The sequence below is a fragment of the Nansenia antarctica genome (assembly GCF_963989245.1).
Source record: "Nansenia antarctica genome assembly, chromosome: 3".
Taxonomy (NCBI): domain Eukaryota; kingdom Metazoa; phylum Chordata; class Actinopteri; order Argentiniformes; family Microstomatidae; genus Nansenia; species Nansenia antarctica.
In genome coordinates, this window is record NC_137688.1 from 1,056,171 (window position 1) to 1,189,141 (window position 132,971).

Consider the following 132,971-nt stretch of genomic DNA (forward strand, 5'->3'; position numbering starts at 1 on the left):
GCCAGGGAGGTAAACAGTCTCGAAACGCCATGGGAGGGTACGCTGTTTGAGCCTGAACAAGCGTGAGTTTGTGATCTCGTCGAGTGTGCGGTCCCCGAAGATCTTCACCAGGGGCTTGTGGTCGGTGACCACGACGAGATCGTCGCATCCCTGCGTGAAGTATCGTGCCTGCTCCAGACCCCAGGCCACGGCCAGGGCCTCCCCTTCGATAGCCGCATAACGCTGCTCCGCGGAGGACAGGAAGCGAGACCCAGCGAGTGTGATTCTCCAACCTCCCGGGCAGCAGTCCGGCACGCCCGAGGCACAGCTGCAATGCTGTTGGAGAAGGAAGTAGCCAATGCCTCGCCTGGACCAGTCGGGGCGGAGGCAGGTGCGCTTCTGCATGTCAAAGATCTCTACACCTTCGCGAATGGCCCCAATTATGGCATGCTTAGACACCTGGAAGGCCTCCTCCAGCTCGGTTGACCATGCGAACTTGCAGCGTGGGCTGAGGAAGGGCTTGAAAGGAGCCATAGTATCGCGCAACTGGGCGTAGTTAGTCACTTGATTGACAAGGCCGAACCAGCTTCTGATATCTGTCGTGGAGACCGGGCTGGGGAAGTCCCGGATGGCGTCCAGGTATTTGGGAAGTGGCTCGATGGTAGCGTCCGACACCCTGAAGCCAGCGAAGTCCACGCTCCTCTGCGCAAACTGAAACTTGCCCGGGTTCAACACGACGCCTGACCGCCCGACACGTGTCAGGAAATCGATGGTCCTCCACCAGTGCTGCTCCAAGTCGGTGTCGTAGTGGACCGTGTCATCCACACACCGTTCCTTGCGTTCAAAGTCTGAGAGGATGGCGTCAAAACGGCGGTTGTAGCCATCACCCGACGAGAGGAAACCCTGTGGTGCCCTGGTGTAACGCCACCGGCCAAAGGGAGTGATGAAAGTTGTCAGATGACGGTCAGACTCGCGCAGTGGCACACTGTGATAACCATTCCAAGCGTCCATGACGGTCTTCCAGGTGCCCTTCGGGACACGACGTGCGAGGTGGAATGGGGACTCAGTGGCGAACGTCTCACGCTGGCAGAACTTATTGAGAGGGGAAAGGTCCACGGTCCTGCGGGGGGACCCGTCGTGCTTCCGGGTAACCACCATCCGGTGGCACCATGTAACCGGTTCGCCGTACGGCACACGCTCGATGACACCAAGGGCCTCGTCCCGGAGAAGGTCGTCGTGGACCTTCTGCTGCCAGTGGAGAGGCACACCGGCTGCGGTGTGGCACGCTTTCGGCGCGGCAGCAGGGTCCACATGCATCTCGACGGGCGGCCCCTCCATGCAAGGCAATGCCCGATGGGGGCACGTGTTAAATGTAGATGAGGCATACCTCTCAATCAACCACCCCTTCATCCGGCTATTGTTCTCAGGCTCGCAAGAGAATGGCAGTGCCGCGGGGCGTGACGGAGGGACTGCACGCTGTGGACACGAGCACCTGGCGTCATGGGGGTCGCTCGGGCCGTTGCAGCCGCCGTTGGCGGACTTCAATGCATTAACAGACAAGGGCCGATCCGGCGAGGAAGGGGGGGCAGGATCGTGCGTGTCCCTGGGTCGCCCCGCACCACCTGTTGGGAAGTCCTTAGGCAGGAGGCTGAGGTTGAGCAGCGACTCATAGGAGAGGTACATTCCCCGGACCGAGCTGCTCACATACACCATTGAGCGGAAGGACTACACCTCGCCGCCGTTGGAGACCGCCGAGAGTGTAGCAAAGAATGCGCCATCAATGGCTATGGGGGAGCGATTTGCAGCCGAGAGGCTGAGGCTAACAGGGCGCAGGTCGTCACGCGAGAATCCGCAGGACAGGTACTCCTCTAACGACCAAATGTCCGACTGCGCACCTGTGTCTGCGATGGCGGACACCTCCACCATGTTCCCCGAGGGCCGACAGCTGGCGCCGCCCCCCTGACCCACCGGATTGTCAATCGAGACGGAGATCAGTGCCCGGGGGTGTTCCCTCAGCCTGGCCCGCCTCCATTCGCCCTTGGAGAAGATATGGTGCTCGAGTCTGAGTGGTGCCGTTGTGCGGCGCCGACGATGGTTCCCGTAGTGTCGATCTGGGCGCGCCTCAGACTGAATGACCGAGAGCTGGGAGATTGGCTCCGACTCCAGGGCGGCCTGCTGACCGTTAGACGGCGTCCGCAACCACACCTCGGATCCCATGGTAGCCTGCTGACCGTCAAATGGTGGCAGCCGCCGCTTGCGTCGACGGGCCTTGAAGCAGTCGACACAGAGCTGGTGAGGCCTGATGTTCCATCCGCGAGACCCCTCTGTAAAGACATGGAACGTATTCTGACACCCTGGGCACACGGCTCGTTTTGCCACATCAGCTGGACTCGGGGCCAAGGAGGGGCTCCGCTGTGGGCTTGGCTGTGGGTCCTTCCTCAAGCGCTGGAATGAGGAGACAGCCGACAGGGCGGATGATGGAAGGGCGTTACGAGCCATCTCCTTGCCCTCGACGAGCGCGACCACATCATTAACGGGCTTCAGAAGAATGTCAGGCGTCCCTAACGCCTCGCGGCGTATGTCCGGGTCGTAGATCCCATTAACAAGGACATCGCGGATGATGTGATCAGTGTAGCTCACACTCTTGCCACACTCGCAGATAGCCACGTAAGAGCACGTCTCCGCCTTCCCACGCACTCTGGCAGTAAAGGCGCGGAATGTCTCATCGCGTTCCTGGCGCAGCTGAAGCAGCTCTGTGCGCAGGACGCATGTGGCGACCGGGACAACGGCCAGCAAGCGCATAGCAGCAAGTAGTTCCTCTAGAGTCCCAGAGGCGACGTCCGGGTCCGCTTTCAACAGGCTGTCTCCAAGTTCGATCCCCGCGCACTGAAACAGCTGGAATGGGGCCTGGGCCGCTCCAATGCCCGACCCCGCCCGGAAGACCCCCCACCGCCGGACGAACACGTTCCACTCCTCCGTTGAGATGCCGGTGTCAACCCTAGGCCGCTCCATCCTCGGGCCTCGGGGAGCTGGGGTCTGAACCGCCGCACCTCGATGGAAATGTCCATGGTTTGTCAGCAAGACGATGGCGAGTGCTTCGGACACGTCTCTGGTCTCGAAGTCGCAGCCGGGGAAGGGGCATTCTACCTTCATGGTGTTGACATGAAGAAGACTCCTCAATGTCTGTTTATAATATTTATTTGGACAAAGATGTCAACACCCTGTGGGTGAGAATACAGTGTATGAGTAAATACAATTACTATAACAAGACATACATAACAAGATATAAACAAACAAGAACGATTACTGTTCACCAAAATCGGATAACAAGATACATATAACTAATAACAGACTTACGTATAACAGGCAAACACGTCCTAACGAGAGAGGAGAAACAGCGTGTATCCTCGGACCACCTGGCATCCACAATGGCAGCCAACTTCTTCTCCTAACTCTAACCTCTTAACAGAGAGTACTAAACACATAACCCGATACTATCGCTCCCTAGCGGTCGGGAGTACACTCCACCCTGCAGTTGGGGTCTAACAGACTGTGGTTGGGGTCTAACAGACTGTGGTTGGGGTCTAACAGACTGTGGTTGAGGTCTAACAGGCTGTGGTTGGGGTCTAACAGACTGTGGTTGAGGTCTAACAGGCTGTGGTTGGGGTCTAACAGACTGTGGTTGGGGTCTAACAGGCTGTGGTTGGGGTGGTTGGGGTCTAACAGGCTGTGGTTGGGGTCTAACAGACTGTGGTTGGGGTCCAACAGACTGTGGTTGGGGTCTAACAGACTGTGGTTGGGGTCTAACAGGCTGTGGTTGAGGTCTAACAGACTGTGGTTGAGGTCTAACAGGCTGTGGTTGAGGTCTAACAGACTGTGGTTGGGGTCTAACAGACTGTGGTTGGGGTCTAACAGACTGTGGTTGGGGTCTAACAGACTGTGGTTGGGGTGGTTGGGGTCTAACAGGCTGTGGTTGAGGTCTAACAGACTGTGGTTGGGGTCTAACAGACTGTGGTTGGGGTCTAACAGGCTGTGGTTGAGGTCTAACAGACTGTGGTTGGGGTCTAACAGACTGTGGTTGGGGTCTAACAGGCTGTGGTTGAGGTCTAACAGACTGTGGTTCGGGTGGTTGGGGTCTAACAGACTGTGGTTGGGGTGGTTGGGGTCTAACAGACTGTGGTTGGGGTGGTTGAGGTCTAACAGGCTGTGGTTGAGGTCTAACAGACTGTGGTTGGGGTCTAACAGACTGTGGTTGGGGTCTAACAGGCTGTGGTTGGGGTGGTTGGGGTCTAACAGGCTGTGGTTGGGGTGGTTGAGGTCTAACAGGCTGTGGTTGGGGTCTAACAGACTGTGGTTGAGGTCTAACAGACTGTGGTTGGGGTCTAACAGGCTGTGGTTGGGGTCTAACAGGCTGTGGTTGGGGTCTAACAGGCTGTGGTTGGGGTCTAACAGACTGTGGTTGGGGTGGTTGAGGTCTAACAGGCTGTGGTTGGGGTCTAACAGACTGTGGTTGGAGTGGTTGAGGTCTAACAGGCTGTGGTTGGGGTCTAACAGGCTGTGGTTGGGGTCTAACAGGCTGTGGTTGGGGTCTAACAGGCTGTGGTTGGGGTCTAACAGGCTGTGGTTGAGGTCTAACAGGCTGTGGTTGGGGTCTAACAGACTGTGGTTGGGGTCTAACAGGCTGTGGTTGGGGTGGTTGGGGTCTAACAGGCTGTGGTTGGGGTCTAACAGGCTGTGGTTGGGGTCTAACAGACTGTGGTTGGGGTCTAACAGAGTGTGGTTGGGGTGGTTGAGGTCTAACAGACTGTGGTTGGGGTCTAACAGGCTGTGGTTGGGGTCTAACAGGCTGTGGTTGGGGTCTAACAGGGGCTGTGGTTGGGGTCTAACAGGCTGTGGTTGGGGTCTAACAGACTGTGGTTGAGGTCTAACAGACTGTGGTTGGGGTCTAACAGACTGTGGTTGGGTCTAACAGACTGTGGTTGGGGTCTAACAGACTGTGGTTGAGGTCTAACAGGCTGTGATTGGGGTCTAACAGACTGTGTTTGAGGTCTAACAGACTGTGGTTGGGGTCTAACAGACTGTGTTTGAGGTCTAACAGACTGTGGTTGAGGTCTAACAGACTGTGGTTGGGGTCTAACAGACTGTGGTTGGGGTCTAACAGGCTGTGGTTGGGGTCTAACAGACTGTGGTTGGGATGGTTGGGGTCTAACAGGCTGTGGTTGGGGTGGTTGGGGTCTAACAGACTGTGGTTGGGGACTAACAGGCTGTGGTTGGGGTCTAACAGGCTGTGGTTGGGGTCTAACAGACTGTGGTTGGGGTGGTTGGGGTCTAACAGGCTGTGGTTGGGGTCTAACAGACTGTGGTTGAGGTCTAACAGACTGTGGTTGGGGTCTAACAGGCTGTGGTTGGGGTGGTTGGGGTCTAACAGACTGTGGTTGGGGTCTAACAGACTGTGGTTGGGGTCTAACAGGCTGTGGTTGGGGTCTAACAGACTGTGGTTGGGGTGGTTGGGGTCTAACAGGCTGTGGTTGGGGTCTAACAGACTGTGGTTGGGGTCTAACAGGCTGTGGTTGGGGTCTAACAGACTGTGGTTGGGGTCTAACAGGCTGTGGTTGGGGTCTAACAGACTGTGGTTGGGGTCTAACAGACTGTGGTTGAGGTCTAACAGACTGTGGTTGGGGTCTAACAGACTGTGGTTGGGGTCTAACAGACTGTGGTTGGGGTCTAACAGACTGTGGTTGAGGTCTAACAGACTGTGGTTGGGGTCTAACAGACTGTGGTTGGGGTCTAACAGGCTGTGGTTGGGGTCTAACAGACTGTGGTTGGGGTCTAACAGACTGTGGTTGAGGTCTAACAGACTGTGGTTGGGGTCTAACAGACTGTGGTTGAGGTCTAACAGGCTGTGGTTGGGGTCTAACAGACTGTGGTTGGGGTCTAACAGGCTGTGGTTGAGGTCTAACAGACTGTGGTTGGGGTGGTTGGGGTCTAACAGACTGTGGTTGGGGTGGTTGGGGTCTAACAGACTGTGGTTGGGGTGGTTGAGGTCTAACAGGCTGTGGTTGAGGTCTAACAGACTGTGGTTGGGGTCTAACAGACTGTGGTTGGGGTCTAACAGGCTGTGGTTGGGGTGGTTGAGGTCTAACAGGCTGTGGTTGAGGTCTAACAGACTGTGGTTGGGGTCTAACAGACTGTGGTTGGGGTCTAACAGACTGTGGTTGGGGTGGTTGGGGTCTAACAGGCTGTGGTTGGGGTGGTTGAGGTCTAACAGGCTGTGGTTGAGGTCTAACAGACTGTGGTTGGGGTCTAACAGACTGTGGTTGAGGTCTAACAGACTGTGGTTGGGGTCTAACAGGCTGTGGTTGGGGTCTAACAGGCTGTGGTTGGGGTGGTTGAGGTCTAACAGGCTGTGGTTGGGGTCTAACAGACTGTGGTTGGGGTGGTTGAGGTCTAACAGGCTGTGGTTGGGGTCTAACAGACTGTGGTTGGGGTGGTTGAGGTCTAACAGGCTGTGGTTGGGGTCTAACAGGCTGTGGTTGGGGTCTAACATACTGTGGTTTGGGTCTAACAGAGTGTGGTTGGGGTGGTTGGGGTCTAACAGGCTGTGGTTGAGGTCTAACAGACTGTGGTTGGGGTCTAACAGACTGTGGTTGGGGTCTAACAGACTGTGGTTGGGGTCTAACAGACTGTGGTTGAGGTCTAACAGGCTGTGGTTGGGGTCTAACAGACTGTGTTTGAGGTCTAACAGACTGTGGTTGGGGTCTAACAGACTGTGTTTGAGGTCTAACAGACTGTGGTTGAGGTCTAACAGACTGTGGTTGGGGTCTAACAGACTGTGGTTGGGGTGGTTGGGGTCTAACAGGCTGTGGTTGGGGTGGTTGGGGTCTAACAGACTGTGGTTGGGGTCTAACAGGCTGTGGTTGGGGTCTAACAGGCTGTGGTTGGGGTCTAACAGACTGTGGTTGGGGTCTAACAGGCTGTGGTTGGGGTGGTTGGGGTCTAACAGACTGTGGTTGGGGTCTAACAGACTGTGGTTGGGGTCTAACAGGCTGTGGTTGGGGTGGTTGGGGTCTAACAGACTGTGGTTGGGGTCTAACAGACTGTGGTTGGGGTCTAACAGGCTGTGGTTGGGGTCTAACAGACTGTGGTTGGGGTCTAACAGGCTGTGGTTGGGGTCTAACAGACTGTGGTTGGGGTCTAACAGGCTGTGGTTGGGGTCTAACAGACTGTGGTTGGGGTCTAACAGGCTGTGGTTGGGGTCTAACAGACTGTGGTTGGGGTCTAACAGGCTGTGGTTGGGGTCTAACAGACTGTGGTTGGGGTCTAACAGGCTGTGGTTGGGGTCTAACAGACTGTGGTTGGGGTCTAACAGGCTGTGGTTGGGGTCTAACAGACTGTGGTTGGGGTCTAACAGACTGTGGTTGAGGTCTAACAGACTGTGGTTGGGGTCTAACAGACTGTGGTTGAGGTCTAACAGGCTGTGGTTGGGGTCTAACAGACTGTGGTTGAGGTCTAACAGACTGTGGTTGAGGTCTAACAGGCTGTGGTTGAGGTCTAACAGACTGTGGTTGAGGTCTAACAGACTGTGGTTGGGGTCTAACAGACTGTGGTTGGGGTCTAACAGGCTGTGGTTGGGGTCTAACAGACTGTGGTTGGGGTGGTTGAGGTCTAACAGACTGTGGTTGGGGTCTAACAGGCTGTGGTTGGGGTCTAACAGACTGTGGTTGGGGTCTAACAGACTGTGTTTGAGGTCTAACAGGCTGTGGTTGGGGTCTAACAGACTGTGGTTGGGGTCTAACAGACTGTGGTTGGGGTGGTTGGGGTCTAACAGGCTGTGGTTGGGGTCTAACAGACTGTGGTTGGGGTGGTTGGGGTCTAACAGGCTGTGGTTGGGGTCTAACAGGCTGTGGTTGAGGTCTAACAGACTGTGGTTGGGGTCTAACAGACTGTGGTTGGGGTCTAACAGACTGTGGTTGGGGTCTAACAGACTGTGGTTGGGGTCTAACAGACTGTGTTTGAGGTCTAACAGACTGTGGTTGGGGTCTAACAGGCTGTGGTTGAGGTCTAACAGACTGTGGTTGGGGTCTAACAGGCTGTGGTTGGGGTCTAACAGACTGTGGTTGGGGTCTAACAGACTGTGTTTGGGGTGGTTGAGGTCTAACAGACTGTGGTTGAGGTCTAACAGGCTGTGGTTGGGGTCTAACAGGCTGTGGTTGGGGTCTAACAGACTGTGGTTGGGGTCTAACAGGCTGTGGTTGGGGTCTAACAGACTGTGGTTGGGGTCTAACAGACTGTGGTTGGGGTCTAACAGACTGTGGTTGGGGTCTAACAGACTGTGGTTGGGGTCTAACAGGCTGTGGTTGGGGTCTAACAGGCTGTGGTTGGGGTGGTTGGGGTCTAACGGGCTGTGGTTGAGGTCTAACAGACTGTGGTTGGGGTCTAACAGACTGTGGTTGGGGTCTAACAGACTGTGGTTGGGGTCTAACAGGCTGTGGTTGGGGTCTAACAGACTGTGGTTGAGGTCTAACAGGCTGTGGTTGGGGTCTAACAGACTGTGGTTGAGGTCTAACAGACTGTGGTTGGGGTCTAACAGACTGTGGTTGAGGTCTAACAGGCTGTGGTTGGGGTCTAACAGACTGTGGTTGGGGTCTAACAGACTGTGGTTGGGGTCTAACAGACTGTGGTTGAGGTCTAACAGGCTGTGGTTGGGGTCTAACAGACTGTGGTTGAGGTCTAACAGACTGTGGTTGGGGTCTAACAGACTGTGGTTGAGGTCTAACAGACTGTGGTTGGGGTCTAACAGACTGTGGTTGGGGTCTAACAGACTGTGGTTGAGGTCTAACAGGCTGTGGTTGGGGTCTAACAGACTGTGGTTGGGGTCTAACAGGCTGTGGTTGGGGTCTAACAGGCTGTGGTTGGGGTCTAACAGGCTGTGGTTGAGGTCTAACAGACTGTGGTTGGGGTCTAACAGACTGTGGTTGGGGTCTAACAGGCTGTGGTTGGGGTCTAACAGGCTGTGGTTGGGGTCTAACAGACTGTGGTTGGGGTCTAACAGACTGTGGTTGGGGTGGTTGGGGTCTAACAGGCTGTGGTTGGGGTGGTTGGGGTCTAACAGACTGTGGTTGGGGTCTAACAGACTGTGGTTGGGGTCTAACAGGCTGTGGTTGGGGTCTAACAGGCTGTGGTTGGGGTCTAACAGACTGTGGTTGGGGTGGTTGGGGTCTAACAGGCTGTGGTTGGGGTGGTTGGGGTCTAACAGGCTGTGGTTGGGGTCTAACAGGCTGTGGTTGGGGTGGTTGGGGTCTAACAGGCTGTGGTTGGGGTCTAACAGACTGTGGTTGGGGTCTAACAGGCTGTGGTTGGGGTCTAACAGACTGTGGTTGGGGTCTAACAGGCTGTGGTTGGGGTCTAACAGACTGTGGTTGGGGTGGTTGGGGTCTAACAGGCTGTGGTTGGGGTCTAACAGACTGTGGTTGGGGTCTAACAGACTGTGGTTGAGGTCTAACAGACTGTGGTTGAGGTCTAACAGACTGTGGTTGGGGTCTAACAGACTGTGGTTGGGGTCTAACAGGCTGTGGTTGGGGTCTAACAGACTGTGGTTGGGGTGGTTGGGGTCTAACAGGCTGTGGTTGGGGTCTAACAGACTGTGGTTGGGGTCTAACAGACTGTGGTTGAGGTCTAACAGACTGTGGTTGGGGTCTAACAGACTGTGGTTGGGGTCTAACAGGCTGTGGTTGGGGTCTAACAGACTGTGGTTGGGGTGGTTGGGGTCTAACAGGCTGTGGTTGGGGTCTAACAGACTGTGGTTGGGGTCTAACAGGCTGTGGTTGGGGTCTAACAGACTGTGGTTGGGGTCTAACAGGCTGTGGTTGGGGTCTAACAGACTGTGGTTGGGGTCTAACAGGCTGTGGTTGGGGTCTAACAGACTGTGGTTGGGGTCTAACAGGCTGTGGTTGGGGTCTAACAGGCTGTGGTTGGGGTCTAACAGACTGTGGTTGGGGTCTGTAACGTAGGAATGGTTTTGAGCCTATAGGAGACCAAGAGCTCAAAGCAGCTGACATGTTTTAGATAGCAGCCATCCCTGTGGGTTAGGGTTAGAGAACCAGTTGCAGATGCCGTAGGTGAGGATGCTCTCCACTGCGCCACGGTAGAAGGTCACCAGTATCTCCTGCTTGCTGTGTTCCTTCCTGAGGACTCTCAGGGTGTATAGCCGCTGTTGTGCCCTCTTGATGGTGCCTTTTGTGTTGTCCTTCCAGGTCAGGTCATCCCGCATGTGCATCCCCAGGAATCGGAGGGTCGAGACTCTCTCCACACTCTCTCCGTCGATGAGCAGGGGCTGGATCTCAGACTTTTTCCTCCTGAAGTCTACGATGATTTCCTGGGTCTTTGACTTGTTCAGCAGCAGGTTGTTAACCTTGCACAGCTTGCTCAGTTGCTCTACCTCATCCCTGTACGCCGCCTCATCCCCCCCCGAGATGCATCCCACCACGGTGGTGTCGTCTGCAAACTTGACGATGGAGTTGCTGGGGTGGACGGGGGTGAAGTCGTAGGTGTAGAGGTTGTAGAGGATGGGGCTTAGCACGCAGCCCTGGGGGGACCCAGTGCTGAGTCTGAGGGCTGTGGAGGTGTGGGGGCCCACCCGCACCCTCTGGGGGCGGTCGGTCAGGAAGTCCTTGATCCACGCACATATAGAGTGTGGTAGACCCAGGTCTAGTAGTTTGGTCACTAGCCTGTCTGGAAGGATGGTGTTGAAGGCGGAGCTGAAGTCCACGAAGAGCAGTCTCGCGTAGCTGTTTCCCCTCTCCAGGTGGGATAGAGTGGTGTGGAGAGTCGTCGCGATGGCGTCCTCTGTGGACCTGTGGGCTCTGTAGGCGAACTGGTATGGATCCAGGTTGGGCGGGAGGCGTGTGAGTATGTGGGCCCGGACTAGTTTCTCGAAGCACTTCATGATGATTGGTGTGAGTGCCACCGGGCGGTAGTCGTTTAGGCAGCTCACCGTGCTTTTCTTCGTTGACTGGGATGATAGTTGAGGTTTTCAGGCAGGGTGGGATGGTGGCCTGGGACAGGGACTGGTTGAAGATGTTGGTGAAGACCCCGGCCAGCTGGTCGGCGCAGTCCCTCAGCACCCGTCCCAGGACGCCATCCGGCCCCGAGGCTTTCCTGGGGTCCACCGCCTTCAGTACGCGTCTCACTTCATGCTCTGTGAGGGTGAGGCTGCTGAGAGCTGGAGAGAGTGGTGTTTGTGTTGTGGTTACCTCCGTTCGCCCCTCGTCGAACCGGGCGTAGAAGGTGTTCAGCTTTCCCGCCAGCAGGGGGTCGTCCTCTGCGGCTGTGAGCCTGTTGGCTCTGAAGTTTGTCATCTGCTGAACCCCCTGCCACATCCGCCTGGAGTCGTTGCTCAGGAGGCATTCCTCAATCTTCTCTCTGTGGTCTGCCTTGGCCGCTTTGATTCCGCGCTTTAGGTTAGCCCTGGTGGTGCTGTACAGCGGTGTGCTCTTCCCTGCGAAGAAGGCGTTGTCCCTCTCGTTGATCAGTTTTTGGACCTTCCCAGTCATCCATGGCTTCGTGTTGGGGTAGACCCGGACCCGTTTGTCCACGGTGACTGAGTTGGTGCAGTTCACTATGTGGTTCAGAACCGATGACGTGTACTGTTCCAGGTCCTCATGCTCATATGCCATGGGGTGTAATTTAGGCAGATCTGCAGTGGAGCGGACCCTTCTGCCCAGGTTCTGATCATGACATCTTTGTCATCTAGCTGGATTAAACCCAAGCACATAGTTTGACAGGATAAAGGACATACATTGGATGACATCATCAAGTTCCACTCTTACTAGTATTGCAACAACAACATGCTCTTTCTCAATCTGTTGCATTTCGTCAGCAAGGGGCTGTGATCTGTCTTTCAAGTCACGGCCTCCTCTTTCTCCACGGCCTCACTCCTCTCCACCTCTGCATTTCCCCCACCAGCCTGTTTTAAGGGGATTTGCGGTCATATTTGATGTTTATAGGGGTTTTACGGTAATATTTGCTGTTTTTATGGGATTTACGGTAATATTAGCTGTATTATGGGGATTTACGGTAATATTTGCTGTTTTTATGGGATTTACGGTAATATTTGCTGTTTTATGGGATTTACGGTAATATAAGCTGTATTTAGGGGATTTACGGTAATATTAGCTGTATTTAGGGGATTTACGGTAATATTTGCCATCCTGTTTCTAGGGGGTTTACGGTAATATTTTCTGCCACCGGAAATGACCATTGAAGAGAGAAAAAGCTAGCTAGGCTACTGTCTCTAGTAATGCCGTGTCAATTGTGTAAAAAAAAACTCTTAGTTTAGCTCCATCGTTGAATCAATCTGAAGCGAAGAGGTCCCAATATATATTTATAGATATCTAACATTGATGTCCTTCGCATGAGAAGCAGCGGAGGAGGAGTTTTTTTTTTTTACTGGATCAGTTGCTCGAAAAAACAACAACAGTAATAGTAGCTGTATTTAGGGGATTTACGGTAATATTTACCCTCCTGTTTTTAAGGGGATTTACGGTAATATTTTCCTGCCACCGGAAATGACCATTGAAGAGAGAAAGCTAGCTAGCTAACTGTCTCTAGTAATGCCGTGTAGTGAATTGTGAAATTTCAAGCGAAGAAGAGGTCGCTCTTGGAGATATCTAACCCTAACATTGATGTACTAACTTCGCATGAGAAGCAGCGGAGGAGGAGGGTGTTTTTGACTGGATCAGTAACAGTCAGTGAGTCTCTAAACCTCCACCCCCACCATGTCGTCTCGCCTGGCCTTCCAGCCTTCCTCTCGCCTGGCCTTCCAGACGCAGCTGGCCTCCATCATGGAGGTCCTGGCCAACGCCGCCGTGGCAGAGATCTGTAAGCTGGTGGACGACGCGGACATCCAGTGCACCGTGCAGGTGCAGCGGGAGAACAAGGCCCTGAGGAGGAAGGTGACCGCGCTGGAGATGAAGATGATGCGAGGCTCTGCGGAGAGAAGGCTGCACCACGGCGCCATGAGGGGGGGGGGCCGGGGGGGAGCCGCGGGGCGGAGCGGGGCTGGAGCAGGTAGGAGAACCATCATCATCATCATCATCATCATCAGAATAAGAATGATAATAATAATGCATTTTATTTTAATAATTTTTCATATTTAAATTTATTTTTAAAATATTTTATATTTTAATAATTGCACTTTTACTTCAAAAGGATCTCAATAGTTCTACAGAGTAAAAAAGAAAAACATCCTGAAAACATAATAAGTTAAAAACATAGTAAGTTAAAAACATAATAAGTTAAAAACATAATAAGTTATAAATATAGCATAAAAATAAAACATAATAGAAAATACTCAAGAGGGGTCACTGTCACCATCAGCTGGTAGGAGACTACTTTCTGAAATAATAATAATAATAATCATAATAATAATGATAATAATAATAATGCATTTGATTTGTATTGCACTTTTCCTTCAAAAGAATCTGAGTTCTACAGAGTTGGGAAAAAAACTGTAGAAAAACATAGGCCTAATAATAGTTAAAAACATAGTAAAATTAAGAAATATATAGAATATAAAATACATTCACAAGAATGAACACAGGTTCAGCAGTCAACGGCCCTTTTGAATAAAAAGCACTGTTTTTAGGCCTGTCTTAAGAGTCCAGGCTCTGTACTGCCCTGAGCTGGCTAGGAAGGCTGTTCCCTTAGCTGACTAGGAAGGCTGTTCCCTTAGCTGACTAGGAAGGCTGTTCCCTTAGCTGACTAGGAAGGCTGTTCCCTTAGCTGGCTAGGAAGGCTGTTCCCTTAGCTGGCTAGGAAGGCTGTTCCCTTAGCTGGCTAGGAAGGCTGTTCCCTTAGCTGGCTAGGAAGGCTGTTCCACAGGCTCTGTACTGCCCTTAGCTGGCTAGGAAGGCTGTTCCCTTAGCTGGCTAGGAAGGCTGTTCCCTTAGCTGGCTAGGAAGGCTGTTCCCTTAGCTGACTAGGAAGGCTGTTCCCTTAGCTGGCTAGGAAGGCTGTTCCCTTAGCTGACTAGGAAGGCTGTTCCCTTAGCTGACTAGGAAGGCTGTTCCCTTAGCTGGCTAGGAAGGCTGTTCCCTTAGCTGACTAGGAAGGCTGTTCCCTTAGCTGGCTAGGAAGGCTGTACCCTTAGCTGACTAGGAAGGCTGTTCCCTTAGCTGGCTAGGAAGGCTGTTCCCTTAGCTGACTAGGAAGGCTGTTCCCTTAGCTGGCTAGGAAGGCTGTTCCCTTAGCTGACTAGGAAGGCTGTTCCCTTAGCTGACTAGGAAGGCTGTTCCCTTAGCTGACTAGGAAGGCTGTTCCCTTAGCTGGCTAGGAAGGCTGTTCCCTTAGCTGACTAGGAAGGCTGTTCCCTTAGCTGGCTAGGAAGGCTGTACCCTTAGCTGACTAGGAAGGCTGTTCCCTTAGCTGGCTAGGAAGGCTGTTCCCTTAGCTGACTAGGAAGGCTGTTCCCTTAGCTGGCTAGGAAGGCTGTTCCCTTAGCTGGCTAGGAAGGCTGTTCCACAGGCTCTGTAATGCCCTTAGCTGGCTAGGAAGTAGGGATGTCCCGATCCCATTTTTTCACTACCGATACCCTGGGCTTCAGGTATCTGCGATACCGATATCAATCCGATATTTGTATTTATTGTTTTACTCCTGAATAATAACAAATACTTCCCCAGTATATAGTCCACAACAACAGTTGGCTATTAAAGACTGCCAGCCTTTATTCAAGCAACAAAACAGTACTCTGCAGTACTCAGTGACCAACTGGTTTACAGTTAAAACAATTTAAACAGCAGCATTCAGCATTGTAGTGCCTTCAGGTTTTTATTCTATTTATCTTCTCTTGCAAATGGCAAATCAATTATAGGACCCTTTTAAAAGTGTAGCCTAGTGATGCCCGCTGGTGAGACCAGAAACCAGTCGCAGAATCGAAGGTGTGTCAACAATATCTGCTTTTCGTTTTTTTCATAAGAGGCAACTTGACGTTTTAAAGTACCACTCGATATAGTATACAACAGTTTAACGATCACTAAATACTTATAATCAGTGGGTTGGATTCACTGTTGCCGGAGGCTACCGGTAAGTGATACCTGGCTTGTAAACAACTTTCGTTTTAGAACTAAACGTTAGCCGCGTTTTTAGCAGTCACCATTCTTGAGCTGTTCATTCAAATACTCGTGTCGTGTCGTCTTGATTTTTTTTTCCGATTTCAATGTATGACGCATCATTTGAAAGCTTACCATCTGTAGTTTCAGACTATGTAAACAACCGAAAAATTACGTAAGCAAATGGTTTATGATTTCACCAGCTAGCATCATGACATTGTCAGACTCATTACACACAGGTAGCTACTAGCCAACTCTCATGCGCGTGACCACTGACTACTACTGTTGTCATCACGTGAGTGACACGCCGGATCGCGAGCCCCAGATCGCTGCCTATTTGTTTTCTAGTGCGATCAGCGATCCAGCATTCAGGACCAATATCGCAGCGATATCAATATCAGATCGGGACATCCCTACTAGGAAGGCTGTTCCACAGGAACTCTGTGTGTCTCCAAATGTCCCCGGGGGTCCAGGTCCACCTCCTGTGATGTAGCGTAACGGATCTCAACGGGTCTACCTGAACGACAAATGAAGAACTAATCTTTAAACGCCAACTAAAGACTCATCTTTTTAGACAGGCCGGCAGTCAATTTTAGCCTTCTTATTGTTCCTGTTTATGTTTTGTTTATGTTGTCCCCTTTGTGTTTTTTAATCACTGATGTTCAAAAATGTGCACTTTCCGTATTTTATTTATTCTTGTATGTAAAGCACCCTGTGCATCCCTGCTGGGAAGGGTGCTATATACATACAGTTTTACTTACTTACTTACTTACTACTGTAGCGTGGATATGGATTGGACTCGCACACAATGTAATTACGCGAGCTTTTATTGACCATAAACTGCCATTAGAACACTGACACAGTCACACATTCGAAGGCACGGTAAAAGCTTGGGTTATCTTGGGTTAACTTGAACTACCCCATACGTCCCCCTGTACGACACAGCTTCGGTGTGACCCACAGAACTCGCATAGAATGGGCCCATAATCCTTTGGGGCCGCTAATATGCAAATCAGTTGTGGCCAAGCGGCCAATCAATGAACAACAACAACGAGCGAACAACGAACAACAGTCGTGAACCTAACAGTAGCCGTGACTAGCTAGCTAGCTGTCACGCGTAACCAGGCGATAACATTCGCCACACTATGAACACGTCCCCGGACCTGCGCTCGCTTCTCTCTGTTGGGTGTTGAGTGCTTCTGTCTGTTGGGTGTTGAGTGCTTCTGTCTGTTGGGTGTTGAGTGCTTCTCCTCTGTGTTTCAGGGGGCGTGTTCGACAGACAGATGGACATGGGCTTGTGGCCCGGGGGGGCTGGTGGGTCCGGTAACCAGAACAGCGGGCAGACCCATCCTGCCTGCATTAGAGAAGAGGTGGGTCCAACCCACTTACACATGAATGTTCCTCCATTAATGTCGGCCTGTTTCTAAGCCAGTCGTCGTACGTTTGGGGTATTGTTTGGTTATTTAAATAATAATACTCAACATTTCACAGACACTGAAACACCCTAAATCTGTTTTTATAGAGCCCACATTAATGTGAAGTGCCTGTACAGTTTTGGGCGATTCGATTGTTTGTCACCAGGGTTACGATGGCCGAAACGCAAAACCTCCTATCTACAAAATCCACTTTTTGGGGGGAAAACGAAGAAAACTGTCTAGTTTTTTCTTGCAGAATGCTATTTGTTAGGGATACCCACCACATAATACACTGTTTGGGGACTATAATTATTATTACTATAGTATGTGTTAATAACATTTATTTTTTTTGCAGATAGGAGTATTTGCGTTGTGTGTTTTTTGTGTTTTGAAAAATGTTTCAGAAAGGAGGTTTTGCGTTTCGGCCATCGATTAGCTTTATGTGACCGTAGATGTCAGGTGTGTGCTTACATGGTTGACGTCAGGTCTGTGGTTACATGGTTGACGTCAGGTGTGTGGTTACATGGTTGTAACCATGGTTACATGGTTGAGGTCAGGTGTGTGGTTACATGGTTGTAACCATGGTAACATGGTTGACTCCTCCCCCAGGCTGCGGGGGTGCAGATGGGGGACCAGGCGCTGCTGGTGAAGGAGGAGAGGATGGACGGCTCCCTGGCAGACGTACGGGACATCAGGGACATCCCGCTGATAGGAGAGGACGGTACGTTCCTGTTCCTGTTCCTGTGTGTCTCTGTGTGTCTCTGTGTGTCTCTGTGTCTGTGTGTGTTTCTGTGTGTCTCTGTGTGTCTCTGTGTGTCCCTGTGTGTCTCTGTGTCCCTGTGTGTCTCTGTGTGTCTCTGTGTGTGTCTGTGTGTGTCTGTGTGTCTCTGTGTGTCTCTGTGTGTCTCTGTGTGTGTCTGTGTGTCTCTGTGTCCCTGTGTGTCTCTGTGTGTCTCTGTGTGTGTCTGTGTGTCTCTGTGTGTGTCTCTGTGTGTCTCTGTGTGTCTCTGTGTGTCTCTGTCTCTGTGTGTCTCTGTGTGTGTCTGTGTGTCTCTGTGTGTGTCTGTGTGTCTCTGTGTGTGTCTGTGTGTCTCTGTGTGTCTCTGTGTGTCTCTGTGTGTCCCTGTGTGTCCCTGTGTGTGTCTGTGTGTCTCTGTGTGTCTGTGTGTCTCTGTGTGTCTCTGTGTGTCGTGTTGTTTCTAGTTGTCCTGGACGCCCGTACCCGAATCGCAACGGCGTTTAGACGAAACCACGCCCATTTCCCACATATGACGTACACGATGCGTGAGGGAGGCGAGAGGGAGATGTTGATGCTGGATCACAGTTAGGGTTAGGGTTAGGGACATGTATTCTAGCTAGGGTTAGGGTTACGGCCGAGAGCTGCGGTGTCCATAGCAACGCAGCGGGCGACGCGCACGTCATGCGGAAGTGGGCGTGGTTTTGTCTAAACTCCGTTGCGATTCGGGTAGTCGCGTCCTGGACTAAACGGTGTGTGCAGACTGATATGTTCACTAAAGCACCTGGTACATCACCTGGTCACCAAACCCTTCATGAGTCCAATCACCTGGTCACCAAACCCTTTGAGTCCAATCACCTGGTCACCAAACCCTTTATGAGTCCAATCAGCAAGCTGGTGGTGAGCTGGAAACGGTTAGATTAGATTCAACTTTATTGTCATTGCAGAGTACCAGAGTACCAGACAACAAAATGCAGTTTAGCTTCTAACCAGAAGTGCAAATAGTGATATAAAACATGATAGTGACAAGTGATAGGTACAGTATGGGAAGAATGGTAGTTAGAGGTACATTCAGAAGAGGATGGTAGTAAGCTATGTACAGTTCTTCATTCAGAAGAGGATGGTAGTAAGCTATGTACAGAAGAGGATGGTAGTAAGCTATGTACATTCAGAGGAGGATGGTAGTAAGCTATGTACAGTTCTTCTGTCAAAAAACCTGGACTAGGCTTGCAGAACAGCCTAACGTTGTAGGATACGCTTTCATGCCCATTTCCGTTACTGTAGTTTCTGTTATTTAGTTATTATTTGATACAGGCACATTTTTGTTGTTGTGTGAAAATATTAATGACAGTCACGACACTCTGAACCGCGGTTAAACCATAAATCGCAGTATTATTTGGAGACGGTTTAACGGTATAAAAAATTGGAAACCGCCCAAGCCTAGTATGTGCAACAGCAGTAATGCAACAGCATTAGTGTAACGGGTAATTAAGTGTTCACATGGGCCAGTGGTGTGTGCAAAGATCAGTAGTGTAAAGATCAGTAGTGCAAAGATCAGTAATGCAAAGATCAGTAGTGTAAAGATCAGTAATGCAAAGATCAGTAATGCAAAGATCAGTAGTGTAAAGATCAGTAGTGTAAAGATCAGTAATGCAAAGATCAGTAATGCAAAGATCAGTAATGCAAAGATCAGTAGTGCAAAGGGTACATTGGTTGTCCACATTGGGGGAGAGGGGGATTGTTCGTCAGAGTGTGTGTGTCGTGTGTGTCTGTGTCTGTGTGTGTGTGTCTGTGTCTGTGTCTGTGTGTGTGTGTGTGTGTATCTGTGTCTGTGTGTCTGTGTGTCTGTGTGTGTGTGTGTGTATCTGTGTGTGTGTGTGTGTGTCTGTGTGTGTGTGTGTGTGTATCTGTGTTAGGGCTGCACGATTTGGGGAAAAAATCGAATTGCGATTATTTGGACAGATATCGCGATTGCGATTAATTTGCGATTAATTTATTTTTAAATAGCAAAAAAAAAAAAAAAAAAAAAAAGGGACTTTTTGTAAAGTGTGGCCATATCTCCGGCTAGGAAGGTCGTATCAACGTGCAGTTTGTTTGTACGTCTTCAGGGGACTTAGAGGCTCCCTCCTCTAGCACCCCCACAGCCCGAGCTACATTGGGTTGCTTTAAAGTTGGGTTGCTTTAAAATCAAGCTTCAGATTAAAACATGTGATGGAGCATTACTAACCTGACTCAGGTGGTTTGTTTCACACAACCATCTAGGAAAGCTTAATTGGAAGCTGTTTGGAAAAGGGCAGGTACTTTCAAAAAATACTTGGCAGGTGATTGGATGAATCTATCTATCACCTATTTTCAGAGAGCATTACCACATGATACCATCAAACTATTAACTGCTCTAATTCTAATGCAAGGATGAGAACTTAAAAGATATGAATTGGGACAACATATTTATTTATGTTTTTTTTAAACAGCAACACCATTTTGTTTCTCTCAACAAGTGTCTTTTTTTTACGTTCATTGACGTTGACGTTCATTGACGTTGAATCCGACGCGCTGTATGACGTATCCCATACGGGTAGTGGTGTTTCTCAACCCTCTCCTCGGGGCGCCCCAGCCGCTCCACATATTTGATCTGTTCCACCACCAGCACACCTGATTCAACTAATCAAGTCCAAAGCAATTATGATTTGGACTTGATTAGTTGAATCAGGTGTGCTGGTGGTGGAACAGATCAAATATGTGGAGCGGCTGGGGCGCCCCGAGGAGAGGGTTGAGAAACACATAGTGAGTTGGACTTGTGATCGGAAGGTTGTGAGTTCAAATCCCGCCTGAAACCACACCACTACTAGTGTGCCCTTGAGTAAGGCACTTAGCCCTCAGTTACTCCAGGGGGAATGTCCCTGTAATTCGTATTTGTAAATCGCTTTGGATTAAAAAAGAGTCTGCTAAATGGCAAAAAAAAAAAAAAAAAAAAAAAAAAAAAAAAAAAATCGCAGGCAAATCGCAGGCTTTGCGATTAGCTAATCGCGACATTTCAAATCGCGATTTCGATTTAAAATCGATTAATCGTGCAGCCCTAATCTGTGTCTGTGTCTGTGTGTCTGTGTCTGTGTGTGTGTGTGTGTGTGTGTCTGTGTCTGTGTCTGTGTCTGTGTGTCTGTGTCTGTGTCCCCTGCGCTCCCCCAGAAACCTCCCCTCCTAACTGACCCCTCCCTTGTTCTCCCCCTGCAGGCGTGGTGGAGTGTGGTCCGCGCGGCGTAGCGGGTAGAACCGGCGTTCGAGACGCCCTGTCAACCTCGACCCAAAGCACAGAGCATCTCCTTCACCAGCACCAGCACCAGAACCAGAACCAGCACCAGGGCCCCAGGAGCCGACCGCCCGGCACCGGACTGGAGGTCAGTGGATCCGAACATCCAAACATCCCTAAGTCTGAGCCCGAGCGCGTTGAGGGGACCCCCCAGCACCCCCTGGGAGGCCCTAACCCCGGACTACTGGCCCCCGCGCCCCCCCACCACCCAGACTCAGAGTTCGATATGTTCGAGAGGGCGAGCGAGCTCGGCGCTTTCTTTGACGACGCGGAGAGCGAGGCGGAGCAGGAGGAGGAGAGGGAGGAGGAGGAGGAGGAGGGCGGCAGTCGGCCATCTTGTTCGTACTCCGGGGGGGGCGGAGCCAGAGCCGGAGACTCCTCTTCCTCCGGCGGCGGCGTGGGGGGGGGCGGGGCGGCGGCGGCAGCAGTCGCGGCGGCGTTTCACTCCGAACTGCAACGGCAGCGACAACAACAACAACAACAACAACTACAACTTCCCCTTTCGCCCGGCGACGACCACCACCACCACCGCCGTCTCCTCGCCAGGAAACAGGTGGTCATAGACGTCGACTCGGAAGAGGGGGAGGGGCCTCTGGGATGGGAGGACGAGGGGAGGCCGTCGTCTGGACAACACGGTAGTAGACTGCAGGGTAACCTCGGCAACATGGCCCAGCCTCGCAACCTGACGTCCGTCGACATCGCGTTGCCGTCGACGTCGAACGTGAACGGATGGGGACACGGTGGCGGTGGCGGGGGAGGGGGGGGAGGAGGAGCGGGAAGGGGTGGCGGCGGGAAGGCCCCCCCCCACAGGACGAGCGCGCGGGAGAAACTGTTCATCTGCAATTTCTGCGGCAAGGCTTTCAACAGGCCGAAGAAGGTGGAGATCCACCAGAGGACCCACACGGGGGAGAAGCCCTTCAGGTGCGGAACCTGCGGGAAGATGTTCTCCGAGGCGGGCAACCTGAAGAAGCACCAGCGCGTCCACACGGGGGAGAAGCCCTACAACTGCCAGCTCTGCGGGAAGGGCTTCGCCTGGATACGCAACCTGAAGACCCACCAGGAGAAGAGCCACCCGGACGTGTTCCCCGAGGGGGGGGACGTGCCCTGCTTCACCAGCCTGGACCCCTGAGGCTCGGCTCGCTAGTTATCTGTTGTTAACGGAGCTTTGTCATTCATGTTAATGAAGTGCTTTGTCATTGTCATGCAGGGTTGCAAACTGGCGATGGCCCAAAAAGGTGACAACACTTTTTTTTGGGGGGGCCTGAAAACAAAGAACATTTATGAAACTTTGTTGGACCGATTTTGAGGTTAAAAAAACGGCTAAAAGGGGACACGTTTGCACCCCTGACCATGGATATGAGTGAAGTGCATTATCGTGAATATTAATGAAGTGCATTATCGTGAATATTAATGAAGTGCATTATCGTGAATATTAATGAAGTGCATTATCGTGAATATTAATGAAGTGCATTCTCATGAATATTAATGAAGTGCATTATCGTGAATATTAATGAAGTGCATTATCGTGAATATTAATGAAGTGCATTATCGTGAATATTAATGAAGTGCATTATCGTGAATATTAATGAAGTGCATTCTCATGAATATTAATGAAGTGCATTATCGTGAATATTAATGAAGTGCATTATCGTGAATATTAATGAAGTGCATTATCGTGAATATTAATGAAGTGCATTATCGTGAATATTAATGAAGTGCATTCTCATGAATATTAATGAAGTGCATTATTGTGAATATTAATGACGTGCATTCTTATGAATATTAATGAAGTGCATTATCATGAATATTAATGAAGTGCATTATCGTGAATATTAATAAAGTGCATTATCATGAATACAAATTAACTCGGGGGGCAGAATGGGTAGTTTTGTTAGCGTTTTACTGATTACTCAAGATATTTCTATTTTCTTTCGACTTCAAAGGAACGGTGCTGGTCTGGTGGTATATAAGCTGCAGATCTGTTTAGGCCGAGGTTAACCAATCAGATCTGTTTAGGCCGAGGTTAACCTATCAGATCTGTTTAGGCCGAGGTTAACCTATCAGATCTGTTTAGGCCGAGGTTAACCTATCAGATCTGTTTAGGCAGAGGTTAACCAATCAGATCTGTTTAGGCCGAGGTTAACCAATCAGATCTGTTTAGGCAGAGGTTAACCAATCAGATCTGTTTAGGCCGAGGTTAACCAATCAGATCTGTTTAGGCAGAGGTTAACCAATCAGATCTGTTTAGGCCGAGGTTAACCTATCAGATCTGTTTAGGCCGAGGTTAACCTATCAGATCTGTTTAGGCCGAGGTTAACCTATCAGATCTGTTTAGGCCGAGGTTAACCTATCAGATCTGTTTAGGCCGAGGTTAACCTATCAGATCTGTTTAGACCGAGGTTAACCTATCAGATCTGTTTAGGCCAAGGTTAACCTATCAGGATGGAGCAAGCATGGTTCAAAATGTACTGTATTACATTTATATACTGAATATAAATAATTAGTTTGACATTGGTCAAATTAACTTTGTTAAATCTACAAAGTCAATTTTTAAAAGAATGAGTGGTTATGTTGCTACAGTTTGGTAAATAAAAAGCTGTTTCTTCTTAAATATCTACATTTCTCTTTGAATTGCGGATGTAATGTCAATGTTTGAATCTTTATATTTAAGGTTTGTTTTTTTGTTTTTGTGTTTTTTTATACATGGAATTATTATAAATAAAAGACATTCCTTGCACCTTTGAGAGGTCTATTAATTATTTCATTGCCTGGGTATTCCATCCACGTCGCTAAAGGAAAATCCAGGCTTATTTCTGATGAATCTCACAAGATGTATAAAAATAAGATTTTCCTTTAGCAATGTTGATGGAATACCCCCCAGAACTGTTGTGTATAGTGGACAAAAATGTATATATATTATATATATATATCACCCATTTAAGCGTTGGTTACACAGACTAACCATCGACATGCCTTTTCAGATTGGTTGACAGAGCAGGGCACAATGGTACATCTATACACACAATGGTACATCTATATACACAATGGTACATCTATACACACAGTAGTACATCTATATACACAAATGTGTACAGTGCCTTCGGAAAGTATTCAGACCCCTTCACTTTTTCCACATTCTGTTGTGTTATAGACTCCATTTAAAATGGATTAAATAAAAAGAATAATTTGCCATCAATCCACACACAATACCCCAGAATGACAAAGTGAAAATATATTTTTTTAAATGTCAGTTAATATAAATACAGAAATACCTCATGTACATAAGCATTCAGACCCTATGCTAAAATGCCTTTTTTTCTAATCAATTAATTGGAGTCTATAACACAAAAAAACATGGGAAAAGTGAAGGGGTCTGAATACTTCCTGAAGGCCCTGTATCTCCCCGAAATCATTCAATGGAACTGTAGAAGGACAAACCAAACAACAATCATGACTGCATCTCCATGGTAGCTGGTTAACCTGCCCAGGCACCTTTACATGGTAGCTGGTTAACCTGCCCAGTAACCTTTAGGGTTGGGTTAGAGTTAGGGTTAGCCTCTCCCTGGTCAGAGTTAAGGGTTAGGGTTAGCCTCTCCCTGGTCAGAGTTAAGGGTTAGGGTTAGGGTTAGCCTCTCCCTGGTCAGAGTTAAGGGTTAGGGTTAGCCTCTCCCTGGTCAGAGTTAAGGGTTAGGGTTAGCCTCTCCCTGGTCAGAGTTAAGGGTTAGGGTTAGGGTTAGCCTCTCCCTGGTCAGAGTTAAGGGTTAGGGTTAGGGTTAGCCTCTCCCTGGTCAGAGTTAAGGGTTAGGGTTCGCCTCTTCCTGGTCAGAGTTAAGGGTTAGGGTTAGGGTTAGCCTCTCCCTGGTCAGAGTTAAGGGTTAGGGTTCGCCTCTTCCTGGTCAGAGTTAAGGGTTAGGGTTAGGGTTAGCCTCTCCCTGGTCAGAGTTAAGCAGCTCTGTCATGTTGCTGAACGTAACGTTCACATACGCAGCGGGACGTCTTAATAACGCGCGGTTCAATTCGTTCATAATTGTTCTTTGGTCAACTGGTCATCAAACTGTTGAAGTGTAGTGTGTGTGTGTGTGTGTGTGTGTGTGTGTGTGTGTGTGTGTGTGTGTGTGTGTGCGCCTGTGTAAGGTAGTGTAGTGTAGTGTGTCTGCCTGTATAGTGTGTGTGTGTGTGTGTGTGTGTGTGTCTGCCTGTGTAAGGTAGTGTAGTGTGTGTGTGTGTGTGTGTGTGTGTGTGTGCGCACCTGTGTAAGGTAGTGTAGTGTAGTGTGTGTGAGTGTGTGTGTCTGCCCGTGTAAGTAAGGTCAATTACTGTAGTGAGTGTGTGTGTGTGTGTGTCTGCCTGTGTAAGGTAGTGTAGTGTGTGTTTAGTGTGTGTGTGTGTGTGTGTGTGTGTGTGTGTGTGTCTGCCTGTGTAAGGTAGTGTAGTGTGTGTTTAGTGTGTGTGTAGTGTGTGTACCTGCTTGTGTAAGGTAGTGTAGTGTGTGTTTAGTGTGTGTGTAGTGTGTGTTTAGTGTGTGTGTAACGCCCCATGCCTCCTGTCCCAGCCAGTGTAGTGTGTGTGTGTGTGTGTGTGTTTGTGTGTAGTGTGTGTAGTGTGTGTGTCTGCCTGTGTTAGCCTGTGTAGTGTGTGTGAGTGTAGTGTGTGTGTGTGTGTCTGCCTGTGTAAGGTAGTGTAGTGTAGTGTGTGTGTGTGTGTGTGTGTGTGTGTGTGTGTGTGTAACTCCGTGCCTCCTCTCTCCTCTGTCCAGCCTGCAGGAGAGGAGGAACCGTACGCGCTGCAGCACATCAAGACGGAGGAGGTGGAGGAGGAGGAGGGCAGCAGGGCCCTGAGGGGAGGTGTCTGTCTGCAGGAGGGTGAGTGGGGGGGGAGGTGAGGAGGAGGTGGGGGAGGAGGAGGTGAGGAGGAGGGGGGGGTGGCTGTTCTGTCCCCTTACGATGTAAGTCAGCCAGTAGTGAGAGGGTTAGTTTGAAGTTGAACGTAAACAAACAGTGACCCAACAGTGACCCATCACTAACACTCTTCAAAGTCACTCATCAATCGTCAATAATTCTATAATAACTATTCTTCTTCTTCTTCTTCTTCTTTTTCTTCTAATTATTATTATTATTATTATTATTATTATTATTATTATTATTATTATTATTATTATCATTCTTATTATCATTCTGTGGTTGTGACACCTCCTCCCTCTACCGACCTCAACTAGAATCTTCTTGGTGATGTGAACCTTGTGTCTCTGCAGGCCTGGTGGAGTCCAGCACAGACGACCTGCGAGGAGGAGGAGGAGGAGGAGGAGGAGGGGTGTTGCCCAGGGAGGACGTCCACGCCTCTCCCACGCCGCCCGGCGGGGAGCACCCGGGCTCTGGACGCAGCATCTCCGAGGTCAGCTATGGCTGTGCGTCCTACGAGCCGCCGCCCCCTCAGCTGTGGATAAACGGGGATGGTAGTAGCGGTGGGAGTGGTGGGGGTGGCGGGGGCGGGGATGGGGGTGGTGGGGGGGTCCCCGGGCCCTCCCAGCTGTCCTACCCCCCAGGCATGTTGATGAGGGCGGGGCCCGGGGCCGGCGGCACCACCTCAGACACACAGAGAGGTTTCAGTCTAGACGGTTCCGGAAGCTTCTCGGGGGTGGGGGACATGTCTGTCGTCATGGAGGTGGGGGGGGGGGGAGGAGGGGGGGAGGCCAGCGGGTTCTTTGACGCGATGGGGGGGGTTGGTGGGGGGGGGTTGGGGGGGTCGGGGCACCCCGGGGGGGAAGGGGGTCAGGAGGAGAGGTACAACAGCGGTAGGAAGAAAGTGGCCAGGAAGAAAGCGTACCTCTGTAAGTTCTGCGGCAAGGGGTTCTCCGCCCCGGCGAACCTGGAGCCGCACCTCAGGACGCACACGGGCGAGCGGCCGTACGGCTGCACCGTGTGCGGCAAACACTTCTCCCAGTTCTGGAACCTTAAGATCCACATGAACGTCCACACGGGGGAGCGGCCCTACCAGTGCCCCAACTGCCCCGAACGCTTCGCCGACCCCAGTAACCTAAAGAAACACCAGAAACGACATCATCCACTGCCCACCAGTGGAGACGGCGGAGTCTAGACGGCTAGAGGGCCGGGGGGGGGGGGGGGGTGTGTGCGGGGCAGTGGATGATGTCGCTTCTGGTGTTTCCAGCTAGGGTGCGGGGGGGGGCGGGGGGGGGGCATGCGGCGCACAGTGGACAAGCAGAATACATATTTTTTTTATTGGTATTAGTTAAAGGGCTTCGGAAAGGGGGACTGGTCTATTTAATCTCTTTTTTTTTTTTTTTTTTACGTGTACTTTATCTGACCGCGGTGGTCCGTTCAGTGGTGAGAATGACTTCTTCTTCTTCTTCTTCTTCTTCTTCAGGGACGTATTATGGTTAGCGTATGTAATCTTTTTTTTTTTTTTTTTTTTTTTAATCTATATGAAAGTTTTAGTTTATGAAACAGTATAGTCAATAGTGGCACGGTTCGAGTCTGGTACTAGCATGTTTGATTTACCGTGTTTGTTTCCATGATTTGAGAATCGCAAATTATTACCTACTTATACCATGGTATTATGTGACGTTAGAATTATAAGGTTCTATCTCCATTTTTGGTCAAAATTGAGTTTTTTACATAATCTGATCCACTAGGTGTTTATTAATGCCTGTGTGGTGTTATTTTTAAAATGTTGACATTTTTTAGTTAGTAATTAATAAAATACAAAGGTTCCATCTCACAAAACATAATGGAAGGTAAAAACGTTGACGCTCAATATCTCTGAACTACCCTAGACGGAGATAGAACCTTATCATTCTAAACTCACGAAGTTAAACATATGCCACAAACATCAACTGAAGGATACTGTAACATCTGTTAGTGTATTTGAAAGTTGTCTTGATAAATGTCTCAATGTTTTGTTGAGGGACAATTCCATTGTGTCACAATTCTGTGAAATTTTTACCCTTGTCCTGACCTTGTTGTAAAATAAGATTAAAATGTCACTTTTCAAAAAACAACAACTATGATTGAATGTGGTTATTGACCTTACATCACTGTTACTGGGCATTCAAGTTCCTCAACTGTGACACAATGTTATTAGCTAAGTGAACCTAGCTCACAATATATTATTATATGTTATTAGCTAAGGGAACCACAATATATTACGGTTTACATTCTGACTGTACAGATAGAAGTAGTTCATCAATAAATGACCTGGGCATACACCACTGCAGAAGTAACACATTTTAGCGCAAATTTGCTTCAACAAATAATGTAAGTAATGTTAAAGTTATCACCACATTACAGCCTGGGACACATGTGGCTGCAGTCATCCAGACATGTGACTGCAGTCATCCAGACATGTGACTGCAGTCATCCAGACATGTGACTGCAGTCATCCAGACATGCTTACCTACGCCTGGTATACATGTGACTGCAGTCACCCAGACATCACCGTCAGGTAGATCACGCTTACCTGGCGAGGAAGATCACAATCAGTTGACAACACATCTTTTGATTGGCTGCGGTACACCCCAAAGTGAACGTGGGCAATCTAAACGTGGCCACGATCGACACAGAGTGCTTGTTGAAACCAGGTGTGCGCAGAGCCGCCCCCCCATATCAACATAACACTATATAGTAATCACAGATTAACCACTCTGAAAGAAAATGGCGCCTATGAGCAGACATAACAGTCACAACAGTCTCATCTCTGTTGTCTCTGGTCTCACACAGTCTCATCTCTGTTGTCTCTGGTCTCACACAGTCTCATCTCTGTTGTCTCTGATGTCTCTCACAGTCTCATCTGTTGTCTCTGTTGTCTCTGATGTCTCTCACAGTCTCATCTCTGTTGTCTCTGATGTCTCTCACAGTCTCATCTGTTGTCTCTGTTGTCTCTGTTGTCTCTCACAGTCTCATCTCTGTTGTCTCTGGTCTCACACAGTCTCATCTCTGTTGTCTCTGATGTCTCTCACAGTCTCATCTGTTGTCTCTCACAGTCTCATCTCTGTTGTCTCTGATGTCTCTCACAGTCTCATCTCTGTTGTCTCTCACAGTCTCATCTCTGTTGTCTCTGTTGTCTCTCACAGTCTCATCTCTGTTGTCTCTGATGTCTCTCACAGTCTCATCTCTGTTGTCTCTGATGTCTCACACAGTCTCATCTCTGTTGTCTCTGATGTCTCACACAGTCTCATCTGTTGTCTCACACAGTCTCATCTCTGTTGTCTCTGATGTCTCACACAGTCTCATCTCTGTTGTCTCTGATGTCTCTCACAGTCTCATCTCTGTTGTCTCTCACAGTCTCATCTCTGTTGTCTCTGGTCTCACACAGTCTCATCTGTTGTCTCTCACAGCGTCCCGTGACACCGTCCACCCAGAATGCAGAGGACCTGGAGTTGAAACCGGACAGAATGACACCGACAGGCCCGGCAGAGACAGGGTGTAAGTGGAGACTGAACAGCAGCAACACAGGGAGGGGCTGTAGCACAGGGAGGGTTAGGGTTAGGGTCAGGGAGGGTTAGGGTCAGGGAGGGTTAGGGTCAGGGTCAGGGAGGGTTAGGGTCAGGGAGGGTTAGGGAGGGTTAGGGTCAGGGAGGGTTAGGGTCAGGGAGGGTTAGGAAGGGTTAGGGTCAGGGAGGGTTAGGGTCAGGGAGGGTTAGGGTTAGGGTTAGGGAGGGTTAGGGTCAGGGAGGGTTAGGGTCAGGGAGGGTTAGGGAGGGTTAGGGTCAGGGAGGGTTAGGGTTAGGGAGGGTTAGGGTCAGGGAGGGTTAGGGTGAGGGTTAGGGTCAGGGAGGGTTAGGGAGGGTTAGGGTCAGGGAGGGTTAGGGTCAGGGAGGGTTAGGGTTAGGGTTAGGGAGGGTTAGGGTCAGGGAGGGTTAGGGAGGGTTAGGGTCAGGGAGGGTTAGGGAGGGTTAGGGTCAGGGAGGGTTAGGGTTAGGGAGGGTTAGGGTTAGGGAGGGTTAGGGTCAGGGAGGGTTAGGGTTAGGGAGGGTCAGGGAGGGTTAGGGTCAGGGAGGGTTAGGGTCAGGGAGGGTTAGGGTTAGGGAGGGTTAGGGTTAGGGAGGGTTAGGGTCAGGGAGGGTTAGGGTCAGGGAGGGTTAGGGTTAGGGTGGGTTAGGGTCAGGGAGGGTTAGGGTTAGGGAGGGTTAGGGTCAGGTAGGGTTAGGGAGGGTTAGGGTTAGGGAGGGTTAGGGTTAGGGAGGGTTAGGGTTAGGGAGGGTTGTGGAGGGTTAGGGAGGGTTAGGGTCAGGGAGGGTTAGGGAGGGTTAGGGTGGGTTAGGGTTAGGGAGGGTTAGGGAGGGTTAGGGTCAGGGAGGGTTAGGGTCAGGGAGGGTTAGGGTCAGGGAGGGTTAGGGTTAGGGAGGGTTAGGGTCAGGGAGGGTTAGGGTTAGGGAGGGTTAGGGAGGGTTAGGGTCAGGGAGGGTTAGGGTCAGGGAGGGTTAGGGTTAGGGTGGGTTAGGGTTAGGGAGGGTTAGGGTCAGGGAGGGTTAGGGTTAGGGAGGGTTAGGGTCAGGGAGGGTTAGGGTCAGGGAGGGTTAGGGTTAGGGTTAGGGTCAGGGAGGGTTAGGGTTAGGGTCAGGGAGGGTTAGGGTCAGGGTTAGGGTCAGGGAGGGTTAGGGTTAGGGTTAGGGTTAGGGAGGGTTAGGGTTAGGGTCAGGGAGGGTTAGGGTTAGGGTCAGGGAGGGTTAGGGTTAGGGAGGGTTAGGGTCAGGGAGGGTTAGGGTCAGGGAGGGTTAGGGTTAGGGAGGGTTAGGGTTAGGGTTAGGTTACTTCTTCTTCTTCTTCTTCTTATAATAACTTCCGGTTGATGAATAACTGCCTGATTGTCGCTGATCTTCATCCAGGTGCTGAGGAGACCAAAGTCACATGTCCCACCCCCTCCGTCCCTGGGGGTCCCCCCTGTCCCAGCAGCCCTCAGCACCCCCCCCCCACCACCACGCAGCAGCGCAAGCAGGGCTCCACCCCCACCCCTCTGGGCTCTGAGTACTCTCTGTTTGAACTGGAGACCTTCTTCACCCGCTGGGCCCCCGACGCCTCGCCGCCGCCCTCTGCTGGCCCCTCCTGCTCCTACGCCTCCGACCCCGGCTCCGACACCGACCAGGACTGCCTTATCGTGGACACGGACCCGGCCCCCCACCACCCGCCCCCCCACCACCAGCCCCCTTCGGTGACGGTGAGACCCACCGGGGTGGGGGTGGGGGAGGCCGTTGCTCAAGCCGACCGCACCGCGCCCACCAAGCCTGCTGGAGGGGGGGGGAGCGGGGGCGCGGGGGGGGGGGGGCGTGGCCCTCCAAGGGGGGTTCCCTCCCTGGAGCAGGGCGGCCATGTGGCGGGCGGCTCACGTGCAGCAGCAACACCGGCGCTTCGTCAGGCCGCAGGGCCAAACAACCGCCACCAAGGCCTCGGGTATGAACCCCGGCATGACCTCCTCCTCCTCCTCCTCCTCCTCCTCCTCCCTCCTCCCCCAGGGGAGAGGAGGAAGCGCCGCCACGGCCAACGGCTTCGCCCACATCGAGGCCGCGCTCGCCGCCCAGCAAGCCGCCCTCCTGTCCCAGCAGGGGGGCGGGTTAGGGAGGGACGGGGGCGGGAGGAGGCGGAGCTACGTGTGCCGGGCCTGCGGGAAGGCCTTCACGGGCCAGTCCAACCTGGAGGCTCACCAGAGGGTCCACACGGGCGAGAAGCCCTTCTGCTGCCACACCTGCGGGAAGACGTTCTCCGAGGCGGGCAACCTGAAGAAGCACCAGCGCGTCCACACAGGGGAGAAGCCCTTCTGCTGCAGCCACTGCGGGAAACGCTTCGCCTGGATCTGCAACCTCAGGACGCACCAGCAGTCTGCTGTCTGCGGAGGAGGAGGAGGAGGAGGAGGAGGAGGAGGAGGAGGAGGGTTGGAGTGAGAGGCAACAGTCAGACATAGATCTGAAATCCACAATGGATTTGTACGACACTCTAACACTCTAACATTGCTCGTCTGTGGAGGAGGAGGAGGAGGAGGAGGAGGAGGTGGTGGAAGAGGAGGAGGTGGAGGAGGAGGTGGAGGAGGAGGTGGAGGAGGAGGTGGTGGAGGAGGAGGAGGAGGAGGAGGAGGGTTGGAGTGAGAGGCAACAGTCAGACATAGATCTGAAATCCACAATGGATTTGTACGACACTCTTAACACTCTAACATTGCTTCTGATGGTTATGTGATGTTATATTTCTACTGTCACAGATATCTCAATGGTGCACGCACAACAATCTGCCGGAGCACCGCACCAACGCGTTACAGAGAAGGAGATACAAATTATTTATGGGGGGAAACACGGACCAAGAGTTGACTGTAGGAACATGACACTATCTCCAGCTTGGTCTCCACGGTTACGCCTTGTCCTGTGATACTGCACAACGCCCTTTGTCTTTCTCAGATGACATCTGCTACTTTGCTGCTTCCAGACAGACATGGATCAGCTCTCCAAGATAACGTTCCAACATGGTGATCACCATGACCGTGATCACTGATCACCCGACTATACTTGTGTTTAGAAGAACCACATTTGTAAGTGTTCCGATACAAATGTACCGTCGATGGTTTGTATTTTTAACATAGCAAAAGGTAGCAATTTTCTTGTATTTTCTAGATTGAACTAGATTGCTACCAGATATTTTATATATTATTTACTCTTACTGTGTTGTCAAATATACCCTGCTAATAAAAACTGCCCACAAATGAATATGACTCTTTATGAGCTAGATGAATATTACTCTTTATGAACTAGATGAATATGACTCTATGAACTAGATGAATATGACTCTTTATGAACTAGATGGATATGACTATGAACTAGATGAATATGACTCTTTATGAACTAGATGAATATGACTCTTTATGAACTAGATGAATATGACTCTATGAACTAGATGAATATGACTCTTTATGAACTAGATGAATATGACTCTATGAACTAGATGAATATGACTCTTAAAGAACTAGATGAATATGACTCTTTATGAGCTAGATGAATATGACTCTATGAACTAGATGAATATGTGACTCTATGAACTAGATGAATATTATGAACTAGCGGCAGTGTAGTACTAAATAATTTGAAGTTGATTTGCCGTCGGGTGGTTCATCCACATGGATGGAGGCAGACTGAAAGGACACACATTCATTGCCTATTTCATCAATGTTCTCCATATCATTGATCGACAACGACACTATATAATTGTTTGCCTGACTGGCCATCGGATTTGGGCAGTCTGGGGATTTACACGGCAAATCAACTGAAGAACTACAAATCCCTGATGACAGGGAGATGACGTATGACTGATCTGATGAATCAACCCCTATTTCATTAATTTTCTCTATATAACGACGTCGATCATTGATCGGCAATGACACTATATAATAGTTTGCCTAACTGGCCATCGGATTTGTGCTCCTAATATCTAAAAAGCACTACGGTTTTCTTATTTCATCGGATTAAAGTAGCAAAGACCAGAAATTCCCATTGACCGCCAGTCAAACTTCTCCACTTCTATCACCCAAAAAGGGGCGTGGACATGACGGGAGGGGAAAGTACCCGGATGCGTTGCTCTGATGAATAAAACGATCGGGATTTCCCTTGTCAAATGTCGCGAGAGTACAGATGACGTGTTCCCGTAGATCATTTCCGCTGGACATGTTCACATTCCCGCCATCATCCCGTGTGTGTCTGTCTGCATGTCAACAACATCACATCTGATAACCTTATCGTCACTGCACCCCGCTAACCCCAGCCGGCCTGCACCAGAGGCTTCTGACACACACAGATCACATCTGGAGGTGTGGAGAGAGAGGGCTGCTGCGTCTGAGTCAGAGGTGAGTGGTTATTCTGTTGCAATGAACCGTGTTCTGCTCATCTCCCAAACCACCAACCAGTTAGCTTAGCAGGCTAACGTCAGCTAGCAAGCTGTTAATGTTGGCCTCTCTGTAGCCAGGTAAAACTACTGGTTTAGAACTACTACTACGTTCTTATTCTGCAACGTTCTTATTCTGCAACGTTCTTATTGAGCAATCATGGCATGGCATCTAAGCGTCTGCTAGTTAGCTAGCGAGGTGTACATAATTAACATTGACATAACATTGGTGTTTGAGAAGTGTTGTCATATTATAGCCTGTTTTAACTAACCTTTTACACCTCAGCTACAAATGTGCACAAACCCTCAAAAGAACCTCATCCACCACAACAGCATATTGATCAAGCTCTCACATTCCATGACTGTCTGTGACTCTTGTCAACTAACGTTGATCTTGTGACTATTGTTCCAAGGGGAAGAACTATGACGTGGCTGTAATTCATTCACCGTTTCTTCGTTCAATTCTCAGGAGGTGTCGTCTTGTTTGTGGGTCTGTCAAACCGGCTCCATTCTCACGAGAGGCTCAGAGGAGCGCATCATCTTGACGGTCACCCATGGCAGCTGCAGTGCCCAAGCTCTCCAGTGGGGGCGCTGTCAAGATCCGCCTCAACAGCATAGACCTGGGTACCACAAGGTGGAAAGAGGGCACCGTTGAGATCCTGGAGAAGGAGAACAAAGTCAGCCTGTGCCTGAAGTACAACAGTGGTGGTGCGCCCAAAATATTCCAGGTATTGCAGTGATTTTTTGAACCTTCGCCCATCTACCTTATGTGCACATTCTCCTCTTACTCACCACCAAATGACATGACAGTATTGGACTTCACAACAGCTGAGTGATGGTGTGTGACAATGTTGTCTTTTAGGATATAAATCTACCACAATTCAATGAGATCTCTTTATTATGTTGTTGTCGCCTTCAGCTGAACCACAACGTGAAGAATGTGGTGTTGGGCGGCATGCCCCCGCACAGACGGCTTATGGTGACTTTGAAGGATTCCAGTGTCGTCACCATCGATAAGCTTCCAGTTGCCGTGGCTCAGAAGATGAAGGAATACCTGGAGAAGCTGAAGCAGGGAAAACCGACAGGTAGTGTGACTTTGGTGACATTTGATTATATTGGAAATGTACTGTTGGCCCATACCTGGGTAGTGGTGGATTTGTGAGTTCAAATCCCGCCTGAAACCACACCACTACTAGTGTGCCCTTGAGTAAGGCACTTTGCCCTCAGTTACTCCAGGGCGAATGTCCCTGTAATTCATAATTGTAAGTAGTTTAGCGTCTGCTAAATGTCAAAATTAAAAGTAAAAAATGACTACCTTGTCATGAACTGACTTGAGTTGCATTGTATTACAGGGTTCCCGCACTGGTCATAAAAAGCCTTAAAGTCTAAAAATCCAGCAACCCGATTTATAAGGCCTAAAAAGGTCTTACATTTCAGTTATTCAGTCATTCAAAAATGAGGTGCTCGGTCTTAAAAATGAGGTCCTGCAAGGAAATCAGTCCAACCACATTATTTTACTTTATTTACGCGGAAATGAATCAAGCTGGAACCCAAAAAAATGCAGATTCGCTTCCTTTTTTGTCTGTATGGCAGTGAAATCCCAAATTTCATCACCTCGAGGATGACCAAAAGCTAGCATATGTCGCGAATAGGTCTAAAATTATATTCTAAGAGGTAAAAAAAAAAGGCCTACATTTGACTTATTGAAACTTGTTGGAACCGTGTATTATTGTGGAACCTGAAAATAAATACTTTTGTCTTACAGTTTTAAAGGCGTCCCAAGGCAGCGCCAGCTTTGGTGTGCTTGGGAATCGATCCATGAAGAATGAGTCCAGCCCATCTGGAGAACGCCAGGTAAAGATCTGCATCACGCTGTCTGCCACACACACACACACACACACACACCAGGGGTGTCTACCACACACACACACACACACACACAAACCAGGGGTGTCTACCATACACACACACAAACCAGGGGTGCAAACTTGTCACCTTTTGGCGAAATTCGCCGTTTTTACCTCAAACTAGCTCACACATGTGAAGGAAGACAGTGGTGGTGGGCGCGAGCTAAACATCTTCCTGTCTGCTAAACTCTGCTGCTCCTGTGGCAGTTTGAGCTTCAGGCAGCTAGGTACAATTCCAGACAGCGTGGAGAACAGTAATGTAAGCAAACCGTTCTCAAAGTAAATATTATGTTAAAGTAAAACAACTATGCAGGTGTTGTCATTGTTAGACCACTGTTAGTGCATTTTCTTTTTCTTAATTTTCATGCAAAAAGAATTTCACCTTTTTGGTCCATCACTTGTTTGCACCCCTGCAAACACACGTGTCGAGGTTAGAGGGGGGATGAAGGGGATACACAGACTTTACTGAGGAGAGAGAGTAGTGTTTAATCAGACTTTACTGTGTAGAGAGAGAGAGTAGTGTTTAATCAGACTTTACTGTGGAGAGAGAGAGTAGTGTTTAATCAGACTTTACTGTGTAGAGAGAGAGTAGTGTTTAATCAGACTTTACTGTGGAGAGAGAGAGTAGTGTTTAATCAGACTTTACTGTGTAGAGAGAGAGTAGTGTTTAATCAGACTTTACTGTAGAGAGAGAGAGTAGTGTTTAATCAGACTTTACTGAGGAGAGAGAGAGTAGTGTTTAATCAGACTTTACTGTAGAGAGAGTAGTGTTTAATCAGACTTTACTGTGGAGAGAGAGAGTAGTGTTTAATCAGACTTTACTGTAGAGAGAGAGAGTAGTGTTTAATCAGACTTTACTGAGGAGAGAGAGAGTAGTGTTTAATCAGACTTTACTGTGGAGAGAGAGTAGTGTTTAATCAGACTTTACTGTAGAGAGAGAGTAGTGTTTAATCAGACTTTACTGTAGAGAGAGAGTAGTGTTTAATCAGACTTTACTGTGGAGAGAGAGTAGTGTTTAATCAGACTTTACTGTGGAGAGAGTAGTGTTTAATCAGACTTTACTGTAGAGAGAGAGTAGTGTTTAATCAGACTTTACTGTAGAGAGAGAGTAGTGTTTAATCAGACTTTACTGTAGAGAGAGAGAGTAGTGTTTAATCAGACTTTACTGAGGAGAGAGAGAGTAGTGTTTAATCAGACTTTACTGTAGAGAGAGAGTAGTGTTTAATCAGACTTTACTGAGGAGAGAGAGAGTAGTGTTTAATCAGACTTTACTGAGGAGAGAGAGAGTAGTGTTTAATCAGACTTTACTGTAGAGAGAGTAGTGTTTAATCAGACTTTACTGTAGAGAGAGTAGTGTTTAATCAGACTTTACTGTAGAGAGAGAGTAGTGTTTAATCAGACTTTACTGTAGAGAGAGAGAGTAGTGTTTAATCAGACTTTACTGTGGAGAGAGAGTAGTGTTTAATCAGACTTTACTGAGGAGAGAGAGAGTAGTGTTTAATCAGACTTTACTGTAGAGAGAGAGAGTAGTGTTTAATCAGACTTTACTGTAGAGAGAGAGAGTAGTGTTTAATCAGACTTGACTGAGGAGAGAGAGAGTAGTGTTTAATCAGACTTTACTGAGGAGAGAGAGTAGTGTTTAATCAGACTTTACTGTGGAGAGAGAGTAGTGTTTAATCAGACTTTACTGTGGAGAGAGAGTAGTGTTTAATCAGACTTTACTGTAGAGAGAGAGTAGTGTTTAATCAGACTTTACTGAGGAGAGAGAGAGTAGTGTTTAATCAGACTTTACTGTGGAGAGAGAGTAGTGTTTAATCAGACTTTACTGTAGAGAGAGAGAGTAGTGTTTAATCAGACTTTACTGTAGAGAGAGAGAGTAGTGTTTAATCAGACTTTACTGAGGAGAGAGAGTAGTGTTTAATCAGACTTTACTGAGGAGAGAGAGAGTAGTGTTTAATCAGACTTTACTGTAGAGAGAGAGAGAGTAGTGTTTAATCAGACTTTACTGAGGAGAGAGAGAGTAGTGTTTAATCAGACTTTACTGTGGAGAGAGAGAGTAGTGTTTAATCAGACTTTACTGTAGAGAGAGAGAGTAGTGTTTAATCAGACTTTACTGAGGAGAGAGAGAGAGTAGTGTTTAATCAGACTTTACTGTAGAGAGAGAGAGTAGTGTTTAATCAGACTTTACTGAGGAGAGAGAGAGAGTAGTGTTTAATCAGACTCTACTGTAGAGAGAGAGTAGTGTTTGGGAGAGAGAGTAGTGTTTAATCAGACTTTACTGAGGAGAGAGAGAGTAGTGTTTAATCAGACTTTACTGTAGAGAGAGAGAGTAGTGTATAATCAGACTTTACTGTGGAGAGAGAGAGTAGTGTTTAATCAGACTTTACTGTAGAGAGAGAGAGTAGTGTTTAATCAGACTTTACTGTAGAGAGAGAGAGTAGTGTTTAATCAGACTTTACTGAGGAGAGAGAGAGTAGTGTTTAATCAGACTCTACTGTAGAGAGAGAGTAGTGTTTAATCAGACTTTACTGAGGAGAGAGTAGTGTTTAATCAGACTTTACTGAGGAGAGAGAGAGTAGTGTTTAATCAGACTTTACTGTGGAGAGAGAGAGTAGTGTTTAATCAGACTTTACTGTAGAGAGAGAGAGTAGTGTTTAATCAGACTTTACTGTGGAGAGAGAGAGTAGTGTTTAATCAGACTTTACTGTGGAGAGAGAGAGTAGTGTTTAATCAGACTTTACTGTAGAGAGAGAGAGTAGTGTTTAATCAGACTTTACTGCTTTACTGTAGAGAGAGAGTAGTGTTTAATCAGACTTTACTGTAGAGAGAGAGTAGTGTTTAATCAGACTTTACTGAGGAGAGAGAGAGTAGTGTTTAATCAGACTTTACTGAGGAGAGAGAGAGTAGTGTTTAATCAGACTTTACTGTGGAGAGAGAGTAGTGTTTAATCAGACTTTACTGTGGAGAGAGAGAGTAGTGTTTAATCAGACTTTACTGTGGAGAGAGAGTAGTGTTTAATCAGACTCTACTGTGGAGAGAGAGAGTAGTGTTTAATCAGCCTTTACTGTAGAGAGAGAGTAGTGTTTAATCAGACTTTACTGTAGAGAGAGAGAGTAGTGTTTAATCAGACTTTACTGTGGAGAGAGAGAGTAGTGTTTAATCAGACTTTACTGTAGAGAGAGAGTAGTGTTTAATCAGACTTTACTGTGGAGAGAGAGTAGTGTTTAATCAGACTTTACTGAGGAGAGAGAGTAGTGTTTAATCAGACTTTACTGTGGAGAGAGAGAGTAGTGTTTAATCAGACTTTACTGTAGAGAGAAAGTAGTGTTTAATCAGACTTTACTGTAGAGAGAGAGAGTAGTGTTTAATCAGACTTTACTGTGGAGAGAGAGTAGTGTTTAATCAGACTTTACTGAGGAGAGAGAGTAGTGTTTAATCAGACTTTACTGTAGAGAGAGAGTAGTGTTTAATCAGACTTTACTGTGTAGAGAGAGAGTAGTGTTTAATCAGACTTTACTGTGTAGAGAGAGAGTAGTGTTTAATCAGACTTTACTGTGGAGAGAGAGAGTAGTGTTTAATCAGACTTTACTGTGTAGAGAGAGAGTAGTGTTTAATCAGACTTTACTGTGGAGAGAGAGAGTAGTGTTTAATCAGACTTTACTGTGTAGAGAGAGAGTAGTGTTTAATCAGACTTTACTGTGGAGAGAGAGAGTAGTGTTTAATCAGACTTTACTGTAGAGAGAGAGTAGTGTTTAATCAGACTTTACTGAGGAGAGAGAGAGTAGTGTTTAATCAGACTTTACTGTAGAGAGAGAGTAGTGTTTAATCAGACTTTACTGAGGAGAGAGAGAGTAGTGTTTAATCAGACTTTACTGAGGAGAGAGAGAGTAGTGTTTAATCAGACTTTACTGTAGAGAGAGTAGTGTTTAATCAGACTTTACTGTAGAGAGAGTAGTGTTTAATCAGACTTTACTGTAGAGAGAGAGTAGTGTTTAATCAGACTTTACTGTAGAGAGAGAGAGTAGTGTTTAATCAGACTTTACTGTGGAGAGAGAGTAGTGTTTAATCAGACTTTACTGAGGAGAGAGAGAGTAGTGTTTAATCAGACTTTACTGTAGAGAGAGAGAGTAGTGTTTAATCAGACTTTACTGTAGAGAGAGAGAGTAGTGTTTAATCAGACTTGACTGAGGAGAGAGAGAGTAGTGTTTAATCAGACTTTACTGAGGAGAGAGAGTAGTGTTTAATCAGACTTTACTGTGGAGAGAGAGTAGTGTTTAATCAGACTTTACTGTGGAGAGAGAGTAGTGTTTAATCAGACTTTACTGTAGAGAGAGAGTAGTGTTTAATCAGACTTTACTGAGGAGAGAGAGAGTAGTGTTTAATCAGACTTTACTGTGGAGAGAGAGTAGTGTTTAATCAGACTTTACTGTAGAGAGAGAGTAGTGTTTAATCAGACTTTACTGTAGAGAGAGAGAGTAGTGTTTAATCAGACTTTACTGAGGAGAGAGAGTAGTGTTTAATCAGACTTTACTGAGGAGAGAGAGAGTAGTGTTTAATCAGACTTTACTGTAGAGAGAGAGAGTAGTGTTTAATCAGACTTTACTGAGGAGAGAGAGAGTAGTGTTTAATCAGACTTTACTGTAGAGAGAGAGAGTAGTGTTTAATCAGACTTTACTGAGGAGAGAGAGAGTAGTGTTTAATCAGACTTTACTGTAGAGAGAGTAGTGTTTAATCAGACTTTACTGTGGAGAGAGAGAGTAGTGTTTAATCAGACTTTACTGTAGAGAGAGAGAGTAGTGTTTAATCAGACTTTACTGAGGAGAGAGAGAGTAGTGTTTAATCAGACTTTACTGTGGAGAGAGAGTAGTGTTTAATCAGACTTTACTGTAGAGAGAGAGTAGTGTTTAATCAGACTTTACTGTAGAGAGAGAGTAGTGTTTAATCAGACTTTACTGTGGAGAGAGAGTAGTGTTTAATCAGACTTTACTGTGGAGAGAGTAGTGTTTAATCAGACTTTACTGTAGAGAGAGAGTAGTGTTTAATCAGACTTTACTGTAGAGAGAGAGTAGTGTTTAATCAGACTTTACTGTAGAGAGAGAGAGTAGTGTTTAATCAGACTTTACTGAGGAGAGAGAGAGTAGTGTTTAATCAGACTTTACTGTAGAGAGAGAGTAGTGTTTAATCAGACTTTACTGAGGAGAGAGAGAGTAGTGTTTAATCAGACTTTACTGAGGAGAGAGAGAGTAGTGTTTAATCAGACTTTACTGTAGAGAGAGTAGTGTTTAATCAGACTTTACTGTAGAGAGAGTAGTGTTTAATCAGACTTTACTGTAGAGAGAGAGTAGTGTTTAATCAGACTTTACTGTAGAGAGAGAGAGTAGTGTTTAATCAGACTTTACTGTGGAGAGAGAGTAGTGTTTAATCAGACTTTACTGAGGAGAGAGAGAGTAGTGTTTAATCAGACTTTACTGTAGAGAGAGAGAGTAGTGTTTAATCAGACTTTACTGTAGAGAGAGAGAGTAGTGTTTAATCAGACTTGACTGAGGAGAGAGAGAGTAGTGTTTAATCAGACTTTACTGAGGAGAGAGAGTAGTGTTTAATCAGACTTTACTGTGGAGAGAGAGTAGTGTTTAATCAGACTTTACTGTGGAGAGAGAGTAGTGTTTAATCAGACTTTACTGTAGAGAGAGAGTAGTGTTTAATCAGACTTTACTGAGGAGAGAGAGAGTAGTGTTTAATCAGACTTTACTGTGGAGAGAGAGTAGTGTTTAATCAGACTTTACTGTAGAGAGAGAGAGTAGTGTTTAATCAGACTTTACTGTAGAGAGAGAGAGTAGTGTTTAATCAGACTTTACTGAGGAGAGAGAGTAGTGTTTAATCAGACTTTACTGAGGAGAGAGAGAGTAGTGTTTAATCAGACTTTACTGTAGAGAGAGAGAGTAGTGTTTAATCAGACTTTACTGAGGAGAGAGAGAGTAGTGTTTAATCAGACTTTACTGTGGAGAGAGAGAGTAGTGTTTAATCAGACTTTACTGTAGAGAGAGAGAGTAGTGTTTAATCAGACTTTACTGAGGAGAGAGAGAGAGTAGTGTTTAATCAGACTTTACTGTAGAGAGAGAGAGTAGTGTTTAATCAGACTTTACTGAGGAGAGAGAGAGAGTAGTGTTTAATCAGACTCTACTGTAGAGAGAGAGTAGTGTTTGGGAGAGAGAGTAGTGTTTAATCAGACTTTACTGAGGAGAGAGAGAGTAGTGTTTAATCAGACTTTACTGTAGAGAGAGAGAGTAGTGTATAATCAGACTTTACTGTGGAGAGAGAGAGTAGTGTTTAATCAGACTTTACTGTAGAGAGAGAGAGTAGTGTTTAATCAGACTTTACTGTAGAGAGAGAGAGTAGTGTTTAATCAGACTTTACTGAGGAGAGAGAGAGTAGTGTTTAATCAGACTCTACTGTAGAGAGAGAGTAGTGTTTAATCAGACTTTACTGAGGAGAGAGTAGTGTTTAATCAGACTTTACTGAGGAGAGAGAGAGTAGTGTTTAATCAGACTTTACTGTGGAGAGAGAGAGTAGTGTTTAATCAGACTTTACTGTAGAGAGAGAGAGTAGTGTTTAATCAGACTTTACTGTGGAGAGAGAGAGTAGTGTTTAATCAGACTTTACTGTGGAGAGAGAGAGTAGTGTTTAATCAGACTTTACTGTAGAGAGAGAGAGTAGTGTTTAATCAGACTTTACTGTGGAGAGAGAGTAGTGTTTAATCAGACTTTACTGCTTTACTGTAGAGAGAGAGTAGTGTTTAATCAGACTTTACTGTAGAGAGAGAGTAGTGTTTAATCAGACTTTACTGAGGAGAGAGAGAGTAGTGTTTAATCAGACTTTACTGAGGAGAGAGAGAGTAGTGTTTAATCAGACTTTACTGTGGAGAGAGAGTAGTGTTTAATCAGACTTTACTGTGGAGAGAGAGAGTAGTGTTTAATCAGACTTTACTGTGGAGAGAGAGTAGTGTTTAATCAGACTCTACTGTGGAGAGAGAGAGTAGTGTTTAATCAGCCTTTACTGTAGAGAGAGAGTAGTGTTTAATCAGACTTTACTGTAGAGAGAGAGAGTAGTGTTTAATCAGACTTTACTGTGGAGAGAGAGAGTAGTGTTTAATCAGACTTTACTGTAGAGAGAGAGTAGTGTTTAATCAGACTTTACTGTGGAGAGAGAGTAGTGTTTAATCAGACTTTACTGAGGAGAGAGAGTAGTGTTTAATCAGACTTTACTGTGGAGAGAGAGAGTAGTGTTTAATCAGACTTTACTGTAGAGAGAAAGTAGTGTTTAATCAGACTTTACTGTAGAGAGAGAGAGTAGTGTTTAATCAGACTTTACTGTGGAGAGAGAGTAGTGTTTAATCAGACTTTACTGAGGAGAGAGAGTAGTGTTTAATCAGACTTTACTGTAGAGAGAGAGTAGTGTTTAATCAGACTTTACTGTGTAGAGAGAGAGTAGTGTTTAATCAGACTTTACTGTGTAGAGAGAGAGTAGTGTTTAATCAGACTTTACTGTGGAGAGAGAGAGTAGTGTTTAATCAGACTTTACTGTGTAGAGAGAGAGTAGTGTTTAATCAGACTTTACTGTGGAGAGAGAGAGTAGTGTTTAATCAGACTTTACTGTGTAGAGAGAGAGTAGTGTTTAATCAGACTTTACTGTGGAGAGAGAGAGTAGTGTTTAATCAGACTTTACTGTAGAGAGAGAGTAGTGTTTAATCAGACTTTACTGAGGAGAGAGAGAGTAGTGTTTAATCAGACTTTACTGTAGAGAGAGAGTAGTGTTTAATCAGACTTTACTGAGGAGAGAGAGAGTAGTGTTTAATCAGACTTTACTGAGGAGAGAGAGAGTAGTGTTTAATCAGACTTTACTGTAGAGAGAGTAGTGTTTAATCAGACTTTACTGTAGAGAGAGTAGTGTTTAATCAGACTTTACTGTAGAGAGAGAGTAGTGTTTAATCAGACTTTACTGTAGAGAGAGAGAGTAGTGTTTAATCAGACTTTACTGTGGAGAGAGAGTAGTGTTTAATCAGACTTTACTGAGGAGAGAGAGAGTAGTGTTTAATCAGACTTTACTGTAGAGAGAGAGAGTAGTGTTTAATCAGACTTTACTGTAGAGAGAGAGAGTAGTGTTTAATCAGACTTGACTGAGGAGAGAGAGAGTAGTGTTTAATCAGACTTTACTGAGGAGAGAGAGTAGTGTTTAATCAGACTTTACTGTGGAGAGAGAGTAGTGTTTAATCAGACTTTACTGTGGAGAGAGAGTAGTGTTTAATCAGACTTTACTGTAGAGAGAGAGTAGTGTTTAATCAGACTTTACTGAGGAGAGAGAGAGTAGTGTTTAATCAGACTTTACTGTGGAGAGAGAGTAGTGTTTAATCAGACTTTACTGTAGAGAGAGAGTAGTGTTTAATCAGACTTTACTGTAGAGAGAGAGAGTAGTGTTTAATCAGACTTTACTGAGGAGAGAGAGTAGTGTTTAATCAGACTTTACTGAGGAGAGAGAGAGTAGTGTTTAATCAGACTTTACTGTAGAGAGAGAGAGTAGTGTTTAATCAGACTTTACTGAGGAGAGAGAGAGTAGTGTTTAATCAGACTTTACTGTAGAGAGAGAGAGTAGTGTTTAATCAGACTTTACTGAGGAGAGAGAGAGAGTAGTGTTTAATCAGACTTTACTGTAGAGAGAGAGAGTAGTGTTTAATCAGACTTTACTGAGGAGAGAGAGAGAGTAGTGTTTAATCAGACTTTACTGTAGAGAGAGAGAGTAGTGTATAATCAGACTTTACTGTGGAGAGAGAGAGTAGTGTTTAATCAGACTTTACTGTAGAGAGAGAGAGTAGTGTTTAATCAGACTTTACTGTAGAGAGAGAGAGTAGTGTTTAATCAGACTTTACTGAGGAGAGAGAGAGTAGTGTTTAATCAGACTCTACTGTAGAGAGAGAGTAGTGTTTAATCAGACTTTACTGAGGAGAGAGTAGTGTTTAATCAGACTTTACTGAGGAGAGAGAGAGTAGTGTTTAATCAGACTTTACTGTGGAGAGAGAGAGTAGTGTTTAATCAGACTTTACTGTAGAGAGAGAGAGTAGTGTTTAATCAGACTTTACTGTGGAGAGAGAGAGTAGTGTTTAATCAGACTTTACTGTGGAGAGAGAGAGTAGTGTTTAATCAGACTTTACTGTAGAGAGAGAGAGTAGTGTTTAATCAGACTTTACTGTGGAGAGAGAGTAGTGTTTAATCAGACTTTACTGCTTTACTGTAGAGAGAGAGTAGTGTTTAATCAGACTTTACTGTAGAGAGAGAGTAGTGTTTAATCAGACTTTACTGAGGAGAGAGAGAGTAGTGTTTAATCAGACTTTACTGAGGAGAGAGAGAGTAGTGTTTAATCAGACTTTACTGTGGAGAGAGAGTAGTGTTTAATCAGACTTTACTGTGGAGAGAGAGAGTAGTGTTTAATCAGACTTTACTGTGGAGAGAGAGTAGTGTTTAATCAGACTCTACTGTGGAGAGAGAGAGTAGTGTTTAATCAGCCTTTACTGTAGAGAGAGAGTAGTGTTTAATCAGACTTTACTGTAGAGAGAGAGAGTAGTGTTTAATCAGACTTTACTGTGGAGAGAGAGAGTAGTGTTTAATCAGACTTTACTGTAGAGAGAGAGTAGTGTTTAATCAGACTTTACTGTGGAGAGAGAGTAGTGTTTAATCAGACTTTACTGAGGAGAGAGAGTAGTGTTTAATCAGACTTTACTGTGGAGAGAGAGAGTAGTGTTTAATCAGACTTTACTGTAGAGAGAAAGTAGTGTTTAATCAGACTTTACTGTAGAGAGAGAGAGTAGTGTTTAATCAGACTTTACTGTGGAGAGAGAGTAGTGTTTAATCAGACTTTACTGAGGAGAGAGAGTAGTGTTTAATCAGACTTTACTGTAGAGAGAGAGTAGTGTTTAATCAGACTCTACTGTGGAGAGAGAGAGTAGTGTTTAATCAGCCTTTACTGTAGAGAGAGAGTAGTGTTTAATCAGACTTTACTGTGTAGAGAGAGAGTAGTGTTTAATCAGACTTTACTGTGTAGAGAGAGAGTAGTGTTTAATCAGACTTTACTGTGGAGAGAGAGAGTAGTGTTTAATCAGACTTTACTGTGTAGAGAGAGAGTAGTGTTTAATCAGACTTTACTGTGGAGAGAGAGAGTAGTGTTTAATCAGACTTTACTGTGGAGAGAGAGTAGTGTTTAATCAGACTTTACTGTGGAGAGAGAGAGTAGTGTTTAATCAGACTTTACTGTAGAGAGAGTAGTGTTTAATCAGACTTTACTGTAGAGAGAGAGTAGTGTTTAATCAGACTTTACTGTAGAGAGAGAGTAGTGTTTAATCAGACTTTACTGTGGAGAGAGTAGTGTTTAATCAGACTTTACTGTAGAGAGAGAGTAGTGTTTAATCAGACTTTACTGTAGAGAGAGAGTAGTGTTTAATCAGACTTTACTGTGGAGAGAGTAGTGTTTAATCAGACTTTACTGTAGAGAGAGAGTAGTGTTTAATCAGACTTTACTGAGGAGAGAGAGAGTAGTGTTTAATCAGACTTTACTGTAGAGAGAGAGAGTAGTGTTTAATCAGACTTTACTGAGGAGAGAGAGTAGTGTTTAATCAGAGTTTACTGTGGAGAGAGAGAGTAGTGTTTAATCAGACTTTACTGTGGAGAGAGAGTAGTGTTTAATCAGAGTTTACTGAGGAGAGAGAGTAGTGTTTAATCAGACTTTACTGTAGAGAGAGAGTAGTGTTTAATCAGACTTTACTGTAGAGAGAGAGTAGTGTTTAATCAGACTTTACTGTGGAGAGAGTAGTGTTTAATCAGACTTTACTGTGGAGAGAGAGAGTAGTGTTTAATCAGACTTTACTGTGGAGAGAGAGAGTAGTGTTTAATCAGACTTTACTGTGGAGAGAGAGAGTAGTGTTTAATCAGACTTTACTGTAGAGAGAGAGAGTAGTGTTTAATCAGACTTTACTGTAGAGAGAGAGTAGTGTTTAATCAGACTTTACTGTGGAGAGAGAGTAGTGTTTAATCAGACTTTACTGTAGAGAGAGAGAGTAGTGTTTAATCAGACTCTACTGAGGAGAGAGAGTAGTGTTTAATCAGACTTTACTGTAGAGAGAGTAGTGTTTAATCAGACTTTACTGTAGAGAGAGAGAGTAGTGTTTAATCAGACTTTACTGTAGAGAGAGAGAGTAGTGTTTAATCAGACTTTACTGTGGAGAGAGAGAGTAGTGTTTAATCAGACTTTACTGTGGAGAGAGAGAGTAGTGTTTAATCAGACTTTACTGTGGAGAGAGAGAGTAGTGTTTAATCAGACTTTACTGTAGAGAGAGAGTAGTGTTTAATCAGACTCTACTGTAGAGAGAGAGAGTAGTGTTTAATCAGACTTTACTGTGGAGAGAGAGAGTAGTGTTTAATCAGACTTTACTGTGGAGAGAGAGAGTAGTGTTTAATCAGACTTTACTGTAGAGAGAGAGTAGTGTTTAATCAGACTTTACTGTAGAGAGAGAGAGTAGTGTTTAATCAGACTTTACTGTAGAGAGAGAGTAGTGTTTAATCAGACTTTACTGTAGAGAGAGAGAGTAGTGTTTAATCAGACTTTACTGTAGAGAGAGAGTAGTGTTTAATCAGACTTTACTGTGTAGAGAGAGAGTAGTGTTTAATCAGACTTTACTGTGGAGAGAGAGAGTAGTGTTTAATCAGACTTTACTGTGTAGAGAGAGAGTAGTGTTTAATCAGACTTTACTGTGGAGAGAGAGAGTAGTGTTTAATCAGACTTTACTGTGTAGAGAGAGAGTAGTGTTTAATCAGACTTTACTGTGGAGAGAGAGAGTAGTGTTTAATCAGACTTTACTGTAGAGAGAGAGTAGTGTTTAATCAGACTTTACTGAGGAGAGAGAGAGTAGTGTTTAATCAGACTTTACTGTAGAGAGAGAGTAGTGTTTAATCAGACTTTACTGAGGAGAGAGAGAGTAGTGTTTAATCAGACTTTACTGAGGAGAGAGAGAGTAGTGTTTAATCAGACTTTACTGTAGAGAGAGAGAGTAGTGTTTAATCAGACTTTACTGTAGAGAGAGTAGTGTTTAATCAGACTTTACTGTAGAGAGAGAGTAGTGTTTAATCAGACTTTACTGTAGAGAGAGAGAGTAGTGTTTAATCAGACTTTACTGAGGAGAGAGAGTAGTGTTTAATCAGACTTTACTGAGGAGAGAGAGAGTAGTGTTTAATCAGACTTTACTGTGGAGAGAGAGTAGTGTTTAATCAGACTTTACTGAGGAGAGAGAGAGTAGTGTTTAATCAGACTTTACTGTAGAGAGAGAGAGTAGTGTTTAATCAGACTTTACTGTAGAGAGAGAGAGTAGTGTTTAATCAGACTTGACTGAGGAGAGAGAGAGTAGTGTTTAATCAGACTTTACTGAGGAGAGAGAGTAGTGTTTAATCAGACTTTACTGTGGAGAGAGAGTAGTGTTTAATCAGACTTTACTGTGGAGAGAGAGTAGTGTTTAATCAGACTTTACTGTAGAGAGAGAGTAGTGTTTAATCAGACTTTACTGAGGAGAGAGAGAGTAGTGTTTAATCAGACTTTACTGTGGAGAGAGAGTAGTGTTTAATCAGACTTTACTGTAGAGAGAGAGTAGTGTTTAATCAGACTTTACTGTAGAGAGAGAGAGTAGTGTTTAATCAGACTTTACTGAGGAGAGAGAGTAGTGTTTAATCAGACTTTACTGAGGAGAGAGAGAGTAGTGTTTAATCAGACTTTACTGTAGAGAGAGAGAGTAGTGTTTAATCAGACTTTACTGAGGAGAGAGAGAGTAGTGTTTAATCAGACTTTACTGTAGAGAGAGAGAGTAGTGTTTAATCAGACTTTACTGAGGAGAGAGAGAGAGTAGTGTTTAATCAGACTTTACTGTAGAGAGAGAGAGTAGTGTTTAATCAGACTTTACTGAGGAGAGAGAGAGAGTAGTGTTTAATCAGACTCTACTGTAGAGAGAGAGTAGTGTTTGGGAGAGAGAGTAGTGTTTAATCAGACTTTACTGAGGAGAGAGAGAGTAGTGTTTAATCAGACTTTACTGTAGAGAGAGAGAGTAGTGTATAATCAGACTTTACTGTGGAGAGAGAGAGTAGTGTTTAATCAGACTTTACTGTAGAGAGAGAGAGTAGTGTTTAATCAGACTTTACTGTAGAGAGAGAGAGTAGTGTTTAATCAGACTTTACTGAGGAGAGAGAGAGTAGTGTTTAATCAGACTCTACTGTAGAGAGAGAGTAGTGTTTAATCAGACTTTACTGAGGAGAGAGTAGTGTTTAATCAGACTTTACTGAGGAGAGAGAGAGTAGTGTTTAATCAGACTTTACTGTGGAGAGAGAGAGTAGTGTTTAATCAGACTTTACTGTAGAGAGAGAGAGTAGTGTTTAATCAGACTTTACTGTGGAGAGAGAGAGTAGTGTTTAATCAGACTTTACTGTGGAGAGAGAGAGTAGTGTTTAATCAGACTTTACTGTAGAGAGAGAGAGTAGTGTTTAATCAGACTTTACTGTGGAGAGAGAGTAGTGTTTAATCAGACTTTACTGCTTTACTGTAGAGAGAGAGTAGTGTTTAATCAGACTTTACTGTAGAGAGAGAGTAGTGTTTAATCAGACTTTACTGAGGAGAGAGAGAGTAGTGTTTAATCAGACTTTACTGAGGAGAGAGAGAGTAGTGTTTAATCAGACTTTACTGTGGAGAGAGAGTAGTGTTTAATCAGACTTTACTGTGGAGAGAGAGAGTAGTGTTTAATCAGACTTTACTGTGGAGAGAGAGTAGTGTTTAATCAGACTCTACTGTGGAGAGAGAGAGTAGTGTTTAATCAGCCTTTACTGTAGAGAGAGAGTAGTGTTTAATCAGACTTTACTGTAGAGAGAGAGAGTAGTGTTTAATCAGACTTTACTGTGGAGAGAGAGAGTAGTGTTTAATCAGACTTTACTGTAGAGAGAGAGTAGTGTTTAATCAGACTTTACTGTGGAGAGAGAGTAGTGTTTAATCAGACTTTACTGAGGAGAGAGAGTAGTGTTTAATCAGACTTTACTGTAGAGAGAGAGTAGTGTTTAATCAGACTTTACTGTAGAGAGAAAGTAGTGTTTAATCAGACTTTACTGTAGAGAGAGAGAGTAGTGTTTAATCAGACTTTACTGTGGAGAGAGAGTAGTGTTTAATCAGACTTTACTGAGGAGAGAGAGTAGTGTTTAATCAGACTTTACTGTAGAGAGAGAGTAGTGTTTAATCAGACTCTACTGTGGAGAGAGAGAGTAGTGTTTAATCAGCCTTTACTGTAGAGAGAGAGTAGTGTTTAATCAGACTTTACTGTGTAGAGAGAGAGTAGTGTTTAATCAGACTTTACTGTGTAGAGAGAGAGTAGTGTTTAATCAGACTTTACTGTGGAGAGAGAGAGTAGTGTTTAATCAGACTTTACTGTGTAGAGAGAGAGTAGTGTTTAATCAGACTTTACTGTGGAGAGAGAGAGTAGTGTTTAATCAGACTTTACTGTGGAGAGAGAGTAGTGTTTAATCAGACTTTACTGTGGAGAGAGAGAGTAGTGTTTAATCAGACTTTACTGTAGAGAGAGTAGTGTTTAATCAGACTTTACTGTAGAGAGAGAGTAGTGTTTAATCAGACTTTACTGTAGAGAGAGAGTAGTGTTTAATCAGACTTTACTGTGGAGAGAGTAGTGTTTAATCAGACTTTACTGTAGAGAGAGAGTAGTGTTTAATCAGACTTTACTGTAGAGAGAGAGTAGTGTTTAATCAGACTTTACTGTGGAGAGAGTAGTGTTTAATCAGACTTTACTGTAGAGAGAGAGTAGTGTTTAATCAGACTTTACTGAGGAGAGAGAGAGTAGTGTTTAATCAGACTTTACTGTAGAGAGAGAGAGTAGTGTTTAATCAGACTTTACTGAGGAGAGAGAGTAGTGTTTAATCAGAGTTTACTGTGGAGAGAGAGAGTAGTGTTTAATCAGACTTTACTGTGGAGAGAGAGTAGTGTTTAATCAGAGTTTACTGAGGAGAGAGAGTAGTGTTTAATCAGACTTTACTGTAGAGAGAGAGTAGTGTTTAATCAGACTTTACTGTAGAGAGAGAGTAGTGTTTAATCAGACTTTACTGTGGAGAGAGTAGTGTTTAATCAGACTTTACTGTGGAGAGAGAGAGTAGTGTTTAATCAGACTTTACTGTGGAGAGAGAGAGTAGTGTTTAATCAGACTTTACTGTGGAGAGAGAGAGTAGTGTTTAATCAGACTTTACTGTAGAGAGAGAGAGTAGTGTTTAATCAGACTTTACTGTAGAGAGAGAGTAGTGTTTAATCAGACTTTACTGTGGAGAGAGAGTAGTGTTTAATCAGACTTTACTGTAGAGAGAGAGAGTAGTGTTTAATCAGACTCTACTGAGGAGAGAGAGTAGTGTTTAATCAGACTTTACTGTAGAGAGAGTAGTGTTTAATCAGACTTTACTGTAGAGAGAGAGAGTAGTGTTTAATCAGACTTTACTGTAGAGAGAGAGAGTAGTGTTTAATCAGACTTTACTGTGGAGAGAGAGAGTAGTGTTTAATCAGACTTTACTGTGGAGAGAGAGAGTAGTGTTTAATCAGACTTTACTGTGGAGAGAGAGAGTAGTGTTTAATCAGACTTTACTGTAGAGAGAGAGTAGTGTTTAATCAGACTCTACTGTAGAGAGAGAGAGTAGTGTTTAATCAGACTTTACTGTGGAGAGAGAGAGTAGTGTTTAATCAGACTTTACTGTGGAGAGAGAGAGTAGTGTTTAATCAGACTTTACTGTAGAGAGAGAGTAGTGTTTAATCAGACTTTACTGTAGAGAGAGAGAGTAGTGTTTAATCAGACTTTACTGTAGAGAGAGAGTAGTGTTTAATCAGACTTTACTGTAGAGAGAGAGAGTAGTGTTTAATCAGACTTTACTGTAGAGAGAGAGTAGTGTTTAATCAGACTTTACTGTAGAGAGAGAGAGTAGTGTTTAATCAGACTTTACTGTAGAGAGAGAGAGTAGTGTTTAATCAGACTTTACTGAGGAGAGAGAGAGTAGTGTTTAATCAGACTTTACTGTAGAGAGAGAGAGTAGTGTTTAATCAGACTTTACTGTAGAGAGAGAGTAGTGTTTAATCAGACTCTACTGTGGAGAGAGAGTGTTTAATCAGACTTTACTGAGGAGAGAGAGAGTAGTGTTTAATCAGACTTTACTGTAGAGAGAGAGAGTAGTGTTTAATCAGACTTTACTGTAGAGAGAGAGAGTAGTGTTTAATCAGACTTTACTGTAGAGAGAGAGTAGTGTTTAATCAGACTTTACTGTGGAGAGAGAGAGTAGTGTTTAATCAGACTTTACTGTAGAGAGAGAGTAGTGTTTAATCAGACTTTACTGAGGAGAGAGAGAGTAGTGTTTAATCAGACTTTACTGTAGAGAGAGAGTAGTGTTTAATCAGACTTTACTGTGGAGAGAGAGTAGTGTTTAATCAGACTTTACTGAGGAGAGAGAGAGTAGTGTTTAATCAGACTCTACTGTAGAGAGAGAGTAGTGTTTAATCAGACTTTACTGTAGAGAGAGAGTAGTGTTTAATCAGACTTTACTGTGGAGAGAGAGTAGTGTTTAATCAGACTTTACTGTAGAGAGAGAGAGTAGTGTTTAATCAGACTTTACTGTGGAGAGAGAGAGTAGTGTTTAATCAGACTTTACTGTGGAGAGAGAGTAGTGTTTAATCAGACTTTACTGTAGAGAGAGAGAGTAGTGTTTAATCAGACTTTACTGTAGAGAGAGAGAGAGTAGTGTTTAATCAGACTTTACTGTGGAGAGAGAGAGTAGTGTTTAATCAGACTTTACTGTAGAGAGAGAGAGTAGTGTTTAATCAGACTCTACTGTGGAGAGAGAGTGTTTAATCAGACTTTACTGTAGAGAGAGTAGTGTTTAATCAGACTTTACTGTGGAGAGAGAGAGTAGTGTTTAATCAGACTTTACTGTGGAGAGAGAGAGTAGTGTTTAATCAGACTTTACTGTGGAGAGAGAGAGTAGTGTTTAATCAGACTTTACTGTAGAGAGAGAGAGTGTTTAATCAGACTTTACTGTGGAGAGAGAGTAGTGTTTAATCAGACTTTACTGTGGAGAGAGAGAGTAGTGTTTAATCAGACTTTACTGAGGAGAGAGAGAGTAGTGTTTAATCAGACTTTACTGAGGAGAGAGAGTAGTGTTTAATCAGACTTTACTGAGGAGAGAGAGAGTAGTGTAGACTTTACTGTAGAGAGAGAGTAGTGTTTAATCAGACTTTACTGTAGAGAGAGAGTAGTGTTTAATCAGCCTTTACTGTGGAGAGAGAGAGTAGTGTTTAATCGGAGTTTACTGAGGAGAGAGAGAGTAGTGTTTAATCAGACTTTACTGTGGAGAGAGAGTAGTGTTTAATCAGAGTTTACTGTGGAGAGAGAGAGTAGTGTTTAATCAGACTTTACTGTGGAGAGAGAGAGTAGTGTTTAATCAGACTTTACTGTGGAGAGAGAGTAGTGTTTAATCAGAGTTTACTGAGGAGAGAGAGTAGTGTTTAATCAGACTCTACTGTAGAGAGAGAGTAGTGTTTAATCAGACTTTACTGTAGAGAGAGAGTAGTGTTTAATCAGACTTTACTGTGGAGAGAGTAGTGTTTAATCAGACTTTACTGTGGAGAGAGAGAGTAGTGTTTAATCAGACTTTACTGTGGAGAGAGAGAGTAGTGTTTAATCAGACTTTACTGTGGAGAGAGAGAGTAGTGTTTAATCAGACTTTACTGTAGAGAGAGAGAGTAGTGTTTAATCAGACTTTACTGTAGAGAGAGAGTAGTGTTTAATCAGACTTTACTGTGGAGAGAGAGTAGTGTTTAATCAGACTTTACTGTAGAGAGAGAGAGTAGTGTTTAATCAGACTCTACTGAGGAGAGAGAGTAGTGTTTAATCAGACTTTACTGTAGAGAGAGTAGTGTTTAATCAGACTTTACTGTAGAGAGAGAGAGTAGTGTTTAATCAGACTTTACTGTAGAGAGAGAGAGTAGTGTTTAATCAGACTTTACTGTGGAGAGAGAGTAGTGTTTAATCAGACTTTACTGTAGAGAGAGAGTAGTGTTTAATCAGACTCTACTGTAGAGAGAGAGAGTAGTGTTTAATCAGACTTTACTGTGGAGAGAGAGAGTAGTGTTTAATCACACTTTACTGTGTAGAGAGAGAGTAGTGTTTAATCAGACTTTACTGTAGAGAGAGAGTAGTGTTTAATCAGACTTTACTGTAGAGAGAGAGAGTAGTGTTTAATCAGACTTTACTGTAGAGAGAGAGAGTAGTGTTTAATCAGACTTTACTGTAGAGAGAGAGAGTAGTGTTTAATCAGACTTTACTGTAGAGAGAGAGAGTAGTGTTTAATCAGACTTTACTGTAGAGAGAGAGAGTAGTGTTTAATCAGACTTTACTGTAGAGAGAGAGAGTAGTGTTTAATCAGACTTTACTGTAGAGAGAGAGTAGTGTTTAATCAGACTTTACTGTAGAGAGAGAGAGTAGTGTTTAATCAGACTTTACTGTAGAGAGAGAGTAGTGTTTAATCAGACTTTACTGTAGAGAGAGAGAGTAGTGTTTAATCAGACTTTACTGAGGAGAGAGAGTAGTGTTTAATCAGACTTTACTGTGGAGAGAGAGAGAGTAGTGTTTAATCAGACTTTACTGTGGAGAGAGAGAGTAGTGTTTAATCAGACTTTACTGTAGAGAGAGAGTAGTGTTTAATCAGACTTTACTGTAGAGAGAGAGTAGTGTTTAATCAGACTTTACTGTGGAGAGAGAGAGTAGTGTTTAATCAGACTTTACTGTAGAGAGAGAGAGTAGTGTTTAATCAGACTCTACTGTAGAGAGAGAGAGTAGTGTTTAATCAGACTTTACTGTGGAGAGAGAGAGAGTAGTGTTTAATCAGACTTTACTGTGTAGAGAGAGAGTAGTGTTTAATCAGACTTTACTGTGTAGAGAGAGTAGTGTTTAATCAGACTTTACTGTAGAGAGAGAGTAGTGTTTAATCAGACTTTACTGTAGAGAGAGAGTAGTGTTTAATCAGACTTTACTGTGGAGAGAGTAGTGTTTAATCAGACTTTACTGTAGAGAGAGAGAGTAGTGTTTAATCAGACTTTACTGAGGAGAGAGAGTAGTGTTTAATCAGACTTTACTGTAGAGAGAGAGAGTAGTGTTTAATCAGACTTTACTGTGGAGAGAGAGTAGTGTTTAATCGGCCTGGGCCGCAGGGGCGTATTATGCACGAGTACGGGACCCGTCTGCTACGTTAGCCTTACTCAGGGTATCCGCGGTGTCTTGAAAAGTATTAAAAGTTGATAAATCAATTTTGGGAAAATCAAGACCCTTAATAAGTATTAAAAAGTCTTATCACGATTTTATGAAGTCTTGAATTTTGTAGGTATTTTTCTGAATTAGACTCTGTCCAAAGTGTTTGAGTCCTAAAAACATTTAGTAAAAGTTCGTGAATTTATCAGTTTTTATTAAAAAACAAAGATGAACCGGAAATTGTGTTGTATGATAGTGGTCTAGTCTATTGCAAACTAAAACTGTTAAGTTAAAGGTGTCACTGATGTGAACGGTTACAGCTCCAAGTGGCGGTGAGGTCTGGAAAAATATTGACAAGGTCTTTAAAAAGTCTTAGAAAGGTATTGAAATTAACCTCAAGACTCCTGTATAGACTTATTGTCTCTATTGTGTTGTTGCATCATAACTGTGCTTAAGTTTCTCTTTTGGCAGGACCTGTGACCATACTGGATGCAGAACGATGCAAATATAACACTAAATTTATGGACAGTGTGTACGCCGATAATATGCAAGGAATTTTTCCTGGATACATGGTGTACAGGTTTTTGCCCTTGCTTGCTTGCTTTGTGCCGGTGGTCCTTGGCCTCCCCTGGGGGACCGCTGGGTACTGGTAAGCAAACTGGCTAGTAGTCGCTCTATTGGTAGAGGGCTGCAAGGGAATTTTTCCTGGCTACATAGTATACAGGTTTTTTACTTTTGCCTGCTCGCGGCTCTGTCAGTATTGATTGATTGATTGACTGATTGACTGAACATTTTCATTGTGTGAAGCGCATTGAGTTGCATCTTGTAAGAAATGCGCTATACAAATACAATTTGATTTGATTTGATTTTGATTTGTATATACCCTGTGTTCCAGACGTCCCAGAGACGGCAGAGCGTGGACGCCAGGGAGGAGACCACGCCCCGCAGACCCCTGGGCAGCCCCAGCAGAGTGACCTCCACGCCGGCCCGCAGCTCGCTGTCTGAGAACAGGTAGGTGGTAGTGATGATGGTGATGACGACATTGATGACCTTTCAGGGTTCGACAGTAACGCTGTTTTACTTGTCCGGAGCAAGTAAAACATTCACAGGGTTTGTTTGCGCGAGCACGACGACGCTGCTGGATCCCGGATCTGTTTACCTGTGTGCAGGAAGAACAACAGACGGCGCAGGCGCCAGGCCAGACTAGATGATCTGGTTTGATTGAAGATATTATCAAAGCGTACGTGACTGTCGATCACCCGTCGCATCGCGTACGCTTTGATAATATCTTCACTCCACGATCATCTAGTCTGGTCTGGCGCCTGCGCCGTCTGTTCTTCCTGCACACAGGTAAACAGATCCGGGATCCAGCAGCGTGGTAGTGCTCGAGCAAACAAACCCTGTGAATGTTTTACTTGCTCCGGACAGCGTTACTGTGGAACCCTGCCTTTTATTGAATCGAATTTCTCTGTTGGACAGCATGCAGTTACACGTACAAGCGCACACAAACACTTGTCCCTTTTAAAGAACACAGGTGTTTCTCCACCTCCCCCGACCAACACTGCTTTTCTCACCTCACCCTCTTCATGCATGATTGAAATGTTTCACTTGTTTTGATAAAGCCTCGCATGAACCATTATCCTCTAAACTATGTTGCTTCTGTGTCCACCTGGTGGTTCTGGTGGTCCATAACTAACGGCCCGTCTGCCCAACCAGGAGTGAGAAGAGGAAGCGGCTCCACAACTCTGACAGCGACCTGACTGAGGACTACCCCAAGGAGAATGACTCCTCCAGGTACGACGGCCGTTTCCCCGTTCCAGGGTTTCCATGAAATCCTTGAAAGTTTGTGAATTTGAGAAAAATAAATCAAGGTCTTAAAAGTTTTTGAAAATAGACATGGGTCATTGAAAGAGCTTGAATTCCCCGCTCTCTCTCTAAAAAATATATATATACAGTACAGGCCAAAAGTTTGGACACACCTTCTCATTCAATGCGTTTCCTTTATTTTCATGACTATTTGGTACATTGTAGATTCTCACTGAAGGCATCAAAACTATGAATGAACACATAGGAATTATGTATTTAACAATAAAGTGTGAAATAACTCTAAATATGTCTTATATTTTAGATTCTTCAAAGTAGCCACCCTTTGCTTTTTTGTTGTTAATAAAATATATAATAATAATATTAAATATAATATGTGTTAATAATAATATGTTATTATATATATATATATATAATATTATTATTATATATTTTATTAACAACAACAAAAATACATTTTATTAACAACAAAAAAGCAAAGGGTGGCTACTTTGAGGAATCTAAAATATAAGACATATTTAGAGTTATTTCACACTTTTTTGTCATTCCACATGTGTTCATTCATAGTTTTGATGCCTTCAGTGAGAATCTACAATGTAAATACGGTAGTCATGAAAATAAAGGAAACACATTGAATGAGAAGGTGTGTCCAAACTTTTGGCCTGTACTGTATTTTAAAAAATGTTTTACTTAGCTCGTCAACTATTAAATAAGTCTCTGTATTGCTTAACTTTACACATATTTCACAATATAATGTTTTGCTGTGCTGTGGTAGACAAGGCAAGAGACCATCTAGTGTTCACACATTCAAGCCTCTCTTTTTAGTTGTTGTCTGTGAGCGGAGGGTTCCTATTATATACATTCTCATCTAGATCTGTCTCAAACTATGCTGTGTCGGGTCCTTGAATTTGAGGCAATTGAGTCTTGAAAGTCCTTGAAAGGTGCTTGAATGTGATGTTTCAGAAGGTGTGGGAACCCGGAGCTAGCTCACACTGAGCTAGCTCTCCACACCCTGAGCTACCCACACACACACTGAGCTACACACACACACACTGAGCTACCCACACACACACACTGAGCTACACACACACACACTGAGCTACCCACACACACACTGAGCTACCCACACACACACACTGAGCTACACACACACACACTGAGCTACCCACACACACACTGAGCTACCCACACACACACTGAGCTACACACACACCCTGAGCTACCCACACACACACTGAGCTACCCACACACACACTGAGCTACACACACACACACACACACACTGAGCTACACACACACACACACACTGAGCTACACACACACACACACACTGAGCTACACACACACACACACTGAGCTAACCACACACACACTGAGCTAACCACACACACACTGAGCTACACACACACACACACTGAGCTACACACACTGAGCTACACACACACACACTGAGCTACCCACACACACACACTGAGCTACACACACACACACTGAGCTACACACACACACACTGAGCTACCCACACACACACTGAGCTACCCACACACACACTGAGCTACACACACACACACACACTGAGCTACACACACACACACACACACACTGAGCTACACACACACACACTGAGCTACACACACACACACACTGAGCTAACCACACACACACTGAGCTAACCACACACACACTGAGCTACACACACACACACACACACTGAGCTACCCACACACTGAGCTACACACACACACTGAGCTAGCGCTCTCCACACACTGAGCTAGCTCTCCAGACACTGAGCTAGCTCTCCACACACTGAGCTAGCTCTCCAGACACTGAGCTAGCTCTCCACACACTGAGCTAGCTCTCCAGACACTGAGCTAGCTCTCCAGACACTGAGCTAGCTCTCCACACACTGAGCTAGCTCTCCAGACACTGAGCTAGCTCTCCAGACACTGAGCTAGCTCTCCAGACACTGAGCTAGCTCTCCACACACTGAGCTAGCTCTCCAGACACTGAGCTAGCTCTCCAGACACTGAGCTAGCTCTCCACACACTGAGCTAGCTCTCCACACACTGAGCTACCCACCCAGACTCATTTCCTTTAATCTAAAGTGAAAGCAAAATGATGTGTGAACACGATTGGACAGTCAAGCAAGCGAAAATGAATCAAGCCATTTAGAAGAATATATTCCTTTTTTTTGTAATCAATTATTTATTGCAAAACAGTACACATGAAAAACTCACATTATTACACCAAACAAAATAAGTGTCTGTCCTGATATTTTTTTTCTTCCCTTATCTTACACCCCCCCCCCCACACACACACTATAAACACATGAGTAACCCCCCCCCCCCCCCCCCTTGTCCTTTCTTTAGCTCCATGTATTCTGGCTATAGATTGTTCCATGTATAGTATGTCCAGGAAAGACAGCAGCCATTGTTTACGCGTAAGAGTATGTGGAGGATTCCATCGTAATGCTAACATCTTTTTGGCTGCGGTAAGACCAGCAAATAAAACACGAAACATGGAAGCTGACAGATCCAATGATGAAGTATCATTCAAGATCAATAATCTCGGACAACAAGGTATATGGATCCCCAATAGGTTAGATAAAGTGGAAGATATTAGTTTCCAAAATGCCGCCACCCCAGGACGTTCCCAGTACATGTGTAAAAAGGAGCCCACATGACCGAGTGAACACAGATCACAAATTGAGGGGGGTATGATTTTCATGAGGTGGCGTCTTCTCGGAGTGAGGTATAACCTGTGTAAGAAGTTAAGGTGAATAAGCTTATGATTAGGATTTTTAGATGTGATATCCAGATTGTCCCAAACAGTCATCCAATCAATATCCCCATCAGAAAAAGCAAGGTCTCTCTCCCATACCTGGTGAACAGCAAGAGGTTTACAGGAAGCTTCTAGTAAATTAGTATAATTTAGAGACTAAACCCCTTGTCTGTACTCCCACATCTAACATCGTGTGAAGCTCATGGGTATATAGAGATTGTCCCCAGGGTACCATACAACGAAATTTGGGAGGGGGGGCTCCCCTGGTGCTAGGAAAAAAACTAAAAACAAGAAGGGAAAAGAGCTGGTTTACATAAATAAAGGCTATGTACACTATCCACTATACTATACTATACAAATAAAACACTGTGCTGTACTCTATGCTATGCTATACCTATTCTAACATTTCCTATCTCTGAACCTTATGTACCCGAGGGTTGTCATATTGCACATAGTGTTATTGCACATTCATTTAAAGTGTCGCAGTTTGCAGGTTTGAAATGTTCACAGTTGTGTTTCAGTATTGCACTTGATTACAATCTAGTAGCTGCCATCAACTTGTCTAGATTGTCCAGGGCCTAGAACCTAGGTCTTTGCTGTGTTCAGGACCCCGGCCGCTAAGACAAACAGACTGAAGGACAGCTTCTACCACAGGGCCGTCAAGGCCCTGAACACAGAAAAGGCCTAAGTTCTGGGCCCAGGACAGTCCGGACGGATTGTATGGCAGCTAGTGCTGAGGCACAAACATGTACATTTTCAAGCCTGCAAACTGTGACACTTTAAAATAATGTGAAAAAATACTTTCTTGTGAACAGACAACCCTATGACAACCCTAGTTGACTATCTGTGCAGTATAGTACAGTGGATTGTGTACATAGCCTCTATTGATGTAAACCAGCTCCTTACCTTCTTGTGATTTTATGCATCTATGCTTTTTCCAAAATGTGTTTCTTTTTCCCTTCCTAAACACCAGGGGAGCCTCCCCTCCTAAATTTCGTTGTTTGGTACCTGTACTGTAGCAATGACAAATAAAGTCTATCTATCTGAATGGCCCTGGGGTAGAAGCTGAGCTTCAGTCTATTTGTCCTTGCGAACATGGTCCTGAACCGCCTGTCCGAGGGCAGCCGAACAAAGTGTTCGTTCCCAGGGTGGGATGGGTCTCTGGAGATCTTGGAGGCCTTCCTGAGGCAGCGTGTGTTGTACAGCTCTTCCAGAGAGGGGAGGGGGGCGCTGGTGATCTTCTGGGCCGATCTCACGACTCTCTGTAGCGCATTCCTCTCTGCGGCTGTGCAGCTGGAGAACCACACGCAGATGCAGTAGGTGAGGATGCTCTCCACTGTGCAGCGGTAGAAGGTCACAAGCAGCTCCTGTCTGATGTGGTTTTTCCTGAGGACTCTCAGGAAGTAGAGCCGCTGTTGTGCCTTCTTGATGATGGCTGCTGTGTTGGTCTTCCAGGACAGGTCATCCTGTATGTGCACCCCCAGGAATCGGAGGGTTGAGACTCTCTCCACGCTCCCTCCATCGACGAGCAGGGGCTCGACCTCAGATTTTTTCCTCCTGAAGTCCACGATGATTTCCTGGGTCTTTGACTGGTTCAGCAGCAGGTTGTTAACCTTGCACAGCTTGCCCAGCTGCTCCACCTCATCCCTGTACGCCGCCTCGTCCCCCCCCCCGAGATGCAGCCCACCACGGTGGTGTCGTCTGCAAACTTTACGATGGAGTTGCTGGGGTGGACGGGGGTGAAGTCGTAGATGTAGAGGTTGTAGAGGATGGGGCTTAGCACGCAGCCCTGGGGGGACCCAGTGCTGAGTCTGAGGGCTGTGGAGGTGTGGGAGCCCACCCGCACCCTCTGGGGGCGGTCAGACAGGAAGTCCTTGATCCATGCACAGATAGAGTGTGATAGTCCCAGGTCTAGTAGTTTGGTCACTAGCCTGTCTGGAAGGATGGTGTTGAAGGCAGAGCTGAAGTCCACAAAGAGCAGTCTCGCGTAGCTGTTTCCCCTCTCCAGGTGGGATAGAGTGGAGTGGAGAGTCGTCGTGATGGCGTCCTCTGTGGACCTGTGGGCTCTGTAGGCGAACTGGTATGGATCCAGGTTGGGCGGGAGGCGTGTGACTATGTGGGCCCGGACTAGTTTCTCGAAGCACTTCATGATGATTGGTGCGAGTGCCACCGGGCGGTAGTCGTTTAGGCAGCTCACCGTGCTTTTCTTCGGGACTGGGATGATAGTTGAGGTTTTCAGGCAGGGTGGGATGGTGGCCTGGGACAGGGACTGGTTGAAGATGTTGGTGAAAACCCCGGCCAGCTGGTCGGCGCAGTCCCTCAGCACCCGTCCCAGGACTCCATCCGGCCCTGAGGCTTTCCTGGGGTCCACCGCCTTCAGCACGCGTCTCACTTCATGCTCTGTGAGGGTGAGGCTGCTGAGAGCTGGAGAGAGTGGTGTTTGTGTTGTGGTTACCTCCGTTCGCCCCTCGTCGAACCGGGCGTAGAAGGAGTTCAGCTTTTCCGCCAGCAGGGGGTCGTCCTCCGCGGCTGTGGCCTGTTGGCCTGTTGGCTCTGAAGTTTGTCATGTGCTGAACCCCCTGCCACACCCGCCTGGAGTCGTTGCTCAGGAAGCATTCCTCAATCTTCTCTCTGTGGTCTGCCTTGGCCTCCCGGATGCCACGCTTTAGGTTAGCCCTGGTGGTGCTGTACAGCCGTGTGTCCTTCGCTGAGAAGGCGTTGTCCCTCTCCTTGAGCAGTTTTTGGACCTTCACAGTCATCCATGGCTTCGTGTTGGGGTAGACCCGGACACGTTTGTTCACGGTGGCTGAGTTGGTGCAGTTCACTATGTGGTTCAGAACCGAAGACGTGAACTGTTCCAGGTCCTCATGCTCATATTCCTGCCATGAGGTGTCATTCAGGCAGATCTGCAGTGGAGCGGACCCTGCTGGCCAGGTTCTGACAGTCTTAGTGGTGATGGGAGCACTTTTCCTCATGGGAGTGTAGTCTGGGATCAGGAGGATTGACACGTGGTCAGACATGCCTAGATGAGCTAGCGGTCTAGCCTTGTAAGCAAGCTTGATGTTGGTGTATACCTTGTCCAGTGTTTTTTCTCCTCTTGTTGCACATTTAACATGCTGATAGAACTTGGGTAGTACTACCTTCAGGTCATGGAGACTTAATATCAGGTAATGGAGACTTAATATCCTGAGAGAAGTGGAGTACATGGAGCAATCTACGAATATTGTCCGCAGCTTGGCGAGTTTTTATGAAGCCTGTTTGGTCATGATTAGGGGTGGGACGATTAGAAAATGTCATGTCACGATTATTGTAGGCAAAATAATCGCGATCCACGATATTATCGTGAGAATTGCAAAAAATAAAAAAACTTTTTTGGGGGGGGGGGAATGCCAATAAAACACACTGTAATCACTTTAACTTAGATTTTGTTGTATTTTTATTGAATCATGTTAATAACATTAACATCATTTTAAAAACATCTTGACAAAAAAATAAAAAATCTTTAATAAAATCTTAAATAAGGTAATGATAAATTATAAGGTATCCCTGCATAAATAAAGGAAAAAAATACTGTCAAACAAAACTTGAACACTGACACTTTTCTGTCATCAAACTGAGTGCTAGCCTTGTGGCTTAGAGACTTGAAAGCTTCAAGATAGGTTAAAGTGCAAAAATGTCAACATGTTCACTTTTTCTGCCTTTAGCTGTGCTCGGAGAGGTGTGAGTATGTGCCCACTGGCACTAAACACTCTCTCTGAAGGAACACTAGTTGCAGGTATGCATAGAAGCCTGCGTGCAACCCTGGAAAGGTGAGGCATTTCTCCTGTGTGACCACGCCACCACAGCAACGGGTCCTCGTCAGCTTCAATGGATGGAAGACACATGTATACCTTCACCTCTGCTCTCACCTGTCATGATGACACACACAACAGTAATAGCAACATTAATCTGTTTTTGTTCATAATCAGTTGCATATCATGCAGTTGACAAAGTAACTCCTCCCCCTCTCCCCAGGGATAAATAAATAATCTAGATGTCATCATCATTTCATCTCACCTGTTGTTCTGGGTTTCTGTGTTCATCTTCAGATCTCTGCTGCCTGGTTGCAGTGATCTTCTTCAGCAACCCAGCCAGGCCCTTACTTGTTGCTTTGGTTAGGGGGGGTGGCGACGGGCTCTGTAGGTTGAGATTGACCTTCCTCCTCCTGTCTCACTCTTACAGGTGCCAGTTGCAGGGCCTCCTGTACACTTGTCTGTTGTGCCTTCAAGATCTTCATAGAATTTTTCTTTAAAGCGAGGATCAATGAAAGACGCTACATCCATAATTCTCTCTGCTTTCATCGAATATCTTGAGTCAAGGTCCTCCCTCATCATCCTCTTCATCTCTTGGACCAGTGCCGGGTCTTCATCGTTCTGCTTGAGGATCTCTGTTTTGACGTGCACCAGGACCGGTTTGACGGCAGAGAGTGTGACCCTGGTCTCTGAGTCGGTGTCGGCGTCGGTGAACTGGCTGAGAGGGCCAAGGAGCTCACACACTTGTTCAATAACAGTGATCAGTGTTTCCTCCAGGAATTTTTACCATGGTGGCGGGTAGTGCCGACGCGCACGCGCGCTCAAAACAGCGTTTTTTTTTTTTTTTTTTTTTTCTAATCACAGCCAAAACTAGAGGATGGCCAAAAAAAAAAAAAAATGAATATACAGAATATAAACTTGTGACTGACAGTCACATACACACACAAAGATCATCAGCTATAATATAATACGAAGTAGGCCTACATGAGCACAAAAGCGGCTAACGTTACTGATTAACTGTTTACTGTAGTGCAGAGAGATGGTAGTCGTAGGCGGCGTATCAAATGACAAAGCTAAACGTTTAATGAAGGACATGAACGATTGTCAACAACACACTCAAGCATGCCTGGATATTTGTAAGAACTCTCGCGAGATTTATCAGACTAAACCTGGATTTTCCCTTTAGCGATGTTGATGGAATACCCCCCGGATGTCACTACGGTGGCCTGTACACAATAACAATAATACCACAGTTCACATTTAGACCAATCAGGAGCCCTTGTGTCACGTCGTCAACTGAATGTCATTAATCTGATTTTGGATCAGCGGTTAGAGAGAGATGGGCGTGGATTTAGGTGCACTTTTAGTCAACATCCATTATAGCGCTGATCTAGGATCAGATATATTTTAATCAGCTAAAATGTTTTTTTTTTTTTTTGTTTTTTTTGGAGATTTTTTTTTTTTTTTTTTTGAGAAATCTGCATGGTGGCGGAGGAAATTCCATCGTGGCGGCCCGCCACGATGAAATGCATGTAGAGGAAACACTGGTGATGTCGGAGTCCTTTGGCATCAGGTGCCATACCCCTCTTTCTGCCGCCAGTGTGGCACTGATTGCCTGTTGTTGGCTGAGGAACCGTTCCAACATCTGATATGTTGATCCCCACCGAGTAACCACGTCATGTATCATTGACTTCTGTGGGAGCTCCAGAGCTGTTTGCTTAGCCTTCAACTCTCTCTTCCTCTTCCAGCTCCTGGAGAAACCCTGGACAAGGTGGCGGCAGGCTCGGACAGCAGCATCTACGCGCTTGTGCTTCAGGATCTTTGTGATGGCGAGGTTTAGATTGTGGCCGAAGCACCCAAGCCACAGGTCAGGGAACTTCTCAAAGGCTTTTTGCATATTTGATGCATTATCTGTAGTGATGCACACTACTTGCTCTTTCTTGATTTCCCACTCTTGTAGCATGTTCTCCACCATCTCAAGGATGTTATTAGCAGTGTGGTCTTGTGAGAAGAGCAGGGTCTCCAAGCAGCTGGATTCTAGTTTCCATTCTGGGGATACATAATGTATGGTGAAGCTTATGTATGGTTCACCCCCGCCTCCACTGCTCGTCCACAGGTCAGTGGTGGCAGCATACCAGGTGCCCTGTGCCACCCTTTTGGTCACGTCAGCTTTCACCTCATTATACAATCGCGGAACCTCTGTTCTGGAGAAGAACTGTCGTGTCGGCACCTTATATAGTGGAGCAGTGGTTTTCATCATTTTTAAAAAGCCAGGCTTTTCCACTATTTGAAATGGCATCATTTCTTTTGAGATGAAGTATGCCACTGCCACATTGAGATCTTTGGCATTCTTTGAAGTTGGTGCATATGAAGCCTGTTTTTGCAGAGTCTCCTTTAGTGTTGGCTGCACAGTCTGTTTGGTTGCTGCTGCTGAAGACTAGAAGAAAAAATAAAAAGTCAGTATGATGCATGGATGTTGAGGATCACATTAGTTATTCATAACAGACACATAGCAGAATAGTGATCATTACATTTGTTATTCATAGGCTATAGGCTGTTGATTACAGCTTGTGCAAAAGTGAATAATAAAATATAATAATGACACGGTGAATCATAGCAGATGCTTTTAATTCATTACTTCTATTATATACTTTTAATTCATTACTTCTATTATTCAACCTTGTCATTATTTTGCACAAGCTGTAATCAAAGATGCTCTGTCTACTTAATGTTAATTCACTGTATGATTTGTTTTTCACTGAGACTATTCGAACGAATTCTATGATATTGAAAATTATTTTTGACTGGCTAGGATGCCGTGGCCACACACACCCGTAGTCTATCCGTATCCATTCATTTCAATCCATTTGAGAGCTGTCCGTTGTCCGGACTGGCTAGATAAGGACACTTTCGTGACGTGAGCTGGGCAGGTATACAGTAGGATAGCTACAGGCTATCCGCACGTTCACACAGTGCATAATGTTGCTAACGAGCATTCAGATGAATTTCACAGTCACTTGCTATGTTAACTAACTAGTAAAGCAAGGCTAATTTTACCTGGTGTTCAGAGTACAACGCAGGGTGACGGTCACGGAGATGCACATGCAAATTGGACGTGTTTGCCCTCGGGGCAGACACTTTCCTCCGGCAAGTTCGGCATGTTGGCTCTTCATCCTGGCGTTCTTGACTTGTGAAGCCAAAGTAGTTCCACACATCAGATTTAACTTTTTTATTTGGAGGATACAATGGACAAGGGGCCGATGCAGCCATGGTGAGGCTAGCATACGTTAGTGACTGACTGACAAAGCTGATTTGACAGTCACGTTACCCATGCAGGCTGAACAATAGCGCGAGACAAATTATGTGAGGATATTCGCGCGCGGCTCATGTGAGGATTCGCAATTATATTACTATTTATTTATAGCATACGATTATTGAAATAATTAAAATTCTCCACGATTAAGTTATCGCGGGTGTTTTTATCGCGATTAACGATAATCACGATAATCGTCCCATCCCTAGTCATGATGAACGAGTTTGGTCATATGCACGTCAAGTCTAGAGGCCAGCACCTTGGCATAAATCTTTACATCGGCATTCAATATTGATAATGCTCTGTAGCTGCTACAGAGGGTGGGGTCCTTGTTAGGTTTTAGAAGGAGAGATAGAATGGCAGAGTTGGTGTCCCTATTGAAACACCCTTTCTCAACAGAAGTAGTAATCATGTCTAACATGAATTGGCCTAACACATCCCAGAAGGTAAGGTAGAATTCAGGAGGGATGCCATCCCAACCCGGCGATTTACCCTTCTTCATCTTTTGAATAGCGTTTATCAGTTCCTCCAGGGATATTGGAGTCTGCAGCTGGTCAGATTCGTCCTTATTCAGGGAGGGAAGATCTAGGCTCTGCAAAAAAGTTTTACAATTGTCCCTGTCTAGAATGACCTCGGAAGAATATAGCTTACAATAGAAGTTACGGAATTCAGAGTTAATTGCTTTGGGGTCGGAGATGGTATCATGAGAATCACTAGGCTTGATAGTTGATATGGTTGAGAATTTTTCGTCGTGTTTCAGTCCAAGGGCTAGGAGGTGGCTAGGTCTGGGGCCGTTAAAATAATAATTTTGTCTAGTCTTATGGATTAAGAATTCAGCTCGTCGTCTAAGAAGAGAGTTAAGTCCTAATTTGGTAATACGGATATTCCGGTCCCTAGTTTCAGAGAAAGATATCTGCTGCTGTTTTTCCAGTGTTGCAAGATCGGATTCCATCTCATCAATTCTGCCCAACCGAGTCTTGTTAAGGTGGGATGAAAAAGATATTGAAATGTTCCTGATACACCCTTTCAACGCATACCAAAAGATACGAGGGTCATCAACACTACCAACATTCTCAGATACACATTTATCAAGCTCGCTCCTAAAATAAGTACAATAATCAATATTTTTCAGAAGGGTTGTATTGAAGCGCCAGCGTGCTGCTTTAGTTGGTGTATTAGCTAAAGTCAATGTGACCATAGTGACACAGTGATCAGAAAGTGGACAAGGAAACATTAATGCATCATGTAATTCAGAAGTGGATGAAGAAATGAAAATGTAATCTATACGCGAGTATGTTTTATGCCTTCAGTGAGAATCTACAATGTACCAAATAGTCATGAAAATAAAGGAAACGCATTGAATGAGAAGGTGTGTCCAAACTTTTGGCCTGTACTGTATATATTTTGTTTTGTATATATATATTGTTTTTATTATATATTTTTTTATAGTGATAGGGTTAGGATTAGGGCAATTATTTAAATGTCTTTAATTGATTTATTCATTTACTTGACTTGTTGAACGGTATCAGTACTTTCTTCTACGGTTTAATCTCGCGAGAGTTCGTGCGTGCGCCGTTAGCCGACGTGACAACATGTACGTTGGGGAACGATTGGGCAGATGTGAGGAGATGTATTGGACCGCGTCTCCCTCAGGTATTCCCATAATGCTGACATGTCACGTCGGATACGATCGTCTAAACCGCTTAGCTTCGAGGTTAGCATGGTTATCAACGGTACTTTCCTCAGCTTTAGTTTAGTTTAGTTTCTCCGTCTTTTTGCGAAGTTCAGCGCATTCACCGCCGCGGAGTTTCTGCACGTCGTCTTTAGTACAGTTCGCTAGCTCGGTCTTGATTGCGTCGAGTTTGCCATTCAGACCGGAGAATTGGTTTGCCGTTCATTCAGACCAGAGAATTGGTTTGCCGTTCATTCAGACCAGAGAATTGGTTTGGTTTGCCGTTCAGACCGGAGAATTGGTTTGTCGTTCATTCAGACCAGAGAATTGGTTTGTCGTTCATTCAGACCAGAGAATTGGTTTGCCGTTCATTCAGACCAGAGAATTGGTTTGGTTTGCCGTTCATTCAGACCAGAGAATTGGTTTGTCGTTCATTCAGACCAGAGAATTGGTTTGTCGTTCGTTCAGACCAGAGAATTGGTTTGCCGTTCATTCAGACCAGATAATTGGTTTGCCGTTCATTCAGACCGGAGAATTGGTTTGCCGTTCATTCAGACCAGAGAATTGGTTTGTCGTTCAGACCAGAGAATTGGTTTGTCGTTCATTCAGACCAGAGAATTGGTTTGTCGTTCATTCAGACCAGAGAATTGGTTTGTCGTTCAGACCAGAGAATTGGTTTTCAGTGAAAAGACGTTGGTCCTCCATAGCCTGACTCAGCATGTTCGCTGGCTCGCTTGTCTCCACAGATTCTGGGTCCGGAGGAGAGGACGGCTTGGACTTTCTCGTGTGTTGCGGCATTTTGAGCTATGAGTTGTTAAATAACATTTACTGTATCAGAATTATTAAATAAAAGTTTACTATGAGTAGTTTTCAAAAGAAACAAGGGAAATAGGGCAGGAGTAATACTGGTCTGGCTAACTTGTAACGTCAGCTGGCTCACTATGAATTGTGTGATACATTTCCCCATTTGCTGTTAATAGTCCTCTTAGAATTGGTCTGAAAAGAATGATGTGTAGGTTTGTGTAAACATGTTTTTAAAGTTTAAAGTTGAATTTCATAATGTGCGTTCCATTTCTGCATAGCAGTGACCACTTCTAGATTCTGTTGAGATTAATTCCAGTAATTGGCATGTGTATGTGAAGAGGTCAACCTTGATAACTTTTGAACCATACATGATAGAATCATGGGGTTGGGACCATTGTTTTTCTCATACAATTCTCTATGTGATGGACTAAAAGACTGAAAGCAAAATGTTCTGTGAACACCCTACACGACTGGACAGTCAAGCAAGCGAAAAATGAATCAAGCCATTTAGAATAATCTATTCCTCAACATGTAATGAACTGTTGTTAACAGTAACGTGATTACCTGAACATGGTTTCCCTCAGCAACAACAAGGCCACCTCGGACCCCTCCAGGAAGTTCCTGCTGCTCTGCAAAGAAAAACTGAAGCTGGCGGAGGACAACCGCAGCTCAGGTAGGCTGCTCACCTGTGTGTCCCCACGCTGGAGCCTAACCCTAACCTACCCACACACACTGAGCTACCCACACACACCCTAACCTACCCACACACACTGAGCTACCCACACACACACTCACCTGTGTGTCCCCACGCAGGAGCCTAACCCTAACCTACCCACACACACTGAGCTACCCACACACACACACTCACCTGTCTCCCCACGCAGGAGCCTAACCCTAACCCTACCCACACACACACTGAGCTACCCACACACACACTGAGCTAGCTCTCCACACACTGAGCTAGCTCTCCAGACACTAAGCTAGCTCTCCAGACACTGAGCTTTTTTATTTTTTATTTTTTATTTAACCTTTATTTAACCAGGCAAACATGTAAGAACAAATTCTTATTTACAAATGCAGCCTGACCAAGAAGCTAGAAATAAAACATGGTTAAATAATTTACAACAATAAAACACTGGCAAACACAGATGCATTATAATACTAACAGTCAGAGAGAGGGGAGAGAGAAGGAGGAGGTAGGGGTGAGGAAGAGCGGAGGTGAGGGATAGCGGGGGTAGTGGAGCAGGGGTACTTAAAATGAGGCAGTGATGGGTTATGGGATGGGTGAGAGACGGTGATCAGTAGGGGTGCAACGGTTCAGTTGGCCCACGGTTCGGTACGGTTCGGTATTTTGGGTCACGGTTTTCGGTACGGTTCGGTTCAGAAACAAATGCTACTATTTATTTACAAACTGTTACTTTACTTTATTTTGCTTATACATAATATGGAACTTTAACATACACATGTATATGTTATGTATATAATGTATATATAATTGTATATAAACAAAAAACACTTTCAAATGTCCAAAAATAAATAAACACTTTCGAAAGTAAAAGTGCACTTTAGCCTTGACAGCTGGTAGCCCGTATACAAACAGGAGGAAAACAAATTCACACTACAAAAGTAACACTTTCCACATAGCGTTCCAACATGTCATGTGTTGTATTCCAACGAGTTGCGACATCGTGGATTAATTTGTGTTTTGGTAAGTCTAACATATCTAACATATTGTCAGAATATGGTGGGCTGTGGTGCTTTTGTGGAAGAAAGTGACTGCATGTCTGATCTTACCCAGGAGGCGGGACACCGGGGTTATTGCCACTGCCTTCTTGGCGGCGAGATTTACGACGTGCGCAAAGCAGCCGATCTGTGGCCCCAGTCCACCAGCTTCATGGATCGCATTTACGATATTTGCTGCGTTGTCTGTTGTTACGGGAATTGTTATGTTTGGCCTCTCCAACTTCCACTCAGTCACTGCATTTGTTAGTTCCTCTGCCAGGTGCGCGCTGGTATGGCTTTCGTATAGTGGACGAGTTTGCAGTACTGCGCTCTTCATCTCCCAATCCGGTGACATGTAGTGGACCGTGACAGTGAGGTAACTCTCCGTTGCCCGGGAGGTCCAACCCTCCGTAGTCAGTGCAAAGCTCTGTGTTTTTGCCAAATTGTCTTCAATGCCTCTGCGCGTTGTTTGGTAAATACCGGGGATTATTTTGGTGCTGAATGATGTACGGGAGGGGACACTGTAACGGGGCTCGAGAGTTTTTATCAGATTTCGAAAACCCAAATCTCCAACCACCGAAAAGGGCTGCAAATCCTTTGCAATGAACATCCCCACTGCATTGGTTATTTTTTTGTGTTTCTCTGAAGTGGTAGTGTACGTCTGTCCGAACGCATCAGAGAGAGACTGCTGTCTGCTCACTGACGCTGCCTGACTGGCTTTCCTGCTCCCAGTCAGTGTTATCGTTGAGTGGTAGCGGCGAATATGCTGGTTCATGTTAGAGGTGCAACCATTTGCATATGGCACACGCTTTAAGCAGAGCTTGCAGACAGTAATATTTCTGTCCACTGTTTCCCCCCCCTTATTGTCGTATTCAACGGGAAAAGCGAAATGACCCCACACCGCAGACTTGTAGGAATCCGGGGCTTCCTCAAACTGTTGCGGCGCTCTCAGAGCTAATTTACGAACGCAGCCAAATCGCAGCATAAACCGAAAACCGTCACGGTTCACTAGTGAATTGAGCCGTGGAACGCAAACCGTACCGTCCGTAAAAAAACCGAGAACCGTTGCACCCCTAGTGATCAGCAGGTGCATTGATCGACTATGGTTCGATGCAGGATTTGTTTGAAAGCAGTGAGTGAGGTGAGGGCGGTGAGTTTGAGGGTGTTCTGTAAGGTGTTCCAGTCGTGAGCTACCCACACACACACACACACTGAGCTAGCTCTCCACACACTGAGCTAGCTCTCCAGACACTGAGCTAGCTCTCCAGACACTGAGCTCAGACTGTACCGTTTGAGGACCACCCAGTGAACGATGTCTTGCTTTCTCATCAGTTTCACCAGCACCGCTTCAGCCAACGTCATTCTACGGCAGCAGATCGGTGACCAAAGACTACACGCAGAGTCACCTGTATCTGGACAGGTAATTATACAGATTATACACAGAGACACCTGTACCTGGACAGGTAATTATACAGATTATACACAGTCACCTGTATCTGGACAGGTAAGACCAGCTGATCATACACAGAGAGACCTGTATCTGGACAGGTAAGACCAGCTGATTATACACAGAGACACCTGTACCTGGACAGGTAATTATACAGATTATACACAGTCACCTGTATCTGGACAGGTAAGACCAGCTGATCATACACAGAGACACCTGTATCTGGACAGGTAAGACCAGGTGATTATACACAGAGACACCTGTACCTGGACAGGTAAGACCAGCTGATTATACACAGAGACACCTGTATCTGGACAGGTAAGACCAGGTGATTATACACAGAGACACCTGTATCTGGACAGGTAAGACCAGGTGATTATACACAGAGACACCTGTACCTGGACAGGTAAGACCAGCTGATTACACACAGAGACAACTGTATCTGGACAGGTAAGACCAGGTGATTATACACAGACACCTGTATCTGGACAGGTAAGACCAGCTGATTATACACAGAGACACCTGTACCTGGACAGGTAAGACCAGCTGATTACACACAGAGACACCTGTATCTGGACAGGTAAGACCAGCTGATTATACACAGAGACACCTGTACCTGGACAGGTAAGACCAGCTGATTACACACAGAGACACCTGTACCTGGACAGGTAAGACCAGCTGATTATACACAGAGACACCTGTACCTGGACAGGTAAGACCAGCTGATTATACACAGAGACACCTGTACCTGGACAGGTAAGACCAGCTGATTATACACAGAGACACCTGTATCTGGACAGGTAAGACCAGATGATTACACACAGAGACACCTGTATCTGGACAGGTAAGACCAGGTGATTATACACAGAGACACCTGTACCTGGACAGGTAAGACCATATGATTATACACAGAGACACCTGTATCTGGACAGGTAAGACAGGCTACTGTTCATCTGGGTGGAATCCTGCTGCTGCTTGGTTTCAGTTGACCAGCAGGTGATTTAAGAGTGGGGAGATTTAAGAGTGGGGAGATTTTAAGAGTGGGGAGATTTAAGAGGCACCCCTGAAGTTGTGTCTCTGTTCCTTCCCCAGGTCCGGTACGACCCAGCCGCCCTCTGCCAAAAGAAGTCTCATGTTGCCCAATCACTCCACCCCCTTCAAGAAGGTGCGCCCCTACCTGGACTACGGTGGCTGGAACAAGCCCAGACCTTCCACCCTGGCCCAGTCCCAGCCCCCGCTGCAAGGGTAAGGAGACCTCATAGTGTCTCAGGAGGTACAGCCGCCGTCTAATGATCGCAAAGTTGGCATCTTGCCGCCATTGGTGTGTGAATGTGTGTGTGAATGGGTGAATGAGAGGCTGTTGTAAAGCGCTTTGGATAAAAGGCATAAGTGCAGTCCATTTACCAAGAGTGGCATGCGGATATCCAGAGCAACTTAAATGTTATGTCTGTTTAAATGTGGGCTGGATAACTTATGTATTTGAATGGAATCTGTGATTTCAGTGGCAACCACCTTCTGAATGTCTGAGATCTACTTTCTTGACACAAAGGAGAAGCTTTAAAATGTAACAAAATACAATTTCTATGAACTCAGGGTTTGACAGTAACACTGTTTTATTTGTCCGGAGCAGAGTAAAACAATCGCCGGGTTTGTTTGCGCGAGCCCGACGACGCTGCTAGATCCCGCATATGTTTACCTGTGTGCAGGAAGAACAACAGACGGCGCAGGTGCCAGACCAGACTAGATGATCGTAGAGTGAAGATAATATCAGAGCGTACTTGACTGTCGATCACCCGTCGCATCGCGTACGCTTTGATAATATCTTCACTCCACCATCATCTAGTCTGGTCTGGCGCATATCCAGGATCAGCAGCGTCGTCGGGCTCACGCAAACAAACCCGGCGAATGTTTCACTTGCTCCGGACAAACGGGCAAGCGTTACCGTCGAACCCTGATTATATATATTAGTATATGTATATATTTAATGAGTGATATGTTTGCTGCAGATTCTCCAACCTGGGAAACACCTGCTACATGAACGCCATCCTGCAGTCCCTGTTCAGCCTGCCCTCCTTCTCCTCCGACCTGCTGAGGCAGGGCCTCCCCTGGAAGAAGGTCCCCTCCAACGCCCTGCTCAGGTACTGGCCTCCAGTCCCCCTCCTCTGGCCTCTAGTCCCCCTCCTCTGGCCTCTCGTCCCCCTCCTCTGGCCTCTCGTCCCCCTCCTCTGGCCTCTCGTCCCCCTCCTCTGGCCTCTAGTCCCCGTCCTCTGGCCTCTAGTCCCCTCCTCTGGCTTCTAGTCCCCCTCCTCTGGCCTCTAGTCCCCCTCCTCAGTTCACCTGAGGACCTAGCGCTAAGCCACGCCCCCTTTGAAAACTCAGACAAACAAACAACGCTTCGCTGACAGTGACTGACTGACCGACCGTGACTGAATGACATTCAATGACTTACAATGGCAGGAGTTGGCACATTTCTGATTTACCACAGCAAGTAATAGACAAGAATATTTACTCTAGAAGCTTTTCACCATCAGATATTAGCGAGTTGTTTGTCCGAGTTTTCTGCCTGTTGTGACCTTTGCTGTGATATGATTGGACAATTTCTATTTCGGGGCGTGGCTTAGCGATAGGTCCATTGGAGCTGTCGCCAGTGGACAATCACTTCTGACTGAATGTCAATATGACTTCTCTGCTTAAAAAAAACTCCAAACAAATGCAAATGATCTACATGTGTACCTGCTCTCTCAACAAAGTATTGACTCTGTGTCTCTGTGTGTCTGTGTCTGTATTGACTCTGTGTCTCTGTGTCTGTGTGTCTGTATTAACTCTGTGTCTGTGTGTCTCTGTGTCTGTGTCTGTAGGCGCTTTGCCCACCTGTTGGCCAAAAAGGACATCTCCTGCCCCGAGGTGAAGAAAGACCTACTGAGGAGGGTGAAGAACGCCATCTCTTCCACGGCAGAGCGCTTCTCTGGATACATGCAGAATGTAAGACGTGCAATATGTAGTCCTTAGTCAAGTCCCCTCCCAGCCTCCCCTAAACAGGAGGATTGTGTAACAAGCAAATGGGGCGGCTGTGGCTCAGGAGGTAGAGGCTGTGTCTCAGGAGGTAGAGGCTGTGTCTCAGGAGGTAGAGGCTGTGTCTCAGGAGGTAGAGGCTGTGTCTCAGGAGGTAGAGGCTGTGTCTCAGGAGGTAGAGGCTGTGTCTCAGGAGGTAGAGCTGCTGTGTCTCAGGAGTAGGGGTGGGACGATTAGAAAATGTCGTCACGATTATCGTGGGCAAAATAATCGCGATCCACGATATTATCGCGAGAATAAAAAAAAAAAAGAACTTTTTTTAGAATGCCAATAAAACACACTGTAATCACTTTAACTTAGATTTTGTTGTATTTTTATTGAATCATGTTAATAACATTAACATCATTTTAAAAACATCTTGACAAAAATAAAAATCTTTAATAAGGTAATGATAAATTATAAGGTATCACTGCATAAATAAAGGAAAAAAATGCAGCCATGGTGAGAAGGCTAGCATACGTTAGTGACTGACTGACAAGGCTGACTTGACAGTCACGTTACCCATGCAGGCTGAACAATCGCGTGAGACAAATTTCTGTGAGGATATTCGCGTGCGGCTCATGTGAGAAATCTCAATTATATTACTATTTATTTATAACATACGATTATTACATCCTCCCTCTCGCCAGTTTGGGGCAACATAGACTTCTCCCCTGGTGCCACGGATAGGGGTTTCAAGCGGTGGGACAGCAAAGGGATGGTTACTATCGGACATTTATATGATACGGAAATACTACTTTCATTTGACCAATTATGTAAGAAATATGACCTACCACGAAATGAGTTTTTCAGATACCTTCAGATACGAAGTTTTTTAAATAGCCAAAAAGACACTGGCCTCTGTCACCATCCCTCTCCGCTGGAGGAGATAGTCTCTGCTGGAAAGACGAGAGGCATTCTGGGGCTTGGGTATAGAGCACTTTCGAAATATGATAAAGGCAAACCTGCATTTACGCCCAAAGACTGGAATAATGACCTGAACATTAATACTGATGCAGCAACTTGGTCACTAATATGGCAATCGGCAAACGACATCTCAATCTGTAATAGGACGAAGGAAACGCAATTTAGACTACTACAACGTTTGCAGATTACTCCCCAACTTAGACATAAAATGGATCATAACAAATCGGAAATGTGTACAAAGTGTATTACCGAGGTTGGGAGCTTTGTTCATTGTGTTTGGACTTGTAGATATATAGATGATTACTGGAAAGGTATAGTGGATCAAATTCATCTAATTCTAGATGTTACATTGGATAAGGACCCCATGTGTCTATTGTTTGGGTTGCCAGACAAACAACTTAAAAGTATGCATTCCAAAAGACTTCTGTGTATCTTCACTTTTTGTGCAATGAAAAATATATTGCTGAAATGGATAGACTGCAAACCGCCTACAATAGCTGGATGGCACAAGGTAATTTTTGATATGATTCCTATGGAATATCTGACATATAGGTATAAGTGTAAGATAAAGACATTCTATAAGATTTGGTCTCCGTTCTTAGATTATATTGGTACCAGACTGGCTGCCATTGTAATGAAAGGTTTGGTGGATTACACTCAAGAAAGTACACAAGACTAATGTGTAACAGATCTACAATGTATGGGTCACAATATTATTTACTGTGCTGGTGTTGTGCTGCCGCTGTGTTTAGGACTGTAAGACATGGATGCTGTCTCCGATGGGGGTGATCCCCCCATATATTATGGCATTTGTTGTCATTTTCTTTTCTGTTTATTTCTGATATGTGACATGGCCTCCTCCCCCCCTGTTTTTTTGTTTTTGTTTTGTTTTGTTTGTCTTTGTTTTTTGTTTGTTAAAAAAAAAGAAAAAGAGAAAGAACATTTTCTGTTATTGTTTATGGACAATGTACTGCATAACAAAGTGCAAAACTAGTTTTCTACTATTAATGGGACAATAACCTCCCCCACGGATACTAGTTGTTGTTGTTGTTATGTCCTGTTGTGTACATGTCTCTGTGAAACTCAATAAAAATATTAACAGCAACAAAAAAAAACACACATAGGTCACATACATTAATACATACAATAAAAACAGACAGATCAAATCATGATACAGGTGATGGTACTCCTGCTGGGCATTGCTGCCTGACGCACCTCCAACAGTGCCTTTAGAACAGGTGTGCTGTGACACCTCACTGAACACCTATGTGGGCCTAACTGGGTCATCAGCTGGGGACCACCAGTCAGACAAAGCAGTGTTTATAAAATCTAGTGCCTATTTAAAAAGTCCAGTCATTTAAAAAATAAAAAAAACGATTATGACGATTATTCAACTAATTAAAATTCTCCACGATAAAGTTATCGCGGGTGTTTTTATCGCGATTAACGATAAACACGATAATCGTCCCATCCCTACTCAGGAGGTAGAGGCTGTGTCTCAGGAGGTAGAGGCTGTGTCTCAGGAGGTAGAGGTGTCTGTGTCTCAGGAGGTAGAGGCTGTGTCTCAGGAGGTAGAGGCTGTGGCTCAGGAGGTAGAGGCTGTGTCTCAGGAGGTAGAGTCGCCGTCTAATGATCGCAAGGTTGGCAGATCGGCGGTTTGAATGAACCCCAAAATTTCTCCCAGTGAGCGGGCCGGCCGGCGCCTTGCATGGCAGCTTGGCCGCCATTGGTGTGTGAATGTGTGTGTGAATGGGTGAATGAGAGGCCGTTATAAAGCGATTTGGAGCAGCAAAAAAGGCACTATCCATTTAAAAGTGCAGTCCATTTACCATTTTACCAAATGATCCCGCTTCCCCTGCCACAGGACGCCCATGAGTTCCTGAGCCAGTGTCTGGACCAGCTGAAGGAGGACGTGGAGAAGGTCAACAAGAGCTGGAGGAGCGAGCCAGCCATGGCCTGGGAGGACCCCCCCCCCTCCCAGCAGGCAGCCCCCCGGCCAGCCGAGGAGACGGACACCTCCCGCATCTACACCTGCCCCGTGGTGGTCAACATGGAGTTTGAGGTGCAGCACACCATCACCTGCAAAGGGTGAGGCCCTCCCTGTTTCACTCACGTCCCCACAGGGTCTTGAGTCTGTTGCGAGCTGAGCTGCTACCATGAGCCAATGAACGGTGTGGAGGAGGAGGAGGAGGAGGAGGGGGAGGGGAGAGGATTTGGGGAGATTGAACACCAGACACCAGGGAAGCCCGGCCAAGAGTGCGTTGCGGACAGGGCTCCCACGGGTCCTTGAAATCCTTGAAAGTTTGTGATTGAGATTGAGATTGAGATAACGTTTATTGCCACTATGCGTTACACATATAGGAATTTGCTTCGTCACCACAGCAAGTGCGTGAGAAAAGTGAATGTGAGAAAAAGAAATCAAGGTCTTAAAAGGTTTTGAAAATAGACATGGGTCATTGAAAGTGCTTGAATTCCCCTCTCTCTCTCTCTCTCTCTAAATATATATATATTCAAAAATGTTATACATAGCTCGTCAACTAGTTCTGTCTCAAACTATGCCGTGTTGGGTCCTTGAATTTGAGGGATTGCATTGAGTCTTGAAAGTCCTTGAAAGGTGCTTGAATGTGATGTTTCAGAAGGTGTGGGAACCCTGTGCGCAAGATCACAAGTGCCTGGACCAGGAGTTGTGCGTCTGTGTTGCGCTGTGTGTTGTTACTGATCTAGTACCAGTGCATGTGTGTGCTCAGTACACGTGGCAAAGTGGATTGTCCTGTCTGCCAGCGTGGTAACATTGTCCTATAGCAGGATCTGGAGAAAGTGTGTGTGTGGGGGGGGTCTGCGTCTCATCCAGATCACATTTTCAGTGATATTTTTCTTAGTTTTCAGGCACAAAAAAGTCACTTTTTTGGGGGCAGCCATCACCAGTTTGCACCTCTGTGTAGATCCTGACTGGACATTGCTGTGTGTTTGCAGCTGTGGGGAGGTGGTGACCAAGCGGGAACAGTTCAACGACCTGTCCATCGACCTGCCTCGCCGGAGGAAGACCCTCCCCCTCAGGTCCATCCAGGACTCCCTGGACCTCTTCTTCAGGGTGAGGCTCCTAGAACCACAACAGCACCTCGGCTAAGGCTGAGCAACCGCATTCACACAGCATGTAACAGCATGTACACTCCCTCCCTCTCGCACTCACCCATCCTCCGCTACCTTTCAACTCATTATCCCTTCTGCCTGCCTGACTACTATGGGATCTAGAACTCTCTGCCACCTAACACTCTGGAACTCTCTGCCACCTAACACTCTGGAACTCTCTGCCACCTAACACTCTGGAACTCTCTGCCACCTAACACTCTGGAACTCTCTGCCACCCTAACATACGCAATATTGACACTCTCACCACTTTCAAATCCAGTCTTATAAACACACCTTTTCACAATGGCTTACTTGGTTTGATCTCCTGTATTTTGTTTGTTGTTATATCTGATTTTGCTGTTTTTATATGTGGTTTTAAACTGTCTTGTAAGGTGTCCTTGAGAGCCTTGAAAGGCGCCCATAAATAAAATTTATTATTATTATTATTATTATTATGTTGACGGAGGTTGTTCTCCCTGTTGCAGATGGAGGAGATCGAGTACTCGTGTGAGAAGTGCAGTGGGAAAACGGCGACGGTGACGCACAAATTCAGTCGACTGCCCAGGTACAGTCCAGTATAGTAACAGTCTAGAAACGTAGGTTTGTTCAGGACGTGCGTCACTAACGCTCACCCAGTACAAAGCCGCACGACGGATGAGACTGTGACTCCAAAACAAGCTGAGTTCGCTGACAGACGCTAAGTTAGTAGTTTAGTGATGAACTTTATATTGAGTGGGCTCTTCAACGGCTAAACTTTCGTATTATGAAAAAGCGGGGAAAAAAACATAGCAAAAAAAAAGAAGAAAAAACTACCCTTTTTTTCATTTCCGAGACTTCACAAATCCCGACTTGTTGCCCCGGTCCCTGTCTGTCCCCTGTCTGTCCCCTGTCCCTGTCTGTCCCCTGTCTGTCCCCTGTCCCTGTCTGTCCCCTGTCTGTCCCCAGCCCCTGTCTGTCCCCTGTCTGTCCCCAGCCCCTGTCTGTCCCCTGTCTGTCCCCTGTCTGTCCCCTGTCCCTGTCTGTCCCTGTCTGTCCCCTGTCCCTGTCTGTCCCCTGTCTGTCCCCAGCCCCTGTCTGTCCCTGTCTGTCCCCTGTCTGTCCCCTGTCCCTGTCTGTCCCCAGCCCCTGTCTGTCCCCTGTCCCTGTCTGTCCCCTGTCCCTGTCTGTCCCTGTCTGTCCCTGTCTGTCCCCTGTCTGTCCCCTGTCCCTGTCTGTCCCCTGTCTGTCCCTGTCTGTCCCCTGTCTGTCCCTGTCTGTCCCCTGTCTGTCCCCTGTCTGTCCCCTGTCTGTCCCCTGTCCCTGTCTGTCCCTGTCTGTCCCCTGTCCCTGTCTGTCCCTGTCTGTCCCCTGTCTGTCCCCAGCCCCCTGTCTGTCCCCTGTCTGTCCCTGTCTGTCCCCTGTCTGTCCCCTGTCTGTCCCCAGCCCCCTGTCTGTCCCCTGTCCCTGTCTGTCCCCAGTCTGTCCCCTGTCCCTGTCTGTCCCCTGTCTGTCCCCTGTCTGTCCCCTGTCCCTGTCTGTCCCCTGTCTGTCCCCTGTCTGTCCCTGTCTGTCCCCTGTCCCTGTCTGTCCCCTGTCTGTCCCCTGTCTGTCCCTGTCTGTCCCTGTCTGTCCCCTGTCTGTCCCTGTCTGTCCCTGTCTGTCCCCTGTGCCTGTCTGTCCCCTGTCTGTCCCTGTCTGTCCCTGTCTGTCCCTGTCTGTCCCCTGTCTGTCCCTGTCTGTCCCTGTCTGTCCCCTGTCTGTCCCTGTCTGTCCCTGTCTGTCCCCTGTCTGTCCCTGTCTGTCCCTGTCTGTCCCCTGTCCCTGTCTGTCCCTGTCTGTCCCTGTCTGTCCCCTGTCTGTCCCTGTCTGTCCCCAGCCCCCCTGTCTGTCCCTGTCTGTCCCTGTCTGTCCCCTGTCTGCCCCCTGTCACAAACTGTCTGGTTTTTCGCCCCCCCCCCCCCCCCCCCCCCCCTCCTGCAGAGTCCTGATCCTCCACCTGAAGCGTTACAGTTTCAACGCCCAGCTGTCCCTCAACAGCAAGCTGGGTCAGCAGGTGGTGATCCCCCGCTACCTCACGCTGCTGTCCCACTGCACGGAGTCCACACGCCCCCCCCTCAGCCTGGGCTGGAGCTCCCACGCCGCCATGTAAGACCCCCCACACACCACACACCACTAGCACTCTCTAAGCATTAACGCCAGAACAGCCATGAGGCCCGTCAGTAAAAAAAAGACAGGTTCTATCTTTGCACTCGATCAAATTCCAGGACCCTCCTTTCATGACTTGTCCTAGATATGTGCGTTCTACCACCCAGTATCCTTACATTTTCAACATCAAATCAGGATAAGCTAGTATGAAGCTATTGTGCAGTTTTTTCTGTGTAGGAAGCAGGCTCATTTAAAAGCGGCCAACTAGTGGTCGTTGTGTGTAAATAGCAGCTTGAGCATTGTAAAGAGGCGGCTCTTTTAGTCGGTAAAAAGGCACGGCTGTTGTAGTGTTAAGCACTGTGTTAAGGAATGCGTTCAGAAGAATTGCTCAATTTCGCGTAACTGACTTAACTCACCACAGAACACTTATTTGGTACCATTTTACACAGCGTTAACGCGCGTAGTGGTGGTAGTGAGTTGGACTTGTGATCGGAAGGTTGTGAGTTCAAATCCCGCCTGAAGCCACACCACTACTAGTGTTCAGCCCTTGAGTAAGGCACTTAGCCCTCAGTTACTCCAGGGGGAATGTCCCTGTAATTCGTAATTGTAAATCGCTTTGGATTAAAAGCGTCTGCTAAATGGCAAAATTAATTAATTAAAATGTAACAGTTGGCATAGAGCACCACGGTAGAGGCGTTTGGCCCAACGGAACATAATATGGGTGTTTTTAGTTCCACACAGAGATTTGTTCTGACTTCTCTCTGTGTTCTGGTCCAGGTCACGAACACTGAAGGCCTCTCAGTCGGTCAACTCGTCCTCTTCACTGCTTCGGTAAGCCCCCGACCCAGAGTACCGTCGCTGCTATAAGATGACGCTGACTGTGTCAGACTGTTTTCAACAGGGCTGGGGACGGCTCACTGCAGGGCTCCCACGGCTCCTTGAAATCCTTGAAAGTTTGTGAATTTGAGAAAAAGGAAGTTTTTGAAAATAGACGTGGGTCATTGAAAGTGCTTGAATTCCCCTCTCTCTCTCTCTCTTTTTTTTTTTTTGATTTATAGTTTTTATTATTTTCAATAAACAGACAATGAACAGACATACATCACAAGTAACAGTTGACGTTGGACAATAAATTAAAAAGACAAATAATAGACACAACAAAACATGAAGGTGATGTACAGCAATATAAATCTACAGCATAACAATCCTACTTATAGCAGTTTACTTTCACGTTTTACATTTGGGATATTGCTATTTATACATAAATGAAAGTAAATTTAAAAATAAAAAAATATTGCTATTTACATGAGCTGGAATTGCCATTATTTCTCAATATATGAGTGATACTGCCCCCATTTCAAGCGGTAATCCTCCACCTTCTCTAGCAGCCTATATGATAATTGTTCTAAGGCTGCCAGCTGCCCAAGAGAAATGTGCCACAGAGACGGTGCTGGTGCTGATGAGGCCTTCCACTCTTTAACCAATAGTTTCCGTCCTAGCATTAACGCAGTCTGGATCCAATTGGCGAGTGGTGGAGTCACCTCACTTAATGCTTTGGGGTCACCCAAAATAAAAAGACTGGGGGTGAACGGAATGTCAAGGCCAACAATTTTTTCCAGAAAACCATGTATGGCTAGCCAAAACTCCTGGGTTTTTGGACATCCCCAAAGCATAAGCACTAGAGTACCATTCCTGTCACTACATCTCTCTCTCTCTCTTAAAAAATCTATATATATTCAAAAATGTTTTACTTAGCTCGTCAACTAGTAAATAAGTCTGTATTGCTTAACTTATTTCACAATATTGTTTTGCTGTGCTGTGGTAGAGAAGGCAAGAGACCATCTAGTGTTCACACATTCAAGCCTCTCTTTTTAATTGTTGTCTGTGAGCGGATAGTTCCTATTGTATAAATTCTCATCTAGATCTGTCTCAAACTATGCCGTGTTGGGTCCTTTGGGAATTTGAGGGAATTGAGTCTTGAAAGTCCTTGAAAGGTGCTTGAATCTGATGTTTCAAATGGTAAATGGACTGCACTTATATAGCGCCTTTTATGCTGCTCCAAAGCGCTTTATAACGGCCTCTCATTCACCCATTCACACACCAATGGCGGCAAGCTGCCATGCAAGGCGCTGGCCCGCTCACTGTGAGCAATTTAGGGGTTTCAGAAGGTGTGGGAACCCACCCAACTCCCAGCCGCTAACGGTGTCTCCCCCCCCCCCAGGAAAGGCTCCCTGAAGGCGGGCGCCTCCGGCTGCATCCTGATGGACTCTGACAGCGAGGAGGAGATCGGCAGAAAGGTGGCGAGCCGCAAACGCCGTCTGAGCGACTGTCTGCCTGAAGACGACCGTGCTGACGAGGTTGGTAACAGACTGGGGGGGGGGGGGTGACTGGGTCTGGGGGGGCTGAGTTAATAGTTGTTACACACCTTAAACCCCCCAGGTATGGCTGCTCCATGTTACGCTCCTGGGGAAGGAAGGGTCGATCTCACCTTGAGGATGACAAAAAGCTCTCATCATATGGTGTCGCGATAGGGCAAAAAATTAGATTTAAAGAGGTCTATAAAAGGTCTTTAATTTGACTTATTGAAACTTGTAGGAAACCCTGATTTAGTAACATACAATCGTTTTGCGTTCGCTAACTAGTAAACGTTGTGTGTCGTGCGTTCGTCCGTTCAGCGAGTCCAGAGGTTGTTAACAGACTGGGGGGGGGTGACTCCTGCGGCCTCGTACCTACGTTAGGGATGCGCCGATTTATCGGCCACCGATTTAAATCGGCCACCGATTTAAATCGGCCGATTTCACTCCAAATGACTCGGCAAAAATGGCCGATCGCAAAACCCTTTTTTTTTTTTTTTTCCCCTGGGGAAGACAGATAACTGAACAGAAAACATAGGAGGACGTAACAGTATGTAAACCATGAAGGCCACGTTTATGATGTATTTTATACAGCCATATCGACTGACTTGGGCTTCAGGCCCTAACTGGGTGATAGGCCAGACCTTTACTATGCCATACAAATGGGTCTGCGTTTGCTTGGTGCCTAATGGATCAAAACTTTTGTCTAAAAAGCAAAAAATATGTAGGCTATCCAGTCAATATGCCTACAGTTATGTATTTAAAAAAAAATCGGTATCGGTATCGGTTGATCTTGAGGAAAAAAATCGGTGATCGGTATCGGCCCGAAAAATCCAGATCGGAGCATCCCTAGACCCAATCACAGCCGTGCTGATATTCACTATAACCAGTGGTGCAAACTTGTCACCTTTAGGTGAAATTCGCAGTTTTTACCTCAAAATAGGTGACCTACGTGAATCATGCAGATCTGCAAAAAAAATATTTGGGGACGGGGGGGGGGGGGTCTACATCTCATCTCATCCAAGTCACATGATGCCCAAGCGAACATCATCCTGTCTGCTAAACTCTGCTGCAGTTGAAATAAAACTTCTTTAAAAGTTCTTAAGATGGAAGTAGAAACATAAGAAGTAATAAAATAAAATAACATAGAAGTTATTTCTATGTTGCGATAACTTCTCAACAGGAATTTACAAGGTTCGTTCAAACTATCGTAATTCTTGAACTATATGTGCAATCGAAAAAAATCCAACAGTTTCTGAAAGCACAGAAGTTGCACTCTCTAGCCATTTAGGGTTATTACGGTAGTTCACCAAAAAAACAAATGCACTGACCTCAAAGTGTCATGGAGTGATTTGAAGAGAAGCTGTATTTTAGCGGTGTTTTATACTTTAGTGAGTTTCTGTACATACGTATATGTTTGTGATTGTGAAATGTCACAAAGACGGAGGTTAGTTCTAGCGAATTTACCTGATAGAACATCGACATGCTAGAAACACATAACTACACATAATTAGATGATCATTATAAGTATTTAGTGATTGTTAAACTGTTGTTTATTATATCGAGTGGGTACTTTACAACTTCAAGTTTCGTGTTATGAAAAAAACGAGTCGGCGAGTGGTTTGCCCTAGGCTGCTGTTCGTAAATTCGCTCTGGAAATCTGATCAGCAGTCATGGAATGCCTCTTGTCCAATCAAATTACTTGGTCCCTTTATGACGTTGAGCCCAGTGCGCAGAGCGAATTTACGAACGCTGCCCGGGACTGTCTCGCGTCCCCGTTTACCTCGTTTTTAACCTGCTGCTACACTGCTTCTATAACATCAGGATCAGACACAGGGCGAGACTTTCAAAATACATTTCTTTAATGGCTTCTGTGTGCTTTAGACTTGCGTAGAATCGATTTTATTTTTATTTAAAAAGTCCGACCGGGAAATGTATTATTGTCAACATATAAAACAAAACTTATCGCACACTTATTGCTCGTGTGACATTGGTTAAGCTGCGCCCAAAACCCCGATATTTTGCCACGTGAAATGATAAGACAAGAGGCCTCGATACGATAATCGCCGTAGGAGGCGATTCGACTGTAGGCATGTGAAGTTAGAATTTCTTCAAACTTGCAGTGGTAGCAACGGTATGTGTGATTTAGTAAATATAGTGTGTGTGTGTGTGTGTGTGTGTGTGTGTGTGTGTGTGTGTGTGTGTGCGTGTGTGTGTGTGGACCTCCTGTGAGAGGTGTGTGTGTGCCATATCTCAGTATGTAGGCTATGCAGTGTAAGTGAGTGTGAGTAAGTGTGTGAGTTTATTCTGTTATTTATGCTATTATATCTAATGTGTTGAGAAGCAATGGAAATGAATCAAGAAATTGATAGAGTAGGCTAACTTACATTATCATTGTTCTATATGCAACAGAACAGATCACCCAGCATTGCTAATGAAAATAATCAATGAATGTGAGTCTAATACCAATACTTGCTCAATAGGTCTTAAAATCTATTAAAAGTGGTCTTATAACGGTCTTAAATGTAACTTGTTGAAACCTGCAGGAACCCGCATAATTATTTTGAGAACAGGTTGCTTACATTAATTATGAGGGTGTTAAGGTCAGGGCCATCGCTACTTACACGCGCATCATTGTTAGACCACTGTTAATGATAGAGCTAACCATCTACGGGCAAAAAAAACGTGTCACCTTTTTGGACCATCGCCAGTTTGCACCCCTGATAACACACTCCCTCTCGTGTGATATTGCTTAATTATTTAGTAACATACAATCTTTTTGCGTTCGCTAGCTAGTAAACGGTGTGTGGTGTGTGGTGCGTTCGTCCGTTCAGCGAGTCCAGGCGGAGCCGTCGTCGTCGGAGTTCAGCGGCATCAACGACGAGGAGATGCTGGCGGCCGTGCTGGAGATGAGCCGGCAGGACGAGGCCGTCTCCTCCGCGCCGCCCGAGGACGAGCAGCCAACCAGCAGCCCCGACACCTCCGCCCCCCCGGCGCCCCCCAAGGACGAGACCATCAACAGCCCCGACACCGGCTACGGAGACGCCGACCCCGACGCCCAGGAGATGACCTACCACAGCGACCTGCTGGACTCAGACAACAAACAGTCTGCAGGTAGGAGCCGCCGGTGGGAGTCCCGGCTGGACACATGTCGAAGTGTCCTTGGGGCAAGACACTGATCAACCGCAAATTGCTCCCAGTGAGTGAGCGGGCCGATCGGCTGGCTGGCGCCTTGCATGGCAGCTTGTGTCGCCATTGGTGTGTGAATGTGTGTGTGTGAACGGGTGAATGAGAGGCCGTTGTAAAGCGCTTTGGAATAAGGCATAGCTTTCCAAATCAGGTGCAGCTCACGCACCCCAATCGTTACCACTAACTTTCCCCCAACTGGTCTTTCATTCAGTTAAAGGTTACAGCATGTTGTGGCCTGCTCGAACCTGCCCTGGACCTGACTGACTTTGTGTCTCTGTGTGTGTGTCTCTCTGTCTCTGTGTGTCTCTCTGTGTGTGTGTGTCTCTCTGTGTCTGTGTGTGTTTGTGTGTGTGTTGCTCTGTCTCTGTGTGTGTGTATCTCTGTGTGTCTCTGTGTCTCCCTGTCTCTCTGTGTCTCTCTGTCTCTGTGTGTCTCTGTGTGTGTGTGTCTCTCTGTCTCTGTGTGTGTGTGTGTGTTGCTCTGTCTCTGTGTGTGTATCTCTGTGTATCTCTGTGTGTCTCTGTGTCTCCCTGTCTCTCTGTGTGTCTCTGTCTCTGTGTGTGTGTGTCTCTGTCTCTCTGTCTCTGTGTGTGTGTGTGTGTGTGTGTCTCTCTGTCTCTGTGTATGTCTCTCTGTGTGTGTGTCTCTCTGTCTCTGTGTTTGTGTGTCTCTCTGTGTCTCTGTCTCTCTGTCTCTGTCTGTGTGTGTGTCTCTCTGTCTCTGTGTGTGTGTGTGTCTCTCTGTCTCTGTCTCTTTGTCTCTGTCTCTGTGTGTGTGTGTCTCTCTGTGTCTCTGTGTCTCTGTCTCTCTGTCTCTGTGTGTGTGTGGTGCGTCAGACGTGCTGGACACCCTGGACCTGACCATGGACGAGAACAAGGAGAACCAGACCCCGGCGGGGGCGGCGGGGGGCCCGGGGGGGGCGGAGCTGGACTGGGTGCAGCAGTACAGCCTGGAGCAGGAGAGGGAGGAGCTGGAGCTGCAGCAGGCGCTGGCACAGAGCCTGCAGGAACACGTAGGACCACACACACACACACAATATACAATATACACACACACATACAATATACACACACACACACACACATACAATATACACACTCACACACACACACACACAATATACACACACACATAATATACACACACACACACACACACACTGCAGGAACACGTAGGACAACACACACACACACATAATATGCACACACACATAATATACACACACACACATAATACGCACACACACACATATAATATACACACACACATAATACACACACACACATAATACACACACACACACATAATACGCACACACACACATAATACACACACACATACACATAATACACACACACACATAATATATATATACACACACACACACACATAATATACACACACACACACACACACACTCACTCACTCTCTGAGTATTCTATTGACCCCTGGTCTAAGTCTGTCCTTGGTTCAGTTCCAGTGACATTTGGAGGCAGAGAATGAGAGAGAGAGAGAGAACAGAGAATGAGGCAGAGAGTGAACAGAGAATGAGAGAGAGAGTGAACAGAGAATGAGAGAGAGAGTGAACAGAGAATAAGGAGAGAGAGTGAACAGAGAATGAGAGAGAGAGTGAACAGAGAATAAGGAGAGAGAGTGAACAGAGAATGAGAGAGAGAGTGAACAGAGAATGAGAGAGAGAGTGAACAGAGAATGAGGCAGAGAGTGAACAGAGAATGAGGGAGAGAGTGAACAGAGAATGAGAGAGAGAGTGAACAGAGAATAAGGAGAGAGAGTGAACAGAGAATGAGAGAGAGAACAGAGAATGAGAGAGAGAGAGAACAGAGAATGAGGGAGAGAGTGAACAGAGAATGAGGAGAGAGAGTGAACAGAGAATGAGGGAGAGAGTGAACAGAGAATGAGAGAGAGAGTGAACAGAGAATGAGAGAGAGAGTGAACAGAGAATGAGAGAGAGAGTGAACAGAGAATGAGGGAGAGAGTGAACAGAGAATGAGGGAGAGAGTGAACAGAGAATGAGGGAGAGAGTGAACAGAGAATGAGAGAGAGAGTGAACAGAGAATGAGAGAGAGAGTGAACAGAGAATGAGGCAGAGAGTGAACAGAGAATGAGGGAGAGAGTGAACAGAGGATGAGGGAGAGAGTGAACAGAGAATGAGGGAGAGAGTGAACAGAGAATGAGGGAGAGAGTGAACAGAGAATGAGGGAGAGAGGGAACAGAGAATGAGGCAGAGAGAGTGAACAGAGAATGAGGGAGAGAGAGAACAGAGAATGAGGGAGAGAGTGAACAGAGAATGCGAGAGAGAGTGAACAGAGAATGAGGAGAGAGAGAACAGAGAATGAGAGAGAGAGTGAACAGAGAATGAGAGAGAGAGTGAACAGAGAATGAGGGAGAGAGTGAACAGAGAATGAGGGAGAGAGTGAACAGAGAATGAGGGAGAGAGTGAACAGAGAATGAGGGAGAGAGTGAACAGAGAATGAGGCAGAGAGTGAACAGAGAATGAGGAGAGAGACTGAACAGTCTAAAGGACACGTTGGTTTGATTAGTTACTTCATGCACAATGAAACACATCCTAACACAACAGCACTGAGCCACAGACAGGCAGAGACTGTTGTGCTTTCAGTCTGAAGCACCTGATACACACCTGACACACACCTGACACACCTGACACACACCTGACACACACCTGACACACCTGACACACCTGACACACACCTGACACACCTGACACACCTGACACACCTGACACACACCTGACACACACCTGACACACCTGACACACCTGACACACCTGATACACACCTGACACACACCTGACACACACCTGACACACCTGATACACACCTGACACACCTGACACACCTGACACACCTGGACACACCTGACACACACCTGACACACACCTGGACACACCTGGACACACCTGACACACCTGACACACCTGACACACACCTGACACACCTGGACACACCTGACACACCTGACACACACCTGACACACACCTGATACACACCTGACACACCTGACACACCTGACACACACCTGACACACCTGATACACACCTGACACACCTGACACACCTGACACACCTGACACACCTGGACACACCTGACACACACCTGACACACCTGACACACCTGGACACACCTGGACACACCTGACACACCTGACACACCTGACACACACCTGACACACCTGGACACACCTGACACACCTGACACACACCTGACACACCTGATACACACCTGATACACACCTGACACACCTGATACACACCTGACACACCTGACACACCTGACACACCTGACACACCTGGACACACCTGACACACACCTGACACACCTGACACACCTGACACACCTGGACACACCTGGACACACCTGACACACCTGACACACCTGACACACCTGACACACACCTGACACACCTGGACACACCTGGACACACCTGACACACCTGACACACCTGGACACACCTGACACACCTGACACACCTGACACACCTGACACACCTGACACACACCACACCTGATACACACCTGATACACACCTGACACACCTGACACACCTGATACACCTGACACACCTGGACACACCTGACACACCTGATACACACCTGACACACCTGACACACCTGACACACCTGACACACCTGACACACCTGGACACACCTGACACACCTGACACACCTGACATTCCCCATGTGTGTGTTTGTTTACAGGAAGCCCAAGAGTTGAGAGATGATGACGATCTGAAAAGAGCCACAGAGCTCAGCCTGCAAGGTACAACACACACACACACTACATACACACACACACACACTCTACATACACACACACTCTCTACATACACATACACACACACTCTCTACATACACATACACACACACTCTACATACACATACACACACACTCTACATACACACACACACACACTCTACATACACACACACACACTCTACATACAACACACACTCTCTACATACACATACACACACACTCTCTACATACACATACACACACACTCTCTACATACACATATACACACACTCTACATACACATACACACACACTCTACATACAACACATACACACACTCTACATACACACACTCTACATACTAGGGGCGTAACGGATCACCTAACTCACGGATCGGATCGTGTCACGGTTTTTGAGTCACGGATCGGATCATTTTTCGGATCAACACAAAACATTTTCTTTTTTATAAAAATTGCTTTTTCCTTGAATTCTGTAAAAACACCACTTTTATTATGTGAAAAACCAACAACATTCAAGATGTCAAAACTGGTAATATATATATTATATAACACATTCTACACTCAAACATTACATATTATACTGAAATACACATTCAACTTAACTTAAATACACATTCAACTTAAATGAAGCAATATGAGAGAGGGAGGCACCAGGTTGCAGCAGTGAATCACTGGGCTCTTTATAGCAGACGAATAAACATGTTTTATGCCACTTTTAACTAAATAATAAAGTGAACACTTATTTTGAACATGGTATGAAAAAAATGCCTACATTATCAGAAGTTGTCGAGCTACCTTTTTCGTGCCTCCCGTCATAATTGACAGAGAAGCCAAAGTGCTCCCATACATGGGATTTAAATGACGAGGGACGCATTTTGAGTTCTTCTCCGCCGAACAACGTAACGAGCTCGCCATGATGCACTTGGGCCGCGTTCGTAAATTCGCTTTGAGAGCGCCGGAGCGCACACTGGGTCCGACGTCATAAAGCGACCAAGTAATTTGATTGGACAAGAGGCGTTCCTTGAATGCTGATCAGATTCCAGAGCGAATTTACGAACGCAGCCTTGTTGAACGCAGCCCAGCTTCACGTGTAGTGAGTAAACAAGATTCTTTTTTTCTCTCGCATTTTCAACCTTTCATTGCGCTTTAGAGTAAAACAAAGCACGCAACTTTCTAGTCTATCTTTTCATGGCAACTCTACATTGTGATTTACAAGAGATATTAACTAATATTAAGTAATATTATTACTTGTTAAAATTGTGCAATTGATCCGCGGAACACATGCGTGCCGTACCGTGGAGGGCGATCCGTTACACCCCTACTACATACACACACACACACACTCTACATATACACACACTCTACATACACACACTCTACATACACACACACTCTACATACACACACTCTACATACACACACACTCTACATACACACACACTCTACACACACACACACACACACACACTCTACATACACACACTCTACACACACACACTCTACACACACACACACTCTACATACACACACACTCTACATACACACACTCTACATACACACACTCTACACACACACACTCTACACACACACACACTCTACATACACACACACTCTACATACACACACTCTACACACACACACTCTACATACACACACACTCTACATACACACACTCTACATACACACACTCTACACACACACACTCTACACACACACACACTCTACATACACACACACTCTACATACACACACTCTACACACACACACTCTACATACACCACACACTCTACATACACACACACTCTACATACACACACTCTACATACACACACACTCTACATACACACACTCTACACACACACACACTCTACATACACACACACTCTACACACACACACACACACACACTCTACATACACACACTCTACATACACACACTCTACATACACACACTCTACATACACACACACACTCTACATACACACACTCTACACACACACACACTCTACATACACACACACACTCTACATACACACACACACTCTACATACACACACACTCTACATACACACACACTCTACATACACACACTCTACATACACACACACACTCTACATACACACACACTCTACATACACATACACACACACACACACACACACTCTACATACACACACACACACTCTACATACACACACACACACTCTACATGCAGGCTTATATTCTCATAAACATAGATTAAGACTGGTCTAAGCCTTAGACTAGTCTTATATTCTCAGGTTAGACCAGTCTAATTAAGACTGACTGTTGTGTAAAAAATAAGACCGACTTATTTTGAGGTTAGAAAGTTAGCCTCCTTCCCCCCTGGCTAAGCTTGACGTAAGAGCTGTGTTGCTATGGGAACGAGTCAGGGCTAGTAGCTAGCTAACACTAACTCCAGCGCGGTAAACTACTTCACTGGTTAAAACCGACCCCCCAGAATCTTCCAGATTTAAAGACTGTCTGTGTTGAAGAATGGGCCAAAATCCCATCTGATCACTGAGAGAGAGAGTAGTTTGTTTGTACAGAAGGCGTCTTGAAGCCGTCATTGGAAACCAAGGCTTCTCCAACGAGTATTAAACACATTTCAGTTAGCGTGTTCAATAACTTACTTCCTGTGTCACTCCCCTTTATTGCGCATAACCTTTTTAATCGACTGGAGTGTTACCATTTCTTTATCTGTGTAGTGTTATTAAGTATATGTATTCATTGTATGTTTCTCCTCTCCCTCCCTGACTTCCCAGAGTTCAACAGTATATTTCTCCTCTCTTTCCCAGAGTTCAACAGTATATTTCTCCTCTCTTTCCCAGAGTTCAACAGTATATTTCTCCTCTCTTTCCCAGAGTTCAACAGTATATTTCTCCTCTCTTTCCCAGAGTTCAACAGTATATTTCTCCTCTCTTTCCCAGAGTTCAACAGTATATTTCTCCTCTCTTTCCCAGAGTTCAACAGCTCGCTGCCGTGCTCTGACGAGGACTCGGGGAACGAGGACGTGTTGGACATGGAGTACAGCCAGGCCGAGACGGAGGACCTGAAGAGGAACGCAGAGGTAGATACACCGCCTTCTCCTCTCTCCTCTCTCCTCTCCTCTCTCTCTCTCTCCTAGACTGTCTCCTCTCTCTCTCCTGGACTGTCTACTACATCCTCCTCTCTCCTCTCTCTCTCCTGGAGGTGGTTAAGGTTCTGAGAGAGGTGGTTAAGGTACTGAGAGAGGTGGTTAAGGTACTGAGAGAGGTGGTTAAGGTTCTGAGAGGTGGTTAAGGTTCTGAGAGAGGTGGTTAAGGTTCTGAGAGAGGTGGTTAAGGTACTGAGAGAGGTGGTTAAGGTTCTGAGAGAGGTGGTTAAGGTTCTGAGAGAGGTGGTTAAGGTTCTGAGAGAGGTGGTTAAGGTTCTGAGAGAGGTGGTTAAGGTTCTGAGAGAGGTGGTTAAGGTTCTGAGAGAGGTGGTTAAGGTTCTGAGAGAGGTGGTTAAGGTACTGAGAGAGGTGGTTAAGGTTCTGAGAGAGGTGGTTAAGGTTCTGAGAGAGGTGGTTAAGGTTCTGAGAGAGGTGGTTAAGGTTCTGAGAGAGGTGGTTAAGGTTCTGAGAGAGGTGGTTAAGGTTCTGAGAGAGGTGGTTAAGGTACTGAGAGAGGTGGTTAAGGTTCTGAGAGAGGTGGTTAAGGTTCTGAGAGAGGTGGTTAAGGTTCTGAGAGAGGTGGTTAAGGTTCTGAGAGAGGTGGTTAAGGTTCTGAGAGAGGTGGTTAAGGTTCTGAGAGAGGTGGTTAAGGTTCTGAGAGAGGTGGTTAAGGTTCTGAGAGAGGTGGTTAAGGTTCTGAGAGGTGGTTAAGGTTCTGAGAGAGGTGGTTAAGGTTCTGAGAGAGGTGGTTAAGGTACTGAGAGAGGTGGTTAAGGTTCTGAGAGAGGTGGTTAAGGTTCTGAGAGAGGTGGTTAAGGTACTGAGAGAGGTGGTTAAGGTTCTGAGAGAGGTGGTTAAGGTTCTGAGTGAGGTGGTTAAGGTTCTGAGAGAGGTGGTTAAGGTTCTGAGAGAGGTGGTTAAGGTTCTGAGAGAGGTGGTTAAGGTACTGAGAGAGGTGGTTAAGGTTCTGAGAGAGGTGGGTAAGGTACTGAGAGGTGGTTAAGGTCCTAGCAGGTACTATCTAAATCTACTTGGCGTGGCAACGAATTGCGGACGGGTTAAATGCGTAAGTGATATAGCCTACCTATTGTTTTATTGTCATCTTGTAATAAATGAACATTCACTACTGTGATCTTATCAGTCTCAATAATATATAATATAATATAATAATATCAGATGTCTGTTTAAAATGATGGTGTAGACCAGCGTTTCCCAAACTGTGGGGCGCGCCCCCCTAGTGGGGCGCGGGGGTACTGCAGGGGGGGCGCAGAAATCCCAAAAAAATATCAAAAAAAAAATAGTACTAGTCTATCTAAATAGTCTATCTATCTAAATCTACATCTCTCCTAGCAGGTGGACCTGGTTCAATCTCCTTACAAACTAGGGTTGCAAAATTCCCCTATCAGGGTATCCGCGGTGTCTTGAAAAGTATTAAAAGTTGATAAATACATTTTGGGAAAATCAAGACCCTTAATAACTATTAAAAAGTCTTATCACGATTTTATGAGGTCTTGAATTTATTTGGTATTTTTCTGAATTAGAGGGTTAGGGTTGCCCTCTGTCCAAAGAGTTTGAGTCCTAAAAACGTTTAGTAAAAGTTCGTGAATTTATTAGTTTTTTATTAAAAAACAAAGATGAACCGGAAATTCTGTTGTATGATAGTGGTCTAGTCTATTGCAAACTAAAACTGTTAAGTTAAAGGTGTCACTGATGTAAACGGTTACAGCTCGAAGTGGCGGTGAGGTCTGGAAAAATATTGACACGGTCTTTAAAAAGTCTTAGAAAGGTATTGAAATTAACCTCAAGATTCCTGTATATACCCTGCATAAGTTTGGGAAACTTTCAGATTAATTGTATGGAAACGTTGGAAATGATCGGAAAGCTTCCCGAAATGTGAGGGAATTTTGCAACCCTATTAGATAGAAACAAAAGAAAACATGACAGAGTTAGCTCTCCTCAACTCTGAGTTAACTGTTAACTGCACTGCTGTGTGACTGAGTTCCTCTCCCGTCCTCAGGGTGGAGACCTGGCCAACTCCTTCAGACTCATCAGCGTGGTCAGCCACATCGGGAGCACCTCCTCCTCCGGTAGGTGTGTGGGTGTGTGGGTGTGTAGGCGTGTGTAGGTGTGCATGTGTGTAGGTGTGCGTGTGTGTGTGTGTGTAGGTGTGCGTGTGTGTGGGTGTGTGTGTGTGTGTGTAGGTGTGCGTGCGTGCGTGCACAGACATTTAACACTAGAAGAGCTGTGATGGGGTCACAGTGACCCCTGTGAGTAAAAAAAAAAAACTTCTATCTTTGCACTCGTTAAAATTTCAGGACCCTCCTTTCATGACTTGTCCTAGATATGTGCGTTCTACCACCCAGTATCCTTACATTTTCAAAATCACATCAGGATCAGCTAGTATAAAGCTAGTAGGGATGCACCGAAATGAAAATTCTTGGCCGAGGCCGAAGCCGAATTTAAGGAAACACTTGGCCGAATACCGAATGTGTATCGGCAGTTTTTAATTTGATCATTGCATAAACTAAATACATTTTGCTTTTTATTCATGCTTCTCAAAGAAAGAAATTGAGATTGAAAAAAAATAACTTTTATTGAACATTCCAGCAGACATCAGTCTATACCAACAAAGCACAATAAATAAAATAAATCAGTCAAATTAAATGTTTTTGTTTTCCCTGAATAGCTGCTGAAAGAAAATCTTTGTAGGCCTACAACAAAAAAGTGCATTGGGATAAAAGTGCTTTGAGCCTACTTTTTACTAGGCTACCGTATTTTCCGGACTATAAGTCGCACCCGAGTATAAGTCGCAGCAGGCCAAAAATGGGTCATGAAGAGGAAAAAACCACATATAAGTCGCACTGGACTATAAGTCGCATGGTTCAAGGGAACGGGCTTGGCGGAATCAGCGGGGAAAGAAGACCCTGTTGAGCTTGACTCTAGTCTGGCACTGTGAAGAGACATGAGAGGATTTGTAAGCCCAGGAAGGACATAATTCACGTTAAAACTTCTTCTGAAAGGTTAGAAATACTTAAATTATCGAGTGTAAAGCCAGGGCTAGCTAGCGCGTTGCTAACGAAGGTTAGCAAAATGGCGTCGCGGGAGCAAGCAAACAGGATGGAACAGCCTCTGAAAGGTAATAAATGACTTTAATATCGTGTATAACGTTCATAATAGCATGTATAACGTTCATAATATAGTGCTTAATGTCCACATTGTCGAGTGTAACGACTATTTATCGTGTATAAGGCCATGACAAAGATAGCTTGGTGAAAAACGGAAGTAGTTAGGATGAAGGGCGGCCTACAAACAATGCAACATTGAACAGCCTCTGAAAGGTAATAAATGACTTTAATATCGTGTATAACGTTCATAATATCGTGTATAAGGTCCATAATATCATGTTTAATGTCCACATTGTCGTGTGTAATGTCCACATTGTCGAGTATAATGGCTATTCTATCGCGTATGTGGCGCTAGCGGAAGTAGCAAAATAGCCTCGCGGGGGTAACTTAGCAACATAGAACAGTCTCTGGAAGGAATAAATGACTTTAATATCGTTTATAACGTCCGTAACATTGTGTATAAGGTCCATAACATCATGTTTAATGTCCACATTGTCGTGTTTAATGTCCACATTGTCAAGTATAATGGCTATTCTATCGTGTATGAGGCGCTAGCGGAAGTTACTCCTTGGTTCATGTCAGTCAGAGATTACCGTATGTCAGTTCATGTCAGTCAGAGATTATGAATTATTGATATATAAGTCGCACCTGACTATAAGTCGCAGGACCAGCCAAAGTATGAAAAAAACCGCGACTTATAGTCCGGAAAATACGGTACTTCTTTTCGTAAAAGACTATATTTAACATTAGTTATATTATATATAACCATTTGCTTCAACACTGACGAAATTGTGACGTCAGCCTATGTGCTACAGTACAGGCTGCAATGTGGAACGGAAGGGTGCGTTCGTAAATTCGCTTTGGAAATCTGACCAGCACTCATGGAAGGCCTCTTGTCCAATCAAATTACTTGGTCCCTTTATGACGTTGAACCCAGTGTGCGCTCCGGCGCTCTCGGGGCGAATTTACGAACGCAGCCAAAATGAGAAAGCGTGTCCGCTTTTATTCCGAAGTCAATTGTAGCCTATGCTATAGCACACAAGGAAGAGGTCGGTAATAACGATTGTGGGTAAACACACACATATAATACATAGTGGCCACTGGCAAGGCTGTCATAATTATAAGATGTAGCAGCATGCAGTCAATGCTCGTCTCATTCGCTGAGCAGCATGGGATGCTTACACTGTTTGATTGCGTCATCAAAACACGCCCACTATTCGGTGGTAAACATTCAGTGTTTTCACACATTCGGCCGAATACCGAATGTGCTTTATTTTGCGATATTCGGCCGAATGTTCGGTGCATCCCTAAAAGCTAGTTTGCCGTTTTTCTGTGTAGGAAGCAGGCTAATTTACAAGCGGCCAACTAGTGGTCGTTGTGTGTAAGTAGCAGATTTACATTATAAAAAGGGGGTCTATTAGGCTGGCCACATGTCGAAGTGTCCTTGGGGCAAGACACTGAACCCCAAATTGCTCCCAGTAAGCGGGCCGGCACCTTGCATGGTAGCTTGCCTCCATTGATGTGTGAATGGGTGAATGAGAGGCCGTTGTAAAGCGCTTTGGAATAAGGCCGCGATATAAGTCAGTCTGTTTACCATTTCCCCCCCCCCCCCCCCCCCCGGCCACAGGGCATTACATCAGCGACGTGTACGACATGAAAAAGCAGTCGTGGCTGACGTACAACGACCTGGACGTGTCGCGCACGCAGGAGGCGGCGGTGCAGAGGGACCGGGACCGGAGTGGATACATCTTCTTCTACATGCACACGTGAGTCCTGCTGCACCACACAGCCTTTATAACATTATTATTATTATTATCATGGAGAAACAGACAGGAATGGAACTAACAGTGTGTCTGTGAGAGACAGGTACTGTGCTTGCGTGCGTGCGTGCGTGTGTGTGCGTGTGTGTGTTACTGACTTGTGTGTGTGTGTGTGTGTGTGTGTGTGTGTGTTACTGACTTGTGTGTGTGTTACTGACTTGTGTGTGTGTGTGTGTGTGTGTGTTACTGACGTGTGTGTGTGTGTGTGTGTGTGTTAGGGCTGCACGATTAATCGATTTAAAATCGAAATCGCGATTTGAAATGATGCGATTAGCTAATCGCAAAGCCTGCGATTTGCCTGCGATTTGGGATACGTCATACAGCGCGTCGGATTCAACGTCAATGAACGTCAACGTCAATGAACGTCAATGTCAATGAACGTCAATGTCAATGAACGTCAACATCAATGAATGTCAATGTCAATGAACGCACACACACAACAACAACATCGCACGTGAAACGCCCACGTTTCGGTAGCTAGCAACATTCATGGTGGTAAATGGCTTCAGCAGAGCCAGAAGCAACGATTTAGTCCCGAAGAAAAACAGCACTTCTGTTGTATGGAAGTATTTCGGGTTTAGGACGACAGATGTGCAACAACAGCAGGTGTTGATCACAACCTGTCGTGGAACAGTCGCTACATCCAGAGGCAACACCACAAACCTGTATCAGCACTTGAAAAAGTACCACGGGCAGCTCTATGACGAGTGTACGGTCAGAAACGGAGAGTTAAGTGAAAGTCCCGTAGCCCAGTCTAACGTTAAGCAAACTAGAGTTTTAGAGTCGTTTGCGGCTGTTACACCGTATGAAAAGGGCTCACGAAGGCACCGTGAAATAACCAATTCCATCAAGCATTACCTCGCTAAAGACATGGTGTTTATTAACACTGTGAGCAACGAAGGGTTTAAAAAACTAATCCAAACGCTGGATAAAAGTACTAACAACCGATCTGCGGTCGAGCCGTGCACTTCATACATTACGACGAGTTGAAGAGTTGCCAGCAAACGGTATACTTTTCCTGCTTTATCTATTTATCTATCTATCTATACAGAAAGGACCTATTCTTTTTTTAGGACATTTTTATTATCACTTTATTTAACTTGATTGCAGTATGTGCAATATTTAGATGCTGCTCCTGAGCCATAATTAAATAACCTTGTTTGTAGAAAGTAATGCTCTCTGAAATTAGCCCATGATAGACAGATTCATCCAATTACCTGCCCAACTTTAAAGCAACCCAGTGTAAGTTTAGTTCTTTCACTCGTAGCTCGGGCTGTGGGGGTGCTAGAGGAGGGAGAAGACGTACAAACAAACTGCACGTTGATACGACCTTCCTAGCCGGAGATATGGCCACACTTTACAAAAACTTCCTTTGGGTCGCTTTAAAAAAATAATAATGGCAAATTAAATCGCAATCGCAATATCTGTCCAAATAATCGCAATTCGATTTTTCCCCCAAATCGTGCAGCCCTAGTGTGTGTGTGTGTGTGTGTGTGTGTGTGTTACTGACTTGTGTGTGTGTGTTACTGACTCGTGTGTGTGTTACTGACTCGTGTGCGTGTGTCTGAGTGAGCCAGATCCTGACTGCTGTGCGTTGGTCGTCTCTCTCCTCAGGGACGTGTTTGAGGAGCTGTCTGAGCTGGAGAAGGTGGGGGGCGGCGGCCCCCCTGAAGTGGCCAGAACAGTCCTGCAGCCCCTCTGAGCCCCCCCCCCCTCCCAGACTGTTGTTCTACACACCCATACAGGACGGAGCTCTTCCCTGTGAAGGGACCGGTTCGGTGTGAAGGGACAGGTTCGGTGTGGGGGAGAGAGAGAGAGAGAGAGAGAGAACCTTTCTGTGGTACTACTGATCGCCGTCCACACTCACCTCCCCTCTTCTTGCACATTCCCCCCCCTTTTTTAACCAATAACACCCAGGCTCCGGCAGCTTCTGTCATGAAGACTCGAGCTCCAGTTCCCAACACAGATAGCCCAACAACCTTACCTTGAGGCTCCGACACACGACACACCAGACACGTTGGGCTCCCGAATAAAGACAGAGTTCTTCACTTTATGTATTTTTCTGTTTCACCCAGGAGAAATGTTCCCTGCCTGTTTACGGGCTAAGATATTTTCTTTTCTAATGATATTGTTGTTGAGCTGTGAAATAATACGTTTATTTTGTTTTCCTTTTCCTTGGCACTCTCTCTCGTATTAACTTGCGTTAACAACCACGACGGCGTAGCAAGTGTCAGAAGCTAAGGTGCCGGTGCTCCTGTTGATTGTATGTTACGGTTTTCAGATGTTTTATTTCCCCCATATATATAATCTATGGAATAAACAATCTTTTGAGTAGAAGCTGTTTTAGGGTTAGGAGGGTGGACTGTTTGGCTCTATGCAGCGGAGACACGTGGTGCAATATTTATTTTGTGGCATGGATCTGCCTCCTCTGCTTGTTTGTTCCATGTCTGCCTAAGAGCTGAGGAGGGGGGGGGGGTGTTAGGGTTCATGGTTCATGGTTTCCATTTCCAATGTATTTCAATGCTTTACTTGACTGTGTTTGTTTTCTTTGTTTTATATAAATATAACAAGCTAAATATGAATACGGTAGCTTGTCTGTCTCTCCTATGCCCTGTCTCTCTCTCCTATATGAATACGGTAGCTTGTCTTTTATAAGCTGCCTCTCCTGGGGGTCCCCTGGGCGTAGCTTGTCTTTTATAAGCTGCCTCTCCTGGGGGTCCCCTAGTGCCTCCCGGTAAACAACCAGTAGGTCTTCTTTTCTACAGAGCTTTACTTTTGCACAACCACTGTTTAAAAAACCACTGTTTAAAAAAAATCATCTCTAACCAATGCAGGTGAAACATGTAGTAAATGTGTAAGCTGTCCTGCATAGGCTTTGCTTTTAATAAGAAGGGAACAGATTTTACTATTTATTTTTTAGCAAAGGTCTGAGTCTTTATGATGTCTCCTAGCCTGACACGGCCAGTAAAGGTCTGAGTCTTTATGATGTCTCCTAGCCTGACACGGCCAGTAAAGGTCTGAGTCTTTATGATGTCTCCTAACCTGACACGGCCAGTAAAGGTCTGAGTCTTTATGATGTCTCCTAACCTGACACAGCCAGTAAAGGTCTGAGTCTTTATGATGTCTCCTAACCTGACACAGCCAGTATTCCCATCGCCTAGACTTCCTTTGCTATGTTTCTCTAGGGCCAGATATTCCTTGGTCCCCTGCTAGCATTGAGTGAGGAGAATAGGTGTATATAATAGGTGTATATGAGGAGAATAGGGGTGTATAATAGGGGTATATAAGGAGAATAGGGGTATATAATAGGTGTATATGAGGAGAATAGGGGTGTATAATAGGTGTATATGAGGAGAATAGGGGTATATAATAGGTGTATATAAGGAGAATAGGGGTATATAATAGGTGTATATAAGGAGAATAGGGGTATATAATAGGGGTATATAAGGAGAATAGGTGTATATAATAGGTGTATATAAGGAGAATAGGTGTATATAATAGGGGTATATAAGGAGAATAGGGGTATATAATAGGTGTATATAAGGAGAATAGGGGTATATAATAGGGGTATATAATAGGTGCATATAATAGGGGTATATAATAGGTGTATATAATAGGGGTATATAAGGAGAATAGGGGTGTATAATAGGTGTATATAAGGAGAATAGGGGTATATAATAGGTGTATATAAGGAGAATAGGGGTATATAATAGGGGTATATAAGGAGAATAGGGGTATATAATAGGGGTATATAAGGAGAATAGGTGTATATAAGGAGAATAGGTGTATATAATAGGTGTATATAATAGGGGTATATAAGGAGAATAGGGGTATATAATAGGTGTATATAAGGAGAATAGGGGTATATAATAGATGTATATAAGGAGAATAGGGGTATATAATAGGTGTATATAAGGAGAATAGGGGTATATAATAGGTGTATATAAGGAGAATAGGGGTATATAATAGGGGTATATAAGGAGAATAGGTGTATATAATAGGTGTATATAAGGAGAATAGGTGTATATAATAGGTGTATATAATAGGGGTATATAAGGAGAATAGGGGTATATAATAGGTGTATATAAGGAGAATAGGGGTATATAATAGGGGTATATAATAGGTGTATATAAGGAGATTAGGTGTATATAATAGGGGTGTATAATAGGTGTATATAAGGAGATTAGGTGTATATAATAGGGGTATATAATAGGTGCATATAATAGGGGTATATAATAGGTGTATATAATAGGGGTATATAAGGAGAATAGGGGTATATAATAGGTGTATATAAGGAGAATAGGGGTATATAATAGGTGTATATAAGGAGAATAGGGGTATATAATAGATGTATATGAGGAGAATAGGTGTATATAATAGATGTATATAAGGAGAATAGGTGTATATAATAGATGTATATAAGGAGAATAGGTGTATATAATAGATGTATATAAGGAGAATAGGTGTATATAATAGATGTATATAAGGAGAATAGGGGTATATAATAGGTGTATATAAGGAGAATAGGTGTATATAATAGATGTATATAAGGAGAATAGGTGTATATAATAGGCGTATATAAGGAGAATAGGGGTATATAATAGGTGTATATAAGGAGAATAGGTGTATATAATAGATGTATATAAGGAGAATAGGTGTATATAATAGGCGTATATAAGGAGAATAGGGGTATATAATAGGTGTATATAAGGAGAATAGGGGTATATAATAGGTGTATATAAGGAGAATAGGGGTATATAATAGGTGTATATAAGGAGAATAGGGGTATATAATAGGAGTATATAAGGAGAATAGGTGTATATAATAGGTGTATATAAGGAGAATAGGGGTATATAATAGGTGTATATAAGGAGAATAGGGGTATATAATAGGTGTATATAATAGGGGTATATAAGGAGAATAGGGTATATAATAGGTGTATATAATAGGTGTATATAATAGGTGTATATAATAGGTGTATATAAGGAGAATAGGGGTATATAATAGGTGTATATAAGGAGAATAGGGGTATATAATAGGTGTATATAAGGAGAATAGGGGTATATAATAGGTGTATATAAGGAGAATAGGTGTATATAATAGGTGTATATAATAGGGGTATATAAGGAGAATAGGGTATATAATAGGTGTATATAAGGAGAATAGGGGTATATAATAGGTGTATATAAGGAGAATAGGTGTATATAATAGGTGTATATAATAGGGGTATATAAGGAGAATAGGTGTATATAATAGGAGTATATAAGGAGAATAGGGGTATATAATAGGGGTATATAAGGAGAATAGGGTATATAATAGGTGTATATAAGGAGAATAGGGGTATATAATAGGTGTATATAAGGAGAATAGGGGTATATAATAGGTGTATATAAGGAGAATAGGGGTATATAATAGGTGTATATAAGGAGAATAGGGGTATATAATAGGGGTATATAATAGGTGTATATAAGGAGAATAGGGGTATATAATAGGAGTATATAAGGAGAATAGGGGTATATAAGGAGAATAGGGGTATATAATAGGCGTATATAAGGAGAATAGGGGTATATAATAGGTGTATATAAGGAGAATAGGGGTGTATAATAGATGTATATAAGGAGAATAGGGGTATATAATAGGTGTATATAAGGAGAATAGGGGTGTATAATAGATGTATATAAGGAGAATAGGGGTATATAATAGGTGTATATAATAGGTGTATATAAGGAGAATAGGGGTATATAATAGGAGTATATAAGGAGAATAGGTGTATATAATAGGTGTATATAAGGAGAATAGGGGTATATAATAGGTGTATATAAGGAGAATAGGGGTATATAATAGGTGTATATAAGGAGAATAGGGGTATATAATAGGTGTATATAAGGAGAATAGGGGTATATAATAGGTGTATATAAGGAGAATAGGGGTATATAATAGGCGTATATAAGGAGAATAGGGGTATATAATAGGTGTATATAAGGAGAATAGGTGTATATAAGGAGAATAGGGGTATATAATAGGGGTATATAAGGAGAATAGGGGTATATAATAGGCGTATATAAGGAGAATAGGGGTATATAAGGAGAATAGGGGTGTATAATAGGTGTATATAAGGAGAATAGGGGTATATAATAGGTGTATATAAGGAGAATAGGGGTATATAATAGGTGTATATAAGGAGAATAGGGGTATATAATAGGTGTATATAAGGAGAATAGGGGTATATAATAGGCGTATATAAGGAGAATAGGGGTATATAATAGGTGTATATAAGGAGAATAGGGGTATATAATAGGCGTATATAAGGAGAATAGGGGTATATAATAGATGTATATAAGGAGAATAGGGGTATATAATAGATGTATATAAGGAGAATAGGGGTATATAATAGGTGTATATAAGGAGAATAGGGGTATATAATAGATGTATATAAGGAGAATAGGGGTATATAATAGGTGTATATAAGGAGAATAGGTGTATATAATAGGCGTATATAAGGAGAATAGGGGTATATAATAGGTGTATATAAGGAGATTAGGGGTATATAATAGGGGTATATAAGGAGAATAGGGGTGTATAATAGGTGTATATAAGGAGAATAGGTGTATATAATAGGGTTATATAAGGAGAATAGGGGTATATGCATTCCAGCAGGGGCAACACTCGGATGTGACGAATGAAGTCGTCATGTGACACGGTCCCTCAGTCTGTGATTGGACAGCTCGTTCTACACAATCTATTTCTATATGGGTGTCTGAGTAAGCCCCAGGGGAGTATTCCATCAACGTCTCTAAAGGCAAATCCAGGCTTATTATTTTGATAAGACTCACAAGACAATCAAATATAAGCCTGGATTTTCCTTTAGCGACATGGTGGAATACCCCCCCTAGGTGTCATGTCCAGGTGGGTGTCTGTGACGCAGAGTGGAGAGAAGCAGCAGGCTGGACAAAGCTTTTGTTTCTTGTTCAGCATTCGACATTTGACTTCCTAAAGAGCATTTTAAAATAAAATAAAATATTACTGTGAAAGCAATGTGGTTTGGATAGTTTTACTCTTTTCCCCCTGCCAGAAATGTCAAGTTGAACAATGAAGCAATATGTTTCACTCATTAGCAATTCCATAGGCATCTGTGCAAGACAAGTGTGTTGGCTTTGGGAAGTCATCATCACCCCAGCACTTAACACTCCGTCACACAGCTGAATCTACCTTCAACAACAGTGTTGCTTGATTGTCACTGCAGGAGTCAAATGTCCAGAGAGATCAACAACCAATGTGTCATCAGTGTCTCTAAGACGGTCCACGGCTTCACCAAAGGAAATAAACAGTGTTCCGGCCAACGACTCGTGTCCCGGGTGCAACGTTCAAATCCCGCCATGGCGTGCGGCTCTGGTCACCTGTCTTGACGACACTTCTTGGTCAGAGGTTCCAGCCGTCGGCCTGTGAGCCGATTGAACTCACTCAGAACGTAGGTTTCCTTCTGTAGCATCTGTGACCAGAGAGAGAGAGAGAGGGAGAGAGAGAGACAGAGAGAGAGAGAGAGGGAGAGAGAGACAGAGAGAGAGAAAGAGAGAGGGAGAGAGAGAGAGAGAGACAGAGGGAGAGAGGGAGAGAGAAACAGAGAGAGAGAGAGGGAGAGAGAGAGAGGGAGGGAGAGAGAGAGAGAGGGAAAAAACTGTTAAACAGAACCGTCCACGTGCCGAGGTGTAATAAGTATGACACACTATGGAAGCGGGTCGTTACACTCCCAGGTGGTCCGTACCTCAGTCCACTCCTCTTCCGTCTCGTGTCTGTAGCCCAGCAGGTGACAGATCCCGTGGGCAGTAACCGCCTAAGTCAAAGAGAACGGAGAGTTAGTCCAAACGACCGACAGTTTTCGGCCTAGGCTACACAACGACAAAACGCAGACGATTAAGCAATATCACACTGGAGGTCGTGCTGTTATACTGAATATTAGCACGGCTGTGATTGGGTCGTAGGTACGAGGCCGCAGGCAATCACAGCCGTGCTGATATTCAGTATAACAGCACGACCTCCAGTGTGATATTGCTTTTATACAACAGTTCTACAGCGCCATTTATTAGTTAACAGTAATAAGCGACAACAGATTATGATTTGTTTGTTTATTTAATCATAAAAATAAACATAAATTTGTTCCGCAACTGAACTTCAACTGGACTTGCCTAGTAACCTGAACACAAACATGTAATCTAATTAACCTGAACACAAACATGTAATCTAATTAACCTGAACACAAACATGTAATCTAATTAACCTGAACACAAACATGTAGTCTAATTAACCTGAACACAAACATGTAGTCTAATTAACCTGAACACAAACATGTAGTCTAATTAACCTGAACACAAACATGTAGTCTAATTAACCTGAACACAAACATGTAGTCTGATTAACCTGAACACAAACATGTAGTCTAATTAACGGTCATTTAGTAGAACATCTGTGCGGCGGAGTGATACACATACAGTAGTTAAAGGTCCCAGTGCTGTTATACTGTATATCAGCACTCATGGAATGCCTCTTGTCCAATCAAATTACTTGGTCGTAACTAACTGTTGTATAAAACGCAGACACACAAGCGTTATCTGATTGTCGCGCAAAAGAATCTCTGGTACACTGGGCGTGCGCGTAAAGAATATCTGGTACACTGGGCGTGCGCGTACTGGTAGACCCCATATAGCCTATACAGTAGTCTCTCTCTCTCTCTCTCTCTCTGGTACACTGGGCGTGCGCGTACTGGTAATCTCTGGTACACTGGGCGTGCGCGTACTGGTAATCTCTGGTACACTGGGCGTGCGCGTACTGGTAATCTCTGGTACACTGGGCGTGCGCGTACTGGTAGACCCCAGAAAATTGCTCAAATATAATTGAGACAGTACCGTAAAATAATAGAATAATATCATGAATCTTCATTCATTCGGTAGTATTGTTGTCAACTCCCCATCGATCTCCTCTCCACTTACATTACGTCTGCATCCAGGATATGGCACGTATATGTTATTCATCTATGTACATTTAGGTTGTATAAAAAGAGCTGATGCTTATGATAAGGTAGAGGTGGGTTGACTTTGCATACTGAGTCACTACTTTTGTCTTAAGTCACTTCAATTTCACTCAAAATAAAAGCCTGCGTTCATAACAACTGTCTGATCATAAAAGCTGATGTTTCACAACCAGAGCTGTCGAGGTTACCTGGTTACCAACGGCGACCAGACAGCTGTCAGCCAATCACCAACACCTCCCAGAACATCAGCCAATCACCAACACCTCCCAGAACATCAGCCCAACAAAACAACCCAATAGTTGACTTAATGACATAGCCTCTCTACCCCCATAAAGTGATGAAGTTTGATCACCGTGAGGATCCCGTGAAGGTCCTGAGACGCGGTCTCCTCCTGGCTCTGCTTCATCAGGTACTCCACCCCCAGGAACACGTCTCCCAGGTTCAGCTCGTCTCTGTGCAGGGGGCACGGCAGCTTCCCAGGCCTCAGATCCTAGGAGGATCGTGACAAGGTGGATCATCATCACAATTTGACAATCTAGACAACTTGATGGCAGCTACTAGATTATAAACATAAGTGCAATATTGAAACACAACTGTGAACATTCTAAACCTGCTAACTGCGACACTTAATTAATGTGCAACAAATACTATGTGCAATATGACAACCCTTGTGTACATAAGGTTCAGATATAGGAAAAGTTAGAATAGGTATAGCATAGCATAGAGTACAGCACAGTGTTTTATTTGTATAGTATAGTAGATAGTGTACATAGCCTTATTTATTTATGTAAACCAGCTCTTTTCCCTTTTTTACCTGTACTGTATTAATGACAATAAAGACCATTCATTCATTCAAGGTGGATCATCACAAGTCAGCGCCTTTTACTGCAACTAGTCAGTCACTCACAGTAGCCATTCATTCATTCTTTCATTCATTCTTTCATTCATTCATTCTTTCATTCATTCATTCTTTCATTCATTTTTTCATTCATTCATTCTTTCATTCATTTTTTCATTCATTCATTCTTTCATTCATTCATTCTTTCATTCATTCTTTCATTCATTCTTTCATTAATTTTTTCATTCATTCATTCATTCTTTCATTCATTTTTTCATTCTTTCATTCATTCATTCTTTCTTTCATTCTTTCATTCATTCATATGCTTACCCACCTCATAGAAAGGAAAAGAGAGGACATCCGTGGGCATGTTATTTTTCCGATAAATGTTATTGATTCGTTGAATCTTGCGGTTGTCCACGCAGATGACACCCAGATCAAACTTCTGGATCCCCAGGATGTGCCTGAGCGTCTCCACGTCCCTGCGCAGCCTGGCGCGGCGCAACGGCACCACCTTCTGGAGGTTCCGGAGAACTACACCCATCCTAACACAACACTATTAACACTAGTGACGTTAGAATGATAAGGTTCTATCTCCGTTTAGAATGATAAGGTTCTATCTCCGTTTAGAATGATAAGGTTCTATCTCCGTTTAGAATGATAAGGTTCTATCTCCGTTTAGAATGATAAGGTTCTATTTCCGTTTAGGGTAGTTCAGAGATATTGAGCGTCAAAGTTTTTACATTCCATTATGTTTTGTGAGATGGAACCTTTGTATTTTATTAATTACTAACTAAAAAATGTCAACATTTTAAAAATAACACCACTCAGGCATTAATAAACACCTAACAGATTATGTAAAAAAAAACTCAATTTTGACAAAAATGGAGATAGAATTTATAATTCTGACGTCACGACTAGTCACAAACTAAATAGAAACAGACGATGAATAAAACAATGACGTCATGGGAACATAGACAATAAATATAATACTTTATCTGCTCCCGAAGTTACCCTGGAGCTTCTCTGACGCTCTCATCTGTCAAGGTCACTTCCGGTACGGTAGAGTCTGTGTCACACCGGACGGTGTTGGCGGTAGAACGCGGAAGTCGTCGAGGACCTAAAAACAAGAGGGACCGGAACCGGAAATGTGCGTGTTTCTTTTTTTATTTTCAAATGCCTCAAAAAAAGTAAGTCCCCAGTATAAACAATGCTGTGTGTTATTCTGTGAAAGTCTGTTTATGTTTATGTTTATGTTTATGTTCTGCACAACTGTCATGTTTGTATTATTATTATTACATACGTGTTCTCTAATTCAGAGCGCGCGAGCTGCTGTTAAAGGTTAAAGGTGTTAAAGGTGTTAAAGGTGTTAATGTTGGAGAAGAAGGTGTCTGCCTGGCTAGCAGCTACTGAGGGTGAGGGTAGGTCTGCAGGCTGAGTTAGAACGTTAGAATGTTAAAGTTAGAATGTTAAAGTTAGAATGTTAGAATGTTAGAACGTTAAAGTTAGAACGTTAGAACGTTAATGTTAGAACGTTAGAACGTTAAAGTTAGAACGTTAGAACGTTAAAGTTAGAACGTTAATGTTAGAACGTTAATGTTAGAACGTTAAAGTTAGAATGTTAGAACGTTAAAGTTAGAACGTTAATGTTAGAACGTTAGAACGTTAATGTTAGAACGTTAGAATGTTAGAACGTTAGAACGTTAAAGTTAGAACGTTAGAACGTTAAAGTTAGAACGTTAGAACGTTAAAGTTAGAACGTTAGAACGTTAAAGTTAGAACGTTAGAACGTTAAAGTTAGAACGTTAGAACGTTAAAGTTAGAACGTTAAAGTTAGAACGTTAACGTTCTGCAGGTTGAGTTAGCAGAGCAGAGCACCGCTGCCCTGCCTGGCTGCCTAAACCATCTGGACTGAGCTCAGTTAGTTGGCTGGCTTGTCAACAAGCCCCAACTCTGTAGCTAGGCCTACATTGCTGTTATTAATTTGGCACGACATTATGTTGTACGAGCTACCCCCCCTAGCTACTAGAACAACCCACAGACACTAGCCTGTTCATGGGGTTTTGTTTTTTGGCTCTACTCAGAATGTTCGGTTCACAATTGCTGTTCTAGGGGCGATTAATTAATTATTTGCAAAAACACATGTTGTTCCACATTAGCTAACTTTGGTTTCGTAATGGAATCTCGTTGTAAGCTTGTTGACTTTGTTCCATTTTTAGACTCAAGGATGCTTCAGTGAAGAAATGAAAACAAGGGTGTAACACCCAGGCCCTTCCCTGAGGCCCAACAGTCTGGCCTCCCTCCGAGACCTGCTGCACCCACCCACAACCTTTTAACACCCACCGGTGGCCCGAGTGACCACTAAAGACACTAAAGACACTAAGACATCCCCGTCATGAATCTCAACAACCTGTTTGGGAGACCGCAGGGTGGAGCTTTCCAGGCCCCTGGCGGCAACACGAACCAGCCGGGCGTGTTCGGCCAGCAGGGCTCCGCTAACAACCCGCAGAACGTCGGCTTCGGGCAGTCGGCGACGTTCGGCCAGTCGTCCTCCGCCTTCAGTCAGCCTTCGGTGTTCGGCCAGCCGCCCTCCGGCCTCCAGGCCTCTGTGTTCGGGCAGTCGCCGGCGTTCGGACAAACTCCGTCCCTCGGCCAGGGCTCTGTGTTCGGGCAGAGCGGCGGTGGGCTAGGGGGGCCGTCCCACCCAGGACAGGCCTCCTCCACCTTCTCCTCCATGGGTCATCCGCCAGCCTTCGGTCAGGCCACACAGATGGCGGTACAGAGTAGCTCGGGGGGGTTTGACGGCGCCCCGCCGCCCCCCCCCTCGTACGGCCAGGCGACCGGCCAGAGTCCCAGCTCCAGCTCCGTGTTCGGACAGACGCCCCCCGCCTTCAGACAGACCTCCTCCTCCGCCTTCGGGGGACTCTCCTCTGGGTTTAGGCAGCAGCAGCAAGCGCCCCCCCCGGGGTACAGCAGCGCCGCCTCTGCCGGAATCTCCTCTGACGCCACCGCCGGGTCGGCGCAGCCCATGAGCTTCGGCCAGTCGTCGCCCTTTGACCCCCAGCCCCCCCCGCAGCCCGGTGCCTCTGTGTCCACGTTTGGCGCCGCCGCCCAGAGTGTGGTCCAGAGTAGTCGCGGGTTCGGCACGTCGGAGTTCAGCTTCAAGCCGTCCAACGAGGCGCTGTTCAAGCCCATCTTCAGCGACGGCCCCCCGGACCCCCCAGCCCTGAACCTGAACCCCCCCCTCGCCTCCCAGCCGGCCTGCAGCAGCATGGACGACAGCAGCGGGCCGCCCGCCCCCGCCCCCCCCTCCGGCTTCTCTCTGCTGCCCGGGTCCAAGAGCAGCGGCCTTCCGCTGGGCTTCAGCTTCTCCCAGCCGGCGGCCGCCCCCCTGTCCATCTCCGCCCCCCTGGCCCAGAGAGACGCCGTCACCAACAGCAGCAGCGCCGGCAGCAGCAGCTCCATCACCGGCCTGCAGTTCACCTTCTCCCAGCCCGCCCCCCCCTCCAGCACCAACGCTGGCGCAGCAGCAGCCATGGCCCCCCCCATGCCCCCCCCCCAGCCAGCCACCACAGTCCCCAGCAGCCCCTCCTCCTTCAGCTTCTCGGCCACAGTCCTCCAGCCCCTCCAGCCACAGGCTCAGGCGCCTCCCATGTCCCTGTTCGGAGGAGGAGGGTCGGGCGGCTTCAGCAGCCAGCAGCCCTCGGCGTTCGGGGAGCCCAGACCCAAAGGAAGCGGCGATGCAGAACCCCCGGCCGGCGCAGTCGGGGAGAAGAGAGCCGCCGCCGCAGGTGGTGACGAGGAGAGTACGGGGGAGGTGACCGTGACCGGGGTGACCACCGGGGTGTTCGGGAGGCTGGGGAAAGGGACCAAGAGGAAGGAGGAGATGGCCGACCTCCCGGGGAAGCAGCCCGCCGGCGGCGAGGACGGAGGAGGCGGCCAGGCCGAGGCGGCCGAGGAGGCCGACGCCTCCAGACACCCCCCGAAGCGGCCCCTGCTGAGGTCCTCCCGCGGCGCGGCCGGGGGGCTGTTCCGCAGCGCCATGAGCGGCCTGATGAGGGGCGGGGCTAACCCGGTCAGGAGGAGGAGCCCCGGGAGGGAGGAGGAGCAGGCGCCGGACTGGGGCGAGGCAGAGAGACCAGGGAGCCCCCACAAATCTGCCACACCCCCCAGGGCACAGGCCCCCACCAGAGAGCTTCTAGAGAACGCTGAGGAGACAGGTATTTTTACATTTTTAATTTTTATTTAACCTTTATTTAACCAGGCAAACATGTAAGAACAAATTCTTATTTACAAATGCAGCCTGACCAAAAAGCAATGGCTCTTAAATAATTTACAACAATAAAGCACTGGCAAATACAGATGCATTAAAATACTAACAGTCAGAGAGAGGGGAGAGAGAAGGAGGAGGTAGGGGTGAGGAAGAGCGGAGGTGAGGGATAGCGGGGGGAGTGGAGCAGGGGTATGTACCTGACTCACTCAAAACCGTTTAAAGCTTTTACTGTTTTACTGTTTTCTTCTCCTGGTAGGGAGGGACCTTCATTCAGCCTGTGAAACAAGTTCAACCACAGGTTGTGTTTGGAAATTCTAATTGATTTCGTCCACTGTGGCCAGAATTGGCAAGATTTTCCCCCCCTGAAAAAAACGTACGCCCTGCTCCTTTAACTCTAGGACAGCTGTGCCTGTTGTACCTACTATAAGAGCCGCCTTGGGGGTCAATGACCATAGTCTTTAGAGTGGGAAGCTGCTGCTTACACACAACGACCACTAGTTGGCCTGCTTGTAAGTTAGCCTGCCCTCCTACACAGAAAAACTGCAAAATAGCTTCATACTAGCTGATCCTGATGTGATGTTGAGAATGTAAGGATACTGGGTGGTAGAACGCACATATCTAGGACAAGTCATGAAAGGAGGGTCCTGAAATTTGATCAAGTGCAAAGATATTAAACCATTTTTACTCACAGGGTCAAAATGACCCCAACCACGGCTGTTTTAGTGTCAAGCTCAAAACACACTCCTCCTCCTCCAGGGCCCTTGGAAGTCCCTGACCCAGACCCCGACACAAAGACCCCAGCCAGGCGGGGCCAACGTGGGGAGAGCACAGACAGCCTGGGGGGTGTGACTCCCTCAGACACCACTGTCCTCCAGTGCAAGAACGTCCCTCCCAACCTGAACAGGAAGGACGTCCTGGAGAAACACTTTGGCCGCTTCGGGAAAGTCTGCAAGGTCTTATGCCGGCCGCACAAGAGCCTGGCCATCGTGCACTTCCAAGACCACGTAAGCAACACTCCTTCTCTCCTCTCCTTCTCTCCTCCTCTCCATTACTCCATCACCCTCACTTCCTACAAGACATTGTTACATGTTACATTACATGTTTTGTGATTCTCAATAATTGTCTCCTGTCTCCTGTCCTCTCTCTCAGGTGTCGGCAGCTAAGGCAAAGAAGAAAGGGAAGTCGCTGCACCAACATGAACTCCTCCTGTTCTGGCAGAGAAAGAAACAGAGTAAGTTGTCGTGGGACAACGTCGATCAATGATCTCCGAAAACGTTAGAGAGAAAATCAGGGTCACCGATGTAGGAGTGACGGCAATAACAGGACAATGTAGTCGTTTTGCCGGTAGAAAGAATAACATGCGCTTCTTTATTCTCACTCTCTTCATACGTACTGACAACAACATTCACTCCCCTCCGTCCCACTTATATTACGTCATATCACCCGCTAAGCAGCATGGGTGATGTAGTAAACATAAACATACAACAGTGCTTTATACATGGCTGGAACGCCGTGAATTATGAATGCTCGACTCACTAACGAGTGTTGAGTGTTCCTGCTGTTCCTGTGTTGAGTGTTGCTGCTGCTCCTGTGTTGTTGTGGTGCGTCAGGCCCGGGGGAGAGAGGAGAGGAGGCGGACATGGACAGCCAGGTCACAGACGCCAGGCGGGGGGGGCACGGGGGCTCCCCGCTGAGGAAACCCAGGGGCCCCGCCCCCAGCAGCACTGTGTCCCTCAGCCGCAGGTAACCACGACAACCCCTCACCATGACAACCCCTCACCATGACAACCCCTCACTTCAAACAGGGTCCAGTTTTCAGTTCGATTTTATTGCCTTCCAGGGTTCGACATTAACGGTTGCCTGATTGCCCGGGGCAAGTAAACGGACGGCACAGGCGCCAGACCAGACTAAATTAGTTGATGGTCAATCCTTGCATCCATAGCTCTGTCTACACATTGTAGAGTGGATAGTTACATTTTAGATTGCCCCTTTAATATAACATGTACATGACAATGATGCTCTCATCTGCTCTGTTAGCTCAGGACATGACAGAACTAACTCTCATCTCTGTTAGCTCAGGACATGACAGGACTAACTCTCATCTCTGTTAGCTCAGGACATGACAGGACTAACTCTCATCTCTGTTAGCTCAGGACATGACAGGACTAACTCTCATCTCTGTTAGCTCAGGAGATGACAGAACTAACTCTCATCTCTGTTAGCTCAGGACATGACAGAACTAACTCTCCTCTGCTCTGTTAGCTCAGGACATGACAGAACTAACTCTCCTCTCTGTTAGCTCAGGACATGACAGAGGACTGGCTCCATCGCCAAGTCCCTCCAGTTTGACGGCGAGCCGCAGCCTGAGTCTATCTCGGAGGGCCAGGCCTCAGACCGCCTGGTCCCCTCCTCCCTCCTCCACCTGATTGGTCAACTGGCTGAAACGGCAGAGGAGAAGTACCGCCTCCTGGAGCAGAGAGACAAGATCCTGCGCCAAGGTAAGAGCTGTCCAGAGCTGTCCAGAGCTGTCTAGAGCTGTCTAGAGCTGTCTAGAGCTATCTAGAGCTGTCCAGAACTGTCTAGAGCTGTCTAGAGCTGTCTAGAGCTGTCTAGAGCTATCCAGAGCTGTCTAGAGCTGTCTAGAGCTGTCTAGAGCTGTCTAGAGCTGTCCAGAACTGTCTAGAGCTATGTTAATGTTAATTTTATTTATAATGCGCCCCCCATCCAACTTTTACATCGGCCCGGGGCGCAGCCCGGGTAAAGGAACAGATAAAGACAAGGACAAGGAACACAGAAAGCAAACAGACACAGACTACTTAAACGAACATCTCAAGGGATACAATTTACAACAAATAGGGAGTAGACTTAAGGGCTCTGCACACAGCGTGCGATTTCTGTTGCGCGTCAACGTTCCATTTTGAAGTTTGAATGGAAGTCTATGAGAAAATCATAAAACATCGCATCCCAATGCACACAGCGTGCGATGCAATTTCTGTTGTATGTTCTCATAGACTTCCATTCAAACTTCAAAATGGAACGTTGACGCGCAACAGAAATCGCACGCTGTGTGCAGAGCCCTTTAGGGAACATCATTGACGAAGAGGTGGGTTTTTAACTTTGCTCTAAAGGAGTCCAGAGTGGGGGCAGACTTGATGGCGGAAGGGAGCGCGTTCCACCGCAAAGGCACGGTCACCCTTCCTCTTGAGGTTGGTGCGGGGGACCCTCAGGCTGAGTTGGGCGTCGGACCTGAGCCTGGGCCTTGAGGTGGAAGACAGGTCCAGGAGGTCCTTGATGTAGGGTGGGGCGAGACTGTTGAGAGCTTTGTAGACAAAGGTGCAGATCTTGAACTTCACTCTCTTCTTTACTGGGAGCCAGTGAAGGGAGATGAGGACAGGGGAGATGTGGTCCCTCATTTTAGTGCCTGACACCAGCCTGGCAGCGGCATATGATATACATACTGTATATGATAATAATATATCCTTAATGTTAATGTTAATGTTAATTTTATTTATAATGCGCCCCCCATCCAACTTTTACATCGGCCCGGGGCGCAGCCCCAGCTGTCTAGAGCTGTCTAGAGCTGTCTAGAGCTGTCTAGAGCTGTCTAGAGCTGTTCAGAGCTGTCTAGAGCTGTCTAGAGCTGTCTAGAGCTGTTCAGAGCTGTCTAGAGCTGCCCAGAGCTGTCCAGAGCTGTCCAGAGCTGTCTAGAGCTGTTCAGAGCTGTCTAGAGCTGCCCAGAGCTGTCCAGAGCTGTCCAGAGCTGTCTAGAGCTACCCAGAGCTGTCCAGAGCTGTCTAGAGCTGTTCAGAGCTGTCTAGAGCTGCCCAGAGCTGTCCAGAGCTGTCCAGAGCTGTCTAGAGCTGCCCAGAGCTGTCTAGAGCTGTCTAGAGCTGTCTAGAGCTGCCCAGAGCTGTCTAGAGCTGTCTAGAGCTGCCCAGAGCTGTCTAGAGCTGTCTAGAGCTGTCTAGAGCTGCCCAGAGCTGTCCAGAGCTGTCCAGAGCTGTCTAGAGCTGTTCAGAGCGGTCTAGAGCTGCCCAGAGCTGTCCAGAGCTGTCCAGAGCTGTCCAGAGCTGTCTAGAGCTGCCCAGAGCTGTCCAGAGCTGTCCAGAGCTGTCTAGAGCTGTCTAGAGCTGTCTAGAGCTGCCCAGAGCTGTCTAGAGCTGTCTAGAGCTGTTCAGAGCTGTCTAGAGCTGTCTAGAGCTGTCTAGAGCTGTCTACGCTAACGTTGATGTTCCATGTTCATGTCGGGGTGCAGGCAGGCCCAGGAGGACAGACCTGGACCTGTCCAAGGTGTTCGTGGGGACGTGTCCAGACATGTGCCCTGAGAAGGAGCGCTACATGAGGGATACGCGGAACCTGCTGAGCTGCTTTGAGGTCATGCCCGACACGGAGAGGGTGAGCCAACCTTCTCCTGATTCTTCCACAAGTATTCACTCATAGGACTCATAGTAGTGTGTGTGTGTGTGTGTGTTAGGTCTGACAGTAGTGTGTGTGTGTTAGGTCTGACAGTAGTGTGTGTGTGTTAGGTCTGACAGTAGTGTGCGTGCGCGTGTCATTAGAGGGCGGCTCTACTTCCTGCGCCACAGCCGCCCCTCATCTCTAACCTGAGCCCCCTGTCCCCTCCCTGTCCCCTCCCCTCCCTGTCCCCTCCCCTCCCCTCCCTGTCCCCTCCCCTCCCTGTCCCCTCCCTGTCCCCTCCCCTCCCTGTCCCCTCCCCTCCCTGTCCCCTCCCTGTCTCCTCCCCCCCCTCCCTGTCCCCTCCCTCCCCTCCCCTCCCCTCCCTCCCCTCCCCTCCCTCCCCTCCCCTCCCCTCCCCTCCCCCCCCCCCCCACAGGTGGATCACATGACGGCCATTAAGGAGTACAGCCGGTCGTCAGCTGACCAGGAGGAGCCCCTCCCCCACGAGCTGCGGCCCCTGCCGGTCCTCAGTGGGACCATGGACTACCTGGTCACCCAGATGATGGACCAGGGCCACAACAACTACCGCGACTGGTACGACTTTGTCTGGAACAGAACCCGCAGCATCCGCAAGGTAACTAAAACTCACCACTCTAATCACGTTACCCACTTTTAAACACTCACTTTTAGATGTTGTCTCGGATCACTGCACCTGCTTTTAAGTTAACTTCCCCCTGGTCCCTGCTGTCTTTTACATATTGTGTTGTGATATATAGATGTTTTTGATACTTGTGTATGGCATTCATGTTTTATATTGTATATATTGGGTTGTGTTCTATATCGTATATACTGGGTTGTGTTTTGTGTACAGACTTGCCTCTGTTCTGCCAATTGGCCAGATCGTCATTGTAAATGAGAATTGGTTCTCAATAGGGCTGGGCAAACTATAAAAAATTCTTTTTCGATAATCACAAGAATTAACGATCAATTATCGATTAATTGATACGCTTTTTTTTCATTAAAACAACGCCTAGGGCAGAAATAACAAGCATGTTTTCCTTGGGGGAAAAACTTTATTCTTGATTTCTATGCGCCTGGTTATGGAACGTCGCGATGGAATAGGATAGTTGGCTCGACTATTTGCATGAGCGCACGAAATCCTCTACCCTCGACAAAACTGAGCGGCAGAATATCTGTTTCGATTAATTTGCAGATGGCCATCATTACTTTCTCTTCTCGTTGTGCATCACACCTCCCGCGTATTAGATGAGATGTGATGGAGGGCTGAGAAGGTAGCGAAGGAGCAATCAGGGTCGGATGTACTGTTTGCAGGTGGTATTTCATCGGGGTCGTCGTCGTGTTGTATTTATATGTCACTGCGCAGTGTTTGCAATGAGCGGCGTAACTTGTTGCATCATGCCGTACTGCGTTGCGAAATTCAATGCGAAGGAAAATGCAAAGTTCAGTTCTCACACATAACGTGGACAAACTAATTTCCACTCAATTTATTAATGATTATCGAGCAAAATATTTTGTGATCGACCAAGATCCTCAGTGTTTCCTCTACATGCATTTATTGGTGGCGGGCCGCCACGAATGAATTTCCTCCGCCACGAATTGATTCAGTCCACAAAAAAAAAAAAAAAAAAATCTCCAAAAAAATGTAAAAAAAAAATCTGAACATTTTAGCTGATTAAAATATATCTGATCCTAGATCAGCGCTATAATGGATGTTGACTAAAAGTGCACCTAAATCCACGCCCATCTCTCTCCAACCGCTGATCCAAAATCAGATTAATGACATTCAGTTGACGACGTGACACAAGGGCTCCTGATTGGTCTAAATGTGAACTGTGGTATTATTGTTATTGTGTACAGGCCACCGTAGTGACATCAGGGGGGTATTCCATCAACATCGCTAAAGGGAAAATCCAGGTTTAGTCTGATAAATCTCGCGAGAGTTCTTAAAAATATCCAGGCATATTCTGATAGGTCTCGCGAGAGTTATCAAAAATAAGCCAGGATTTTCCTTTAGCGACGTTGATGGAATACCCCCCAGGTCAGGTGGGCAGGTTACGACGAGACAACAAGAGACCGGTATTGTAGAGCTTACAGAGCGAGTTAAAATAAAGACACTTACATTGAAATACAGAAGGACTCACGTGTATGTTTAATAGAATAACACAACATGGTGTCAGAAGTCCTGTAAGTAAGTGTTAAGAGTTAGATCGGCCGACAAGTGTCATTTGAGCTCGTGACGGTGAGAAGGGAGAAGAAAAAATGGATGCTAATGCTAACGCGGGAGCAGCTGCAGTCCAGAGAGCTTCTTCGAAAAATTTAACGAAAACAGCGACAGATGGATGGATTTTTCAAGAAAAAAGATGTCCCAGACACTTCAAACATTGCTGAAGCTAGCAGTGGCTATGAGCGACCCGAAACTGCATGGCTGGCAGGACCAAAGAAGCTAGGTGGTGGATCAGCTAACAGCGTTTATGGCGGGGTACCACCACCACCAGCTACAACTACAACTACAGCGGGAGAGCCATCAGCATCGGCTAGCTGTGTTGGTGTATCAGCAGACATTAGCAAGTCAAAAAACTATTCTTATGTGCCGTCACTTTAGCAACGACACAGGATTGTCAAGGGGAAAAGAAGGGGAGACGATTTTTTTATTGACAACGGAATTACATGCTGGAAAAACATGCAGCTAAAATTCAGGGAACATTTGGACCTTCAGAGACACACGGGAGAAGTACGGGAAAACAGGGCTGATGTGGGTGTCATCAAAGGTAAGAGTTTGTTTTCTTTAACTCAGCTGATACTCAGCTGTTTACCGAATGCTCCATCTGACTGTGATTTTACTTCTGTAATGTGGTGGGTTGACATAATTCACGCACGGAACTATAGGTTGAGAGTATTGTTCCGTCCGCAGTTGAGTGCGTAGTACCCAAGTTGTTTAGACTGTTCTATTTACTGCTTGAGTGTGTTGTTGACAATCGTTCATGTCCTTCATTAAACGTTTAGCTTTGTCATTTGATACGCCGCCTACGACTACCATCTCTCTGCACTACAGTAAACAGTTAATCAGTAACGTTAGCCGCTTTTGTGCTCATGTAGGCCTACTTCGTATTATATTATAGCTGATGATCTTTGTGTGTGTGTATGTGACTGTCAGTCACAAGTTTATATTCTGTATATTCATTATTATTTTTTTGGCCATCCTCTAGTTTTGGCTGAAATGAGGTCGTTGTTTTGAAAAAAACAAAAAAACGTGTGCGCGCGTTTCATGCGCGTGCACGCGAAAAAATATCTCTCGCGCGCTGTCAGGGCTATCCGCCACCAATGTATCCGCCACACACACATTCACACACCCGTTCACACACCCATTCACACACCCGTTCACACACCCGTTCACACACCCGTTCACACACCCGTCGTCAGGCTGTATCCATTCATCTCCCGCCCCCCCCCCCTACAGGACATTACCCAGCAGCACCTGTGTGACCCTCTGACCGTGGCGCTGATAGAGAAGTGCACACGCTTCCACGTGCACTGCGGACACCACCTGTGCGAGGAGCCCATGATGACCTTCGACGCCAAGATCAACAACGAGAACATGACCAAGTGCATGCAGAGCCTGAAGGAGATGTACCAGGACCTGGCCACCAGGGGGGTCTACTGCCCCACGGAGGCCGAGTTCCGCCAGTACAACGTGCTGCTCAAACTCAACGACGGGGACATCCTCCGGTCAGTCACGCTGGTGGTGGAGGGCTAGGCACATTGATCTACAACACTGGACATTCATTTTAACATTCATTTTAACATTTTAACATTCATTTTAAGTGCTTGAATTCCCCTCTCTCTCCAACATTTTTAAAATATATTCTATTCTATTTTTTTACGTAATTATAGTAGATAAGTCACATTGCTTAACTTAACACACACATATTTCATAATGTATTGTTTTGCTGTGCTGTGGTAGAAAAGGCAAGAGACCATCTAGTGTTCACGCATTCAAGCCTCTCTTTTTAATTGTTGTCTGTGAGCGGAGAGTTCCTATTATATACATTCTCATCTAGATCTGTCTCAAACTATGCCGTGTCGGGTCCTTGAATTTGAGGCAATTGAGTCTTGAAAGTCCTTGGAAAGGTGCTTGAATGTGATGTTTCAGAAGGTGTGGGAACCCTGTATAATGTTTTCCCTGTGTGTCTGTGTGTGTGTCTGTGTGTCTGTGTGTGTGTCTGTGTGTCTGTGTCCCTGTGTGTGTTCCTGTGTGTCCCTTTGTGTCTGTGTGTCTGTGTGTGTCTCTGTGTCTCTGTGTGTCTCTGTGTGTCTGTGTGTGTCTGTGTGTGTCTCTGTGTGTCTGTGTGTGTCTCTCTGTGTCTGTGTGTGTGTCTGTGTGTTCCTGTGTCTCTGTGTGTGTCTGTGTGTGTGTCTGTCTGTGTGTGTCTGTGTGTGTCTGTGTGTCTGTGTGTCTGTGTGTGTCTGTGTGTGTCTGTGTGTGTCTGTGTGTGTCTGCGTGTGTCTGCGTGTGTCTGCGTGTCCCTGTGTGTCCCTGTGTGTCCCTGTGTGTCTCTGTGTGTGTGTCTGTGTGTTCCTGTGTCCCTGTGTGTGTGTGTCTCTGTGTGTCTCTGTGTCCCTATATGTCTCTGTGTGTCTATGTGTGTGACACAGCGAGGTGCAGCAGTTCCGCGAGGAGGTGCGTAACTCCTGGGAGGTGAAGTTTGCCGTGCAGGCCTTCTCTGCGCTCAACAGCAACAACTTTGTTCGCTTCTTCAAGCTGGTGAAGTCTGCCTCCTACCTGGCGGGCTGCCTGCTGCACCGATACTTCAACCAGGTCAGAACCAGAACGTGTGCTTGTGTGTGTGTGTGTGTGTGTGTCTGTGTGTCCCTGTGTGTGTCCCTGTGTGTCCCTGTGTGTGTCTCTGTGTGTCCCTGTGTGTGTCCCTGTGTGTCTGTGTGTGTCTGTGTGTGTCCCTGTGTGTCTGTGTGTGTCTGTGTGTCTGTGTGTCTGTGTGTGTCTCTGTGTCTCTGTGTCAAACATCCTGTTTGATGATACGTGCTGCTTCCTGACCCACCCCATGGTGGCAGCATTTCCCACCCAGCCAATCAGAGGTCAAGAGGATGCTGATGGCGTATGGCTCATGTCTATCCAGCTGCTCTCACATCTACAGAAGAGTCACAGGGGGCGGGGCTAGAGGCCAACTTGGATTCAGTAACTGGAATGGACCTATCGCTAAGCCACGCCCCCTATCGCTAAGCCACGCCCCCTATCGCTAAGCCCTTTGAAAACTCGGACAAACAAACAACGCTCGCTCAAGTTCTTCACTGACTGACCGACCGTGACTGAATGACATTCAATGACTTACAATGCTACATTTCTGATTTACTGATGTTTTTTTTTTTAAAGATGACAAGAATATTTAGTCTAGAAGCTTTTCACCGTCAGATATCACCGAGTTGTTTGTCGAGAGTTTTCTACCTGTCGTGACTTTTGCTGTGATATGATTGGACAATTTCTATTTGGGGGGCGTGGCTTAGCGATAGGTCCATTTGCTGCCCTGGGAGACTTTGAAGTGTCTAGAAAGCCCAAAAACAATGTAGTGCACATAGTGTGTGTGTGTGTGTGTGTTCATGTGTGTGTGTTCATGTGTGTGTGTGTTCGTTCACATGTGTGTGTGTGTGTGTGTTCATGTGTGTGTGTGTGTGTGTTCATGTGTGTGTGTGTGTGTTCATGTGTGTGTGTTCATGTGTGTGTGTGTTCGTTCACATGTGTGTGTGTGTGTGTGTGTTCATGTGTGTGTGTGTGTGTTCATGTGTGTGTGTTCATGTGTGTGTGTGTTCGTTCACATGTGTGTGTGTGTGTTCATGTGTGTATACGTATGTGTTCATGTGTGTGTGTGTTCGTTCACATGTGTGTGTGTGTGTTCATGTGTGTATACGTATGTGTTCATGTGTGTGTGTTCATGTGTGTGTGTGTTCGTTCACATGTGTGTGTGTGTTCATGTGTGTATACGTGTGTGTTCATGTGTGTGTGTTCATGTGTGTGTGTGTTCGTTCACATGTGTGTGTGTGTGTTCATGTGTGTATACGTATGTGTTCATGTGTGTGTGTGTGTGTTCATGTGTGTTCATGTGTGTGTGTTCATGTGTATTCATGTGTGTGTGTATGTGTGTGTGTGTTCATGTGTGTGTGTGTGTGTGTTCATGTGTGTGTGTGTGTGTGTGTTCATGTGTGTGTGTGTGTGTGTGTGCAGGTCAGAGGGAAGGCCCTGAGGACTCTGAACATCGCCCACACCGTGGGCTCCCAGCGCTCCACCTGCTTCCCCCTGGAGGACCTGACCAGGCTGCTGCGCTTCCAGACCCCCGGCCAGGCCACCGACTTCATCCTGCACTATGGACTCAGCATCTCAGACGGGTCCGTGTCCACACCTGCTGCACAGGACCTAGCACGTTAGCGTGTTAGCATGTCTCCTGACTGTCCTTACAGGACGTAGCATGTTAGCATGTCTCCTGACTGTCCTTACAGGACGTAGCATGTTAGCATGTTAGCATGTCTCCTGACTGTCCTTACAGGACGTAGCATGTTAGCATGTTAGCATGTCTCCTGACTGTCCTTACAGGACGTAGCATGTTAGCATGTTAGCATGTCTCCTGACTGTCCTTACAGGACCTAGCATGTTAGCATGTCTCCTGACTGTCCTTACAGGACCTAGCATGTTAGCATGTCTCCTGACTGTCCTTACAGGACGTAGCACGTTAGCATGTTAGCATGTCTCCTGACCTCTGACCCTTGACCCCCCCCCCAGCATGGTGGAGCTGAGCCGCACCGCCTACCAGGAGCCAGACCTGTCCCTCCCCCAGCGGAGGTCGGAGGTCATCGCGGGGAAGCGGGCGGTGCTGATCGGGGAGGTGGTGAACGGGGGGCCGCTGCCCCCCCCGCCCCAGCACGCCCCCGTGTGCAGCTTTGACTCCCAGAACAAATACCAGGGGGACCAGGGGGAGGCCGAGCCCGCCCCCCCCGCCGCCCCCAGGGCCGGCCCGGCGGGAGTGAGAGGTATGGGGGGGAGGGGCCGCCAGGAGCTGGCGTCAAAGTGGGAGGGGCAGGGAGTGGCCTGTGTCAAAGTGGGAGTGGCTTGTGTTAAAGGGGGAGGAGTCTGTATCAAAGTGGGAGTGGCTTGTGTTAAAGGGGAGGAGTCTGTATCAAAGTGGGAGTCTGTCAAAGGGGGAGGAGCTTGTGTCAAAGTAAGGGGGGCAGGGAGTGGCCTGTGTCAAAGTGGGAGTGGCCTGTGTCAAAGTGGGAGTGGCCTGTGTCAAAGTGGGAGTGGCCTGTGTCAAAGTGGGAGTGGCCTGTGTCAAAGTGGGAGTGGCCTGTGTCAAAGGGGGTGGGAGTCTGTATCAAAGGGGGTGGGAGTCTGTATCAAAGTGGGAGTGGCCTGTGTCAAAGTGGGAGTGGCCTGTGTCAAAGTGGGAGTGGCCTGTGTCAAAGTGGGAGTGGCCTGTGTCAAAGGGGGTGGGAGTCTGTATCAAAGGGGGTGGGAGTCTGTATCAAAGTGGGAGTGGCCTGTGTCAAAGTGGGAGTGGCCTGTGTCGAAGTGGGAGTGGCCTGTGTCAAAGTGGGAGTGGCCTGTGTCAAAGTGGGAGTGGCCTGTGTCAAAGTGGGAGTGGCCTGTGTCAAAGTGGGAGTGGCCTGTGTCAAAGTGGGAGTGGCCTGTGTTAAAGGGGGAGGAGTCTGTGTCAAAGTGGGAGTGGCTTGTGTTAAAGGGGGAGGGGTCTGTATCAAAGTGGGAGTGGCTTGTGTTAAAGGGGGGAGGAGTCTATCAAAGTGGGAGTGGCTTGTGTTAAAGGGGGAGGAATGTGGCTGTTATTTTTCAGCCAGGCACTGTTTTTCACTAAAATAATAATAATAACAATAAATAGACATGGGTCATTGAAAGTGCTTGAATTCCCCTCTCTCTCTCTCTCTCTCTCTCTCTCTCTCTCTCTCTCTCTCTCTCTCTCTCTCTCTCTCTCTCTCTCTCTCTCTCTCTCAAAAAAAAAAAAAAGATATTCAAAAATGTTTTACTTAACTCGTAAACTAATTCTGTCTCAAACTATGCCGTGTCGGGTGATTTGGGAATTTGAGGGAATTGAGTCTTGAAAGGTGCTTCTAAGGTGCTTGAAAGGTGCTTGAATGTGATGTTTCAGAAGGTTTCTCTTTCTCTGTCTCTCTCTCTCTCTCTGTGGGAACCCTGCATACAGCTACTGTGTCCCTCTCTCTCTCTCTCTCTCTCTCTCTCTCTCTCTCTCTCTCTCTCTCTCTCTGTGGGAACCCTGCATACAGCTACTGTGTCTCTCTCTCTCTCTGCAGCGCTGCCCTCGGTTCTGAAGCCGCCGGAGCTCAGAGCCCCGCTGGAGGTGGAGGTGGAGGTGGAGGTGGTCCGGCCGCAGCTGAAGCCCGCCAGGCTGCTGGCTGAGCCCAGGCTGTTTGTGGAGCCCCAGCCCCCCCCCCCGGAGCCCCCCGCAGCCCAGCCAGCGGCCCTGGAGGACACAGGGGAGCCCCTCCCTCCCCCCGGCGCCCCGGCCCCCCCCACGGACCCCCAGCTGCTCTTCCAGCCCATCGCCCACCCCCAGCCTATAAGGCCCCCGTCACCCCCGCCCAAACCTGAGCCCGTGTACTCTGCCCAGGTGAGTCAAAGGCCCCATCCCGAACCCGAGTCCCTTTCCTACCTCTACTACGGCTGGTTTTGCCACTGGGGAGTGGAGCACAAGGCCTCTGAACAGAGCCACAAGGCGTAGTGGTTGAAATCTACATCTCTCCAAAATAACTGAGTCAGGAATGCCTCTGTGTCCCCCCCTCTGTCCCCCCCCCCCTCCCCCTGCAGGACGTCCTGGCGGAGATGGAGTGTGTGGTGGAGGAGGTGGTGCGGGCAGAGGTGGGGGAGGTGGCCACTGCCGGGGCCGACTACGTCACCTCAGCTCTAGCGTGAGTACAGCGGGTCGGGTCTGATGACATAGTAGATGATGCTGTTTAACCATCTTGCTGTATGTTTGTATGTCTTGCAATTCATTGTTCATCTGGCTACCTTGTATGTAGGCTACCTCAGGGCCGTTGTTCAACCATCTGCTCAATTCGGTTGTTAAGTCGTGACGTGTTTCCGGGTCCAACATTGGCTGAGGCGCTCTTTTCGAAATGCCTCAGTAATAATAATAATTCATTATATTTGTATAGCGCTTTTCCGAGGCTCAACGACGCTGACAATATGGGTTATTGGGTACGGTATATGAATAGATCCCAGTCTAAAAAACGATTGAACTGTCATTCTACCGCTGTAGTACACTGGTACTCTGGTGCTTTAGTACACTGGTACTATGGTGCTTTAGTACACTGGTACTCTGGTGCTTTAGTACACTGGTACTCTGGTGCTTTAGTACACTGGTACTCTGGTGCTTTAGTACACTGGTACTCTGGTGCTTTAGTACCCTGGTACTCTGATGCTTTGGTACACTGGTACTCTGGTGCGGGGAAGTTTTTATTTGGACCCCGGTCACGAAGTGACGTCAGACTTAACAAACCGAATAGTGGAACACAGGGGAGCCGTCTTTCCAGGAATGGCTTACGGAGTTGGCAAAGGTGGCAGCATACGAACAAATGTCCTTCAGTTCTATGCACAGAACTGAACAATACACAGCAAAATGGGGAGGCTACTTGGGATATATTGCTAGTCGGTTGTAAGACTTAAGTTGACAAATTGGATGAGTGATGAATGTAATCTATGGGTGCTTTTTTATTTATTTTAATTTTAATTTTAATTTTATATTTTGTTATTTTCTCTGTATTATTTCTGTTTGACGACAGCAAGACTTATTCGGTGATATTGTTACCATTTTATACAGAAGTTGTACAAGTCAAGAAATGTGTTTATTGAAAAATTCAATAAGATACTGATTACCCCCAAAAAATCACGAATAGTGATGATGTTGAACTGTGGTTGCAGTGAGAGCAGCGGCCACATGGAGGCGCTGGTGAGCGAGGTGGTGCACCAGATGCTCAGAGACGTGTCGGGCGCAGAGATCCAGGCGGAGCAGCAGAGGATCGCTCAGGAGAAGCGCAAGGTCGAGGAGGCCAGGTTGGAAACACACACTCACAAACATGATCTCAATACTGATTCTGCATGCCGTCTAATGATCTCAAGGTCGGCAGATCGGCGGTTCGAGCCCCGGCTGGCCACATGTCGAGGTGTCCTTGGGCAAGACACTGAACCCCAAACTGCAAGGCGCCGGCCGGCCCGCTCACTGGGAGCAATTTGGGCTTCAATGTCTTGCCCAAGGACACTTCGACATGTGGCCAGCCGGGGCTCGAACCGCCGATCTGCCGACCTTGCGATCATTAGACAGCGACTCTACCTCCTGAGACACAGCCTCTACCTCCTGAGACACAGACGCCCAAGTCTGTTGTCTGTGGTCAGTGATGTGTGTAACATCTGTTGTCTGTTGTCAGTGATGTCTAACATCTGTTGTCTGTTGTCAGTGATGTCTAACATCTGTTGTCTGTTGTCAGTGATGTCTAACATCTGTTGTCTGTTGTCTGATGTCTCTAACGTCTGTTGTCTGTTGTCAGTGATGTGTCTAACATCTGTTGTCTGTTGTCTGGTGTGTCTAACGTCTGTTGTCTGTTGTCAGTGATGTCTCTAACATCTGTTGTCTGACCTGTCTAACGTCTGTTGTCTGTTGTCAGTGATGTGTCTAACGTCTGTTGTCTGTTGTCTGACGTGTCTAACATCTGTTGTCTGTTGTCTGGTGTGTCTAACATCTGTTGTCTGTTGTCTGGTGTGTCTAACGTCTGTTGTCAGTGATGTGTCTAACATCTGTTGTCTGTTGTCTGGTGTGTCTAACGTCTGTTGTCTGTTGTCTGGTGTGTCTAACGTCTGTTGTCTGTTGTCAGTGATGTGTCTAACGTCTGTTGTCTGTTGTCTGGTGTGTCTAACGTCTGTTGTCTGTTGTCAGTGATGTCTCTAACATCTGTTGTCTGTTGTCTGACGTGTCTAACGTCTGTTGTCTGTTGTCTGACCTGTCTAACGTCTGTTGTCTGTTGTCTGACGTGTCTAACATCTGTTGTCTGTTGTCAGTGATGTGTCTAACATCTGTTGTCTGTTGTCAGTGATGTCTCTAACATCTGTTGTCTGTTGTCAGTGATGTGTCTAACGTCTGTTGTCTGTTGTCAGTGATGTGTCTAACATCTGTTGTCTGTTGTCAGTTATGTCTAACATCTGTTGTCAGTGATGTGTCTAACGTCTGTTGTCTGTTGTCTGGTGTGTCTAACGTCTGTTGTCTGTTGTCAGTGATGTGTCTAACGTCTGTTGTCTGTTGTCAGTGATGTCTCTAACATCTGTTGTCTGTTGTCAGTGATGTCTAACGTCTGTTGTCTGTTGTCAGTGGTGTGTCTAACGTCTGTTGTCTGTTGTCTGGTGTGTCTAACGTCTGTTGTCTGTTGTCAGTGATGTGTCTAACGTCTGTTGTCTGACGTGTCTAACGTCTGTTGTCTGTTGTCAGTGATGTGTCTAACATCTGTTGTCTGTTGTCTGATGTCTCTAACATCTGTTGTCTGTTGTCAGTGATGTCTAACATCTGTTGTCTGTTGTCAGTGATGTCTAACGTCTGTTGTCTGTTGTCAGTGATGTCTCTAACATCTGTTGTCTGTTGTCAGTGATGTGTCTAACGTCTGTTGTCTGTTGTCAGTGATGTGTCTAACATCTGTTGTCTGTTGTCAGTTATGTCTAACATCTGTTGTCTGTTGTCAGTGATGTGTCTAACGTCTGTTGTCTGTTGTCTGGTGTGTCTAACGTCTGTTGTCTGTTGTCAGTGATGTGTCTAACGTCTGTTGTCTGTTGTCAGTGATGTCTCTAACATCTGTTGTCTGTTGTCAGTGATGTCTAACGTCTGTTGTCTGTTGTCAGTGGTGTGTCTAACGTCTGTTGTCTGTTGTCTGGTGTGTCTAACGTCTGTTGTCTGTTGTCAGTGATGTGTCTAACGTCTGTTGTCTGACGTGTCTAACGTCTGTTGTCTGTTGTCAGTGATGTGTCTAACATCTGTTGTCTGTTGTCTGATGTCTCTAACATCTGTTGTCTGTTGTCAGTGATGTCTAACGTCTGTTGTCTGTTGTCAGTGATGTGTCTAACATCTGTTGTCTGTTGTCAGTGATGTATCTAACGTCTGTTGTCTGTTGTCAGTGATGTGTCTAACGTCTGTTGTCTGTTGTCTGGTGTGTCTAACATCTGTTGTCTGTTGTCAGTGATGTGTCTAACATCTGTTGTCTGTTGTCAGTGATGTCTAACATCTGTTGTCTGTTGTCAGTGATGTCTAACGTCTGTTGTATGTTGTCAGTGATGTGTCTAACATCTGTTGTCTGTTGTCTGTTGTGTCTAACATCTGTTGTCTGTTGTCTGATGTCTCTAACGTCTGTTGTCTGTTGTCAGTGATGTGTCTAACATCTGTTGTCTGTTGTCTGATGTCTCTAACGTCTGTTGTCTGTTGTCTGACGTGTCTAACATCTGTTGTCTGTTGTGTCTAACATCTGTTGTCTGTTGTCTGGTGTGTCTAACGTCTGTTGTCTGTTGTCAGTGATGTCTCTAACATCTGTTGTCTGTTGTCAGTGATGTGTCTAACATCTGTTGTCTGTTGTCTGGTGTGTCTAACATCTGTTGTCTGTTGTCTGTGATGTGTCTAACATCTGTTGTCTGTTGTCTGGTGTGTCTAACATCTGTTGTCTGTTGTCAGTGATGTCTAACATCTGTTGTCTGTTGTCAGTGATGTCTAACATCTGTTGTCTGTTGTCAGTGATGTCTAACGTCTGTTGTCAGTGATGTCTAACGTCTGTTGTGTTCCCAGGAGGAAGCAGGAGCACGAGGCGTTCCTGGCCCAGTTCAGCGACAGCCTCTGTTCTGACATCACCCAGGAGGTGCTGACCAGCTGCATCAGGAACACCGCCGCCTCAGAGATCCAGTAAGCCCCGCCCACCAAGCTCAGACCAACTACCAACTGACACTACCAACTGCCACTCCCAACTGCCACTACCAACTGACACTACCAACTGCCACTACCAACTGCCACTACCAACTGCCACTACCAACTGCCACTCCCAGGGGTGCTAACTTTCTGCTAAATTAGCCGTTTTTACCTCAAAATAGGTCGTCTAAGTCTCATCCAAGTCAGATGATGCGCGAGCAAACTAATCTTCCTGTCTGCTAAACTCCGCTGCTGTTGAAATAACTTTTAGCTTCAGGGAGCAGCTAGGTACAGTTCCAGACAGCGTGGAGAAACACAGTCACAGTAAACTGTTTTCGAAGTCATTGTGCAGGTGTTAAGGTCAGGGCTGCCGCTACTTGCACGCGCATCATTGTTAGACCACTGTTAGTGCTAGCGATAGCCATTTAGCACCATCAGTTTTATGAAAGGCGTTATACAAATCCAAGTTATTATTATTATTATTATTATTATGATGATGATGATGATGATGATAGAGTAGCGTGTCCCAGCTGTGTGTTGTGTGTGTTGTGTGTGTTGTGTGTGTTGTGTGTCCCAGGCTAGCGGTGGAGGAGGAGGCTGTGTGCGTGTCCTAGCTGAGTGTTGTGTGTGTTGTGTGTGTCCCAGGCTGTGTGCGTGTCCTAGCTGAGTGTTGTGTGTGTTGTGTGTGTGTGTGTCCCAGGCTAGCGGTGGAGGAGGAGGCAGCGTGCGTGTCCCGCTGCTCAGAGCAGGTGTGTACGGGGCTGGTGGAAGACACCCTGGACGGAGAGATCGCCCTATTGGTCAAGGCCATCATGGAGGCGGAGCTACAGCGCATACACAAGTACATCAAGAGGTACAGCAGAGTGGAGGGGACATATCAATGTTTCTGCATACTGAGAATTGGATAGATAATCCAGTGTTGAATGTGTTGAGTTTGAGCTGTGTTTTAATCTCGCATGGGACACCTGCTTTACTATGCCTCCTAAGACTCTACTGCCCCCCTTGTACTGTCCCTTCAGTGTCCCCCTTGTACCAGTCCCTCCAGCAAAAAGAGAGACAGTACAAGGGTGACTGCCAGTGGCCCCTGGCCTGAGCTAGATTACGCCTCCTGCTAGAACTGGTGAACTGAGGATTCACTCCCCCTCCCTCCCCCACCCCCAGGTGTATTGATTGATTGATTGAAAACTTTATTAGAAGATTTGCAGAAGTAGGTACATGAAAGTACATATTACATACAAGGTCAACTAACAGGATAAAAACCCAAGAAAGCCACTGGCTTATTTCAATTGGGGTCCTTGATTCTCAATTCATCGTTACATGTAAGACAGACAAAAAAGCTAGTACTATCTACAAGATAATACAGACAAATAACTATTACTATCTACAAGATAAACACACATCCATCATGGGAAGAACAGTACAACGAAACATAAGGTATGTACAGCGGGTAGGACAGGTGGGGACATACACCACAGGTGGGGGCGGGGGACAAAACACAAAGTATGTACAGTGGGTAGTTCGGGTATAATTCAGCCCTGCCCTCCCCCTCCCTCCCCCACCCCCAGGTGTGTAATTCCTCCCTGCTCTCCCCCTCCCCCACCACCAGGTGGCGTGACGTGGTGGCGGTGCGCAGGCAGCTGAAGAGACAGATGCGAGGCTTCCCTGCGGCCCCCTGCTGCGTGGACCCCCACTTCAAGCTCCGCGGCCTGGCCCCCAGCGCCCCCGCCCAGCCCTGCCTGGAGGGCCTCGCCCGAGGCATGGTCAACCTGGGTAACGCTGGCAACATGGCTCTGTCCAGCACCAGGTACCCCACTACCCCACTAGACACTAGACACTACCTACTAGACACTAGACACTAGACACTAGACACTAGACACTACCCACTAGACACTAGACACTACCCACTAGACACTAGACACTACCCACTAGACACTACCCACTACAGTCAGCATGTCTTCAGGACCTTTCATACTTCCAAAATGACATCTTGATTCTGTGTTGTTTATAAACACTATGACTCTGGTCTCATGTTGTTATAACACTATGACTCTGGGGGCCATTCCACTAAAGGTGGCTTAGTATATCGGCGATTGAAAGAAATCAGGCGATCAGGCAACTCGGGATTGGAATTCAAGCCTCAGGTGATTCCTCGAACGAGGATCAGCCTTGTGTCATCAGTGTTCACAGAAGACAGGCTTACAAATCTTCGATATGAGCGCGTGCACGCAGACATAAAGAGCCCCGAAGAGTCGATCTGTCGAAATGAAGATACTCCACTCTGCAGGGGTACTACATTTGCGCAGCATTCCCGAATTATTGATCTTTATGAAGACGGAAAAATAAGATGTAAAATAGTGCAATACTGCTGCAATTAACAAGGCGAGGGAAATGGTTTGGCAAGAAATTGCTGACCGATTAAATGCGTAGGTCATACTAGCCCCAGTTATGGTTATATGTTCATATTTTAATAAATGAATATTACTACTGTGGTGATATCAGCAGCAGGCTACAAACCGTCATATCGCCACAATGGCCTAGTAGTGGTATCGACCGCTGCCACAGGATTTATTCATCATTTTTAGACGTGGTTCGAATCCCTCTTCGGACACACTTTTTACTGCATTTCGTTGTCTGAATCTAATCTAAAATCTCATCTAAAAAAGTATGTAGGCTATAAAATTATGGTGCAGGCTAATTTACAAGAACTGACACGATTACAATGGTGTTTGAAGCCTTTGCATGAAATCTTCGGTTAAATGTAAAAAAAAAA

At 46.0% G+C, this 132,971-nt stretch overlaps 3 protein-coding genes across 3 annotated transcripts in view; 2 read left to right on the plus strand and 1 right to left on the minus strand.

The window, feature by feature from the left end:
* Positions 1-33,325: 33,325 nt before the first annotated feature.
* On the plus strand, positions 33,326-101,138 carry usp37 (ubiquitin specific peptidase 37). The gene is made up of 24 exons (XM_080526630.1): positions 33,326-33,375; positions 33,883-34,141; positions 34,333-34,498; positions 35,179-35,267; positions 55,564-55,679; positions 56,385-56,462; positions 69,438-69,526; positions 71,908-71,995; positions 73,115-73,267; positions 74,029-74,160; positions 74,881-75,004; positions 77,865-78,088; positions 78,974-79,091; positions 79,615-79,694; positions 81,089-81,253; positions 82,031-82,084; positions 83,472-83,607; positions 86,439-86,718; positions 87,630-87,805; positions 90,529-90,589; positions 93,567-93,673; positions 95,757-95,826; positions 98,492-98,630; positions 100,299-101,138. Exons 2-24 carry the CDS (start codon positions 33,968-33,970, stop codon positions 100,384-100,386), a joined length of 2,907 nt encoding a protein of 968 aa, XP_080382756.1. The 5' UTR covers positions 33,326-33,375; positions 33,883-33,967; the 3' UTR covers positions 100,387-101,138.
* Positions 101,139-105,729: 4,591 nt separating this feature from the next.
* On the minus strand, positions 105,730-109,604 carry LOC308153488 (endoribonuclease YbeY-like). Its single transcript, XM_080526647.1, has 5 exons — positions 109,541-109,604; positions 108,882-109,092; positions 108,062-108,199; positions 106,447-106,515; positions 105,730-106,173 (listed from the first exon to the last, which is right to left on the minus strand). Exons 2-5 carry the CDS (start codon positions 109,089-109,091, stop codon positions 106,078-106,080), a joined length of 513 nt encoding a protein of 170 aa, XP_080382773.1. The 5' UTR covers position 109,092; positions 109,541-109,604; the 3' UTR covers positions 105,730-106,077.
* A 1,304-nt stretch (positions 109,605-110,908) lies between these two features.
* The window catches only part of mcm3ap (minichromosome maintenance complex component 3 associated protein), a 34,565-nt gene continuing 12,502 nt past the window's right edge, over positions 110,909-132,971 (plus strand). The window contains exons 1-17 of the mRNA XM_080526277.1: positions 110,909-112,767; positions 113,577-113,824; positions 113,970-114,051; positions 114,431-114,563; positions 115,137-115,318; positions 117,076-117,215; positions 117,655-117,852; positions 120,697-120,965; positions 121,893-122,055; positions 123,475-123,635; positions 124,027-124,274; positions 125,568-125,884; positions 126,082-126,182; positions 127,195-127,326; positions 130,085-130,198; positions 130,902-131,054; positions 131,808-132,005. Coding sequence (XP_080382403.1) covers positions 110,943-112,767; positions 113,577-113,824; positions 113,970-114,051; positions 114,431-114,563; positions 115,137-115,318; positions 117,076-117,215; positions 117,655-117,852; positions 120,697-120,965; positions 121,893-122,055; positions 123,475-123,635; positions 124,027-124,274; positions 125,568-125,884; positions 126,082-126,182; positions 127,195-127,326; positions 130,085-130,198; positions 130,902-131,054; positions 131,808-132,005 — 4,664 coding nt within the window. The 5' untranslated portion in view covers positions 110,909-110,942. The remainder of the gene's footprint in view (positions 112,768-113,576; positions 113,825-113,969; positions 114,052-114,430; positions 114,564-115,136; positions 115,319-117,075; positions 117,216-117,654; positions 117,853-120,696; positions 120,966-121,892; positions 122,056-123,474; positions 123,636-124,026; positions 124,275-125,567; positions 125,885-126,081; positions 126,183-127,194; positions 127,327-130,084; positions 130,199-130,901; positions 131,055-131,807; positions 132,006-132,971) is intronic.

Bases quoted from the DNA above. Each gene is read 5' to 3' on its own strand.
- usp37 (XM_080526630.1), top strand. From the start codon at position 33,968: ATGGCAGCTGCAGTGCCCAAGCTCTCCAGTGGGGGCGCTGTCAAGATC. The intron at 34,499-35,178 runs GTAGTGTGACTT...TTTGTCTTACAG, and splicing joins GAAGCAGGGAAAACCGACAG to TTTTAAAGGCGTCCCAAGGC. The intron at 55,680-56,384 runs GTAGGTGGTAGT...CTGCCCAACCAG, and splicing joins AGCTCGCTGTCTGAGAACAG to GAGTGAGAAGAGGAAGCGGC.
- LOC308153488 (XM_080526647.1), bottom strand. From the start codon at position 109,091: ATGGGTGTAGTTCTCCGGAACCTCCAGAAGGTGGTGCCGTTGCGCCGC. The intron at 106,516-108,061 runs GTGATCAAACTT...TCTTTGACTTAG, and splicing joins ACCTTCACGGGATCCTCACG to GCGGTTACTGCCCACGGGAT. The intron at 106,174-106,446 runs GTACGGACCACC...CTCTGGTCACAG, and splicing joins CGGAAGAGGAGTGGACTGAG to ATGCTACAGAAGGAAACCTA.